Source organism: Podarcis erhardii (genome assembly GCF_964252035.2).
Source record: "Podarcis erhardii genome assembly, chromosome: 5".
Lineage (NCBI taxonomy): Eukaryota > Metazoa > Chordata > Lepidosauria > Squamata > Lacertidae > Podarcis > Podarcis erhardii.
The window spans coordinates 29620907-29764011 of NC_138509.1; the positions used below are offsets into that span (position 1 = coordinate 29620907).

Sequence of the window (143105 nt, forward strand, 5' to 3'; positions counted from 1 at the left end):
TGTAATCTTTCCTCATTGGAGAATTGCTGCAGTCCCTTGATCATTTCTGGTTCTTTCCTGAATATTTTCCAGCTCTACAATGTCTCTTTTGAAGTGTGACCAGAACTGTACATAATATTCCCAGTGTGGTCACACCATAGATTTGTCTAGCCTTATGACATTGGTAGTTACATTTTCAACCTCTTTCCTAATGCTGCCTTACATGGACTTTGCCATTTTCATTGCTGCTGCACATGGGAGTCAACATCTCCATCAAGCTGTCTTCTGCAACCCCAAGGTCTTGTTCCTGGTCAGTCAACAGCAGCTGAGACTCCCATTAGCTTATACAGTGGTGCCTCGCAAGACGAAATTAATTCGTTCCGCAAGTTTTTTCTTCTTGCGAGTTTTTCGTCTTGCGAAGCACGGTTTCCCATAGGAATGCATTGAAAATCAATTAATGCGTTCCTATGGAGACCGCTTGCCAGGCTGGCGGTACGGAGAAGGGCTTTTCTCCCCACCGCAAGCCTTCAGGACAGGTACGGGAACAGGGGAAGGCGCGCAGCGCTTCTCCTCTGTTCCCGGGGCTTGCGGTGGGAGGAGGGTTTTTCCTCCCCACGCCAACATTCAGAACAGCATTCTGGAAGTTGGCGGTGGGAAGGAAAACCCTCCTCCCACCGCAAGTCTTCAGGACAGCCACCCGAAGGCTGGCGGCGGGAGGAGGTCTCTCCGCCCCTCCGCCAGCCTTCGGAGGAGCCTTCTGAAGGCTGGCGGCGGGAGGAGGTCTCTCCGCCCCACCGCCAGCCTTCGGAGGAGGTCCGAGGACAGTGGGGAAGACGCGCTGCGCTTCCCCGCTGTCCCGGAGATTTCCCTATGGGCTTTTGTCTTGCGAAGCAAACCCATAGGGAAATTCGTTTTGCGAAGCGCCTCCAAAACGGAAAACCCTTTCGTCTAGCGGGTTTTCCGTCTTGCGAGGCGTTCGTCTTGCGGGGCACCACTGTATATGAAGTTAGGGGTCAGTTTGTTGGTTTGTTTTTGCCCCAGTGTGCATCACTTACACTAAAATACACCTACTATTTTAGTATCATTCACCCAGTTTGGAGAGCTCCCTTTGGAGATCTTTTCAATCACTTTTTGTTTTAAACATCCAAAGCAATTTGGCCACCTCACTGCTCACCCTGACTTCTAGATAATTAAATAAAAAGCACAGGTTCCACCCAATACTAATCATTTAGGGACTCCACTTTCCCCATCCCCTGCATTAGGATAAAAGTCCCATTTATTCCTGCTCTCTGCTTCCTGTTTCTTAACTGGTCATTGATCCTCAAGAGGGCCTGTCCTCTTACTTCATGACTGTTAAGCTTACTCAGGAGTCTTTGGTGAGGTACTTCATCAGCAGCTTTTTGACAATCTTTAAGTACACAATATCTGATGGATCAACTTGTGTCAATGTTTGTTGGCACTCAAGGAACAAGGTTTACTCTTGAAGAAGCCATGCTGGTTCTGCTTCGGTAAGACCTGTTCTATACCCTTAGTAATTCTGCCTTTACAGTGCTTTCCTTTAGCTTCCCAGCACAGATGCTAAGGTAAGTTGCCTGTAACTTCCTGGATCCTATCTGGGTTCCTGCTTAGGAGCTGAATCCTGGCTTATTCAGCTATTTGCACAAGAGGAGCAAAGCAGGTGCAAAGGGGTTCCATTTACCTGCATGCAAGTCACCACAAGCCCACCACAAGACAAGAATGAACAACATGTTTGCTGCAGCTTGTTTTTGATTTTGCAGTTCTGCCAGCAACTCATTTTTTGTGTTACTAAATGCAGTACCCTTAGGGAAATAGAATGGGGGGGGGGCGGGGACAAGGGCTGCCATCTTCAGTGTTCCTTGCATCTTGATGAGGTTGGGAGAGCTATGGGTAGACTTGAAGATCACATTACACTTCCATTCATCTGTCCCTCCTGTATGCAGTACATTAACCATTTGAAAAAAATAACTATTCAAGAGAAACACCATAGCAGCAGGATGCTAAAACTGTAAGTTAATTGTAAGCTCGCTGTGGGTAAATATTGGTTGTAACAAGGCAGTGAGGTATAATTGGGAAAACTATATACTTGATTTAGCTTGCCTACAAACCCCCTCTCGCCTCTGTGCTCCTGCTGGTGCTGCTACAATCTCTGACTGATGCACTGTGGAATTCTTCAATGATAGGTCAAGTACCATAAGCAGTTACTCTGGAATTAGAAGGGTCTGTTATTTGGTTGGTGCAGTCTGGAATACTTTTTCATGAACTAGGCAAATTTATGCTTTGCCATTTTTAGCTCTTATCAGGAAAGGGGGAAGAGTTGCCAGGCAGCACCCACAGAGCAACCGTTGCTGAGAGCTTACGCCGCCTCCTCTTGCCCTAGTGAGACTCTGATCACATCACAAAGGCCAGCTGGGTTGCTGTGGGCAGCTGCTTAAGGGTCTGGCTATTCTGTGGAACATCGAGAGAAGTTGCTCTTTGTTCTCTTCCGTTGTACAATTGCAAATTGTTTAGCAAGCCACCGAGAGCCCTAAGCATAGGACAAGATATGTAATCTGCAAGGTGCTGCCTTTGTAGATGGTCTGAAGACTGCAGCTTGTTCAGAGTGCTGTGTTCAGGCTAGTGTCAGTGACTAGCTGTTTGGAACGTATTCCTTTATTGCTCAGTCTTGGGAAGCTGCTTTATGCCTTGGCACATTATTTGTACATCTAGGCCACTATTGCTTGTTCTGAGTAGCAGCAGTTCAGCTGCACATAATCTAAATTGTCTTGGTCAATGTTGGCACACAAGAACATTGCTTAGTGAATGTAATTGCCTCCTCTTCCAATCACAAATTATCCTGTATTAATATTTATTTAATATTTTTGTTGTGGGGAGGGGAAAAGAAGCTACCGTGTTCACTGAGGCCCCATCCCCAAGCAGCGGAGATCTTATTCAATAACACCTCTGGCTATTGAGGGCTAGAAACTATTATTACTCATGATTTTAAGAAAGCTGAATTCTGTACTTTTCCCATGTGCTTACAAAATAACAGGATCACTTTGGCTGTAAAGAGAAGCTGGACTCAAGGCATAGCAGCCCCTTAGCCTTTTTTTTCTTTTCTTTTTTTGCAACATTGTGTGGACTTCTGAAACCATAACTGCTATGTGAACATCCAGTGGGCTAACCTGTGTTGAAAAGTTATGGAGCAACTTTCCCAATTTCCTGTTGCACTGTAACAGTGTAACAGCACAGATGCATGCATGTAATTTTCTTAGAAGCAAGTCTCACCGGTGGTCAATGGGACTTACTCTCTAGTGAGCATGTTTAGGTTTGGAGTCTAATAAGATCGTTGTCAGTTGAGCTGACTGCCAAAGTTAGGCATGGATGGCTGTAACGCTCCATAGCTTCCCAGGCAAGCTGTTCCGTTGAAAAATTTTGTGAGCACTTGAGTGGTTGGTGTGGTTGTTTATGTAAAATCTATCAATGAAAATAACGGTTTTATGTCCTTGGTCTGTTGTTCGGAGAATATTAGCAACAACAGCTGTACATCCCAACCGCACAATTTCCTCTCCCAACTGGTACTAATGTCAGTAAATGTTAGCTTTTGGTATGGAAATGCTGATAATCAAGTTTAATCTATTTACCGTGACCGCTGGCATACACATAGTTTTGCTGCTCTGAAGGAAAGGCTTTGTTTAATCAGGGCACAAGCCAGCCAAAGATTATTTAACAATTAGTTGTATCAATTTCAATGAGAGAGTTATGGGGAAGAGGCTTTCTCAGTGACAGAGCACAAGGTCCCAGGTGTTCATCCCTGGAATCTTTAGGTAGGACTATGAAAGTTTTTCATTTGAAACCATGGTGAGATACTGCCCGTCAGTGTAGAGAATACACTGGTCTAACTTGGTATGGCAGCCTCCAACATTTCTAGTATGCACCATTGAAATATAAAAAAGGATGCTTAGCTTTGGGTGGATGGTTTTGTAGATCTAATTATCTTATTGGAAAATAAGGCAAGGTTTCCTGGAGCATACCTCATCACATATCACCCAAAAACACACACTGCAAGTTACACAAAAGTTGCAGCAAGAGGGTGGGTTTGGGGAGAGATAAGCGTGTTTGTTGGTTAATGATCCCCGCTCTCCTTAATTGCCCCATTCTCCTAAATATGACGCAGTAATTTATAGGATCATGGCGTCTCCCCAACACAGCAGGAGTTATTGCTATGCTGGCGCGTTCTATGTACAATTGCTGATGAGTAAAACCTGTTGAAACCTAGTAGGGACGCAGGTGGCGCTGTGGGTTAAAGCCTCAGCGCCTAGGACTTGCCGATCGAAAGGTCGGCGGTTCGAATCCCTGCGGCGGGGTGCGCTCCCGCTGCTCGGTCCCAGCGCCTGCCAACCTAGCAGTTCGAAAGCACCTCCGGGTGCAAGTAGATAAATAGGGACCGCTTACCAGCGGGAAGGTAAACGGCGTTTCCATGTGCAGCTCTGGCTCGCCAGAGCAGCGATGTCACGCTGGCCACGTGACCCGGAAGTGTCTTCGGACAGCGCTGGCCCCTGGCCTCTTAAGTGAGATGGGCGCACAACCCCAGAGTCTGTCAAGACTGGCCCGTACGGGCAGGGGTACCTTTACCTTTACCTTTTAAAACCTGTTGAAAACATGCATAAGAGTGGGCTGCAAATAGTTAAATTTGGTAGGGGTTCATATTGCATGGCTTTGCAACATACCTGCTCAACGTCTGTTGTAGCCTCAACATGAAGCAATTGCTGTGAGAAACCAGTAACTTGCACAAAAAACTCCCTCTAAGCCACAAAGCGACAAGAAGCATAGCCTATAACTATGGCCTTGTTCTTGGAAACAGCAGATGAGGTGATAACAGTTATCATGCCAGAACTGCAAAAGGGGCTCACATGACTAAATGATACTGCATACGATAAAAATCGGGGTCAGGCCAAGAGGTTTTGTGACCTGAGGCACAGGAGAAGCTGGCATCCTCCAACGGGCAGAAGTCGGCCAGATTGGCAGTTGACTCTTTCTTCAACACTGACAATGAGACGGCAACATCCACCACCGCAGCCTGGATTGGTACACACAATTCTGTCATCGAACACTTGGGCAACGTTTCCCACCTCCAGCTGCTGCCACCAGAGGCACCTGCCTCAGCCTGCCTAGCAGAAGGACCCTGGAAGACATTATTCCTGCACACAGAAAACTTGATATTGAGGGGAGAGCTTGGCCTTCTCCCTATCACAACCAGCTTTTTCCATGCAGAATTGTGTTTGCAGGAAAGAGCATTCTTTCACATAGTCAGGTGGGCGGGCTGGGGGAAGAGCGAGTTCCTTACACAATATGTGTTATGTTCACTATGCATAGGATTGCCAGCACTTTAAATGGGGAAAAAAGCTGGTAACATGATGGGAGAGTACTACTCAGGATGTAAGGCCCAGACAGGCCCAGTGCTGGAGTCTAATGCAAATTTCTTGTCACAGGACAGAGGTCGGTGTTTAGAGGTGGGTCTGAGGGGGCCAGAGTCTCCCCCCCCCCACCCCCATCCTGTTTATTTTGTTATCCCGTTCATTTTTGCTATTAAAGACCACTGATGGATGCCATTTTGCCACCATGACTATATGCACACAGTGCCTTGGAAACAATGCAAAGTCCCTAGGCAGTCTGGGTAAATAAAATGAAGGCCACCCTGTAACAGTTGTTGAGAGAAGAAGCTCTGCCACTGCTGGAGAAAGATGATCCCTCCTGCCCGCAAATGGTCAATAATAAAAAGTCAGTGTGGTGTGGTGTCATGCAAAGTGTTAAGACTAGGATTCAGGAGACCCAGGTTCAAATTGGCTAAAAAGCTCATTGGGTGACTTGGGCCTGTCCCTGCCTCTCAGCCTGACCTACCTCACAGGGTGGTTGTGAGGGATAAAAAGGGGAGGGGAGAATAATGCATATCTCCTTGAGAAACATGGAAGAAAGGTGGAGTATAAATGTAATAATAAAAAGTAAAAGTATTGACTTTGCTAGAGGGGCATGGGCTTGTTGGTTTGTGTTGTTTTTCTTCTTGTTTTTCTTAAGTGTTTTGTGTTTTTATTTTGTATTTTTAAACTGTGCACCACCCTGAGATCTACAGATGAAAGGCGGTATAAAAATTTAATTATTAATAAATTTGATTATTAATAATAATAATAATAATAGACGTGTATGATTTTAAATGGTCCCATTGTTGACTACAGATTTTCATTCATTTTGAAATGAATACTGACTGCACCCCTAGGATTTTTGGTTGCGTGGGTAGAATCTAGTAGTAGAGAGCAGAGGAAAAAGTAGTCTGTTCACCTAAATACTTTTGTTTGACCCATTAGAAGGCTTTTCTTTTTTTAACTGCTGCTGCTGCTGGTGAAATGTGAACTTTGTCTTTTCTTGGCAGCTGGGCAGAAAACTGAAATGTTATGGCTTGGTAAATTGATTGATTGACCGACTGACTGCTGGGTAGTTAGTTAGGCTTCTATAATGTGAATAAATTCTTAGAGGAAAAAAATATATCTGTCAATATATTAATTCTGGAGGAAGCAGGTGGGAATATGTTGACAGCTTTTGGTATCTCCCACAACAGTTTAACAGTTATACAGTCAAGACATGCAACTGAGGTAGCCTGTGTCCTCTGTCAGAAGGACATCTGTTCTATGATGTTTCATAGATTGGAACTGTGTGGAACAGCTGTTTGCTGTTGATTTTACAAATGTTTCCTAATTCATCTTACTTGTGGTTTTTACATTTGCAGCTTTTTGAACTTTCTGCTTAAAACAATGTTGAGCTCCCCCCACCCCCAGTCATAGAGGATCATATGCTGAATTTCTGTTTAATATCTATAAGATAAGAGGGTCACAGTATGTATAGGCAGAATGGACGAATTTGTCAATTTCATTTTGTCTCTGTTTTTTCATTCTTGCAATTATAAATTCAGTTTTCCACATTTCCACAGCAGCTTAATTTCCCCCCCTCAGTAAGTGCAAAGGACCACTCTGCAACCAGTTTGCACAAAAGATGCTTAGGCAGGCAATCACAAGAATCTGGCATCATGTATATGGAACTTTTTCTCCGAAACCCAAGTGTAGCGCAGGTAATGTTTTCTACATTTTTATTCCTCTGTGAAATGAACACCTCGTTCTCTGACCACCGGCAAGACTCCAACACAACAAGAAGCGTGCATGCCCACCCACTCACTCAATAATGAGCATTTGGTTCAAACCTTTTTTTGCTTGGGTTTGCTAGGGGTGAAATTGTAAGGGGCCACCAATTTGTGTCTTTGCCTTGGGTCAGGTGTAGCAGGATTGTAATGGGACACAGGACACACTGTTGTGCTGTGTTGGAACTGCAGTAGTTGACCTGCTTTTGACTGCAGATCAATAGCACTGATTCTAGCAAGGGAAGGGTCTCAATCTGCTGTTCATCCCTGCTTGTTCTAAATAACTTCAGCCTTTCCTTCTATTATCTGACAGACATTTCTGTGCTACAAGAATCATTGATCCGGATAATTTTGATGAACTTAGTCCGGAAGCAGGGGGAGTGTTGGATTTTACAAATCTCAGATGCTACCCCAACATTATCTATGGCTTTGTGAAATACATAATACCCTTTGGCAACTCTTTACCCCCACCGTGCATGCAGTGACTACAGAATGCCTTTGTGTTATATCTGGCATATTTAACCTTCTGTATATAAATCATGGCAAACAAAATAAACCAAATAATTTTGTAAGCAGGGACCTGGATATTATTTCATAGGCAGGGAAACATTTTGAATCCGCAAATGCTTATTTGCTCATTATCAGCTACTTGCGAAATAACCCCAAGTATGCAACAATAAGCTACATGTGCCTGCTTGGATAGGCAGAGTCAAAAGTATTCGCAGGAAAGAAATCTCTCTCCCAATTTTAATGCCTTGGAAGAATGCAAAGCTCTTAATCTACTTTCCATGTGGCTTGAAAATAGTGTATGCATGTTGGTCCAAAGTGTAAGAAAAAGTTACAGAAGAAAGTAGTATATTGGGCTAACCTAAATGTTGTGTTTCTTCTAGTAGGATACTGTGTACTACTAGATGATAATGACGGTGGTAATTTAGGAAAGATGATGAATATCTGGTTAGTTCCAATGCAACTTTAAGAAAAACAAAACAGCCAGTAGAGGCATGTGCTCATAGTTTGTAGACAGTATAATTTGAATTTGATATGACTGTATTTAATAATAATAATAACAGATAAAGCCATTTGATTAGGTGTCCCTTCCCCCAATGGGGAATGAAGTTAGTATGTAAATAACTTTGTCACTGAATAGTTGTGATTTGGGCCTCATTCTGTTCCAGGGATTTCCAGCCTCACACCCACAGGTGCCATGGAGCCTCATGCAGATGTCCCGTACACTGAACGTTTCTTCTTTTTCTTTAAAAAAGGTAAGCCTCTAGCCATCCTAGAAAGAAAGTCACCCTTCTAAACAATTTATGTGAAATACGCAAGTCTGCCTGCTCCTGTCAGTGTTTTTAGCCAATGCAGGAAGTCAACACTGTGACTGATGAGTTGATTGGACCCCAGGCAATAGGAACTCCTAGAGACCTAAAGAGCTGCTGTTTCCCCTTCCACTTTAATGTTCTTTTTCCTGATTCCACCTTATTTTCTATGCAGAAATTGAACACGTTAAGCCTTTTATTGGATGGCAATACAACTGAGTGAGACAATACAGACAACCAGTTTATACCAAGTGGTTGAATATATACATCATAGTAATAATGAGTTAAAATTGCAAATGACCAAGCCATGTTTTGTTCTACAGATGAAACAGGCCTTCTTTTCTTTTGGTCATCATAATTATGACTTAGATACATGCTATAATGTGATAGCTTAGTTGGTAGAGCATGAGACTCTTAATGTCAGGGTCATGGGTTTGAGTCCCATATTGGGCAAAATATGACCCTTGTGGTCCCTTCCGACTCTATGTGTGCTTATGTTTTGGTCTCTGAAGAAAGGGTTAAAGACAGGGAGGCAGTTTATCCTTATGAAAAGATTACTGCTGTAGTGCAAGATAAGTTGTGAGGGATTTATCAACTTCTTTGAGGGAAGTGTTAAAATTAGATTTTGTCTGAGTGGCTATTTTGAACACACCTCCACCCACACCTCCACCAGGAGCCTACTGTAGTACACATTTACAACTCATTTTTAAACTCTCTTTCTCCAAACTTAGGGCTATCTCATACATGACAGTTATGACTATGGCTTAAATTAGTATTCAGGAAAAATGTGCAACTTACATTGGCAATCATGCACATTAAATCTCTCTCCCACATCCTGGCCTGCTTGAATGACTTTTGCATTTGACCAAAGCAAAGCATAAGACATCTGGAAGCCCTTTTTAGGGCCAAATGACAAGATACTACTTGAATGTTTAGGATTGAAGTCTTGTGCCATCAAAGCTTTGAAACTGATGCTGTAAAAGTTGCTCGTGTGTGTGTGGTGTGTGTGTAAGAGAGAGAGAGAGAATTTGGGGTAACAAAAGAATGCGTGGGAAAGCCCTGTAGATGGGTGACTGAGGGGAGGAATGAAAGGCAAACAAAGCACAACCCAGTCTGTCAAACTCTGCTCACTATTGTGAATGACCGCCAGAAGCAGAGTAGCAATGAATATCCAGGAAAAAACAGGAAACTGTGGAAGCTAAAGTGCCAAATGTACAGAGACATCAAAACCAGATCTTTATGACCCATTCACAATATAAAGCCCCCATATGGAAGCACCTTAAGAGTAGGTAATAGTGGGATTCATAGTCATACACAGGATAAGGCAGCTTCCTATGTGGTCATGATTTTGTGCCATTCTCTCTGACCAACTGGGATGTCCACAGCATGCCCACTCCATTTTGAACCCTGGCTTCCTCTATTCTCAGCATTGCTTCTCCATTTGTTGGTTCCTATCCAGCCAACGCTTTAAGATCTTCAGTACCGGGAGAAGATTTCTGGCACCCACCTATTTGTATTAAGTGTACGTGGGATAGAATATATGAGATGGAATATGGAGGTAGCTGTGAATTTGTTGTGTGACCTCATACTGGCCCAGAATATCACTCTCATTTCCATATGCTGTAATGGAACACAGAGGATTTCAACTCTTCCCATCTCCTTGGGAATGTTCCTGTCCTCAGAATCAATGTGAAAGACTCAGTCTTGTTCAGTATTGTCTACACTGGCAGACAGTGGCTCTCGAGGGTTTGAGGCAGCGGACATTGTTTGGATGGAGTGACCAGCTTATTATTGGTGGGAAAGTTCTGTGTGGATTTTATTTCTTCAGTCATTTCAAAAGCTTCCATGGAAAGTTTGATAGTGATATAGTTAAAACACTTTCTGTGACATAAAGGAAGTTGCAGTAGATTGTGTCCTAAGTGCTCAGCCACAAAGTGATTCCATCAAACTAGCTACCCACTTAAGCTGATTATCGTGTTGTAATACGAAAGAACACCATAAAAATAGGAAACAGCAGGCACTCTTAACTGCTGAATGTATGGCCTGCCATTTCCTTGAGGTGTATCTGCTTGGTATTAACGTCACTTGTTAGAGGTTTTGACCATGATGCATGTTCAAATGTTTAGGAATTCAGGTAATTTGAAAATGCTTGGTGTGCAAAAGCATAATAGAATCATAGAGTTGGAAGGGACCACAAGGGCCATGTAGTCCAATGCCCTACAATGTAAGAATCTTTCACCCAACATGGGGATTGAACCCATGACCCTGAGATTAAGAGTCTCATGTTCTACCAGCTGAGCTATCCAGCTATCACTTCACTCTCCTTAGAGTTTAATCTCTTAATCTTTACTGGAAAAGTTTGAAAAGAAGGAGGGGAGGTGGGAAGGTATTGATCACAGAGAAAACTCTTGAAATAAATGGTTGCTCCCATTCACATGTTCCTTGTGGCTTGCCAAAGAGTTGCTACGGTTTCTAATAATGGCTCGGTGTGGCTTTAACCCCCACCCTACAAAAAGTATGTTCCAGTTCATCTTATCAGCTATCCGGCAAGAAGTTTGTGCAGATCATTTGATTTGCTGCAGAAAGAACGACTGAAATTACTATGTGCTTCTGATGCTCTCTAAAAAGCTAAAAGTATCTGTGAGGGGACAAATAGCTTTATACACCACTTTGAGGGGTTTTTTCTACAATCAAGCAGCATATAAATTTAATGAAATAAATAAATGCAACCAAAGATGGGTATTGTCAGACTTAATGAACAGTTTCCTGCGCAATCATTAGGTTCCCCACCCCCGCAAGCAGTGTTAGTACTGTATTCTGTTTTCCCAGTGTTTCCTTACCTAATAATTTCCCCGTCTTATGTGATCTTTTACACAATGTGAACATCACTTCTATAAATGTGCAATCTTGTGCATGTCTAATGCTCATATCTGTTTTAATTGCTTCCAGACAAAACTCCATTGGCAACCCCGATAACCCCAGAAAATTGTGGGATGGAATTGGGGGCCGTATCCTGGTTTTCTGCTCTTTCCCACTGTTTTTGTTGGTGAATACAGTAATGGGGAAACAAAACATATGTACATGTGCTTAAAGGGTGGGGAGTGGTGTATGATGATGTCACACCATGTCCACCAGTGTGAATGAAATTTAGTGTCATATATAATTTAGTGACATGGTCAGATATCCATCAAAAAGCCACAGTTTCATAATGTGACAGGAACATTTGAAAGTGGGACAGATGAACTGGCATTACAACTGTGCTAGCTCCCACCCTCAGACACAGTACTTGGACTCTCAGCTCAGGGAAACCAGAGAGCTTTATTCAATAAATCAGTATATGGTATCAGCATTAGTTCAAAGTGCAGGACACATGATTCACAAGTCTATAAGATTCTAAGATTCATGGCTAGGCAGCAGCTAAGATATTATCTCAACATTTGACATGTTCCTCCTGCTCAACTTTTGAAGTGGGGCAGGACGAGTAATTTGCATGGTTCTTGTCCCAGGCAAAAAAGACTACACTTGCAAGCATGCACTCCTGTGGGTGTGCTGGGTCTGTTCACACCAACACAATCATTGGCACATCTTTGACAATGGGGCCTGAGTTGGTTTCTCCAACTCAACTTCTGCCTCTGATTCAGCTGGCCCTATTCATTGGCCAGCAGCCTCCTTGGTTACCATGGGAACTTCACTCTCAAGGGGTTGGGTAAGATTGACTTAGACAGTTTCCACTCCCCATCTCTGATGTCCAGTAACAAAGGGGTCAATCAATCAACTCACTGCTTGGCCTCTCCCCATCTCTGAACTCTGAACTCTGTATCCTTCTCCTTCTCTGCTACATCCTGCCCCAGTTAATGCCACAGGACCCATGACACTAACCTGGAAAACTAAAGTAATAAGATCCGTATGGTGCCAATATGGCCTGAGCTGCTTCTTGGAACTTTGGTTAGGTGTGTCTGCCCCATTGACAGTGCAGTAAATATATATTTCTGTTCAGAAGCAGGCTCTATTGACTTTAATGGGACTTACTCTCAGGTAAGTGTTTATTGGATTGCAGATTAAATTACTGAAAATATATACTCTCCCTTGTGAAGGAAACCAACCCTAGGAAGTTTTAGTAAGAAATAACTACTGCTCAGAAAAGAGAGAGAAGGATTTAAAAATATTTCTTTCTTTCTTTAAACCACCCATCATCTGAAACTCTTGTAGCCGCTTACAATATTTAAAACAAGCAACAAGATACTAATATTTAGTATTATTTATTATAGCTATATTATACTATAGTTATGGTATATAGTCATTTAAAACAATATTGTTATTTGGTATTATTTATATATAATACTATAATTATGATATATGGCCATTATAAAACTGGTTGGTATAAAACTGGTTGGTAGATGCCCTTATCATTATAAAACTGCACCCTTAACTACTCTATATTGTATTGACTTGCTGTGTGCATAGATTCTGAAAATTATTTTTTTAAGGCTGCAATCCTTAATGCTAAAGACCCCCTGTGAGTTTTCTTAGAATGAAGCCTGCAATCCAGTGACTTTGGAGTAACTCCCGCTGAATTTGGTGGGACTTTACTTCTGGGTAGCCATGCACTGGATTGCGCTGTAACCTGTCAGTCTTGTTTGGGCAACTTCCTTCTTCTGCTGAGTGGTTTGAGAGCTGTAGAATTAGGGCTCCAGGTTTTGATGTTAGATGCGTCACTTTTCTGTGCTCAGGAAGCTGTGACGCAAGTCATGGGTTGGGTTTGAGGTTTTGGAAACCTTTTGTAAAGGCAAATCACTCTCCTTGCCCTTTTGCATTTGCAAAGTAGCAGTGACAGTTGGAGGATAACGGAGGCATGCAGGCCAAAATGCAGATGCTTGTCAGACATAACGGGAGGATTTTCGTGGTGCTTTGTGTAATCCTCTTTATGGGATGCACAGTACAAGGTAAAACCGCACGTGGCTGTTTTCTCTTTTTTCTTTTTCTGTAATCTTCTTGTTGTGCTACGCAGCCTGATATAGGAAAAACAAGGCTAGTTAGTTGTGCAATCCTACACCTGTCTACTTGGAAACAAGTCCTACTGAATTCAATGGGACTTAACTCCCAAGTAACTGTGCAGAGGATTGCTGTCTAAAACAGAGCTGCTCCATGTCTTTCTCATGTGGATTTTAAGATTAGCATTATATACAACACCAGTCATGTGTTACTCCAACCCCACATATAAATGTGGAGGTAGCCTTGCTACAGCAGAGCACTTTCTTTGCATGGGTGGCTACACTGATGTGCTGCTTTTATTCTTTTGAAAAAGGAGATGTGTCTGCTCCTGCTCCACAAACACAGGAGTACACTGCCTCTAAAGACTTAAATTAGAAAGGGCAGGGGGAAGGAAAATAAAAGTGTACTCCTTTTATAAAAGAAGGCTGACTGAGTTACTGGGCATTGCTTAAAAAAAAGGAAAAGGTTGTCTTCTTAATGCTCAATACTCCTTGTTTTGTTTTCAGTAGGCATGATGTGCTCTCCTATGCGTGAGTAGTGCAGTTGGGGAGCACGTATATATGGGGAGGGGGGGAATATGGTCACTGAATGACATTGGTATGGTCTGTGGGGGGAAGTGTGTCACTTATTTCCAGTGATATCACAGACGCTAAAAAGTTCAACTATCCTCTACCCAGCACCTTACAATTGCAACGGCTATATGAGCTGTGTGCCTATGTGCACAAGTCAGTGAAGGGAATTCCATTTTTCACAACAATATATTATGGTTCGAGCACCTGGAAAATGCATTTGGTGTACTAGCTGGGAAAGCTGCTGTACTTGCACTTTTGTTATGCAGCAGCTAGTCATTAGGAACGTAGAACCTATTATAATTCGGCTATAAAGTAATCATAAGAAATACTTTCAACATCAACAAGTTCCAGTCTCTGTAAAGGTAGCAGAATAAGACACATATATTTGGAAATAAGTTTCATAAGTAAAGCTTAATAGTTTACACCCTTACTTTAAAATGCTATTATAATTTTCAAATGATTGATGGTACAGTGGTACCTTGGTAGTTCAACGCCTTAGTTGTCGAACAAATCAGCTCCCGAACGTCGCAAACCCGGAAGAGGGTGTTCCGATTTGAGAACGTTTTTTGGAAGCCGAATGTCTGATGCTGCTTACGCGGCTTGCCTTTGTTTTTGAACTGTTTCTGGAGTTGAACGGAATAAATTTGAGAACCAAGGTACAACTGTAATTTAAAGCAACGTTTCCCAGGCTGTGGGTTGTGAGGCCTGTGCAAGTGGGCTTTAGAATCCTAAACGAGTATGATGAATGCCACTTACAACTTGTAACCAATCATGGGAAAGCCTCAAGTCTTACATTTGAACACTTGGGAAATGTTCTCTACTGGTTGGCAATAGATGTGGTGATGGTTCACCACAAAGTGGTCATACAGGGAGTTGTTTTGAGTGACTGTTACAGTTCCCCTATGATGTGCAGGAAGATTCCCCCAATTAGGTGATATTGCAGTTAAAATACATGAAACTGACAGCTGCCAAATACCTAAGACCCAAAATTCATGTGACAGTAAATGGATGAGTCACCATACCAAGTACGTTTGGACTTATGGGTTTGAAATTTCCTGTATTTGGTAAGTTATAGAAAATAATAATTAAAAATGATATCTTATTATTACTTTATAAATCAAATATTACCTTAGGTGTGTTTCACCTATGTTCTCTATATTATAATAACCAAATATGCACCAGGGAATCCAATTCTATGCAGGTCTATTCAGAAAAAAAGTCCCTGAGTTTAATGAGGCTTACTCTCAACCCTAAGGCTGCAACCATAAAGGGACTTAACCCAAGCAAACTTATTAAGGATTAAACTGTCAGTTCCACATACTCATTTTGTAAGTCCTCTGAGCTGTTTCTAGTAACCTATTGTTATAGAGTTAGGGTAGAATCCAACCCTGTGTTTGGTCCATCAGCACAAGGATTTCTGCTTGTGTAATGGAATGTTCTCCCTTCTGATCCCCCATGTTCCCCCTAAAATCTGTTTGAGGGGTCCCACTAACCACCTGCACCAGATTTGGGGGGCACCATTGGGAGGAACGAGAGAAGGGGAAATTCTACTGTAGAAATGGAAAGTTTGCACTGACAGGATGCGTTAGTATACTACCCTCGGCTGGAAAATGTAGACACTGTTTTTCTCTCAGCCAATTTCTAGGCGCCTTGTTGATTTTGTTTGATTGGTGTGTGGTATGAAAGAAAAAAACAAGCTGTTTGAAAAGGCATTCAGCTTCCTCTGTTAGGGCTTCAGGTTGTCTTGTGGTACAAGAAGAAATTTGTGTAAGTGTGAAGAAATTGAGGGCTCTGTACCTCAGGAGTTACCACACAGGATACATGAACAGCTAAAAAGAAATGCAATTCACAGTCCAACGATCTGGACGTATTTATCCTCCCCCACACCATACATTTAAAGCACATGGCCTCCCCCAAAGATCCCTGGGAACTGTAGTTCTCAGGGTGCTGGGAATTGTAGCTCAGTGGGGGGGGGGGTAAACTCTAGTTTCCAGGATTCTTTGGAAGAAGCCATGTGCCTTAAGTGTATAATGTAGATGTATAGCAAACTCATTCTATGAGTGATGGTGCTTATGTAGCCAACGGGGCACCATCCACACACAAGAGGGGAGGTATCAGCACTTAGGGGCACCTTAAGGTTGGCAGAAAAAACAACAACCCCAAAATCTTCAGATTAAAAATCCCTAAGGGTGGATCCCTCACAAATGACTGACTGATGACTGAGCATGCTGTGTAGGCACAGAACACCGGCTGACTAGCTGACTTTTGGCAGGGAGAGGAAATGGAAATGGTACAGAATGGAATAGAGTATTGCAAAGTACCATGTTCTGGAAGATGTCCTGAACAATGAGCACTTTACACTGCATCATTATGCTGAAGGTCTGACTTGTGAGACCTCTCATTTTCAAGTTTCCTTGGGATAATAACATAGTGCCACATGTTGAACTGTGGCTCATCTTTTGGTGTTTCACAGTAAGCATATATGGCAATATGTCCTCTTTGTATTCAAACTATTAATCTCTCCATAGAAATGGCTAAATCTGTCAAATTCAGTTTATTCTCTGTTTCTCATTTACCTCATCATGAATTCAATTCTCTACATTTCCACATCCGTTTGTGGGAGAAATTGTCCTACTGAAAATTCACCAGCATTTTAGTGTGAATTTCTCCTTATTGACACCATTGTGCATGCAATTTTGCGTAATATACACCTTTTTGAAAAGCATTTCTCTCTCTATATTGTTGTATGATATTTTCATCAATATATACTTTTTAATGCACACTTTACATGACTAAATGACTAAACAACAACAAACCCCAGTCCAGTCCAGTCTATGTCTTTCTTCTTATCAACACATTGCTTGATTGGAGAATCAATTCAGGAAAGTGTGATCTTTGAAGGATGCCTGTGTTTTCAGTTCATGTATTGTTTCGGAAAGGTTGAATTAGGTAGATTTGCCTTTAATGTTAATTTCTTCCACATTCCTAGCTCTGGCATCCAAAGAACTGATTTGGTTTACATAAGGGCACTAGCCCAGCGGATGTTTTGATTCCTCCCTTCCCTTTGAATGGCAGGCAGCATGCCATACACACAAGCCGCTTTTGTAACACTCCTAGATTTAAAAACTGGCTGCTGTTTGAGCAAAAGAAGTGCAGAATCCCGCTTGGGCTGATGAAAAACAGTTTTCACGATTTTTTTATCTCCTTGTTCAACTGCTGCCTATGGCACTTTTTAAAAAATAGCTCAAATAAAATGCTGTTTGAAACTACTATACACAGGCTAAAGATAGCAATCCAAAAGTGTCAACAGGAAACAACTTTCAATAGCTACCCCCCCCCAAAAAAAAAATCCTTAATAAAACCAGCCTGTGCTTTTCAGAAGGCTAGGAAAATAACTTAGGCAAATTTTAAAGCAAGTATAACAGGAAAGACACTGCCATAACTTTAACTTAAGTTAAAAAGCAACAAAGGATGGACACAACTATAAAGCTTGCTATGTGATTAGTTAATACTATTAAAGAACAGGATGAAAGTTTAATTCCACAAATTGAAATGCTTATTTCTGCTTCTTTGATCTTTGGGTTGGGGGGAGGCCTGCACTGGAATGTGGTTAAGCTAAAACAGAAGGAGTTAAAGTCAGAAAGTATCTAGGAAACATCTGCAGTAACTATTTATCACAAGTAGTAAACAGGCCTTTATGAGGATTTAATCTATTCTTATTGCCTTTATCCAAACCACTTTCCTATCCTTTGTATTAATATACCTGTTGTTTCCGAACAGCGAAAACCCAGAAATAAATGCTTCGGTTTTCAAATGTTTTTCGGAAGCCGAATGTCCAAAGCGGCTTCTGCTTGAGTCCAGGAGGCTCTTGCAGCCAATCGGACGCCACACCTCGGTTGTTGAACATTTTGGAAGCCGAATGGGCTTCCGGAATGGATTATGTTCAACAACCGAGGTTTGACTGTATTCTCTATTCAGCCCCAGCTTACTAAGATTATTTTCAAACTGGTAAGTATGAGATTGTACCTGCCAATTCGAATATACTGAGGAAGAGGCTATGGAATTTTAAGGCTGATCTCTCTGTGTCTTCCATCAGCCACCAACTCTGCTTTGGTTACTCCCTGACTCGGAGCCTCCATATTTTTAAATGTTACTGTGCACATATGTTCAGAGGTGCCCATTTTAATATTAAGCTACTGATGGTTTTCCCATGAAGTGATATTTGTGAGAAGCTACTCATCCAGAGTAGGTTGCTAATCTTCAGACCTTGGCAAAAGACAACCCTGTTTGGAACTTGAATATTGAATTTTCTGTTCTGTTTTCCATAAAGTACAGTGATTGCATTAAATGTGAGGAGTCTGTATTAGTATTTAATGCAGGGTTATCTGTTGATATTTAATTGTTAAGGGTTATGAATACACCTGATTCTAACAAATGTACATTTTCACCAGGGGCTCCTGTTCAGTCCGGCCACTATGCGTGGGTCAGGTGCAGACCTGGTGCCAGTTCTGCAAATTGCATTGAACAGCGAGGGCTAAGCTTTGTGATTCCTGATGGAAGTGCTAACATGATCCTCCCTCCCATGGCTGATCCAATGCTGTAAGGAAAAAAAAACTTTTGTCTTTAGTACTTATTATGAGTTTTCACTAAGCAATGTTTACTAAGCAGTGTTTACAGGATGATGATGCAAAACGCAATAGATTTTAGGCAGCTGTACTGATGCCATAGGGACGCGGGTGGCGCTGTGGGTAAAAGCCTCAGCGCCTAGGGCTTGCCGATCGAAAGGTCGGCGGTTCGAATCCCCGCGGCGGGGTGCGCTCCCGTCGTTCGGTCCCAGCGCCTGCCAACCTAGCAGTTCGAAAGCACCCCCAGGTGCAAGTAGATAAATAGGGACCGCTTACTTGCGGGAAGGTAAACGGCGTTTCCGTGTGCTGCGCTGGCTCGCCAGATGCAGCTTTGTCACGCTGGCCACGTGACCCGGAAGTGTCTCCGGACAGCGCTGGCCCCGGCCTCTTGAGTGAGATGGGCGCACCAACCCCAGAGTCTGTTAAGACTGGCCCGTACGGGCAGGGGTACCTTTACCTTTACTTTTTACTGATGCCATGAAATATTTTTCATTTAACCACTATACATCTGCATCCCCATTACTTGGATTCAAAAAAACCACAGGCAAATAGAATTGCTGCTCCTTTCCCCCTGGCAGGGTTCCTGTGCATTTTACAGCAGCCTGACAGATCACCCTCTGCTTCTTTTCCAAGCTCCTTTCACAGAGGTGTGTGTGGAGTGGGGACCTATCCTTTGCTAATGAAGCTCTGCAAAACACCATCTATTTTATTTCTTTATATCCTGCCTTTCTCCCATTATAGGAGCAAAGGTGACTCACAACATGAACGAAAACAGATACAGCTAAAAATATACAATATAAATATAATCAATATAAATATTTTAAGAAAATAAATAAAAACAAGTAGCCATATTAAGCACAGCACTGAAAATACTATAGCTATTTTAAAGGAAACACAAACACAAAAAGAATATTCAACACCCACCCTGCCTAGCCAAAGGTTTGTCTGAACATAAAACCCTTTGCCTACCAGTGAAAGGAAAGCAGAGAGGGTGCCAACTTAGCCACCCGTGAAAGAGAGTTCCACAATCTGGAAGCAGCCACTGAGAAGGCCCTCTCTTGTTTTCACCAAACGTGCCTGGGAAGGGACTAAGAGAAAGTCTTTCTCAAGATCTCAAAGCCTGGGAAGGCTCATATAGGGAGATACATCATATCTACTAGGGATGGGCAGGCATTAGACTTGTAGGATCTGCTTAATCTGGTTAATTTTAGAAGCCTGAGGCCAACTAAATAGAGGTGCAGCACAGTGTCTTGGATGTTATATGCAAGGAATAAAGATTGCCTCTGGGTACATGCTCAGCCTAGGGCAAAAAACCCTAGTTTCCCCCAGCTTTGTTCCAACAGCCCAACTTAGAATATGGAGGGGGGAGGTTGCTTTTAGTTGTTGCTTTGTTTGGACTACTGGAAGTCAAACCCTAGCGGATATACTGCAAACCATCCAGCAATCTTTCAGTAGATCCCAATCTACATTCTGCTCATACTTTATCTACGCATTGGCGGGGCTGTAGAGACCCCTGACCATTAGGTCTAGTCATGGCCGACTCTGGGGTTGCGGCGCTCATCTCGCTTTATTGGCCGAGGGAGCAGGCATACAGCTTCCGGGTCATGTGGCCAGCGTGGCTAAGCCGCTTCTGGCGAACCAGAGCAGCCCACGGAAACACCGTTTACCTTCCTGCCGGAGCAGTACCTATTTATCTACTTGCACTTTGACGTGCTTTCGAACTGCTAGGTTGGCAGGAGCAGGGACCAAGCAATGGGAGCTCACCCCGTCACCGGGATTCGAACCGCCAACCTACTGATCAGAAAGCCCTAGGCTCTGTGGTTTAACCCACAGCACCACCCGTGTCCCTTGGTAGGGCTGTATATGTAAACAATGAAGCAACCATGCCTCTCATTTATTACAGCAACCCTGTCAAGTTGCTTGGGCTCTGCCCTTAAGATTTTAGCTCAAATCCTCCGAAGTCTATGTTTCATCAATTCCATTTTCACATTTACTCCACCTTTCTATTAGAATCGACAACACCTGGAGTCCACCTCTCAGTTTCTTGGAAGAATACGACTCTCATCAGACTCTCCCTGATGTCTGGCTGTAAAAGGGCACTCTTCCCTAGCTACACAGCATATACAGTATTTCTGATGTAAATGGTCCAATCTCAGGGTTGGCCCACCCATGAGGCTAGGCCAGATGACTGCCTCAGATGGCAGGATGCGCTGGGGCAACAGATCCAGATGTAGATCTTTATTCTCCCCTTGTTGCCGATGTAGATCTTCATTCACCACTTCTTTCCTACTGGGGAGGGAGCACATCATTTTGTGCTTTGCCTCAGGTGCCAGAATGGCTTGGGCCAGCCCTGTCCTATCCTTCATTTCAACATCATTAAATTGGTTCAGTTCATTCCCAAGCTTAGTTCGGAGAATGAGGATTTCAAAGTTATATCCAAGGTTTAGAATAAATTATTATTATTATTATTATTATTATTATTATTATTATTATTATTTGGCTATCTTTCAGAATGAAGAAATTTCAAGACCACCCTGAACACTTTCTAGTTTCTGGAGATGAGTATGGATCAGGAAATGAAATTGAAGAAGAATATGGGTCAGGCATCGAATTTGACACAGATGATGCCACTATTTCTGACCAGATCACACCTGATCCAAATCTGAAGTTTAAACTAAAAGATGAAGCTTTGTTTTTCCAAGATAACAGACTGTAATCTGTTATGGCAATTGCAATCTAATTTCTTGCATGCTTTTGTGTTTTATGATTAAGTGAAATGACACCCAGTCAAAAGTGTTATAAAAACTATCAAACAAACTATGCCTTAATTTTTTAGTGCTTCTCTTTGGTATAAAATGTGCTGAATGCAAGCGCTCTCTTTTTTAAAGATGTAAACTCGCCTTCCAAGATTTGGAATTTCTTTTTAGTTGTCGTAAAATAGAATCTGAACATATCAGCCATTTGTTCAAATAGCACTTGAGTTAGGGGGAAATACAATTTTTTAAAAGCAGCAACTTTGGTCACATCCACAACATATGTTTAAAGCACATGACTATTCCCCAAAGATTATTGGGACCTATAGTTTTGTGAAGAGTGTTGAGAATTGCTGCTCTGTGAGGGGTAAACTACAGTTACCAGGATTCTTTGGGAAGCTTTGTGCTCTAAATGTCTGGTATGAATGTGAAACTGAATTAGGTAATGGAATGTGAGGTAAATTTCTTCCGAATGGCTCACTTCCTTTTACTTGGCTTTTGACTTAGGGATGGCTCACTCTTTTTAGCAGCCCAAGGCAAGCCAGCAAGAGTGTGCCCCATAGCCCTTGTGTGCTTCTCAATGATCTGGAGACACATTCAACATTTAGCCATGGAGTTGGCCATGTAAGAAGCAGTGAAATAACCCAGACATTTCCACTGCTTCGGGTTTGGTGGACATCCTTTGAATTATACCATGCTACACAGTTTCCTAGTCTGTATAACACTTTTCAAAAGTTTCATTAGTTTGCTATTCTTTTAAAAAAAAATTGACATTCCGGATAGTGATGGAGAAATCTGTCAGTTTCTCATTCTTCCCATCTTAAATTCAGACCACCAAAATTCTGCACCAGTTTGCATTAAAAAAGGGAAAAAACACTGTTACAAAAATTTGTATGCATTTGCCCTAATGTGGTGTAAACACTTTTTCTAATATACACATTTTTGCAAGCAATTTCACCTAATATAATGCATTTTGTATGTTATTTTCACTAATAAAATGTATATATTTTGGGGTACACCTTCCCTGGATATACACATTTTAAACATATTTTCGAGTTGGAGAACTGCATTGAAACATTTGGCGAAGTGGATAGGAAGTGAAGGATAGCTGTCTTTGCGTATTGTTTCAGGAAATACAAATTAGGTCGGTTCATATTCAAATACAAACCAAACCAAACCAGATTTCTTCCCCATCCCTAATGCCAGACCACAAAATAATTATACTTATGTTCTATCCCTTCTGGAATTTGTTATTTGCAATCTGAGAAACTATACTGTTCTAATCACCCAAGTGTTCTTGTCCTGTTTCAGTTATATCATCATAATGTGGCCTTGTGTTTGCAAATCTGCACATCTTGAATCTTTTATTCATCTTAAAAGCAGCTACAGAACTTCTTTTATAGTATACTTTAAACTGCTTTCTAACTTTGCCCTGATACTTGCATTTATTCAACTATTATTCTATTAAAATCTAGATGCAATGAAAGACTCTTTTATTTCTTCAGTAATAATCTAAATATTATTGGTTATACTGCCATAAATATGGTGCTAATGTTATCTAAGCTACAAGACTTGTGAAAATGTTAACGTAAAGGACACAAGAAAATCCACAAATTGGAGAATATACATATAAAATACATATTTCAGCAATGCTTTACATGAGAGAGGGGAAGGTTAGATTGTTAGATTGTTATATGCTATAATGTTCTCTGGACAGTGTTACCACCCACCACTGCCCATTGTTCTGATTACCATTTGCTCTGTTTACCATAGGCGTTTGGAGAACCTAAAAGCTTGCACACCGTTTTTTGATGTTCTGGTTGGCCTAATAAATATGGCTGCTGCAGAAGTGAAGAGTGATACTGGCTTAGTTTGAATATTTTTGCTATCCAAGACCTCTCTGATCTGGTCTGCCTCCCCCTTCAATGGTAGTGGCTGAGAAGCACTAACACTTGTGCTAACCTAGAACTGTTCTAAGGAGCTGCCGCATGTACATACAATCTAGTGCCAATTTAGTGACTGTGGGTCCCTCCTCCAGCCACTTGACTGTAAGTAGGACAGTATATTTTGGAACCTTGTTGTGTTGCAGAAGTGCTGCCTGAGGCGAGACTTTCAGCCTGCATAACTCCCAGTACATACACACTCTATCCCCACTTCCACCCATTCAGTAGATGCCCAGAACTGATGGCTTTTTACTGAAGAATAGGGATGCCCACTGTGCGTGCAGCAGGAGGTATATACTCCTTTCCATATCATTGTACAGTGGTACCTCGGGTTTCATACGCTTCAGGTTACACACTCCGCTAACCCAGAAATAGTGCTTCAAGTTAAGAACTTTGCTTCAGGATGAGAACAGAAATCGTGCAGCGGCAGCAGGAGGCTCCATTAGCTAAAGTATGCTTCAGGTTAAGAACAGTTTCAGGTTGAGAACAGACCTCTGGAACGAATTAAGTACTTAACCTGAGGTACCACTGTACAGTCATACCTTGGAAGATGAACAGAATCCATTCCTGAAGTCTGTTTTACTTCCAAAATGTTCGGAAACCAAAGCTTCTGATTGGCTGCAGGAAGCCGCATCAGACATTCGGGTTCCAAAGAACATTTGCAAACCGGAACAGTCACTTCCAGGTTTGCAACGTTCAGGAGCCAAAACATCTGAGTACCAAGGCATTTGGGATCCAAGGTAAGACTGTACAGTGGTACCTTGGTTCTCGAATTTAATCCATTCTGGGAGTCTGTTTTACTCCCGAAACCGTTTTAAAACCAAGGCACGGCTTCCGATTGGCTGCAGGAGCTTCCTGCACTCGTGATAACTAGGGAAAAGGCCATAGTGCAGTGGCACAGTGTCTGCTCTGGCTGTACAAGGTCCCAGGTTTGATTTCTGGCATCTCCAAACTGCCTTTTTGAATCTCTGGAGAGCTACTGCCAGTCAATGTAGAAAATACTGAGTTAGATGCGCAAATGGTATGACCCAGCACAAGGCAGCTTCCATCTTGCAAAAAAATTAATGGGAGATCCAGGTAGAGCTTCCATCATGCAGTGGACAAAACAGGTGAGAAATGCTTTAGTTTAGAGAGGACAAAGAAAAAATGGAGGGGAGACAGGGCAGAAGCAGGGACTTATGGCTTCCCTGAAATAATCTTGGGAACTGTAGTCTGTTAAGAGTGCTGGAAATTGCAGCTCTGTAAACTACCATTTCCCAGGATTATTTTGGGGGAACCCATGTGTTTTAAATTTTCTTTATATGTCCTGTGTGGATATTGCAGCCAGGCCTCATCTGCTGCATCCTTCTGATCAGGAACAAGAAACACAAGTTCCCCCGAACATAGTAAGTAATATTTCTCAGTGCCCTCCTTTTGGCTACAATTGAGGTGCACCCACCATCTTGAGTTCACGGTTAGGAGGAGCAATAACATGGATGTGGTAGATGAGATTGGATTTCTGGTCCAAGGTCACCCACACGTCCAGAACTCCTCTGTATTGTTATGTAATGTGGATAGCAAGCTCTTCTTTCCCTTCTCCTCCAAATCAGTGTGTTCCCACACTTTACCTTCTCCCAATCCAGATTTTTTCATACCCTTTCCTTTTTGAAATATACCCAGCATGCCCCCCGTTTCTCTGATGAAAATAGGGACGCCTCATTCCATAATGATAATTTTATTCTTTATACCCCACACATCTGACTGGGTTGCCCCAGCCACTCTGAGCGGCATCCAACATATATAAAAACATAAGAAAACATTAAAACGTTTAAAGCAACCCTTCACTGTACAGGATTGCCTTCAGACGGCTCGGGAGTTGGATAACTCCATACCCCCCAACATTTCTCCATTGAAAATAGGGAGACCCTAAGGAAAAGAGATTGACAGTCATCCTTCTGGTTGGTTGGTTGATTGGTTTGGCTAGGAGTTGGATAATTGGTTAATTGGTGAGCTATGAGATGAAGGGGAGGGGCAGGTGCCTTGTCAATCCCAGAATGCCTTGTCAACCAGTCAGAGGCAGCTTTGTCAATCCCAGCAGCAGGTATAAAAGAGGACGACCAGGCCCTAGTCTCCGGTTTTTGGGTTTTTTAAATTCCTTTACCACTCTTTCCTTCTTTCACTCTCTTCCAGATTGTGCAAAGTTTCCTCTTTCCTTCCAGCTCCTTTTGTCTCATGCTTTTACAGTTGTGAGCCCAAAAGGAGGAAGAGGAGGAGGATTTCTATATGGCAAATGCTTCAAAGTAGGGACTTCATCTGTGGTAAATCACAAATGGGACCTGCAACAAAAGGTTGCAGTGCATTCTGCTGCTTCTGTTTAGGGTTCCAGCCAGCTATTCCCTCCAAGTGCATTACACACACATCAAGTGCCAATGTATATTCCATGGTTTATTTAGCATTCTCAGTTGAATCATTATAGCTCTTGTCTCCCCGCCCCAAACATTTCTCTATGGAGGGCCTCAGTAAGAGAGGAGAAAGGAAAAATAGAGATGAGGCAGGGCAGAGGCAGGGACTCATGGCTTCCCTGAAATAATCTTGGGAACTGTAGTTTAAGAGTGCTGGAAATTGCAGCTCTGTAAAATACCATTTCCCAGGATTATGGGGGGGGAACCCATGTTTTAAATTTTCTTTATATGTTCTGCGGGGATATTGCAGCCAGGCCTCATCTGCTGCATCCTTCTGATCAGGAACAAGAAACACAAGTTCCCCCAAGCATAGTAAGTAATATTTCTCAGTGCCCTCCTTTTGGCTACAATTGAGGTGCACTGTATGTTTTTGACATGTGCCATAATATTGTTTCCACCTACCAAAATATATTTAATGGTATACATATTTTATTTATGTTGTTAAACTGTCTACAACGGGTACCAGCCCAAAAAGCAGGCAACGGGGAAGACGCCCGCGGCTACAACCTTTATAAAAGTAGTTGGGAAGAAGCGCCATTGAACTCGGCGGGCCTTTCACTCCCAAATAAACATGCCTCGGATTGGGCGGCATGGTTAGCTCATTTGCAGAACGGAAGACGTCAGGAGAGGGCGGGACCAAACTTTCTGCTTCCGTGTGTGTTTTTAGCTTCGTTGCGAGAAGTAGCGCCCCCTAGCGACCATTGCCTCCCTGCCTGCCGGCGCCGTTCGCCTAGCCCGGCTTTCTCCGTCGCCGCCCGAGGGAGGGCTGGTCACGTGCTGGGGGCGTGGATCCGAACGGCGGCCTCTAAGGGTCACATGACAGGGGCGCGGGCCGGGGTTGCTACTGTTGCTTGGGGAGGGGGGCCGGAGTCCGACTGACCATGGTAAGTGAGCGGCTGCCGGGCTTAAGGCGGCGGCGGCGGCGGGGTGCGGGGAGGAGAGAAGCGGGGCTGTTCATGGCGGTGCGTCGCCTCGCCTGTCCGAGGCCTGCAGGACCGTTGTAGTATGAGCAGCGGCGGCGGCGGAGGCGGCGGCGGCTTCCTCCTTCCTTCTCCTTGTGAGGCGGGTTGGGCCTTGGGGGGCTTTTGAGGCGAGGGAGGCCGGGCGAGCCGTTGGCCGTTCCCATGGATACGGCACTCTGGGCGCGAGGGGCTTTCATTCAATGCCGCCGCCCCGCTTCCACCACGCGCTCCACCCCGCCTTTCTGGGTGACGCGGGCGGCGTGTGTTCCGCTGCTTCTTGAGGAGAAGGCAAAGAACGCGGGGAGGGGCGCTCTTGCCGCCGGTGCCCCGGGAAGAGCAGGGTCTAGGTTTCTCACGGCGGGCTAAGCGAGCAGGGCGGGGTGGAGGGAGGGAGGGAAGTGGCTGGGATTTTCGTGGAGTGCGGGACACGTCAGAGTCACCTGGGCTGTCTCTGGTGGCAGTCCCGGGTTTGGCTTCTAAGAGGAGGAAATGTGGGGTGGGGGCGTAAACATGTCTGCGGGTTTATATTCTTGGGGGATTTATGCACCTCTTCGCGTAGGGAGAGGAGACCCTCACCACACAGTTACTTACAGTGCGCTGTTACTTCACGTGTTGCCCAGCAGCACTGGCATGCAAAACCTAACCAGCCTAATTGGGTTGTTGTAGTTGTAAGGTTTAATTTGAAGAATGCTGTTAGTAATTACCAGTAGGGATGAAAGGTGTATAGGGAACCCAAGAAGGAGAACTGGGAGCAGGTTGTAAGGATTGGACTGTGAATGCTTCTTTGCTGATTTTTTTTTTTATTGGCTTTATGTCCTGCATTTCTGCCAAGACACTTGAAGTGGTTTACAAATTTAAAATACTATAATATAAAATGAAGAGTTGATAGAGCCCTTTCAGGCCGACTGGGAGTTGGTGGCGCAAGATCCCTGGCCACCTACCCTCCCTCAGGGCACACAGGTATTCCTGAAGCAACCCTAGGAAAGGTGTAGCAGGCACTATCCCAAATCTCTCAGGCCGCTGATGGTTCTATGAAGAACTGGGTGGTATGAAGACTTTGCCTGCACAACTGGTTGCAAGTGGTCAGGCTGAACCTAGAGTCTGCAGTACTCTAGGCATCACACTTTGAAGAAGGGCACTGACAAATGAGCATGTCCAGAGGAGGAGGGCATCTGAGATGGTGAGAGTTGTTGAAACAAAGTTATCTGAGGAATAGTTGAATGAAAAGGTAAAGGACCCCCAGACGGTTCAGTCCAGTAAAAGGTGACTATGGGGTTGCAGTGCTCATCTTGCTTTCAGTTCCGGGGAGCCTGTATTTGTCCTCAAATAGGTTTCCAGGTCATGTGACCAGCATAACTAAACAGCTTCTGGTGCAGCGGAACACCATGACAGAAGCCAGAACGCATGGAAACTCTGTTTACCTTCCTGCCACAGCAGTACCTATTTATCTACTTGCACTGGCGTGCTTTTGAACTGCTAGGTTGGCAGGAGCTGGGACAGAGCAACGGGAGCTCACTCCGTCGCGATGATTCGAACCTTCCGATCGCCAAGACCAAGAGGCTCAGTGGTTTAGACCACAGCGAGCCTATGTTTGGCTCGCCAAAAGATTAAAGGGAGACATGAGAGTGGTCTTCAGATTTCTGACAGGTTTAATGAAGAAGATGGAGCAGGCTTGTTTTTTGTTTCTCCAAAGGGCAGGACTAGAACCAGTAGGTGGAAAGTAGGGAAGCAGATTTCAGCTAGGTTTAAGGAGAACATTCCTAATGCTAAGTACCATTTGACAGTGGAATAGACCACCTGAGGAGGTAGAAATCCTGTAGTTACTCCTTGCACTGGGCAGAGAGGGGGTTGGATTAGATTACCTCAAGGGTACTTTCCAAATTGCTAGTCATTTCATTCTAGCTAGTCATTTCATTCTAACATTTTTTAAAATTTTGGCAGGGTGCACTTTGTTCAGTGGTTCCATCCAGGTGTGTACTGATAGATAGGTAGCTTAATGGAACAGGTTGGGTATACTATATAGAATCCTTAGGAATTCTAGAACTGGTTTAAGACCTTCTTTATTACATATCCATCCATAACAATGCCTTAAAGAATCTGCATGTGGTCTTACACTCATGTAATAAAATGTAAATTGTTCAGGCAATATACTCTTGAGTCACTAGCAAAATAATATTTATATGAATCCTTAAGGTCAATTGATTAGAAGTGACTTATGTCTGTAAAAAGCCTATGGGGGTATTAGTGAGCTTTCAGGCAGTGGCTTAATATTGCAAATGGGTCATTCAGATCTGGTTTTTCTGTGAGCATGATTGGTATGAGTGTTGACACATATTTTCATAGGCATTATGTTTTTCCCCAACAGTGCTAGTGGGTGTTGGTGCCAGAATATTTCCCTGCTGTGTTTTCTTGTTCCTCCGCTGTATTAGTACTGCTTTGCTCTTCGACCTTTTCCAGTTTTAAATAGGTGCACAAGTATTTCTGTACCTGGGTACACACCTTTAATCCCCCCACTTGTAAATTCACAAAAGCAAACTTAAAAACCCTTAGTTATCATGTTTTATGACGTGTAAAATGGAGACTTTTGATTCTACAGGGTGACTCATTTCCATATTTTTTTTAAAAAAATATAATAAGTCTTGTGCAAGACCACAGAGGAAAGTGGGAAGGTCTTATGCAAGAAAGGTATTGCATAAGACCTCTATTTTTTTAAAGTCTCAATGCATGTACTACAGTTTGTCTCTGAGATATACCCTACATATACTGTGTGAAGATGTCTACCTTCTTTGAACTGGTTGGCTGAAATTTGAAGGTGTTCAGTGTATGGCAGTTGGTGGAAATAGGTAAATAGGCTGAGATTGTTTGGGTCGCCAGAAACAAAGTGACTAGGCTGTGTGCAGTTGAGAAAAAATGGAAGTAGGGGTGGCAGTAGAGACCACTCATCAAAACGTCACAACACATATGACTAAATTGCTTACCAAAAAAACAACATGGTAATAAGCGTCTGCACCAGGCGTGCCTGTAGCTGTATAATAGGTTGTTTTTACTTTCTCTTCTTTGCATAGTAAGGTGAAATTCAGATTAAACAGATTAAAAAGTCTTGTATTATGATACAGATGTCTTGTGGATGCTGTCAAATCTTGCATCCATGAACAGCACCTACTCCAGAATAAACTCCAGTCTGGAAGCACCCTGAGTCATTTACTTTTATATTTTAAGGTGGTGTGACAGTGCCTACAAGAATTATATACAGGGATTTCCTCAGTCATCATAAGCTGTAGAAATCTTTGGTGTAGTTTGTAGGTCATAAAATAACTTTCAGGCATGGCTGGCTACCATTAGTAACACTTCGTCTGGACGAGCTGCTGTGAATTTAAACCCCATGACATGCTAAACCAATGTAACTCCCTCCCTCCTGGCCCCACATGCTGAACTTCTGCTTTTCATGCAGCTGTTAAAGGCAAATGAAGTCTTGTCAGACCCAAAGGTTGACAATGCTAATTTGCCTTTGCTTTACTAGCCTACTTATATTAATAAATTAATTCTTGGATGGGTGGCAGATACTACCAGTACCTCTAGATGTTGAAATACTGAGGAGACATTTGCCATATATGTTCATCACTTGATGACTGCAACATCAATAATATGTTGTGCACGCTTACGAGTGTGCCAAGAGCCCAAACAGATAGATGTCTGAAGAACTCTTCAAATACAGCCTTTACTCTGGGGGCCTTGCGCATATTCAGCTGACAGTCATTGAGATGGCTCAGATTTAATGCTAAGGTTTGCTATTAACGGGAATGAGCCTCCTAGGACCCTTGGGCTTACATGTTTCTTCCTCCCAGCACATGCTGTGATCCCCTTCCTCTTAGTATATGACAAATTTGCCATCTTGTCTAAAGTGGCAAACTATGCTTTGTGATTGACTGCATCATGTTCAGTGCCTGGCTAATTTTGAACACTGCTGTACAAGCTGAATGGCCTCTGCGTTCCAAAGCAAGACAGGATAGACAAATTGTAGTTAGACTTAAAGTATGCGTGTGTGTGCAAATATAACAACTGTGTGTTGCAAACACACTCATTTTAGGATTTGAAGGTTTTCCCCCCTAAATTAATTCATTTTATTGTAGATCAGTTATGTAGTGTGTTAAGGCACTCAACAATGTTTTCCAGTTCAGTCAGAAAGTTCAGTTTGTTTTGCCTTTAATGGTGGCTTATTAAATTCTTGTAGGGCTCCTTTGAAGTCTGGACTTCCATTGTGCATATTGTTTGGATAGCTTGGTGTTTGCTTATTAGCAAGAATTGAATGCCATCTAGGTTTTCTTTTTTTACAGTGCTTTGAGGCACTGAGACAGGATACAGGTGGTCTGTTTTGCTTCTGTTCCTCCACAAGTCTCCTGGCCCACTCTCCTTCCCTGTTTGCTTTGGGGCCAAATTAAAGAGTCCTGCTGATTCCTGAAAGAAGGAAATAGGACAAAAGGGATCAGTTAAGGAATGGGACAGAGGGCCTTCAGCTGAATCAGGCCTTTGAAGTACTTCAAGTATAGCCCAGGTGTGGGGACTGGGAACCTTTTGCCCTTGCTCTACTTAAGTTCCCATCAGATTCAACAAGCATGTTGATGGCTAGGGATGCTGGAAGTTGTAGTTCAGCAACATCTGACAGGCCGAAGGTTTCCCGCACCTGGTAGGCAGAGAGTAGCTAACGTCTACTCAGAGTAGGCCCATTGAAGTTAAGAAATATGTGATCCATTAATTTCAGTGGGCCTGCTTTGAGTAAAACTTGGTTGAACGCCACCCATAGTCTCCGGACAATTCATTAGCAACTGAAATGCATTAAGCACTTTTTAAATGTTCTTTGGGTACCCGAAACCACTATTTCTAATAGTCTAATCCAGGCATGTCCAACTGGTCGCTTGCGGGGTGGGCGATCATGGTCGATCATGGGTTCCTGATCGATGGAAGTTGGTCGTGCTTGGTCTAATCTTTCCCTGAGTAGTGGTGCTTTTCTTAGATGAGGCACAAAAGATAGATGAGCAGCATCTGCAGCAATGGGACTAGGCTGCAAACTGTTTGGGGGTTTAGGGCATGGGGCCTTAGCCTGTCATTTCCCCATTTTGTTCAAGTGGCCCTTAGACAAAACTAGTTGCTGATTAGATTTCTGTAATGTAGTTTTAATGTATTTTGTAGTATTTTTCCCTTCCATCAATGCAGAAACATATATGTAAGAATTATTTTAAGTTGCTTAAATTAGTTATCTGTCACTTCACCCTTAAAATATTTTGATTTAAATTTATTCTTTAAGAAGTAAAGTTTTATAATTGTTATGGGGTAGCATGTGTGGTGGGGGGGCTGCACTGGCACATAAGACATGGTGAACCTGTATTTCTGTTCTAGCATGATGCTTGCTTTTCCCCAAATGCGACAATTCATAACCGTGTTCTGTTGCTATCTCACACCAGTTCAGTTTCTACATCTGAAATTTTTGGTAGAATTAATTTTTTTATATATGTTTAAAGGAGCAATTAAAACAAGGGCCAATCAAACCTTTTCTTCATTATTTAGCTACACTTTGTGGCCGCTATATTGAACTTGATAAAGTTGCTGTTTATTTTATCTAAGACTAAGTGAATTTGGTTTTTATTGCAGAGTTTTCTGGGAGGCTTGTTTGGTCCCATTTGTGAGATTGATGTTGTTCTTAATGACGCAGAATCACGAAAAACAGCTGAAATAAAAACAGAAGATGGTAAAATAGAAAAACATTATCTTTTCTATGATGGAGAATCGGTTTCAGGAAAGGTAATTTTTTTTTTTAAAAAAAGAAGTTTGTACTTTATGTAAGATATAGGGCAGAAACGGTATTAATGATATAACTGTTCCAGATAATCTCATAATAGAATCTAGATTCTAGTGTATAACAAATTTTTATTGTTGATGTTATCAAGTCAATATGTGTATGTCAAAGAAGGACCAACACATTTATTTTGTTGCGGAGGAACCTCTTTCAGTGTTGGCACAGGAAATAATAAGTCATCTTCATTAATTTTTATTACACAAATGTTTGATAATGTCATATTAATGATCTATGGTGTTAACTGATAACTTGTGGGTTTTATGCAAATTTAAAATATGTTAGATTAACTATCGAAATATTTAAGTTGTTGACATTCTTATTTTTATAAGTGGTTTCTCTTCATACAGATTCTCCCCCCCCCCATGCCTAAAACTACTCTGTATCTACATCTTCTAGTTCACAAGCTTATCTTCTGTGGAGCTTGGTTTCAACACTACTTTTTTGCTTCTCAATTTGATATTGAAAGAATGGAAGAAAATAATAAATTCTAATGGTTTAAGTAATAATACAAGCAAATATTGCTGCACCTGGGTCATATTTAAGGTGTTCTGTTTTCACAAATGTTTTACAGGGGAACTGATAGTTCTCCAGATGTTGCTGGACTACAACTCCTGTTATCCCTGCTTAATGTTCTAAGAAGAGCCTTCTAGGATTAGGCCAAAGGCCTGTCTAGTCCAGCATTCTGTGGCACGGTTGTATTGAACTGTTTTATTCAGAGTAGACTCACTGAAATTAATGGACATAAGTTGGTCTTGTCTAGTCTAACACTGGATACAACCCAAAGACTCTTATGCTAGAGGTCATATATAACCATCACATAAAGTTGCCAAGGATGGGACGCAGGTGGTGCTGTGGTCTAAACCACAGAGCCTAGGGCCTGCTGATCAGAAGGTCAGCAGTTTGAATCCCCGTGACGGGGTGATCTGCCACTGCTCGGTCCCTGCTCCTGCCAACCTAGCAGTTCGAAAGCACGTCAAGTGCAAGTAGATAAATAGGTACCGCTCTGGCAGGAAGGTAAACAGCGTTTCCGTGCGCTGCTCTGGTTCGCCAGAAACTGCTTAGTCATGCTGGCCACATGACCTGGAAGCTATCTGCGGACAAACACTGGCTCCCTTGGGCAGTAAAGCGAGATGAGCGCTGCAACCCCAGAGTCGTCCACAACGGGACCTAACTGTCGGGTCCCTTTCCCTTTAAAGTTGCCAAGGATAGTTTTATCTTCTACAGTTTTTCTTAAACCCTTTATAACAATATATTGAGTCCAAAAATACTACCCCTGTTGTGATGGTTTTGAATTTGCCTTTAACACAATGCCTTCAATTCTGGCAAATGATTAGAAGGGAGTTCTGGTGCAATCCAGACCCACAGTAGGGGTTCTGATGTACAGAAGAAGTATTTGTAAAGCCTGAACCTGCCCCATCTTCTACATAGAATATTCTATTGGAATTCTCTTACTTATAAAATGGAAAAGGGCAGTGTCTGTGCACATTGCACATGGCCAGATCCAGCGCCTCTGTTCTTCCAACCTTCTGCTATTCATTGCCCCTTTAGAATGCTGGAATGGTGCCATATTTATCTCCATTCTTTGCTTTAAAACTTGTCATTTCCTGCTTCTGTCATTTAATGAACTACTTTCACCCATTGCTAAATAGCTGCTTCACCAGTTTCTCTTCCCACAGTCCCATTTTTTTTTAGTGTTGTAAATAATTGCATAAGGAGGAACTGGCAGGGCGCAGGGAGTGCTGGTGGCATCTAGCAAGTTTTAACCATTTTTGCTGTGAAAATTCAGTAAATAAGAGTTGGAAGAAGGAATGAAAATGCCATGTAGTCCAGCATAACACAGGGCTGGAAAAGGGGCAATGAACCAGAACCACACTTCCTTTTGAAAAATACTGGTTTTATCAATTGCACCTATCTGTTTTTAACCGTTGTTTTATTTTGTTACTGATTTTTTTTTATTGTTCTACATTGCATTAGCGTTGCAAATGCAGTGGAATATATATATCTAAAATAAGTTTTTGTACAAATGGATCATTACACTTACACCTTTTCATTGTGTTTTGACTTTTTCAGGTAAACATAGTCTTTAAACAACTTGGAAAGAGGCTAGAGCATCAAGGAATTAGAATTGAATTTGTAGGACAAATTGGTGAGTCTCTTAGAATTACATTTGGTATGGATAGCTTTGAGTGCTCATAATCCTGATATAGGAATCGTAATCTGGACTGGTCTCTTGGTAGTTGAATACAGTGTTCAAAATTAGCCAGGCTCATTTTGCACCAGGCTTTTGACCTGGGCACCAGGATGTCACATGACATCTCCACCATCAGGAGGCACATTCTGGGGATCATTGTATCTTAACTGTTTTCACACACTATTACCACATCCTGTAGAATTCTATCAGTTAAGTTTTATCTGCACAACCAGGAGCCAAAATTTTATTTCTATGCAGTCTGAGCAGGAGTGGTGAACAACATTATAGTGAATTGTTGTTTGTCTTCACTTACCCCATCCCACTGCCCTGCTCACAGTTATAAAGAATATGGTTATGTTATGAATGGTCCATGTCACCATTAAGAAAAAGAGCTCAGAATAGGCCAGTATATATATGTGGACTGTCCCTGGGTCAAGTGACATTTCTTCTTTAAGTTCTCAAAGCTCTTAACCTAGCTCAAGGTTGTCATCTGAACTAGGCAGATGTTTAACTGAGAATCAATCACAGTCAGTCCATCATTTGAAGAATAAAACTTAAGAGCCATCTTGCCCCAAAATGGCAACCATTCTGTTTTGGCGACTATAACATTGGTTAAGGAGCCATTTGGTGCCTAGCTTATATATCTGAGTTTCCAACCCTGGTTGTATAACAAGTATCCCGAAGATGTTTGTTTTGAAGTAAATAATGTTTGCTGTCTGTGATTCAAATAAATTGTATCTGTGATATGTTGCCAAGCAGCAGTTACACAAACAGCATGCATCTTAAAAATAGTAACTATATTCTAGCTAGATCATATGTGGATCTTGAAGATTAAGATGCAACAAGTAGAGATGACATAATTTATTGAGGCCACATCTTTGTATGTTCTGCTTTTGTTTTTTCTTGAAGAGCTTTTTCTTAAAGTTTGTATATTCTGTTTCATAAACCAAAATTTGTTCAGTAAATTCTCAGTAAAATTGTTCAGTAACATTTGTTCAGTGAATTCTCTCTCTCTGCTTATAATATGAGAATATAAAATAAAATGACACATTTTGGAAAACATTCTACTAACCTACCTTTTAAGTTATTGAATTTACTCCAACAAGTCATTTGCTTGTTTGTCAAACTGACTGTTGATATTAAACAATGGTGGGCTGTTCTGCAGTATAATTAACAAAACAGTTGTATTTAGTACTTGTATGGAGGATCTTTGCAATACAACTGACATACTGAAGGAGTTCTGAATTAGACCACACTGTAAAATAAAATAAAAAATTTTTTTGAATTCACATGATTAAATGGAGATAGAAATAATGCCAATATTTTAATATCTTTCTATTTCTTTTCTTCTTTTCTTCTTTGACACTTGCAGCAGTCCCAAGTGTCAAGCCATTGTATACTCCTTAAGGAAAGCTTCTGTTACGTTTCCTCTCTGATTCTATTCATTACTTTCTTAGAGCTTTTCAGTGACAAGAGCAATACTCATGAATTTGTAAACCTAGTGAAAGAACTGGCCTTACCTGGTGAATTAACACAAAGTAGAAGTTATGACTTTGAGTTTATGCAAGTTGAGAAGCCATATGAATCCTACATCGGTGCCAATGTCAGATTGAGGTATGGAAACTGAAAAGTACTATTTCTGCAGTTATGGTTATAATAGTTTTAAACTTATAGCATTATATAGGTATGTGTAAAAATATATTATAAATTGGTTGCATCAAAAGGGCCCATCTGTTTGTGGAAGGAATTTTGATCTAGCAGAGACATCCACAAAGAGGGAAGGGGTTCTTTTGCCAAATCCCCCCTGCAGCCTCTCTCACCCCTTAAATTGAAGGAAGGTGGTATGAGGGTTATAAGGGGAAAATGGTATCTGAGAAAGTCACCTCCCTTCATTTCCATGTGTAGGAATGTTTGCTGAATTGAAAGCTGTTACATTGCTGAAAGAACTGTTTCCATTAATGGAAGCGTACTTTTGAATCTAACCCATATGGATCCTTTTTCTTTCTGATCTGATGGCTTTGATGGAATTTTTTTTCTTTTCTGGCCTTCAGAATCTAGATAAAATATCTTATGAATCAAACTCCCTATATGCTCCTGCAGGCTGGTAGGCTATTCATCTGAGTAGTCTCCAAAGCTGAGATTTTATGCAACCTGTGCTCCAAAGTGAGCAGTCTTGTGTATCAAACGTCACTCTATACTAAGAAACTTGTATCACTTGCTTAGAATAATTTCTTATAACAAAATCATTTTGCTCAAATCATTTTAAGTTGTTCAGAGTAATATCTGATTGTGGCAGGCCACTTTTACAACAGCTGTTTTGCTAGCCAGAGCCTTGTTTTGAGTGTAGCACAGCAGCTGAATCCAGTGAGAGAATTGTGCTTGTGAAACAAGTTGCAGAACTTCTTAGTGACAACTAAGCTTTTGCACTACTGATTGCAGAACAATGTTAATTCTCAAACTTATTCCACTAATGTTATGTTGGATGTTGCCCTTAGTTACATAGATTAATATGCAGCTTTTGAGAGATAATTGGAAGGTATTTGAGCCAAAAGGCATGCAGTGATGGAAGACTCTGAATTTCTGTTCTTTAGTCATTATTAAAATACTTGATTACAGCATTGTTAATTTTAAGAAATACAAAAATGAAAACAAGTTGCAATAAAATGAAAGAAATAAAAAATTCTACATAGTAAAAGTAATTAGCCATATAATAAATATGATTATAATAATGATAACAGGAAACTATATGGAAACGGTAAAAAAAGCTTTAGCAAGCAATCTGAAACAGATTTGGATGTGCCTGCCTTAAAAATAATATGTAAACCTTAGATTTAAATGTAAGTGGGTCCTCAAAATACATTCCATCCTGTTTATAGAGCTGTAAAGAAATACTGGATTGAATCCTTTCAGTTTGCAGAAGGGATTCTGGTTCAGCAGAGACTCATGCTAGATTGAAGGAATAGATTTCCTCTGCAGCATCCCACCACATCTCCCATGCTGTACCAGAAGGACCTTCAATCCTCTCAAGCCAATCTTCATGGAGAGCTGCAGGGGAGTGGGAATGAATTGCCTTTTCTCTTCTACCTGCTGAAGCTTTAGAGTTCTGCTGCAGGCATGTCTGGTTCCAACCCATTGTGCTAATAAAAGTTGGAATCGCCTTCTCTCGCTTTAGGGAACACTCTTATTAAATTCTTATTTTGGCCTTGCAACAAAAGGAATTAGAATTGTGAGCAGATTGTTTTAATTCAGATTTAACTGCTAATGCAGTTTATGAATCTCAATATAGTCTATTTCTGATGTTAGCTAATTTGATAAAGTTGGCCACTTCATGTATGTAAAATATTCTGTGTATACAATCTGTGCTAATTTCCTGTTTTGTAGGTATTTCCTTAAAGTTACGATAGTAAGAAGATTGTCAGACTTGGTAAAAGAGTATGACCTTATCGTTCACCAGCTTGCGACATACCCAGATGTTAACAACTCTATTAAAATGGAAGTCGGCATTGAAGATTGTCTGCATATAGAATTTGAATACAACAAATCCAAGTATGTATTATGAATAAGGGAATGTGTGACCTTGAAATGGGTAACCAGGGAAACTCCTTCAGGTTAAAAGTGTGGAACACATAGCAGTAATTAACTGGTTGCTAATGGACCATGTATAGGTATAGGTGGGTGAAGCTGACCTTCCAAAGTTGTTACACTTCAAGAGTATTATATTACTCTGTTCTTGAACCAACTGCCCACATGGAAACTTCATCTGATACAAAATGCTGCAGCTAGAATTATGATTACTATACCAGCTACTGGTACTGTACTGTGATTTTGATTACTGTACTTTATTGGCTCCACTGACACCCAGTCTGTTTGTGAGCTCAGGTAGTTGGAGGAGATGCTGCTCTATGTCCCATCAGTGTTTAAGATTGAGTTGCTGGGTATACATACATAAAAGGTCCTTTTTGAGAACTCTACCCAAACTTTGGAACTCCTTTCTCTGGGAGTCCAACTGGTGTCTCCTTGATGACATTTAGAAAGCAGGTGAAAACTATTCTGCTTTGGTGGTTTATGACGATTTCTTAGTCTTGCCTCCTTTAAAACTGTTTTGCTGGTGGCTGTTTTTCTGTGTTTCTTTTAATTTTGCTATTTTTTAAAAAATGTGATCATTGTATGCCAATTGAGTGTTCTGTTACTATGAGTGGGATTCAAACTAAGTTAGTTGTACTTATCTAAAAGTTAGACATTGCTGACTTTTCACATTGATTGCAGTGGACCTAAGTGCAAATAGCTTAGTCTGGATCCAATTCTACATGATGCAAAAGTAGGATACAATTTTTTTGATTTGTTATGGCATCAACATTTTGAAATCTCAACTTACATTCAGTGCATATTGTGATAACTTGTAACAGTCTCTACTACTACTAGCACTTTCTGTTCATTGGGCTTTAAAGTGGCTTCTGAAAACATACTGCCTGATTGAGGAATAAAACTGAGTAGCAGCTACAAACTTGAGTGTGGGTCTGCTCTTTGGTAAAATGAGTAACCCTGTTCAATATAGATAGTTCTGTTTTCTTATCCTTTTTCAGCAATATGAATACACAAAAGCATTGTAAAATGCTGTAAATTAGTTTAAAAATGTTAAATTCTGCAGTTTACAAGCCCCCTTCCTTTGTTTCTGTAAGGTATCATCTAAAGGATGTGATTGTTGGAAAAATTTACTTTCTCTTAGTAAGAATAAAAATTCAGCATATGGAATTACAGCTGATCAAAAAAGAGATTACTGGAATTGGTAAGATGAATTTTGAAACTGTCATTAATATTTTTACTTTTAATTTGATGTGTTCTAGAACTATCTTTTCTGATATTTCCAATTTATAATAGGCTGTTCTATTTTGCATATGTATGTGTAGCTAGTTAGCTTCTTTTAGCTGTACATAGTGACCAGTACTGGTTTGCAGGTAACTAGTTTATGCTTCACAGTGAATAGGTTCCTGAAACCTCTGCCTTCAACTGTGTATTTAGCAATATACATGACAATCAGGCATTCTGTTCAGCTACTTTTCAACTTGAAAGACCTTCTTGTACTATTGCTTTGCACTTCTAAATGTAGTAATATTTCATAATTGGTGTTGTGGGTAGGCTCCAAGTGGCAGATATGATTCACATTAAACTGGGGTAACCTGTTCAGATTTAAGACTTGGGTGACAGTTGTTTACTTTGACTAACTAATCATGTTGTTGGTCCTGATTAACAGCTGTAATCAGGGCTCATAATTCCTCTGAGGTTCTGTTGTATTGGACTGAGCTGGGGAAGTACAAATATTGGATATTACTAAGAGGAGCTGTGTCTTGAAGAGCTGAGTAGTGATATTTTCTGATTTCCCGTGTAATTCAATACCTATTCATGATCTGATAAGGTATAACTGCTAAGGGGCTTTAGTCCATAGAAATAAATAAATGTATTCAACTAAATATGCAAAATTGAATTAAAGGACTTTAAAAAAAAATATTTGTTTAACCAGGACCTAGTACCACGACAGAGACAGAGACCATTGCAAAGTATGAAATAATGGATGGTGCACCAGTTAAAGGTGAGTTGGTGTTTGTTAACATTGTCAAAGCATTTTTATGTTAAAATATAGGTTGTTTCTCTAAATTGAGTGTTAATCCTATTATGGAGTACATAAAAATTATCTTGAAGCCTAGACTGGTACAAAAAGAAAATCTAAAGCACTAAATACCAATTTTGCCTTTTGCATCATTTAAGTGCCTTAAATGAATAAGGGGCTCCTAATCTGGGGCCTTCACTCCTTAATACCAATTGGATAGTATTAGTTGCTTTCATAATTTAGAAAACTGATTTCTGGTTTGTGCCAGGTCTATCATTACTTTTTCTTGTGTTCTTAAGAGTCAAGAAAAAGAGTAGGGAAAACATGGACAAATGTGCTACCCCTGAACATAAGAAGAGCTCTATTGGATTGGACTAGTTTAGTGTAGCATCCTCTCTCCCACAGTAGTCAACCAGATGCTTATCTTCTGCTGCTGTTCCCCAGCAATTGGTATTCAGTAGCAATTGGCTTGTCCCTTTAAAGCCATCTATTAATCACCCTGCATGTTGTGATAACAAATTCATATTTCAGCTTTGCGCTTTGTCTGTCCTGAATTGTGCTCCCCAGCTTGATTGGATGACAGAAATGGATGCAGAGCCATGCTCACATTTAAATATATAGCTGTTTTCCTTTTTAGAGGCTACTCCCGCCCAGATTAAAAGGCATGTTGAGATTTGGTGTGACTTGCTTAAGAAGAAATTCCCAGTCCCCTTCTTTTTAAATTGATGTCATGCCATTTCCTGTGACTCCAGATTATTCACTGTCAGAAACTATTCTAATCCTTTAAATGTTGAGGAAAGAAGCAAAACTAATCACAACTTCTTTTTATCTAAGGTGAATCTATTCCTATAAGACTCTTCTTGGCGGGCTATGATCCTACTCCTACAATGAGGGATGTGAATAAAAAGTTTTCAGTAAGATACTTCTTGAACCTAGTATTAGTTGATGAAGAGGACAGAAGGTACTTCAAGCAACAGGTATGACAGATTGTGCACTGAAGTATTGCAATGAGGTGGATTATTATTTATTTGTGTTGCCTTTTCTGTTAGAAAATATTCAGGGCAACTTTCAAAGTACTAAAGCCAGCACCCAATAAAACAATAATTGGGATACTTAAGCAGAAAAAATGCAGTCCATTAAAACATCAGTAATAAAAGCAGAACAATGCTAATAAAAATCTTATCTCCCATTACCTGCTTAAGGGAAGGCTTTATGAAACAATGTTTTTATGTGCTGCCAAACTGTCTAGAGTAGGAGCAAAGGAGACCTCATGAAGAGAACTGTACAACATGGGCACCACTCCATGCTTCAGCATAACTTTCTGAAAAGGATTGTGGCTTTCAGTATCTAGGTTTTTTCAGAAGTTTATATGGAAATGCCAAAGGACGTGCGCGAGTGTTCTAGGAGAGATGCTTCTATCTGTGACATCAGTATGTTTAAAATATGAAGCCTCTAAACTGTACATTTTCTTTCACCTTAAACAGGAGATCATTCTTTGGAGAAAAGCTCCTGAGAAGCTGAGGAAACAACGAACCAACTTCCACCAGCGGTTTGAAAGTCCAGAACCACAGGCATCAGCAGAGCAGCCTGAAATGTGAACTGGGTGTTGGGAGTGAAAGAACTGTTGATAGATCAGCAGGTTAAAGGTGGCAACAGCCTGTAGGGAAGAAGGCCACCCATTTCAACAGTCTTCCTCATCTTACAGTGCTGCATTTCCCACACTACTAAAACATTCTTTAAGTAAACATTCAAGTGTGTACATACATTTAAAATAAGCGCTTTCTCAAACACTGGAACTTTCTTAAGCTATTTTATACTGCACATTTTACTTTTTGTCTGGTGTGATGCACTCAGATATATGCATAAAGCTTAAAAAAGTTACGTTTTCCCATGCATGTAGGCTGGTGCATTTAAGTTTTGCTTATCATCGATGGTAGACTAAAGCATTTCCTTTTCCTATACCACAGTCATATCATACATCCTTCCTCATCGTCTGCCTGTATCCTTCGAAACTAATAAATATATTGTTCTAAAATGACAAATTCAGGGTTTATAATGGGATTTTGTCCATACACTTGGAATAGTTCTCATGCCAGAGTTTTCAGACTTTGTCTCTTTCTGAGGAATGTATATAATAAAACAAGCTTCTTTCTCATACTAGCTTTATAAGAGGGGTGATGACTCTTCTAATTCTTTTCTTGGCACCTCCATCTTAATGATTTTATTATCAAATTGCAAAGCCCTTGAAGGCTTATATGCCCTTAGCGAAAATACAGAATTATCCCATTAAGCTGTGTTTCAGTGGCAAAGGTGTGTGAAAATGTAGCTTTTACTGATTACACTTTTGGAATTCGGGTCATAGGCACAAAATTCAGATCACTTTGCATTAAAATGCACACTTCATCTTACCACCTCAAACATTGGCTTGTAGGAAGGTCTGTGTATGTAAACCAAATTGAATTCTAAGTAGGCTTTGGAATTCTGTCTAGCAAAACACCCAGTCATTTTTAACTTTAGTGAATTTAGTCTTTGGACAACCCTTGTTAGCCTCCATCTATCCACAACTAAGCATGTAGTTTTCAGAAACGGAGTTTAACTACGGTCACAATATGGAACCTGCTGAATTAGATGGCTACTCATATTTGTAGTTCACTTGGCCTATCTACCAATAATGTTTCTAAACTTCACTGCAAGTGTTATTGGTTACCTTACTTTATGAGTAAGTGAAATTCTCAAATTATACTTCTGTAAGAACTGTTTTACTACCATGGCACTTTGATAAAGCAGTCAAAGATGCTGCGTGCTGGGATATTTCTCTTTAGCATGGATGCCTATGACTGAGAGAACTTAACTCCCTCATGTAAGTGCCTATTCAGAATTTCAAACAAAAAATGCCAAATATTTTCATGGACACTTGCATGTTGTAATCTGGAAACTATTCCAATAATTTTTTGAAAACTGATTGTATTTAACCAGCCTCAAATTGTGCAACTATGTATAATAGACATAATAAACTGCTCTTTGAATTATTAAAAATAGCTGTATTCTCACTAAAATATCTAGATTGTGTCTTCAATTTTACATTGTGCTGTAGTGAATTTCACTTATAGAATTATTGAATATCTTAAAGTTAGACTTGGGATGTTCTTAAATAGCATTTAATGCATTGTTGGGGTGGAAGAAATTCTAGTTCATCTCAAGTTTTAGTGATCACGGACTACCAAAACAAAACTGGGATTCTCAATGGGTGGCATACTTTCCCTTTGAACCTGTTCATTTAGATATATTTCTTACACTGGCACAACAAATTTGGTTGAAGTGAATTGAACAGATCATTGTAGGCAGCTAAGTGGTACTCTGGGTAGAAGTACTGAAATTAAGGGACCTCAGTTAGTCATGCCTATTAATTTCAGCATAGGACTAATCCATTTCTTTCAGTTAGACGTGTATTTTTGGAGATCAGCATTTAGTGCCATGGTGACTAATTATCTAGATAGAGACAATTTTCATATCTAAAACCAAGCCATTATAGTTTGCAACCCTATAAAGGAATATGCTGCCTTAGGATGTGGTTGATGCATTAAAAATAAGTGGCAGAATTATGTGGTTTTTAATCTCATTTTACTACACTTAAGAATATGTTTGAAGTCCTGCTCTCTAACACCATTTTTTTTGTGTTTTCTTCCAGCTTCTTGAAATTGATAAGGGCTTTTCTTTTGTATATGGATTTATAAAATGTTTTGAAGTGCAAAGCCCAGTCTCCTTCATTTTGTTGTTATCTTAAGGCTAGTTTAAGGTAGTAATTGGTCCCACCCACTCCTTAAAATTAGAATATGGCATACTAATTTAAGAAATAAATGAAAACCTTCTGGCCTTTTCTGAAAATATACTTTAAAAACACCTCAAATGCATCTACTCTGAGGCTTGGATGACAGTGCCAATAGACAATAATAACCTAATTACTGCAGCTTTATTCATGTGCAGATTTCTTTATGACCGACATCTATTTATGCAGAAAGCTTTGATTATAAATGCTGGTGATCTGGGGTTTCCCAAGGCTGAGGGGAACGTTTATCCAGCGGAGAAGGCTCAAAAGGCAGCGTCTGCCCTTAAGCGAAGGTCTGGAAGAACTTCTAATTCTTGAGGTGGATCTTAATAATGAGATGGGGTGGAGACTAGAGAGCAGGACAGGCATTATACAGAGCAGCTGATAAAATTTTGAGCTTGGCGTGGCGAGCTTCGAGCATAAGGCGCTACCCGCATTGGCGCAGCATTATCACCACCATCCCCTCACGTGCTTACTGCACTTGCATTCTCGTGTAACGTCAATTCGCCCACGATCCTAGCAACCCAAGCCAATGCGCCCCAAAGACACACCTCCGCCTAAACGCACGTGGCCGCCCGGGTGCTCGCTTGGCTGCCCTTCGTACTGCCTGCGAGGCTTCTCTTAGGGGCCCATGGCTTTGCGAGGAATGTGGCGGTGCGGGCGGCACTCCGAGTCCTTTCGCCTTCTAATAAAACTCCTCCTAAATTCACCTAGCCAACCAATGCCGTCTTTAGGCAGCTTTCCTCCGCACTACTTTTCAGGCACTACGCCGGACTTCCCTGAAGACCTGGGCCGCTGTCGCGATGACGAAACAGGCGCGCGCCGGCGAGCTCCAGGCTCCCTCTTGCTCCGATGTCCGTGAGCCGGTGCGCGAGGCTGCTCTCTCGGCTGCCGGCTGCCCCGCTCCGCTATGGCGGCCTGTTTGCTCTCCGGAGCCGGCGCGGTGGGCCCAGCCGGGCAGCCCCAGCAGCGGGTTTCTTCTCCGACGGGGGCGGCAACGGCGCGGGCGCCAAAGCCCCGGACACTTCCTTGTTCGTGCCTCTGCCCGTGTCCCCTTCGTCGCCTGGCCCCGAGGGGGACGTTGGAGCCGAGCTCACGCGCCCGCTCAACAAGAGTAAGCGGCGGCGGCGGCGCCGGGGGTGGGGGGTGGGGCGGAAGGACAGGCGGGCCAACCGTGCGCGTTCGGTTCCTTGCCCGTTTCTTGGATTTCTCTGTCATCCAAACAGGGGTGGGCAGCGGGCAACTTGCGAGTCCCACCTGTCCCACAAGGGCAGTTTTAGTAGCCCTTCAAAATATACATTGAGGTAGCGCGTGAGAGGGAAGCTTCAACTTGCATAGTACAATAAGCCCGTGAGAGTTACGTTCCGAGGATAGTGCCTAAAGCCAAAATTGCATATACAATGGTACCTCGGGTTACATACGCTTCAGGTTGCATACGCTTCAGGTTACAGACTCTGCTAACCCAGAAATAGTACCTCACGTTAAGAACTTTGCTTCAGTATAAGAACAGAAATCGTGCTCCGGTGGCGCGGTGGCAGCAGGAGGCCCCATTAGCTAAAGTGGTGCTTCAGGTTACGAACCGACCTCTGGAACGAATGAAGTACTTAACCCGAGGTACCACTGTACAGTAGTCCAAACAGATTGGGGTGCACTTGTGGTGGTGTTGGGGGATTGCCAAAGGTCCCCCCCACCCGACACCCGTCATTAAAATTTTTTTTTTGCCAAGCATGTAAAGCTGAGTGTGCACAAGTTAGATGGGCATATATTGTGAGTGTACTGTGTAGAAAAGAAGCAATACTGTATTGGAGAACCATGTGCATTTTGTCATATTATGGCCTCCATTTCTGGGAAATGAATGGGCCACAGATCTCTTGAGGGGATCGTTCAAGACACACGTTTATTCCACCCCTATGTCTGTGAACAACCTCTTATAATCTGTGATGCACTTTAGATCATGCAGAATTTATTGTACAACCTGACCATCCATGAGGTATCAGGCCCTCCCCTCACTCGCCCATCACTGTTTGGAGAACAGAAATTGACCATCCCTGATCAGATGGCAATTGTAAAGTTACCATAAAGGTAACTGTTGTTAAGATTGTTAGTCTCCATAGCAGATTTATAGAAGGTGGATTTCACAATATGTTTTTGGTGACTACTTTTTCTTTTGGTGTATAACCCTTTCTTGATTAAATGCTTGAAGTGTATAAAGTATTTTTTTTGCACAAGTAATTTGCCATTCCAGTTAGCTTGACAGTATCTGTATTTTGTCTTCTAGGCGAAGTCCTGAAAGTATTAAATAAATTTTACAAGAGAAAAGAAGTACAGAGACTGGGGGCAGAAAATGGACTAGATGGTATGCAATATGTGGTTCTAGGGATAATAGAATATTGGATGTTTCTACATGCTTTACGAGAAGCTCCTATCTGGACTTAATCTTTTTTTTGACTCTTAAGTTTTTCTAATTCTACTTCTAAAACTTACTGCTTAAGTCAGTGCTTAATAAAATAGTGTGTTGTTATTATGATTTTTTTTTTGAATTTATATCCTCCCAAAAGAGCCCGGGCAGCAAACACATTCACTTTTTGTATTTTTTTAAAAAAATGATCTTTATTGAGACATTCACTTTTTGTAAAGCACCCCAAAACAGGTTTATAAATACAGTTACAATTTAGAAACAGTTACATTTTAGAAACAGTTACAGTTAAAAACTTTAGTTCATCCAAGAGTTCATGGAAGTAGAATAGGCAGATTTTAGCTGATCACCCCTTTCCTTTGTCCCATTGAACAGCTTCTGAAAGTTGGAGACATTCTAGAATAGTGTGGGAAGCATTGCAGGGTTACATGGGGATTGTCAGGTATCTTAACATGATTTGAAATGTCTTGAGTGTTTCAGTGACCACATGCCTGGGTATAATCCTACTGAAAACAAAGCACTCTGTAGTTTTCAAGCTAAAAATCTTGTTTTGTCATTAGATCTCTGGTCCAGTTTGTAGGAAGTGGAGTTTTGTGTGCAATACCGAACTTGCTTGTGTGTATTTTCCTCTCCCCTTTATAGCTCGTCTGTTTCATCAAGCATTTATAAGCTTTAGGAAATACATAATGGAATCAAGTTTCTTGGGTCCTGATGTGCACATTCTCCTAAATGATATATGCTGTGGTGCTGGTAAGTATATTGAACATTATTTCCCCCTCCCCTCCCCAATCATTCTTCTTAAAAAAGACGCTTAAATGTTATGGGTGATAAACTTATGGGTAAATAAAATTTGCTTTACCCTTATGAATAAGGAACTTAATGGGTTAGATTATAATATTTGCCAGTGTATCATAATGGCTAGGAGTGAGAGATGGGAGTGAGTGCTGTGAACCAGTAAATGGCCTTAGGCAACCCTTTGTTGAATATGTGACAGAGGTGTTAAGTGCTGTTGTTTAAACATCAGATACTGGTACATCACCAAGACAGAAGTGTGACTGCATTACTGTGTAGAACACAGATACAAACAAGTGAAAGATCCAAGAGTGGGTGTGCCCAGTTCCCAGGTAATGATGAATCAACAAAGCAAAATAAAGAGTATGCATTAAATCTTCAAATAAATTCCAACTGAGCAACTTCATGCTGAAGCCTCATTTTGAACCCTTTTCCTTGAAGTATGTCATCTTAGACTCTCCTTGCTGGCTTCTGACTGTTTACATTTTAACATCTGGTTTATATCCATTTATTCAGCTTGTTTCTGTTTTAGAGCTTATATCTCTACTTAAATGAATGGGCACAAGTGTGTACTTGTGTCTGCTGTGCACATCAACAACCTTAATAAGTTAATACTGTAATGAGAATGTTAGAAGATTATAGTAGGGACAACAAAGAGTGAAAATTATACTTTGTATTTGCTCTTATTTCTGGTACCAGTTCACTACACTGAGTTCATTAGAATTGACCCTAACCTAAAATACAGCAAATGGCAATGCCAAGAGTATAATCCTCCTCTTTACACAGAGGGCAAGGTGTGGATGCTCCTGATTAGCCTGCATTCAGCTGTTTCACAGGCCATGGCAAAGCAACCCAGGGGCCCTTTAGGACATTCAGATTTGCAGGTCCTGTACAAGGAGCAGAGTACAACATGCTAATGGGAACACCTTGGAGTCTCCCTGCTTCTTGCAAAGGAACAGAGACTAGGAAACTGGGCACCCAGAGAGCACTGAGAAGGGAGGCAGAGAAGGCTGTTCCAGGCTGCTCCTTCCTTCTTCCCTCCTGGCTCTCTTCCATGTCCACATGGGACATGGAATCCCTCTACATGGGGAGAGCAGGACTCCAACCCAAATCTCATGGAAACCTTTCGATGGGGCTTCTTAATTTAAAACAAGGCATATGAGCTTTTGATTCTTGAGGCCATGATTGAAGTTGTTTGTTTAGTGCAGTACTAGAGAAGAGCTGCTGCAAATGGGCCTGTAATACAGAAAAGTATGTGTAAATTCTAAGTATATTAGAAATTATTTAGTCCCTAAAAGACGATTAAAAAAATGATATTGTGAAATGATGCCAAATGTCTTAAGTTTAATTCTGAGTACTTGGGTTTTCTTGTAATTTAGAAGGTTATTCACAGCTAATAGGGTTTTAAGAATTGTCCACTGACATTATTTATATCACCAGACTTAGCAATATTATAATTATTCTGAATACATCACTGGGTGATGGTTTACTCCTTGTTGATTTTAATATACCTTTCTCCTTCCTTCTAGGGCACGTTGATGATCTGTTTCCATTTTTCATGAGACATGCTAAGCAGATTTTTCCTATGCTGGAGTGTATGGATGATCTGCGTAAAATCAGTGATTTGAGATTGCCACCCAACTGGTTAGCTTTTTAAAATCACTTATATGTCTTCCTTATGATAATAACAATGTCAGTGCTGGGACAATGTGCATTTTATGTTCCTATCATGTCAGTTATTCTCACTGAAGTTGCCATCAGTGTCTTGTGTTACTTTTGAGTGTTTTTCTTTAATTGAAAAAACGTTATCAAAAATCACAGAAATTGAGGTGTGAGATTACATGGTTTGAAATCAACATATCTAAAGGTGTATTTAGTTTTCAGCTTATGTATATACTACGAAGTGAGGTGGTGTTTAAACAAACAGACTGCCAGGCTCAACTATGCATTTCTCTATGTATCGTTATAGGTATCAGGACGCCAGAGCTATCCAAAGAAAAATTGTATTTCATGCTGGTCCTACAAACAGTGGAAAAACCTACCATGCAATCCAGAGATATTTAGCAGCAAAATCAGGAATATACTGTGGCCCTTTGAAGCTTCTGGCACATGAGATCTTCCAGAAGAGTAACGATGCTGTCAGTATGTTAAATGTGTTTCCATGCTTCTGTGACTGTTACAGTCTGTGATGATGATTCATGATAAAGTATTGTCAGTGTACACAATATTTTTCACAGTCACATAAGCAAAAAAACAAAACAAGTACACCAATAAGCGCATAATTATATTTTGACAGTGGGTGTGCACAATAGTGGAAGGGGAGAGAAGAAAGGAAGAGGTAAAAGAAAGAATAAGTGCAAATACAGTTATATTAGTAAAAGTAGCTATCTAGTGATCATTTTTGTTATGCTGCATTGACTACCTTTTTTTGCTTGAGACATTAGTAACTTCTGGAGTTCTGTAGCTGTCAAATGAGTAAACAGAATATCTGTAGCCGAGACAGCAGAATCCAGATCTTGCGGCTGCTGAATGAGTACCTCTGTCATATTGGAGTATGTGCTTTCTGCAACAATCTCAGTTAAAGGAAGCCAAAACAGTTATGAGCTGTTCAAAGCCTGTATTGTAAAGCTCAGCACACCCTAAACCAAATGCATTGAAGGCAGCAGCATTCAGTCACACTGCCGCACCAGTTAACATTACAGGTTCACGACCATTGCAGCCTTCTCCACCCATATAGATTTATTTGCCATCATATTTATGTCTTTATCACGATGGCTAGATAGGAACCTTTTTTTTTTGTTTGTATCGTCGTATTTTCTGAGACTGAAAGGGCTATAATTCTTTGGTCAAGCACAAGGCTTGCTTTCAGAATACCCCAGGTTTGACCCCTGGCATCTCAAGGGAGGGCTGGGAAAGGCTGCCATCTGCCACCCTCGTGACTTGCTGCCAACTGCTGTAGGCAGTTCTGAGCTTCTAGAACTTAAACAAATTAAATGTGTCTGTTAAAGCCACAGGGACTATCTCTTAGAATATACTCTCCTGAAAAGTATGTCTATTCCAAGCTGCCTGTGGAGAGTTTGCCTTTCTCTGAAGCAAACCTGGGAATGTTAAGATGGCGCCCACTGGCTGGAGAGTGACAGTGTGGGAGGGGTGGTTAACTTTGGCTGCTAGAGGCCTCCTTCAAGAACTTCTGCTTGGTTCCTCCTTCCTTGCTTTGGAGGGATGCTCTTCCCATCTACCCTCTTTCTCTATTTGCATCCATTTTTTAGTAGCTCTTGTTTAAAACAAAAATGGGGGTGCTCGGGATTTGTTTTCTAAGATTTTGATTTCTGCACAAGATGCTTTATTGGGCTGTATGTTGTCTGTTTTCATATTTCAGTGTACAGTAGTATACTTTGGGAGCTTAGGTTGGATTTCTCTTCCTAGAAAAACCACCTGTATCTTCTCTCTCTTTAAACCTTATAGAACGTGCCATGTGACTTGGTAACTGGAGAAGAACGTGTTTGTGTTGATCCTGAAGGCAGGCAGGCTGCCCATGTTGCTTGCACTATTGAGATGTGCAGCGTCACTACACCCTGTATGTAAACTTCTTTCTTTTTTGTGTGTTCTTCAAGGGTATTGAAGCATATCATGTTCTAGTTTTATAAATTTGCCTCTGTAGTGTTCTGATATATTTCAATGTAGAATTTTTTCTCTGTTATAACAGATTAACAGGCCAGATAAATGACAATGTAGAAACCGTTCTTAAAACTGTTTGTAAAAACTGTTTAAAGAATTCATAATTGAAACAAAACAAATTCCTTCCAGTAGCACCTTAAAGACCAACTAAGTCAGTTCTTGGTATGAGCTTTCGTGTGCATGCACACTTCTTCAAAGTGTGTTTGAACACGAAGTGTGTTTGCACACAAAAGCTCATACCAAGAACTGACTTAGTTGGTCTTTAAGGTGCTACTGGAAGGAATTTGTTTTGTTTTGACTATGGCAGACCAACACGGCTACCTATCTGTAACTGTTCATAATTGAAATTATTGTTTTCCTTCTGTCTTTTACCTTTTGAAGTTTGTTTTTCTGGTCCCTTTTACCACATACCACCATTTTTTGTATTTTTAAGATGAAGTAGCTGTGATTGATGAAATCCAGATGATTAAAGATCCTTCCAGAGGTTGGGCCTGGACGCGAGCACTCTTGGGTATGTTTTCTGCAGGTTTCATGTTAGTAAAACAAATTACCTTTAGCTACTGATATGCGACTTCTCTTTCATATGGACAGTGTAGTGCAGGGCTCCAGAACAGCCTTCCTTCCCCAAGCTGGTGCCCTCCAGTTCTGAACTGTTTCTCTGACCATTTGCCATGTTGGCTGGAGCTAGTTGAAGTTGTACTCCAATAATATCTCCAGAGTACTTGGTGAGGAAGTCTGCTCAGGAATGTTAGTTGAACCTGTCCTATGTATGAGTATGGTGTACTGACACATTGAACTGTATCCAATTTTATTTAGATTTAAAATAAAAATAGCCAGTCTACTAAATTTGTAATGTGCATTTCGAATAGCTTTATTTCCATCCTTCGTGGTGGGATAGTGATGGCCGGGATCCAAAGAACCACTTAAGCAGACCATCTTAAGAACCACCCTTAGCAGACCATCATACAAAGCCAAGTCCCCTCTGTTTCAAAATCAGTGACTTGAGGGGTTGAAAAACAGGGTGTGTAGAACCAGTTGCAATTGTTTTGATCCTAGCACTTGCTTCCATCTTGGGTAGTTGTCGGACAATGAAATACTGTCCAAATTTTGGCATGGTTTACTCAGAAGTAAATTCCACTGCCTTCCCAGCAAAGTGTGTAACTTGATATGGATATTAGGGTGGGGTAAGTTATTCTCCTTGATATTATAGTTTTGAACAAGTGGCTCCACAGAACCTGCATAACAATTGAATGAGGTGGTTATTCAGATTCATGAACTGGGCAAGTCTTACTGGGCTTTGCTAGCTACAAACATCTGCAAGCAAAACATTTGATTATGATAGCCTTATAGTAGCAATGCAAGCCATATGTCTGTTTTCAGTATGTGTGATCTATGTAAACTGCTTTTGCAGTCTTCCTTTCTTGTGTACATTTTTTATTTAGGACTCTGTGCAGAAGAAATCCATGTTTGTGGTGAGGCTGCTGCTATTAACTTGGTGACAGAGCTCATGTATACTACAGGGGAGGAGGTTGAGGTAGGCATTGTCCATATCTATCTCTATAGCTACCCTTTCTTAAAAATACTCACTAGAGCCTGTGCATTAAAATCAGTGCATCAGTTGTGAAGCTGTTAATATGTTTCTGGCATTAGCAAGATTATTCACCAGGCCTCTTTTCCCTTAAGTGTCTCAGTGGGAGAAATGAGAAGCGGGGCTCATTCCATCAGTTTGCCAAAAAACCCACCTCCATCACTCACCACCTACTGATGAACTGCTTCTATGCCAGCTGGTGGTTATATATTATACTTCCACTGCAACCAACCCCTTGTGTGTGCCAGTGTAGTTTACCTGATTGCTACCCATGTCTCTTATTGACTGCAATTCTGTGATGGTTGCAAGGGTAAATGATGCTTTTTCTCTCCAGGTGAGAAACTACAAAAGACTCACCCCTCTAAAAGTCCTGGATCAGGCCCTTGAATCTCTAGATAACCTTCGCCCTGGAGACTGTATTGTCTGTTTCAGTAAGAATGATATTTATTCAGTGAGCCGGCAAATTGAAACCCGGGGCCTAGAATGTGCTGTCATATATGGAAGTCTGCCACCTGGTAATTACTCTTTGATATATGTTGGGGGAGTTGGGAGGGGTGAATGCTATGTGAATAATTAGGAAATTTCTGTTCAATATTTGAATATTGAAGTACTTGCAACATCATACCCAAGAATTCTGAGAAACCCCAAGAAACAGTGCAGTTTTGGAATCAGTAGTGAAAATCAATGCAGGTTCAGTCCTCTTACCTTGATTCAAAATGGCACCCAGTTGTATCCAAACAAAGGAAAAACCTGTTCCTTCATCTTGGGAACCATCATGCAAAATTTGGTTATGATATTTTAAGAAGGGTCCAAATGCATAGTGAACAAGCAGCTGTCCAGAATTTATAGTATGCTGTGTTTTTAAATGTGCATTTCTTTCTTTGGCACCTTGTCTTGGAAAATGTTAACTTGTTCATCTAGTACTTGTCTGGTTCACAGATTCTTAGCAGGGATGGCCTTGATTACCATACACTATACAGGGGATAGATCTGCCCATACAGCTTTAATAATACGCAGCTCAGTCTAGTTTTTAGTTCTGTGCTGACTGCATTTTCATGTACGGTTTGCATTTCCTGAAGTCTCCCTTCTTCTCCATGGCCACTTATTATTTCAAGAATTTCTAAACAGCCCTTTATCCTGACAGATTCCTAGCAGTGTACAGACACTTCACGTTGGGTATGGGCAGCATAAATGAAAACTTGCAAGTTGCCTGACACACAGGAAGAGGGGAAAGCAGTGATGATACTGTCTTAGGAGCTGGTTCAGTCATGTCAGAGGGGCCTACACAGATCTTGGAAGTAGACAGAGATGCCAGGGTGGGATGGAATGTGCATGGCACCAGAAGCTTGGGCAAAACTGGCAACTTAAGGTTCTTATTATCACCAGAAGCATATATGGCCACATATACATTGCTCCACATGGAGATACCAGCTCATGCAAATAGTGCTTTCATGTGAGCCCATGCCTGCTTCCAAGGTAATCTCAGTGGGCCACTGACATATCTGAACAGCTGCTAAGTAGTTCAGAATATTAACATTTTTCACTGTCACCTGCAAAACACCATTGTGGAATGGTAATTTTAAAGTATTTAATATATTTGGTTCATTTCAAACCAAACTGAAAACCATAAATGTAAATTGCAACATAGTCTACACTTGTCATTGTTTCAGGGACAAAACTTACACAGGCAAGGAAATTCAACGATCCCGATGATCCGTGTAAAATCATGGTTGCTACAGATGCAATTGGAATGGGACTCAATTTGTAAGTATCCTGGGTGGGTTGCAGATTCTATCAGAATGAGTTAAATGTGTTGGTGGTAGTTCTTGGCTTTTTCCAAAACCATATCTCAGTGCTACATATCCCCTGTGGCCCTTGTGTATAGGCAAGTACTGGTTTCTTAATTTAACCTGACTGGAGCAGGATTTCTAACCATTTTTGTCCCATTTCTCAATAGAGTGCTGCTTCCAGTGCAGAGACATTAGATGATGATCTAGATAACTAAGCTGTTCATAAGAGCCTGTCTGTGTGGCACTGAGCCTCATCATATCTCTTGTACCTTTCCAGCAGTGTGGAAGATGGAACGCCATCAAAAGTTGGATAGGGTTGGTGCATTCACTGGGAGTTGCATTGCACTGGGCCTAGTGAGCTTAGATGTATAGGGGTAGAATGTTTGTTCCAGAATGGACATTGCACATCTAGCAGCCACCCACTACTATGTGGCAAACCTGAGACTGTGGAGATATCTGTGTTCGGAGTCATCTGTCTGACACCTTTTCCTGACAAACCTTTGGGTTTGTGGTGAAATTCTGCATTGTATTGATAAGGTTCATGTTTTGAGAATTACAAATCATAGCTCTTTGTTCTGATGTCAGTGTTAATCCACTATCTATGCTTTTGTTCTAGGAGCATAAAAAGAATCATTTTTAACTCCCTCATTAAGCCAACTATCAATGAGAAGGGTGAGAAGGAAATGGATACAATTACAACATCTCAAGCTCTACAAATCTCAGGCAGAGCGGGAAGATTTAGCACTGTATTTGGAGAAGGGGAAGTCACCACCATGCATCGAGATGACCTTCCTTTGTTAAAGGAAATCTTGAATAAATCAGTGGATCCCATAGTGGTAGGATATTGTTATCAACAACATCATCATATTGTTGGTGCATTTTTCAGTTGTCTGATAGTAGAGCAGCATTGGAGCATCTTAAAACGAGTTGATCAGTCATAGGAAGCTTCTACCGGGTCAAAATTTCGTTTTTCTAGCTCAGTATTGTATTAATCTGACTTGCAGCTATTCTCCAGAACCTCTGAGAGGGATCTTTCCATCATGTGTTGCATACAGCTTTTAAGTGGGGAGTGAATCGGGGGCCTTTTACCACTGAGCCATCTCCCCCCACACCCTGCCAACTTATTTGTGCAAGTAACAATTCAAGCAATTGACATGACCTGGAATATAAGTACTTGTATGAGAATTAGCAACTCTTTTTTTTACTTAAATTTTATTGTTACCGTTCACATTAACACACCATACAGAAAAAGAAAATAAATTTCCATCACTTTTGGTGGTGATCATTAGCAACATTTACTAGCAGAACACTTTGGAAATGAGGAAATCCCTGCTCATGGGACTTACTGCTGCTTAATCAAATGAAGATGATAATGTATAAGCTGGTTCTCTGGAACTTTTTAGCTAAGTAGCTGTTACATTAATATTAGTGCAGTAAATGTTGCATAGGGCATATGCTGACTGGGCCACCTTGTTGTTTAGATGCTTGTTCTGATAGTCAGATAAAATAAATTTAGGAAAGTTTAATTCTTGTAATAATGAGACCCTTTTCTCCCCCCTCTTTTTTTCACCCAGACTGCTGGCTTGCATCCTACCGCTGACCAGATTGAGATGTTTGCATATCATCTTCCAGATGCCACTCTATCAAATCTACTTGTAAGAATCAGAAAACCTGTTAAGTTTTACATTTCTGTGTACAGCAGTTTAAGCTTCATTATCTTAGCTAGAGAATGCTAGTTAGGATTTTGAGGAGCTGTTTACTAGCGTCTAATCTGCATAGCCAGGCTATCTTTGCAGTGTTTGCTTCTGCAGTTGATAGGTTTCCCTTTTCCTTTTCAAGTCTCAAGAAGGACTTGTCTCATTGGCTGCAGAGATGCTGCAGGAAATTGCTAGTTTCCTTGTGTGAATATTGATAGATTTCTATGGGGATAGTCAGGGCTTCATCTAACTAAGAGCATGTTTATCTTTCTTTAAAACAGGATATTTTTGTGAGCCTCTCTCAAGTTGATGGCCTCTACTTTGTGTGCAATGTTGATGACTTCAAATTTCTAGCTGACATGATTCAGCACATTCCACTGAACTTGAGAGCCAGATACGTGTTCTGCACAGCACCCATCAACAAGAAGCAGCCTTACGTCTGCACTTCGCTGTTGAAGGTAAGTGACTTGCCTCTCCTGTGTGTGTGCATCAGCGTGCATTTTTGTGAGAGTAGTCCGTGTTGTACTAAGCTGGTGTCAGTCTCTTCATCCATTTGTAGGCATGATCAAAATTAGGTGACCCAAATGACAAGTTGAGATGGTGGTGATCAGAATGCTATATGGATATTTGTCTGGTCTCCCAGCAGTGGTGCCACAGTTACATCCTGGGACAGTGAGGGGTTGGAGCAAGATGCTGGTAAATTTGGGTTGGCTTGGGCTCAGTGGTGGGTGCACCCGCTTGCTTCTGCTGGTGTACCTGAACTGCCCCAGCCTTTACTCATGTTCCATAAAGCATGAGGAGTTACTGGACATTTCACAGGCCGGCAAAACTGTACCTTATTCATGATTACAGAAGCATTACAACCTTCAGCCTCTCCTTTTCCAGTGCCTGATCTGAGACACATGGGAAATTCTGGGGGGTTTTTTTTGGCATCCAAAGCATTTTAGAAAGTTTATATCATAAACTATTGTCATGGCTAGGTTTGGCAGGAAAAAAGTAGGCTGCTGCAAAGGGCATTTGGCAGTGTGAGAGATTTATGGTGGTATTGTTCTTGGGGATATATTCATTGCTTAATGCTTCTTCTTTTTCCTTTTCTAGTTTGCACGGCAGTTTAGCAGAAATGAACCTCTGACATTTGACTGGCTGTGCAGGCATATTAATTGGCCTCTAGTCCCGCCCCAGAATATAAAGGACCTTGTACACCTTGAAGCTGTTCATGATGTCCTCGATCTGTATCTGTGGCTGAGGTACTGGAGGCTTGGTTCCTTCTTCCTCCTCTTCCTTAATGTGGGCCGCTTTGGGGAATAAGGAGTCCTCCGCTTTGGGTAAAAGCGTGGTTCAGTCCTCATGTGAGATGACACCAATGCAGAATGTTGGTGGGGAACTATTGGTCTTAAAACTCCTCCTTGTCAAAATTTCTCTGCATGTGGAAAACACCCAACAGGGAGATGGCGTCTAATGCAGCCTCTTCCAAGATGGGTTTGCTTTCCATGTTCAGGGAGATTTTGAAATAGAGGCACTTTGAAACAAGCGATTTCCTGCATCGGTCTGGGGAAGGAGCAGTCCTGGGAGAGAACTGTACCATATCAGAAACTGCATATTTGAAGTGTCATTAAGTTGGGACCGGAGAGGAGTTGTTTACTGTCAGCTCTGCTAAGACAGAGGCTGAACAACCGGTTCTTTCGACCTATTCAGTTAATGCAGAAGAGAAACAAGATCTTTTTTGGAGGTGGAGAACAGATGAGGGACAGGTGAGGGGTGGGGGTGGGGTGTAGAGCTCTGGACATAGATTAGGGATACTTGGATTTAAATCCATGCTCAGCCTAAGCTGTTGCACATGACTGATGCAAGTATAAAATGGGTAACCCACTGCGTGCTGCTGCCACGAACTTCTTGGAGAACTGTGGAATAAAACACAGCTATTTTATAGATGGTTTCAAACCAGAGTGGCTAACGGGTTGCTCTCCAAATGCTTCTGAACTGCAACTCCCATCATCCTTGGTTTAAACTGGCTAAGGCTGATGGGATTTGTAGTTCAGCGACACTTGGAGAGCCAGACACTGCCCTCCTTTCATTTAAAATATTCTATCTTGTCTACTAGGCTATGCATAAACTGTGTGTGATATTAGCTTTTTATTGTAAGCCTTTTGGCTTAATGGTATTGCGTATTACACTTAAACACACCCACACCCACACCCCAGATTACATGTGTTTTTGAGGTATAACAACTTGATCAGCGGTTTGCTCTAAATTGCTACATAGTTTCATTTGTATCTTAACCCCAGAAACTTGAAGTGCATAACAGATAATATGCTGATCAGTTAATGCCCAGGACTACAGATCCCCAAAATGGGGTAGGGGGGAGCTTCAGAGCAGATCCAGAGAGCATGCAGGTGATGGGAGAAAAAGGAGAGGAAGTTCTGTTGCATGTGCAGAAGTTCTGCTCACACAAGTAGCTGGATTCAGCATTTTATTGAAGAGGTCCCAAAGTGCCTGTTGAAGGGGCTGGGGGCTGATAACCTTTCAAGAATTATTGGTCTGAACTTATCATACATGCATGTTTCCTTGTAGCTACCGGTTTATGGACATGTTCCCGGATGCTGCTCTCGTCAGGGACATACAGAAGGAGCTGGACGACATTATACAAGTCGGGGTGCTTAACATTACGAGGCTGATCCGAGTATCGCAGGCCGCTTCTGGGTCTGTCTCTTTACCAGACGACTTTCCTCTCCAGAGGGCTAGCATTGGCAATGGGATGTTGAATGCAGAGGACCTCCTAGAGCCTAACGCAGAGCTTTCCCCAAGTGACGTGAAGACCCAAGGGCACCGACGAGCAAGGGGATCCAAAGCGATGAACTATAGGCCTGCTGAAGCACAGGGCCGAGCTCAGGGCGCTCTGGCTGCCAGACTAATACAGCAGGGACTCCTCACCCAAGATATGCTGAAACAGTTGGAACATGAGTGGCTGGCTCGTCGCAAGGGCGGTGCCACAGATGAAAACACAGGCCCAAACAAAGGGAAGAAGAGGAAATAGGATGCTGTGTCTTTGCAAAATAAAAATTATATTTAATAAGCTTTGGTCTTTTGATGGTATAGGTTAGGAAGTGGGGAACTTGTTTCCCTGCAGATGTTTTTGGACTACAGTCAGCCCCAGCCAGCATGGCCAGTGGTTAGAGAGGACAGAAGTTGTAGTCTTAACAGTATCCTGAGTGGCACATGTTTTCCATCCTGATGTAGGTATAGATTTTTAAAAATTCGTATTATAAACAGTAAAAGAATTTTCCAGTTGTACATTGCCTTAAATGGTGCTTTACACCAGAAGCAAGAAACAAAATGGGGCATTTAGAGTCTTGGCTTCCAGTGATTGTGAACTGCATCTCCCATCAGCCTCAGCGAAGTTAATGGTCATGGACTGAGAGAACTGCAGTACAGCACACCATTCCTGATGGGGGCAGGTGGGTGAGAACAGGAGGAGAGGAAAACATAATACCACAAGAGAATGTGAGTAAATGCAGCTACATGAACTTTATTGGGCTTGGAGCTGAAGTTGTAGGCATCATTATAAGTGTAAAGTTTGCAGCAAGCATATTCTGTGAATGTTGTGCTACCCCAAACCATAACAATCCAAAGGGACCACACATCTTTGTTTAAACACTGAACCTCAGATAGCTTAATGCCAATGAGTCACATCACAAAGTTCATGCGTATTTTTCTAATAACGCAACCTACCTCTGCAGTTGGTCATCCATCTCATTCGACGAGGTACATAGTTCAGCAGATAAACAGATTAGTAGAAAGGTCTTTTGACTCGTAACACCCTCAGATAGGACACCCAACCCACACTTTTTAATTGTCCTTCACAGGAAGGAAATAGGTTGCATTCTTTGGAAGAGTGCTTTGGAGGAAAGGTCATGATTCTATCTCACGGTGTCTCTTTTTGAAAGTAATTTTCCAGTACAGTGGTACCTCGGGTTACATACACTTCAGGTTACATACGCTTCAGATTACAGACTCCGCTAACCCAGAAATAGTACCTCGGGTTAAAAACTTTGCTTCAGGATGAGAACAGAAATGGTGCTCCAGTGGCGTGGCGGCAGCAGGAGGCCCCATTAGCTAAAGTGGTGCTTCAGGTTAAGAACAGTTTCAGGTTAAGAACTTAACCCGAGGTACCACTGTACGAAGAAAATCTATACAATATTTCTCTGTGAAAGAGCAAAATATATTTAGTGGAAAGTGCCCTTAGAATTGAGCCTTTCATCTCTGAACACTCGCACCCTAGCAGTTAAGAGGGGTTGATGCTGCCCATATTGTAATAGCACAGAAGCAGACTTGGGAAGGGAGAACTTTGCTCCATGGAAGGGCACAGTGGCTACCTGAAGCTGATACCATAGGCTTATCATTTATTGCTGTAGTATATATTTCAAGAATGAACTTTGTTGATTGCGGCAGTCAGAGTTGGCTGTGGCTCCCTTCCATGTGACCTTGAGATTGTGGCTTTGTGACATTTGAATGACTCGGAACATCCTGTAGACAAGAAAGCGCTGGAGCTGTGCGCTAGCAAGTACAAAACGAAATCTTGGGTTTTGAGTAGTGAGCCTTTAAGGAGCAGAGCACTAACTGGGACATTCTTTTGAATTTTGCTGAGATTAGCACTTCCTTTAATTTGCTGTGTGTTCCCATAGTGTCTCCATAGTAACTGTTATAATCACTCTGAAGTTTGCTCAAGCGTTTCTAAGGCTGATTTGGACGAAAGTTTACTTCCACGCTAATGATGTGGATACAATTAGACTCGATGAAGAGTTAACTGGGTTCACATGATCTTCTAAATGAATAGGGTGTACTACTGCACTAATCCTCTGCTAACAAGTTCTGGAGCTAGCTAGCTCAGGACAGAATTCTCCACATGTTATTAACCTGAATGGCATTTTAGGATATAATAGAATTGGGGTGTGTAGACTGGCACAGTAGGCAAATTTTGGAACCTTGATTTTGCTGTGGGGGAGATGAATGGATGCCAAGTATTTTGTGGAAAGGGGACAAGTAGTAAAGACTAAGCTCCTCTCCAAGGTTGACTGTGTAAGAAACACAACTTAACAACTCCCTCTTGAAATGACCTCCTGTTTGTAGTGCTAATACAGAAGGCTTGCATTTAACTAGTCTGATCCCCTGTGGTGAGTAAGAATTGCCACCAGGTGACCATATGAATCACCATCCTCTCTTTTTGCTTTAAAGCACTCCTGTGGCCTCTTTGAGGTTATACAGGAGGTAAATGGGAGTGTCATGCACAGTCTCCTTATTATGTTCCTGAGGTCTGGAGGCTGTGTTTAAGATAGTGTATTAGCATGCTGTTGAATGTTATTGTTGGCTCCCCATCCAAGTTCTCCCTGTCTTCAAAAGACTTTGGGACCACAGAATAAGAGATTGGGCACAGAAGGTGATTGGAGAAGTGGCAAGAGAAGTGCCAAGGAACCTGCCTGATGCAGTGGAAAGAGAGGAGCAGGGCCTGAACTTTTATGTACAAACCTTTGATAGGTTCGTAAAGTGATGTGTCAGGTGGGAAACAGCAACCTTGAGATGGTGGCAAGCTACGAAAGAAAACTCAGGAGGAACATATTTTTTGCAGTCTTAACTTTTACAGACTGAGAATTCTCCTGTAATGTAAATATACATTAGGGGACCCAGGTCTTAATTTTTGACTGCTATCATATCCACCTTTGGTCAGGCAGTAGTGGGTGCCAACTCGTCTGTTGAAGACCAGCATGTTTGAGAAACTTTTCTTGCATTCGTCTCCCCCACTGCCGTTTCCCCATCAGCTGTTTCCCAGGAGGTCATCCAAACAAGGATGACATCGCTGTGCTGCCATTGTTCAGCACTCTGTAGCTGCTGGCCTTTTAATTGAGGGTACAGGGGAACGGAGGATAATGATGCCACTGATGGACAATGAATCCATTGTTCTTTCTTTCTGTGTGCAATTGTGAAGAGGCTGAGAGCAGTTGCAGTGGAGTCTCCGGGTGTCAGTTGCTGGAAATCACAAGTGCAGAAAGTGCTGTGCTCCCCTTGCAGGCTTCCCAGAGGTATCTGGTAGGCTACTGTGAGAACCACATTGGTAGCTCAGTCGGTAGAGCATGAGACTCTTAATCTCAGGATCGTGGGTTCAAGCTCCACACTGGACAAAAAAGATTCCTGCCTTGCAGGGGGTTGGACTACATGACCCTCGTGGTCCCTTCCAACTCTATGATTGTATGAACAGGATTCTGCATTAGCTGGACCGCTGGCCTGATCCAGCAGCTCTCTTCTTATGTTATAATGTTCTATACCATTGCATATGCTAAGCATCAGCCTGAGGGGATGGTGTTTCACTTACTAAGCAGAGCTAATCTAGGGTTAGGAAAGCTTCCTCTTGGGTACACCTTGTCTAGCAGCCACCCACTAGACACAGATCTAGTTCAGCTAGTGGCAAATTCCAGTAAACAAAACTCAAAAGCTGTACTGGCGCCATGCTTTTGGGGCTCTTCAATTTGTTGAGAAGTTATTTCAGCTTTGGAAACTTCACCAGCTATAGGAGGCTGGGGATCGCTCATGTTGTAAGATGTAACTGAGGCTGCCGCTCTCTGGATAGATCAACTTCCTTGGTTATAAGCCACAGGATAGGTTGGACCTAAAGTCGAGTGTTTGTGATGTCCATTATGCCTCTGTCAAAGTACTACACAGCTCAGCTCTTTGTGCTTAGTGGACGATTTCCAGCAATAAGCAAGGCTCCTTTTGCATCTGTTGCTGTCCAAGATCTTAACAGCCATGTTTCTTCACTCTGCTATGGCAGCTCCTAAGCATCAGTGCATGGTTGAAAAATACACATATATATATTTTTGCACAGCTCTTCCTTTCTCAAACTCTTTGAGATCTGGGGGTTGTGTGGCAGACGACTGGCACTTGAGAGCCCACAGGCAAATTATTGCGAAGACTTGCCTAGATGAAACGAAAATGTAGCAGCAGACTGGGAAAATGTGCTTTGCATTGCTGCAGAGTGCCAAGCGGCTGCGTGGCTGGGAAGGAAAGTGTCCTCTATTCCCATGCCGTTCCCAGCAATGTTTCTGAGCGATACAATGCCCATTGAAGTGGCTTGTTTTTACTACTTTTTCCCTAATGGAAGTGTGCCATGCTGTGGAAGATCGTGCTGGGTTTCAGTTAAGCAAAGAAGCACCCATAGCAACTGGTTTGTTCAGGGGTAGAACATTTCCAAATTGGGCCAGTAGCTAATTGTTTCCTTTTCTCTGCTCTTGGCAGTTAGCCACCTGTTCAGTATTAGACTATACCAAGTGGTGGGAGGGACTCTGTGTGTGTGAGGCGGGTGGGGAGAGAGGGGAAGGAGGAGAGAGCAAGAGGCTGGAGATTAATCATTGAACCAACTACACTGAATGGACTTGTTTAGGACTGGCTGCTCTGGGGTTTCTTATTAACATCTCTGCTGGCAAATGGCCCCGGCAAGTGAGTTTTGCTGGCCTCATAGTATATGAATGAGATCTGGAGTTAGTTGCTCACAGCCGTTCCATCAATACTGAGGCATTAGAGAGAAATGTTTGCTGTACACTTAGTGTCGTTTTATTTCACAAAACTAAAAGAGGACCAGATCAAAAAGGTAAGAGTTGGCTGGGCTCGCTGTTTTGACATCAGCTACTTTAAATAAGAGAATTGTTTTTTGACTTGTGGGTTGTCATTAAAAAAAGAAGAAAGTTTTGTGTATGTAGTTACAACATACACTTAGCAAAAATTGGCAGAGGATGAGTTTGTTCAGCTATTTTTAATTTGATTGCACTCTTAGAGGTGGAAAAAATATCTAAGGAAAGGAATCTTGGTGCAAGCAAAGTTCAGAATCTGTGACAAGTACACCTAAGCTAGAATGGTAATTTTTAGATTTAACAACAACAGACTGTCCCAATTATGGAACTGTGCAAGGCTAGAGCTGCTAATCAGGATTTGCAGTCACATAATTAATACTAACATTTTATAAGAGGACAAAGCTGCAGTTTTCTTCCCATGGCTAAACAGGCAGCAATAAATAAATAGATCGTCTTTTTAGAAAACACACCCAGGAAAATTACTGCTACTACAATAATTCTTTTAATAATCAAATGAGCTATAACTTAAACCTAGAGGTTTAGTTAAACATGGCATTAGTTACCAATCTGGGAAAGGCTTTTAGATCTAGTTCTGTGATATGTCTTTCTAAGGTCGTGTTATGAGCCTTCCATCATTCTCTGAGACCTCTGCTCTTCTCTCCTGTCCACCTTCCCTCTATGGTGGAAGAATGCCTTTTAGTCATTCTTCCACCATCATAAAGGAATTCCTAGAAATACGTGTAGGTTGTCACACAACATGTGCCCTAATCTCTTCAGACGATGTCTAAGTGAAGTAATTTCCCTATCTTGTAAACATGAGTCAATGGATTTGTTAAGAGAAAATGTGTACCTTAACATAAAATACGCTTTTTAAAAAACAAGATGCACCCTTGATCAGTCCTGCAAAATTTTTTTTAACATTGATAGTTTATTTTATTACATTTCTATTACACACATTGACTGCCTGTGTCCCCTGCCCTGCGAAGGAGGCTGTCCCATCACTGGTGTCAAAAAAAGTTTCAGCTACTAGTCTAAGCAGCTTCTGCATTGAAATGGAGGAAGCTTCACTTTGTCCTTTGCCTCAGACAGCAAAATGTATTGGGTGGGCCTTTGTATCCCTTTTTCCAGCCAGAAAGCTACCTGAACGACTTAAAAAATGTAATCGATAAAGGCAGCCCCTTGCCCTCAGACCTACAATCTTAAAAAGAAGCAACACAAACGGAAAAGGGATTGGAAGGGAGGAGGGGAAAAAGCAAATCTAGGCATTTGGTCTAAATTTGTAATGACCAGCTAGAATGTAAATATTTCAAGGAGAAGAGGACCCAAAAATTGTGGGTCTGTCAGCAGAGCTGATGGAGAGGCTCTGTGGTCCCATCTTTCTCCTTGGCATTGTCTATCACCTGATGGGACGGCTGCTGTAGATGACATTTAGGTCTGCCCCAATCGCACATAATGTGCGGTCTGGATATAATTTCTAGAAAAATAGGGGGTGCATGTGTATCTGCTATACCTCCCCTGCTTGACCACAGTCTACTCTTTCAGCTGCTTTTTCTCTTCAGCTGAACTCTGATCCTTGGCTCGGCAGAAAGATAATCTTGTGGGGAAGAGGCAGTGAGGAGGGTGCAGCCCCTGCAACCTTCATACCCTCTTCATGTGGTAAACATTAGACATTTTCCCCTGCTTGATATGCACTTCGGAGAAGGCCCAGGTTTCAACAAACAGCTCTGTTGCTGCCATGTGTTGTTTGGTCTTTAGGAGCAGTTGCTTGCTAAACTTACAGCACCACACTGGAGATTAGTGCTACCTTCAAGAACACACGTCCCAACTTTTCCTTCTAGATAGCAGAACAAAATAGTTAATGGGAACATGGCTAATTTGTAATCCCAGATATATCTTGTAATATATTAATTATTACCAGCTTTGGGCCCTGCCGCCATCAATAAATAAAGGCTGCTGAGGAGAAAACCCAGTCTGTTGGTGGAGTAGGCCTTAAACATTTCCTAAGCTTAAATGTTGTCAAGTAACACTGCTAAAATGTTCTATATTATTTTTCTTTCTTTCACTTTCTGTGGTGCCAGTTACAGATAGGTAGCCGTGTTGGTCTGCCATAGTCAAAACAAAACAAATTCCTTCCAGTAGCACCTTAAAGACCAACTAAGTCAGTTCTTGGTATGAGCTTTCGTGTGCATGCACACTTCTTCAGATACACTGAAACAGAAGTTTCCAGACCCTTCTATATAGTGAGAAGGTGGGGAGGGGTATTACTCAGAAGGGTGGTGGGAATGGGTGATTGGCAGATAGCTGTGATGAGCCTGTTGACGACTCTTAACGACTGCAATAGGTCTTACAGGAAAAAGCAAGGGGTGAAAAGGTGAAAAATGGCTTTGTCATGTATAATGAGATAAGAATCCAAGGTCTTTGTTCAGACCAGGTTTCTCCATTGTTTTGAGTTTGGTGATAAGTTGTAATTCAGCAGCTTCTCTTTCCAGTCTATTTCTGAAATTCCTTTGTAGTAAAAAAGGAATTTCAGAAATTCCTTTTTTCAGTTTTACTACAAAGGAATTCAGTTTTACTACAAAGGAATTTCAGAAATAGACTGGAAAGAGAAGCTGCTGAATTACAACTTATCACCAAACTCAAAACCATGGAGAAACCTGGTCTGAACAAAGACCTTGGATTCTTATCTCATTATACATGACAAAGCCATTTTTCACCTTTTCACCCCTTGCTTTTTCCTGTAAGACCTATTGCAGTCGTTAAGAGTCGTCAACAGGCTCATCACAGCTATCTGCCAATCACCCATTCCCACCACCCTTCTGAGTAATACCCCTCCCCACCTTCTCACTATATAGAAGGGTCTGGAAACTTCTGTTTCAGTGTATCTGAAGAAGTGTGCATGCACACGAAAGCTCATACCAAGAACTGACTTAGTTGGTCTTTAAGGTGCTACTGGAAGGAATTTGTTTTGTTTTTTCTGTGGTGCGTTAGCTCAGACCAACTTAAAAGATCTTGTGGGATTTTTATATTTAGAGACCTTTGGTCTAGTGTAGCAAAAATGGCAGTGCAGTCCTACACATATTTACACAGAAGCCCTGTTGAGTTCAGTGGTGTTGTAAATAAAAATATGCCCTTTTCCCTTATGGGGTATCCAAGAGCCCATATAGAGTCCTTACATAGGTTCCCTATTGGTAGGAGAGAATAACAGAGGCCAACCAGAGAATATTGAAGAAGAAGAAGAAGAAGAAGAAGAAGAAGAAGAAGAAGAGTTTGGATTTGATATCCCGCCTTTTACTCCCCTTCAGGAGTCTCAAAGCGGCTAACAATCTCCTTTACCTCCTCCCCCCCACAACAACAAACACTCTGTGAGGTGAGTGGGGCTGAGAGACTTCAGAGAAGTGTGACTGGCCCAAGGTCACCCAGCAGCTGCATGTGGAGGAGCGGAGACACGAACCCAGTTCCCCAGATTATGTGACTATCGCTCTTAACCACTACACCACACTGACACTGACAGCTAGTAAGCTTGATCTTTATTGATCTGTTGCAACAGGGTCTCCCCTCACTCGCAGGAAAGGAGGAGGACCCACAAAAATGCTGTGCAAGGGCTTATAAAGACTTTTGAAATTCCCAACCCCAGAAACATTATGCATACATCACAGAAGGGGTGTAACCTAAGACCACCCCTCAGATACATCCCAGAAAGGGCGGTCTAAAACAGAACATTTGCATGTTGTTTTTCTCCTGTCGCAGTTTATCTCCTGTCTGGCAAGTTACTTGATTGGATTTCCTGGGGAGCCTGGCCATTCTTTTGTAGTGGTAAAATACTTATTTCCTGGGCCAGGTCACAGGCTCACACCCTATTCATATCTTAAATGTGTCCTTAAGACAGGATTTGTGAGGAAAGAGACAATGGGGAGACTTTTCCAGTTTGACCTTGCAGAGAAAACATTTGGTCAGTTTAGGAATCAAAATGGTTCCAGGTTGGCCTTCCTGTGCTGACCTATGTATGTGCGGTTATGAACATTACCGTATATCTAAGACCATAAAACTCCTATCACAGTGGGGCTTACTAAGTAGATATAGAAAACCCCCATTTTGATGGTGATGGTGATAATATTATTATTATTATTAGTGCTGCCATCCACTCTGGGCAGCTTCCAACAAATTATGAAACCACAGTAAGCCATCAAATATTAAAAATATTGCTTTGTCCATAAACTCACTATGTAGGTTTAAGCAAACCACCTGTCCTCAGTCACTCCATCTGCAGTATGTGGTAAATGTGCTGACTTTTACAGCTACACAATGCATGTGAGTTACTTTGAACACAAAATACTTTACAAAGGTTAAGTGTGACTATAATTAAATCTCCCATTTCCATGTAATATCTTCTGAATGATACTCAAACTCATGCCTAGCACAGAATGTCAATTTTGGTTTCTCTTGGTTTCACTCAGTTTCTCATTTTTCTAGTTGTAAGTTCAATTTGCCCCCCCCCCTTTGTTAACAATGTGTTAAAACTCATCAGCATTTTATTGTAAATTTCTGCCAATTTACACATTTTTGTATGTAATCTATGTCCACACTATTTAGTTGGAGAAGCACTAAATTCAAAGAATAACCGTGTTTAGGTTCACATGTGGTTTTGGAAAGGTTCATGTTAAAATCCTAGCTGAACCAAATTCCTTTCCCATCCCTACATAGTGAATAAACTGTGGGATCTGGATACAGACCACTTTCAGGCATCTCAAACATAGCTCTGAAGTATAACACAGAAAGTCACCCCCATTGAGATGGCCCCCTTCTGGGCTCATTGATGCCATTTTGGGGTGGGATTCAACCCCATACCAGCAATCTGAGGTTGTGGAATTGCATTTGTTTGGGAGACCTTGTGCAACAAACCCCCTTCCCCAAAATATCAGACTTTTTGCAAGAAGGAAAGTGATTGGGAAATGTACCGGAAAGTGCGCAACAATACTTGCCTTGACACAACATCATCTAATTGCCTCACAAACAAATCAGAAGAAACACTCGTTAGATAGCCAATGCTGTCAAACAAATCAGGATTAATGCTCACGAAACAGTCTATCTGGAAGCTCCCATAGCTTGCAGCTGTGCACAGAGGCAATACATCTCTTCTCCCCAGTACTTCAGTGACAACATCACTGCCTTATCCAGGGTCCTCCCGACTCTTGGCAGTGTCAGATAGGTTTCCTGTGTTGACATGGGAGCCAGGGAATAATTTCTGCTCATTTGATTTCCAAAGGGAACAAGGAAGGGGCAATATGTCCTCAAATGTGCCCCAGCAGTAGTCGCTGGCTGGCTGAGTGCGGAACAGACCTATTTGTTCAACACCCTTGTAAATAGAATTCCCTTCCCATTAGGTCACTCACATGGCTAGTTTTACTCATGCACCAGACTACCGTCTCTCACATCCATTCTACCTCAATGGTACTTGTAGCCGTTAAAATATAATTTAATTTAGAATAGATTGTTGATAAGGATTATAAAGCTATCTTTTCACTCTGACATGGTATGTTGGATGCTACACATTCCTAGTGCAAAGGAATTCACAAAATGGGCCTCTTTCAAGTCCTAACAAAGCAGCTGTGCTTACCTTTGGATCAAAGGAAACCCACAAGTCTGTGCCAACCTCTCTTGAATCAGACAGCATCAAAAATGTCCTTAAATTTGGCTAAATCATGTCTCAGTGGCTTATTTTCACTTTGCTACCATAGCATCTCACCATCCCTGTTGTGTAGACAGTCCCACGGTCTTCTAGGTTTATCATGTGTTTCCATTTTAATTCCCCATGGGCAGGACTTTTTTCCCAGCTGGAACTGTCCAGAACTCAGTTCCTGTGCCTCTCAGGTGGGCGCCATTGCCATTATAAGAGAACAAGGGAGTTCATGGTGGGTTCTGGCACCTCTTTTTCTAGAGGTGCAACCTTCCAACAGTTTGACTTCACTCCCAAAGGTACACTTCTCCATTGTTTCCTGAGACAGACGGATGCTAGCAATGGTCTCTGTAATTTCCATGGTTAGCATAGCCATTTTGTCAGTGCTAATCCTCTGCTGCTAAGAGGAAAATGTTTCTAAGATCCTTCATTGGATCTCCCTCCCCACTGCCATGCCTCCCAATAAGAACTGGATTTTCTGAATATATATTTGGAAATGAATTTGGGAGGGCGGTTGAAGGGAGGAAGGGAAGACAAAGCATTCTCCCTGATCTGACCTCTGTTCATTGGATTGGCCTGGTTATTTACCCAAGGGTTCGGATGTCAACAACTCAGTAAAGTGAGAAGCAGGATTATTGTTGACACAGATAAAAGCGACAAGATAGCTCAGTCAATCCATAAATGGGGGGAACGACCTGAGGGCAATAACCTCCATTAGGACCAACTGAACGGTCATGAAGAAGTAAGTTTCCAAGATAATAAAAAATGTGATGCATAACAGAAATAAGAGTGAGGAATAGAGAAAGAAAAACATATTGTCAAGGAGGTGCAGGGCCAATGCCAAACTTCAGTGTGATCCCACCTTGGGGCCACTGATGCCAATAAGTGCTCCTGCTGCTGTTGTTTGCCACTGCTACCAAGCCTCCCCTCTTCCTGCTTAGCCCCCAGACATGTTTTAGTGATGGCACTTTTAAATAGTTGCTAAGCTGCTGCTTGGCTCTTTGGAATGAAAACGTGTTTGAAATCTAGGGTTTCTTTGCAGCCTTACATGGGTGGTGGGTGGGTTAAAAGCAGGCGGTGGGAGAATATATATAAAAATCAGCTTATAAGCATCACTGTTACAGTGCGGGATGGTAGCAAAGTCAGGGAACATGGACTTTGAAGAATGTCTAGTAACACTATATTGAACAAAAATATTGGTTTACACAGCTTGCTTGGCTCATGGTTATTCTTTTCAAAAGCAAGGGCAACTAACACAAGGAATTTCTTGCCCTTTCTGTTCCTAGTAGCAACTTACATTTTGAAGTTTCTTTGGGCAAATATGGGTTGTTGATGGAGTGTACACCAATGAGATTGCAAGCGCAGGTCTGTGTACATAGGATGTGTGCATGTATTCTTGCATGTGTGTCGCTACTAGTCAGTGCAAAAAAAAAAAAAGAGGCCACCCTTCTGCAAGGGAAAACTGCTTTAAGGCGTGTGGTTGTTTTTTTAAAAAACACACACAACCAAGCTGTGTATAAATTTTATGAAATAAACACATTTTATTCATAATAACAATTAGTAAAAAATATCTTGAACCTCTTGCCCCAGGTTGATCGGTACTTGTATCACATGCGTCTCTCTGATGACGTCCTCCTTGATTTGATGGCCCGTTTCCAGGCAGAGATGGTGAAAGGCCTGGCAAGAGACACCAATCCAACAGCCACACTAAAGATGCTGCCAACTTTTGTGCGGTCCATTCCTGATGGCACAGGTAAGCAGCCGTTCTGCATTCCTCCTGCCATCGTCAATGATAGCAATGAGGCTATCGATGGCTACTAGCCACAATGGCTATGATTTGTCTCCAGCGTCAGAAGGCAGAACGCCTCTGGATGCCTGTTGCTGTTAATCACAAGTGGAGAGACTCATGTCCTGCTTGAAGGCATCTCATGGGCATCTGGTTGGAGGATGTTGGACCAGATGGACCTTGGGCCTGATCCAGCAGGGCTCTTCTTATTTTCTTAATTTTAAGAGGATCGTTCATGATAGCGGCGCTGAGATTCCCCAAGCCAAAAGCAGAGAGCAAGGAGGCAGTGTGAGGGGAGAATGAAGCTGCCTATCTTCCCCTTCTCCCCTCAAAGAAATGAAATGAATTCCAGGATTGTATAAGCAGGCAGTTAAAGCACAATGAAGGAAAACCAAGATCCTGTGTCCTCTAATTTTGGGCAGAAATTGCAATGCACCAGAGTTGGAACAGGTACTTGCCTTTGGTTGCTGCATGCCAACCTGGGAGTCCAGCAACATCTGAAGGGTCACTGGTTCCCCATCTCTGCTCTAATATCGACCATATCGTACAAATACATTAGACGATCTGTAAGAACCAGACAACACACAATTGTTTTTACGTTGAGATTTCTGCATTGCATCAAGAATGGCACCAATGCCCATGTCTGATCTCTCTACTGAGACCCTGCTTGGGCTCTGATGCAGAGTTACCTGAAGTTTGGAAGACCCAACCATTTCTACCTGTTGTTTGTGTTACAGAAAAGGGCGAATTTCTTGCTTTAGACCTTGGGGGCTCCCGATTCAGAGTCCTAAAGGTCAAAGTGTCTGAAAATGGGAAGCAAAATGTTCAAATGGAGAGTCAATTCTATCCAACACCTAAAGAAATCATCCATGGGAGTGGGACAGATGTAAGTAGCGTATCTTCCTCTGAAACATGCTCTCTGTGAAGAATGTATTCTAAGACATAAAAAGATCCTATTAGCCAATTTTAGTTTTAATATTTGCAAGCTCCCAAGGCATACAACTTTCTCCGGGAATAGTTATTCAGAGCACCTCAATGGATGGCAGCTGCATCTGGAAATGAGCATGGCTTACTAAAAGTCAACCAAACCATGGCTGCCACATGCTGAGAATATGCATTAATCTTTAGCAAACCAGTGACAATTATGGGATGATAGATGCATAGGAAACTGGGGGATAATAGATATGCTGATATAGGATACAGAGGCTATGGCTGCATTCAGACGCATTATTGTGTTAGTTTTATGAGTTATAGCGCTAGCACTTCTGCCCCAAATTCTAACTTTCCTTTCACACCACAATACCCTGTTGTGTTTTGATCACTATACTGCCACGATCTACTAAATTTTAAATGGCAGGAAATAACAGTATGCCAGGATACTGTCCCAAATTTCATCACATGGGTATCAGTGAAAACAACAGGGAAGCTACAGAGCACAAATTTCCCGAGGTTCTCCTAGTTAATATGCAAACAGATTTTATTTTTCTGGAGAAAATTAAGAGGGAATTGAGTGCTAAACTTCTGCTAGATTCCACTAGATTTCACAAAATATGAAAACTGACAGGTAAGGAACTGTTGGGAAGATGAGATAAAGTACCCTCTGAATTAGGGTTGCTATATTTCAATAAGTGAAAATCTGGAAGCAAAGGTTATTGAGCTTTTTGGGAAAAATTGGAACAACAACAAAATGGACGTTTTTGATCCGTTTTTTTCAGTAAAATTGCCAAAAATGGCACTGCTGACATGCAGTGCCCTATGACATTTCTGCTGATTTCAGCCCAGACACTGCTTCCGAGAGCAATATTCCAAGAAATTCTGGACATATGACAACCCTACTCTGAATGCAGCCTGGTTTATGCTGACCTTGTGATAATGTACCTTAGGCTTTTTTGTTATCATATTGCATAGAAAATATAACCATTGTTAATTATAGGCATTGCATTACCTCCTATTCCATTTGAGCCATACAGAGCCTGCATTGTATTCTACTAGGTAATATATAATAACTCACACTTCCCCCCTATTTTGATGCAGCTGTTTCAGTATGTAGCTGACTGTCTTGCAGACTTCATGGAGACAAAGAATATAAAGCATAAGAAATTTCCTCTTGGCTTTACCCTATCTTTTCCTTATATACAGAGAAAATTAGAGGAGGTAAGACCAATGTTCTTTATGGCTTTGTAACCAGGGTGAATCTTCTCCCAAATTATTAACCAAGAGCTCCAGAGCTGAGAAGCTGCCATTAGCAAGCAGCAGGGGCTCTCCTGAAATGCCACTTTGCCCATGCTAGGAAGGTATAGAATTCGTTATGCAGAGAATATAGCTTTGCAAAAGCGTGCCTTATATCTGCTGGCTGTGACACTAAGTATATAAATTAGGTGTAGATTTTTTGCTTCTAAAACTCAGGGGCTGAGAGTGTGATGGGATGGGAATAGCAGTTGTGCAGAGACAAGAATACTAGGACAAGGCACTGCATGGGACTTGGAAAGCAGGAAATATGAGTCCTGCTGCCTTGGGAAAACCTGAAAGTGCATAAAGATAGGCAAATTTGTCAATTTCAGTTTCCTTCAGCTTTCTGTTTTCCGAGTCAGTTTTCCTCATTTCCATTTTTTAAATCCTTTCGAAAATTCATCAGCATTATATATCTCCCAATGTACAATTTTTTGTATGCAGTTTTGATTAATGTTTTGATGAAGGGAGGCTCGCCTGGTGCCTTCATTATACATCTTTAGGTGCCAGGCGAAAGCATTCCTCTTCAACTAGGCCTTTGGCTGATTAACACCCTATATCCTTTTTCAATGTGTTCCAGTTTTTATTGTGTATTTTGTGCTTCTATCCTGTATTTTTATGCTGTGAGCCACCCTGAGATATTTGGATGAAGGACTGTATACAAATAATAATAATAGACACATTTTTCAAGCGATTTCTCCAAAGATAATCAATTTCTGTATTTCCCCCAAAATATATGGATTTTATACTACTTCTGCCTCTTGGCATATCTGTCCAATCAAATACTTGATGCTTTAAAAATGTTTTAAGGTTTTATACACTGTTAATTTTTTATTAATATTTAAAATTAGAGCAAAACAATACATTACATCACAAACTACCGGTAAATTATAGTAAATATGTTACACCAGTCCATGCATAAACTAGAGAAAGAAAAAATAACACACACAAAAATAGGCTCTCTCTTTCTGTTTTATATGCCACTCTTTAAGCCATGCTGCACACATTGTTAATGGATAATTGCTTCTTTTATTTTAAGGGTATACTGATTTCTTGGACAAAGCATTTTAAAGCCAGAGGAGTTCAGCAGACAGATGTGGTGAAATCTCTCCAGAAAGCCCTCAGAAAACACCAGGCAAGTTGAGATTTAAGATTTGTTTTTAATAATCTGATTGCATTAAAAAAAGCTGACATTTTCTAGCAGTTCTGGTGTACAAGCTGGGACATTGGCACATACCACATGTCGCGCTCTGCAGGAAAAAAACCTGCCCAATTCAAACCTACAGAATTGTTATTGCAGAGCTTTTTCCTTCCTTGAAGTAAATGAAAGAACTTGGTTCAGCTTGTGCATTTCATCAGAGTATAATGGTCTGTCTGTCTGAAACTTCTAGGTAGTGGTGATATGCACCTCCACTTTGAAATTCCCATCTCTAGGTATTAAGCTGATTTTGTTTTTGAAAACATTGTGGTTCTTATTGACTAAGAATCTGAATATGTATTATTTTGACTTTACTGGTATGTTGCATTTGCCTCATTAGGACATTGACGTAGATATCTTGGCTTTGGTAAATGACACAGTTGGAACGATGATGACCTGTGGATACGATGATCAGCGATGTGAAGTTGGTGTCATTATTGGTAATTCTATATCTTTTTTTTACCAGAGGCAGGGCCAATCTGTCTTAAGATAAAGTGAGTATTCTGGGAATATAGAACAGTTGAGCCCATGTGGCATTGCACAAGGCATAGAAAATAATTTTTTCTTAGAAAAATTCTATTTTATTTTATTTTTAAATTATGATTATGTGTTTCTTCTTAATTAATTATGTGTTTCTTCCCCCCTTCCCTTCCCCCAACAACCTCCAAAATGAATCCGCTGGACTCAGGAACAGGCACAAATGCTTGCTACATGGAGGAAATGGGCAATATTGACTTAGTGGAAGGTGATGAAGGAAGGATGTGCATTAATACCGAATGGGGAGCCTTTGGAGATGACGCATCACTGGATGACATCAGGACAGAGTTTGACAAGGAGATTGATTTGGGCTCTTTCAATCCTGGAAAACAATTGTAAGTTTAGTCATCAGCTTGGGATAAGGCATCTTTCTAGTATTGTAGATATTTAGGCATGTGCACAATCTCAAAACAACCATGAAATAACATTGGGACAGAGGTAGCATTGAATATATTAAGTGGCAGGCAAGTACCGTGAAGCGCCGTTGATACTATTTAGGAGGAGCGTTTTGGCCAAGAATCTGGTTAAATCCTAAATCCCCAGCGGTTTAGTATCCTTCCAGTGATTGTTTGGGGGAGGCGGGGTGACAGTGAGAAACTGGGCCCAAAGGAAGTGCCTTTCTCTCTGACCCCAAACACATTCCTAACTGTACTTTCACAGAAGGGTGCTGTTAAGTTGTGGGCGAACATATCAGACGACACAGCGATTCTTCCAAAGCAGCTCTTTATTTGTAATCTGGAACAGAACTGAACTTAGGAGCTCAATCAGCCTGCTTATATACAGCTCCAGAACAATGTAACTGTTGCCATTTTCTAAAACTATCCAATCACTGAACGTCACTTTTGATCCTTCATTTGCATACAAACTATCCAATCACTGAACGTCACTTTCGATCCTTCATTTGCATAACTATCTATAGTATCCCCCTGCTGGCCTAGGGTGAGATCTTCAGTACATAACACGTGCTGAATGGCCCATGTTAAATAAATTGTGTGTGGTGCAGTGTGTGTGTTCTGAGTTGGGAGTTTTTTCTGAGTCCTTCCCCCATTCCAGCAGTAACTTAACTGCAAAGAAGAGGAGGGGGCGGATAAAAGAATAAAGAGTCCTTTGCTGCCATCTTTCTTTCCACAATCCTTTGTGGATCTCTAGCAGCAGTAGTAGCAATAGGTAATCATGATAACAATAATGATTGTAATAGGGAGCACTTCCAGACAGAGGATTAATATTACAAATGAGTCATTGGGAACACTGAGAGATCTCCTTTTTTTGGGGGGGGGGGAATTTACTGGATTTCTCCCAAGAAATGTAAATCTAATTCTTTATTAGAAAGCATGAAATGCCCTTGATGCTTTCTGACAACAGCTTTCTGTTGAATTGCAGGTTTGAGAAGATGATTAGCGGTTTGTATTTAGGAGAACTTGTAAGAATTATCCTTCTGAAAATGACAAGGGAAGGTTTGCTTTTCAACGGGAAGTTGTCAACAGCTCTCTGCACCAAGGGCAAGATTGAGACAAAACACATTGCTGCCATGGAAAAGTAAGAGGCTTTAATCTGTCCATCAGAGAGTTTTCTGTAAGTGCAGCTTCCGTTCTACAATTTGTTCAAGCATTGATTTTGGGCAGCTACTCTGCCTTCAAAGCTACTCTGCTTTGGTGAGGCCAAACGCTTGCAGATGTTATTTAGGGCAGCCTCTTCCTCCTTCTTGCTCCATAGATCAGACCAGGTACGATGAGATTTCAGATAGGGTGGACAGTCAATCACACAAAAGCAGAACATGTTGCTGCAAAAAATAGGACACAGCTTTGCATGTAATCTGCATGTACTAATTGGCATGTATAGATGCACCTTTAGAAATTACCATGATTTAAATAGAAACATAGTACATCTCAGGACAGTAGGGATGATGGTGGCCAAGGGTCTGTTGACCAGGTAGAAACTGCTGGTGGGCAACTGCAAGACCTCTGCTCTCTTTTATTATGATTTCTTGGCTGTGTACATTTAAAGCACATGACTTCCTCCAAAGAATTCTGGGAGCTGTAGTCTGTCAAGGGTGCTGAGAACTGTAACTCTATGTGGGGTAAGCTACAGCTCCCAGGATTCTTTGGGGGAAGCAACGCACTTTAAATGTATAGTGTATATGCAGTCTTTATCTTTAATTCGATTTGGACCAGATAGCCCTTCTGATAGAAGATGCCTTCAAATAGAGGACTGTCCTCTGCAAAGTAGGACATATGCCCCCCTACCTTCAGAAATTTCTGGCCTGCTTACTGGTTCCATACAGAAAGTGGTTCACTGCTGTCTCCCTCTCACTACTAAAAGCTGAAGTGATTTCCTCAGGCATGTTTCTGATTCCTTTGTTTCGGGTTAGGTATAAAGAAGGCTTGAGCAATACTAAAGAAATTCTGACAGAACTGGGCCTGGCTCCATCGGAGGATGACTGCATTGCCGTTCAGCACGTCTGCACTGTTGTTTCATTTCGCTCAGCAAATCTCTGTGCTGCAGCTTTGGCAGCGATACTCACACGCCTCCGTGAAAATAAAAAGGTTGCAAGGCTCCGAACGACAGTGGGAGTTGATGGGACGCTGTATAAGACACACCCTCAGTAAGTCACATCAAAGTAGGTAGGGTTGTCATGCCTGGGGAAATTATCATTGCTCATCTGCATATGATAATTAATTTAAGGGTATACAGTCATCTAGCAATCATGATGACTATGAGCCAAGTTGCCTTTGAAAAAGGGTCAGAAGAATTCATGAGCTGTCAACACTTATTGGCTGCGACAGCTATACATAACTTTAATGTATCCCATAATGTTTGTCCACTGATAGAAGACTCTTTGATCTGGCGGAGGCTTCCATTGGCAGAATGGAATTAGAGGGGCAATTCCCCCCCCCCCTTCAGAAGCAACATGGAAGATGGTGTGGAGGCTGCGGTGAGGAATCGGCAAAAATGTGCCTCCTTTGCCATTATAGTGACATAAGCATCTGCTGGATCAAAGAACTAACTGTTAGTAGAAGGGCACCAGTAGAAGGGATACAACTTGATACAGTATTTCTCTGGTTACCAGATGCTGTAGTCAAACTTGAGCAAATGGCTATTGCTATTAATGCCTAACTGATGAGCTTTCCACAGATATTTGGCTGGCCACTGTTTGATATTCTGATCTAGCAAAGCTTTCTACTTTGTTCTTGATTAAAACTGCCCTCAGAGGCACCGCTTGGTCAGCAAAAAACTAGCCTAAATAAGATCTCATGGAACTTCAGAAGAATGGTCTGGCAGTGGTTATTGCCAGGGAAGTCTGTGGACAGCTCTCCGTGATTCTGTTTCCCTCACACGTCCTGCTTTTGGCATGGATTTAGGGCGGTTTAGGTGGTTCCACCAAGCTGAGGGGGTGCAAAATTGAGATGATCCATAAGTAAGAAGAACCATTGATGGTGCCATATTTTGGCCTCACACAGGGCACAATTTTCTGAAAAATTATGGAAGTCTGCCGCTGCTTATGGACTTTCCATTGGCATCTGGTTGGCCAATGAGGGAAACAGGATGCTGAGAGGAGGGAGTAGGTAGGCCTTTGACTTGATTCATCAGAGATCTTTTCTTTTGTGCTCATGAACTGTGTGGACTTGAATCAAAAGGATTTCCTTGATCTGTGAAAGTGCTAAGCGGCTTAAGGGAGAAAGCAATTTAGCGCAATGGTGTGTGTTCCCTTGTATTTTATTGTGCACACAATATTTGTAAGCATTTAAAAGACCTTTTTGGCTTTAGGTATGCTAAGCGTCTCCATAAAGTAGTCAGAAGGCTGGTGCCCAACTGTGACGTTCGATTTCTGCTGTCGGAGAGTGGCAGTGGGAAGGGGGCTGCGATGGTAACTGCTGTTGCGTACAGACTCTTATCTCAGCGCAAACAGATCAACGAGGTCCTGAGCCTCTTCAAAATAACCAAAGAGAACCTCATAGGTGTGAAAACCAGAATGAGGGCAGAACTGGAGTATGGCCTGAAGAAAGAAACGCATCCTACAGCCACTGTGAAAATGCTGCCCACATTTGTTTATGGAACACCAGATGGAACAGGTAAGGACCCAGAAAAGCTAATCTAAAACAAAGGGGAAGGTCGATGCAGATTGGTTTCACTTATTTGACTATGTTAACAGGGGATCTTCCCATATCCCTCCAGCTTCTCATTCTTTGTTATGGTTATACCATCTGATATTCCAGGAACAAGATTGTAGTTTGGTACATTGGTTTGCTTTTATTTTATTTCACAACTCTGAATTTTTCTCTGTTACTGACCTGGTTTTTCCAGTGTTTACATGCTCTTGTACGTAACAAAAAAATAAATAAAAAGCTTTTAAAAAGAGAGAGAGAGGAGGTAATAAAAACAACAGATAAGTTCACAGGAACCCCAGAAAGCAGTGAACATGTTTGAAAAGTGATTTATAATTTTTTTGAACAAGAAGCTCAGAGTCAGCCAGTTTGATTTGGAAATTCCAGAAGCCTTTCTGTCCAACAGTTAGGAAGGAAGACTTCAGTCAGATTAAAATGCTGATTTTTCTGTTGCAGAAAATGGAAAATTTCTGGCCCTTGATCTTGGGGGAACAAATTTCAGAGTTTTGCTTGTAAAAATCAGAAGTGGAAGAAGCAAATCAGTCCGAATGTACAATAAAATCTTTGCCATTCCTTTGGAAATTATGCAGGGAACAGGTGAAGAGGTAAACTAAAACAAACCACTTATTTATTTTTATTGAACCTGTGGAGGGAATGCGGTATTTACTTGCTTACTCTGTAATAACAGAACCCAATTCCCACTCCAGTGGTTCTCCTAAACCCTTGCCACTGACAGCATTCAGTCTCACTTATTCCTTCTAAACCCTTAACTTACCAATAAACCAGTGACTATGGGGTACAGGCATGATACAAAGCCAATCAGATATAGATATTATATGTAAAGTATTTACATTTATTCGCAACAAGATTATTAAGTGCACAAGCTTATCTGGTTACTTTAAGATAGTATTGTATATTTAAATGTATACACTTTCTTGTCACTTTAAATACCAACAGCTTATCTCCAGCTACTTTGAGTTTGACCTCACCCCAAAGGCGCACTCCTGCATTGTCTCCTGAGACAGATAGATGCCAACAACAACAATATCCAGCTATTAATGTTAAATTAAGATAGCTTTAAGGAAGCAGTTAGTTACCTTATGAAAGCGTTTAGCAAAACTGCCCTTTTATTCTCTCCATCCCAGTTAAGTCCCATTAATGCTATAACAGAGGACTCCCCCCCCCAAAAAAAAACCCTTTACTGATTTACTGAAGTGCAGGTGTGTCTTGCTGTGTTGCTATTGAAATCTTCCCTCTGGTGATCCTGCCAGTCACAAGCGACCAACATGCCAAGCTGCTCCTCACTTCTCCCCGCCCCCCAGTGCAGATTGGGTCTTCCCTTGCCCCTTCAGCCTAAGCCAAACAATTAAGCTATCCCCAGCAAGCCTTTGGCCATTCCACCTGCCACTCAGACCTTCCTTTGACATTCCCCAGTACTTGTCCTCCACTACCTTCTTCTGACTCGACTCCACAAACATAAAGAACTCCAATAATATTCTCTTTCTTCCCTTCTAGCTGTTTGATCACATTGTCCAGTGCATTGCAGACTTTTTGGAGTACATGGGCATTAAGGGTGCCCGACTTCCTCTTGGCTTTACTTTTTCCTTCCCCTGCAGACAAGCATGTATTGATAAGGTAAGGAGGGGAGCTGAGATTTGACATGCTGTTTCGTTTCCTCTTTTAATTTGGGTTAATCTTTGCAGAATTTTCCATAGAAACATTTCTTTATTGTTTTTTTTTATTCCCTTCCCTGTGGACTGACAAGAGTTTTATCACAGGTTTTACCAGAGAGTGTATAAAATTGAATTAAATGTTAAACAAAAAACAATCTCATTCTTACACGCACTTAGGCAGATTTACTTTGGACAAGGCATGCTTGACACAAGGCTGCTGATGCATAGAGCAGCTCATGGAGAGTTAAAGCAAATTATTAAGGATGTCTGGAATAAAAAACAATTCAGATTGGGCCCAATGTATATGTTTTTTCTGCACTGAAAAACCACTTCTATATTGTCAGAGGCTTTGTGTTACAACAATAACAGAAGTGGCTGTCAGTTTGAATTGCATGACCACTTCTGATACCGGTGTTGCATCTCTGTCAGGGATGCTGATACAGGAAGTAATCAAACCATCCAGCTTTCTGTTTCAGCCATGGCCAGCCAGTTACTTATGGCACCTGGCATACCGTGAAGTACCACTGGTTTAAACTTCCCAACGCTAAGTATGTAACAGGCTGCCTTGGGAGTTGGCAAGCTCTCTTTTGCATGAGAGTGTACATTTGGAAGGGATCTTAGAGATAATCTTGTCTGGACTCTTGCTTGATGCAGGAAACCCACAACGACAGAGTGTATAGCCCTCCTGCTCTGTTCCCTGAAGCATCCCCCTCTATCAGAAAGGGAGCATTTTGGTATTTTAATATTTCCCCAAAATGCAATATGTTGAACCAAGCTCCTCTTGAAAGGGTAATCCAACTTTTAAGTGTTCTACCTGTTTTTCTCCTCTTGGTGTAAGCATCTTTCATTTATTGATTGTATGACTTCCCCACTTTAGGGAACTCTTGTTGGGTGGACAAAAGGGTTCAAGGCAACAGACTGCGAAGGAGAGGATGTTGTTGATATGCTCAGGGAAGCTATCAAACGAAGGAATGTAAGTACCATTGTGGGAAAATCTCCCAAAGGTTCAAGCACCAATCCTTTGCTATGACAGTAGTATAGAACTGAATCTCAGTTATCCAAATGTAGCTCTAGGTGCTGCAAATACTCTAAATGCATTCAAAGGTGTTGGTTTCATTTTGTGGGCTCCTTCGGATATCCTTTTTATTGTGCTTTCATGATGATAGATAGTATAAAGCTAGTGCTTAGTGCACAATACATCCAAGGGTGTGTATGTGTTTATTTGTTTTTCACTCTTTGCACATTCATAAAATCAGTTTTTTATTTCAGGAATTTGATCTGGATATTGTAGCTGTGGTAAATGATACAGTCGGGACAATGATGACCTGTGGCTATGAAGACCCAAATTGCGAAATCGGCCTCATTGCAGGTAAAAAGCAATCCTGTAACACTTGTGTATGGATGCTCCAGGATGTGGCAGAATAAGATTTGTAACCAACAGTGAAATGATACGCTAAAATCTTTTGGGAGATGGAATCTTGGTCAACTTGCTGTTTTTGGGGATGGATTCTTGTGGGCAAGGAGGGGAGAACCTTTGGTCCTCTGGATGACATTGGACTCTAATTCCTATTGGCCCCAGTCAGCATGGCCAATAGTCAGGGATGGTGGAAATTATAGATGATGGGAATTACAGTGAGCCTTGACGGGAATGATGGAAACTAATAATGTTATGAGCAATACGGATGAGGAGAGAAAGGGAGACAAAGTGTTGCATGCCACCTAGTGGTATGAGGTATACACTGCATCCCAAGCTATAATATGAACCTTAGTTACCTAAATATAGGGCATAAAATTGATTTAGTTTGCATTTAAAGGTAACCCTACCCAAGTCACAGTTTTTGAAACAATATACAAACTGAAACATAGCCGCTGTTTGAAATTCGCACAACTTTGAATTTTGCAAAGCCAGGTAATGTGTACAGAAATGTAAATATTGCAGTAAAGTGTGTGTTTACCTGCATATATTATTGAAAAGAAAATACCAACATGCAAAACATAATGGAAAACTGCTTTGCAAAATTGTGTATATTAACATTGCTTACAAAGATATGTCTGTTATGAGAAATTCACAGTAAAATGCTCCTGAATTTTCATGAGCACTTAGTGGTTTTTTTAAGTGGGGAATTAAACTTAAGACTAGAAACATGAGAAACTGAGTGAGTAAAACAGAAGTTGACAGATTTGCCTGCCCCTACTTTTAGCCCCTAAATTTTATCTCCCGCTTAGAGAGAAAAAGTAAACTTCTTCCAGGAAATGTTTTTTTTCCCCATTTCCCAGGTCTTTGTGCTTCTCCTGGTGGTTGCTTTAAAGGAATAAAATGCACATTTCTCTTTCTTCCTTCCAGGGACAGGCAGTAATGTTTGCTACATGGAAGACATGCGTAATATAGAAATTGTAGAAGGAGACGAGGGCAAAATGTGCATCAATACAGAATGGGGAGGATTTGGCGACAATGGCTGCATAGATAATCTCAGGACAAAATATGACAAAGAAGTGGATGAGGGGTCATTGAATCCTGGAGAACAGAGGTAACAGTCTGTGTTTTATTGCTATTGCAATGTCTTCAGGACATAGGTAGGAATGGCAGATAATTCTATTAGAAAAGGAGGTGGAAATAGTGGTTTGCGTGTTCATGTGTAGTCAGGAATAGAAATCACTCAAGTAAACACAGTTGGTATTTGTTCACATCATCATCACAGCTGTTTTTATGTCCACAAACAGTACAACAGTAATAACTTTTTTACATTGTTTTGATGTTTCCTTGACACTGAAACGAATGTAAGTTATGTAAAGTATGTTAAGTAGCAGACAATGTAGTGAATGTTATTACATTCAGTGGAAACCAGATTGTGATGAGCACAGGTTGGAATGGAAATCACAGTTTCTTCCATTCCTAGGCATATATGAACTTTGAGTAATCTTTCCACTTAAGAACACGCCTGCTATTCCACTTTAAAACACCTTACAAAGCATGAGTCTGTTGCTGTCGTGTTTATTTCTATCCTAAGAGTCAACGCACATGTTCAGAAAAGGCATGTGGTATGCACAGACTATATCCCAGGCCCCATTTTTGCATACGTAACTGAAAATGTGTTAAATGTTGTCCAAATCCTTTTTCTTTTTTCTGTATAAGGTATGAGAAAATGACCAGTGGAATGTATCTGGGTGAAATAGTGAGACAGATCTTGATAGACTTGACTAAGCAAGGACTTCTCTTCCGGGGTCAGATTTCAGAGCGGCTGAGAACAAGAGGAATATTTGAAACCAAATTCCTGTCTCAGATTGAAAGGTAAAACAATGTGTTGTACTAACAGAGTATTTTCCCCACTGCCTGCCACTTTCACACATATCAGACTAGTGAGAAGCAGCTGAATGTTTGCAGCTTTGTAAATATTTTAAACACCATAAGAAAATAATACAGTTGGGAAAAAGAAGTGTTGGTTGACTGAGATGCTGAACCCTGTTACTTAGGGCCATCTGCAGTTCTATAGTGAACAACTTTACTTGGGTTTTACTGGGTGTGAATGAACCCAGTGTATTTCAAACATCAGTATCACACTGCTTTCAGCAGTAAAGTACTTCGTATCTGTACTGTTTGCACTGTCGCTTCATAAACTTTAAGTGATCCTTTCTGCTTTGTCCTCAGATTGGAGGGGGTGGAAATGAGCAGCTATTCCCTATGCCCTTGGATTGAGTGAGCATGGATGATGCTAATTTTGAAAAGTACATTTCACCCATGAGAGCTAAAATAGTAGCATTCTGCTTTTAAACTAGTGTCTGCATTCAGACAATTAAATCTTGGCTGAATAAGCCAAAGTATCAAGAAATGTTTTTCCCACTCAGCTTTTTCTCTCCTCCCTTTGAGGTGCAAGCAAGGAAACAAGGAAAGTCTTTAGTTATTTATCATAATTCCCTGTTTAGTCTGAACAGGGTAATGATGATTGCCACTTCATAACATGACACAGGGCTGGCCCACCCATGAGGCAAAATGAGGCGACTGGTGGCTGTGTCCACAGGGGCAGCAGATCCTGAAATAGATCTCCCCCCCCCCCACCTTGTTCCTGTCGCAGATCTTCACTCACTGCTTCTTCCCTAGCAGGGAGGAGGGGTGCCATTTTGTAGTTCACCTCAGGCACCAAAATGTCCTAGGCCGGCCCTGACATGACAGGATATTAAACCGTGGAGCAAACACATTTCCACAAAAGGTCAGACTTTTTGCAATACAGTCGTACCTCTGGTTACCAACTTAATTTGTTCTGGAGGTCCGTTCTTAAGCTGAAACTGTTCTTATTCTGAGGCGCACTTTTGCTAATGGGGTTTCCTGCTGTGCGCATGAACCTCTGGCATGCAATTTCTGTTCGCATCCTGGGGCAAAGTTCGCAACCAGGAGCAGCTACTTCCGGGTTAGTGGAGCTCGTAACCTGAAGCATTTGTAACCAGAAGCGTTCATAACCAGAGGTACCACTGTAAAGGAAGTGATAGGGAAATGCAGCAGAAAGTAGAAGTGCCCCTTGTGATTTAGGCTCAGGCAGTAGGAGGAGTAGAGGGGAAAAACCTGTTCATCTATCAACTTATTTAGAAAAAGTAGGGGCATGGTCACAGATGGGAGGGAGTAGTGCTGGAAAAGTGTGTCCCTGCAAAGGACTTTGTGTCTTCTTACACCAGTGCTGCCTTCCAGTACATTTGGCCCTAGCTCTGCGTCCTAACCAGAAGTGCCTGTTGTGTTTTGGCTGAGTGTAGTGACCGGCTTGTCCTACTTCAAGTAAGAAGAATCTTGCAGCAGCTTGGGCTTGACAGCACTTGTGATGACAGTATCATTGTAAAGGAAGTTTGTGGCTCTGTTTCCAAGAGAGCAGCCCAGCTGTGTGGGGCCGGGCTGGCGGCTATAGTGGAGAAGATACGGGACAACAGAAATCTCGAGCACTTAAAAACCACTGTAGGTGTGGATGGCACCTTATACAAACTACACCCACAGTGAGTACACAGCATCCCCATTGTTGTTTTGCCTTGCAGAATTGACCGATTTTTTAAAGATAATATTCTGCTTAGTTAATGGGGATTAAAAAGGTTGGGGAAAAGAGAAATTGCCACAATGCTGTTTCAGTTAGCCCTATTACAGTTGCTTGAATAAGATTGTAATAAAGAGCTGGGGAAAGTTCTGCTTTGAATGGGCTACAGGCCCCTCCAGAGAGATGGATGATTTTCTGAAGGTCTTCTGCAACATGTCATTGATGGGAAGGGCCATAGCTCAGTGGTAGAGCATTTGTCTTGCATGCAGAAGGTCTTAGGTTCAATCCCCAGCATGTTTGGTAAGGCTGGGAGAGAATCCTGCCTGAAATCCTAGACAGCCACCACCAGCTAGTGCAGACAATACTGAGCTAGATAGCCCAATGGTCTGACACGGTATAAGGCACCTTCCTATGTTCCTGTGCAATATGGACGCATTAGTGGTGGATTTGTACTGGACTATCCACACCACATTGAGCTTTATTAGCTGTTCTGTGCTGCTTCCTCAATGCTGCACCCCAGGGCACCCCTCTACTTCCCCTCCCACTTATATTAGTGAAAACTTTCCATGGAGAAAGCTAAAGAGCTGTACTTGCAGATACAGTTGAAGTGAGAGAAGAACCTGCCCTCTTGCCCCTGATGCTGGTTGACTTACCTGTCGCTAGGAGCAGGATCTGCCAGGGGGTACAAGGTGTTTTGTGAGTGCAGAGCATAGAGAGAGAGAGAGAGAGAGAGAGAGAGAGAGAGAGAGAGAGAGAGAGAGAGATTTTGACTGGATTACTGTCAATCCTTACAATGTAAAAGCCCTCCCTCTGTATTCTCCTGTCCCTACCCATCATAATGACAGGCATTTTGCCAGTTAAGAAATAAACAGCAGTGTGCAATCATTGCATATATTTTTTTGCTTTGTTTTTCCTCTCTTTAGCTTTTCTAGAATCTTGCAAGAAACGGTAAAAGAACTGGCGCCTCAATGTGATGTGACATTCATGCTGTCTGAAGATGGGAGTGGAAAGGGAGCTGCCTTAATTACTGCTGTTGCAAAAAGAGTGCATAATGTTGCTGAAAATTAAGTGGACATGCAGGCATCTGTGTGTAGCAGTGATTTTTTTAAAAAACCAACCGAAGCAGTAGTTCAAAAGTGGTGCACACTTCTGTGGCCCAGAGTTAGCCAATGTTGTGGCCTTGAGATGCTGTTGGAGTAAAACTCCCATTGTCCCTGGCTGTCGGGACTTGTCATTCAACAGTCTCTGGAAGGCACCAAGTTTGGCCACTCCTGTTTGTATCCTGATGGTTGGGCAGCTGTGCAAACAGAAAGCAGTTTTTCTTGCCAAAACTGAGGCAGGTGTTGGCGCATCTGAACATAGTTTTCCATAAGTTGTCATGTTTAGAGATACAACAATATACTTGACATTTCTGTGTTATGCTCATAATATAAAACAGCCAGGCCATATAAATGTAACTATTTTGTCAACTATTTTAAACATATTTATATGTTCTACTGCTCCCTTTCCCACCCATGTCCTTTCGCATTCACGTCTAAATATCCTTTGTAATGTACAACTCATAATTTGGAAATAGATATTATGTCCTTGTATAGGTATCCTTGGATAGGCATGTGCCGAGAGCTGGCACTATTGTTTTACTTTTTATTGTTTCTTTTAGAAAAAGAAATTAAAAAGTCTGATGTGCAAAAGGTAATCAATCCATGTTCTTTTTCAAACAAATTGTTGTGTTTAATGAGTTGCTCGCAGTTGGCGCTGCTTGGGATGGAAATCTAGGCCCTTGTAGAAGGAGAGAAGAGAGATGGTCGGTCTGCACCATTCCACTTGGTAATCTGAAAATAATAATCTACTGACTGCCCACAGTAATATGCAGTGTGGCTCAAAGACTTTTTATGACCCCACTTTACACTTTAAAAATCAAGCTAAGGTGTTGGGCTTCGTGACTAGCTTTGGAGCATAGTCTGATGGTCTGTGCACTTTAAAAATTAGCCTGTGGGTAGGGATGGGGGAGAGATTTGATTCAGTTTGCATTTAAAAGTGAATCTTACCAAATCTGCACTTTCCAAAAAAATATAAGTACTGGCACCCAGCTATCCTTCAAAATTCACTCCTATCTGAATTTTGAGATACAGTTCTCCAACCAATACTTCATATTTTAATAAGAGTCACTGAAAGTTGTGAGTGAAACAACACACAATACCACCTAAAGCAACATAAACATACTTAGACTATGCCCAGAGTCTAAAATGCACCACTATTTTTTGTTCATGATATTTTTGTTTCATACAGAATTGTAGGATCATCTAGTCCAACCCCCTGCAGTGCAGGAATCTTTTGCCCAACATGGGGCTTGAACTCAGGCTCCTGAGCTGCAAAGGGTACCATCACTGCTTCCGCCAGTCACCTCAGGCAACTTGGGTTACAGCAGATTCCTTCTTGAAATGTTGCTACTTAAAACATTGCAAATATTCTTAATGGAACTGCTTGGTGGGTGTTCAACCTGTCAAGAGGCAACCTGAAGTATTTGTTTAAAAGGGCCCTGTTTCCTGCTGCTGTCAATCCAACAAGAACTATTTCCATTATTTTTTTACGAATGAGAATGTGCTTAGGGAAACACCTCTCTAGCAACTGGCGTGAGGGTTTGCATTGTCTTTTTGTATGTGGGAATCTGATTTCATATAATAAATATGGAATAAAAGGAGGACCTTGTATAATTGTTAATGACACGTAATTCCTTTAACACTTTAGAAGATACTGCAACAAGCTACTTTCAAACATATTTTGGTTAAATTTATGGAAATACGTTGTTGGATTAAGCTTTGTAGGAGGTGTATACATTACCAAATACCTAAAGCAAAGAAAGGAACGAGTGGACTTTAAAGATTTTCTGTTCTGTACAGATCCTGTTCTGTACATATTATTTATAAGAAATAAAAAAGCACATAGCTAGTGCAAAGTAAACTGGATTGTCAATGTATGCTTTCAATATGCTTTATCTGAGATTGGAGACGTGTTTCTTGTTTTAAACTCGGTGGTTTCCCTTTAAGATCAAACTTCACTTGTGCGTTCAGGCCGACTCTTTTGCAATTCACACTGTGTGGTCACCAGCCTCGCTACTGCATGCCAAAGCACAGCCACAGAACAATGGAAGGGCCTGCCACATGCCACATGCCAGCTGCAGCATGCAGTTTTGCTTAACTGGCTTTCTGAGCCATACTTACAGTGCAATCTTACACATGGCTACTCAAAATTAACTCCCCCCCCCCTCATTCAGTGGAACTTACTTCCAGGTAAGTTGGCATAAGATCGCGGCCTTGAAGTGCTACAAGCCATCATACACTTACAATCAAACAATTGCCAGTGAATAAGAGAAACTAGCAAGGGTACATGCTTTCCAAAACTATAAAGGGGAAGATGTAGGATTTTATAACATACTGTTATGAGTTTGTGGGTTCCAGACCACTAAAATCTCTGGATCAAGCGAGTGTCAGAATTTAACTGAGGCTTAGGGTGCTGTGTGCTAGACACTTCTAATCCCGTGGAATCAGCAAGTTTTAAAAGCTAATTAACCCAGGCTGATTTCCCACAAAGTTATAGCCCGGGTGATGGACCATTAAGAGAACAAAGCATTAAAGGGACTCCTGTAACATGGCAAATGGTTGGGGTGCCTCTTCCTCAACAGATAAGGGCATAGCTTAGGTTAGAATAGTTAAGAGTTAGGTGTTACATGACCTAGAGGTGGGGAATGTTTGCAGGTTTGTAAAGGCTAGAGAGAGGGTCAGAGCACAATGGTTGATACCTGAATTAAAGGCTGCAGCTAGATGAGAAGCAAGATCCTCTTGGGGTGAATATGCTTGTGGTGATGGAACCCCTCCATCGTAGACACAGGGTATATACAGGGTGAATCCTTTAAAAGAGGCCCCGTGGATACAGAGTACACATGTTCCATGGGGCCTCTTTTAAAAGACTCACCCTGTATATAGAATCATAGACTTTTAGGCATTTGTGGGCAGGACACAGGATATCTTTATCAAGTTTATTCCCTACTGGCATTTCAGAAACTTTCCTGTTGCTTTCAAGTTTGTGTTTTCAGAGCAGCATTGTGCTTCCAAAGCCCAGGCAGTTACTCTGAAATTTAAATAACTGCACAGTCATTAAATTTTATACAAAAAAGGAATTGACTCTAAAACCAGCTGCTATGTTATCATGATGAGAGCAATAGCAAAGCCTTCATTCATTGCGGCAAAGCTACATTGTTGGAGAACATAAATCACAGTTATTGTTATTATTTTTGTCCCTGGAAGATTAAGAAGAATTTGTTTTCGGACGAAGAGCTTTTAATTCAGCAAAGCAGATGGGAGCGTGCAGTAAGTAACATCCCCCACCTCACCCCAGACAAATGTTTAGCCTCTTTCATTGTGGCATGCATGTGACAGAGAAGCCAGGAACAATTTACAGCTAGATATTCTGCTTAGTCAAGGCTGCACTATGCCATTCTAGAAGGTGATACCATATCATCTTGAGTGTCGTGACACAAATGAGGATTATTTACGTCTAGCATTCTTCAAGAAGGCATGTTCTTGCTCCACACTGTCTCAGCTGTCTCTCTTGCAGATACATCTAAATCCTAGGTTTGTGTGGCAATGCCTTTGTCAAGGATGCTTGAGGTTGACACGTTGGTGTACAGTAAAGTAGGTACTTCATTGTTGTTACTTCGTTTTACAGGATTGGTTTTGCTTCATCGACAGGAAGTTGCATTAGCCCAGCCTTCACCAACCTGGCCAGAGGCTGATGGGAATTGTAGTCTAAAACATCTGGAAGGTACCAGGTTGGGAAAATCTGCAATAGACAAGAGGCTGATAACTGTTGCTATGTGGCCTGTTGATTTAATTAAATTAAAACAGATTAATTAAATGCATAATTGCTGATTTGCTTATTTTATGTGTATGTGCTAGTAGTATTATAGACATGGCCAATGGTCTTACCAATTAATATGCTTTACTGAGTGGAAAGTTTTTAAATGAAATTTGACTTTATCCATTCTTTACTTTTACAGACCTTTGGAATTATAATGTGAACCAGGAAGAGATGCTCCAGTGATGGCCACAGATGAGGAGCCTGACGGATCAGACTATGGTTCTTCAGAATACAAAGTAGGTGACTTAATTTAGATAAATAAAAGCATCAACCTCACTCACTGGAAACTGGAAGGAGGCATGTCATTTTGTGTTGGGGCTTTTCTCCACGGTCACTAAAAGCATGTCAAAGACTCTTTTGGTTACTGTGTAAGAATCTAGTGTGTGTCTTTTTAAATGTCCCTTATCCACGTAGCTTGTGCACAAAGGAAGGGAACACGATATCTACGCTACTGTTTACCACCTTTTAAAAAAACTGAATATATTTACATTCATGTGTAAGAGTAATATAGGGGTGATGAGTTCAGATAATAAAAATGATTGCAAACTAAAACAAAATGTTTATGTCGTAGACATTACTGGAGGACATGAGAGAGATTGCTGTGTTTATTGGCTTAAAAGTAATCTGTCTCAATATGTGCTCCCACATTACAGGTTGAGAATTTGGGAGTACAACAAAATTTTGCAAATAATAACTTTTAAAAGTCTTGGATAATGGGAGAGTTGTCCTACTTGTCACTAGTCACATTTTAAAAAATATATATCCAATAGCTGCTTGTGACACTTGTTCAACCATACTCCACAAAGTAACCACATAAACAGAGTGATTTGGGTGGGAGCAGGATAGCATTTTCCTTAGCAAACAATATTGTGGTGGAGTCAGTGGTTCGAAGTTGTGAAGGCCTAGAAGACATCATGTATTTGGACTTTCAGAAATGTTTTGATAACTCCTTATTTCCTTATCAAACCTTTACACCTAGGGCACCCTCTTCCTTATGTGAAGTTACCTTGGAAGAAGGGAAATAGAAATCCGATACAGTGGTACCTCGGGTTAAGTACTTAATTCGTTCCGGAGATCTGTTCTTAACCTGAAACTGTTCTTAACCTGAAGCACCACTTTAGCTAATGGGGCCTCCTGCTGCCGCCGTGCCCCCAGAGCATGATTTCTGTTCTTATCCTGAAGCAAAGTTCTTAACCTGAAGCACTATTTCTGGGTTAGCAGAGTGTGTAACCTGAAGCGTATGTAACCTGAAGCGTATGTAACCCGAGGTACCACTGTAGAAGGAATTATCCCACCTAAACAGACCAACCCTAATCCACACCCATGCCAACAATGGGACGATACTCATACATACAAAGGATCCTAGCCAGGGATCCTTTGTATTAAGCAAAAAATAGGAGCATGGTGAGACATGAGCTAAAGAGGTGCATCATGCAGACACATGTTGCCTCCTAGTGGGGTTTGCTATGTACTAGCACTGCTTTTATAGAGACATGGAATGGGGAGCAAAGTCCTGTGCTCCAGAATGCTAGAGTTGCAAAACTCTGCCAAAAGCTATATTCTAGGAATCGAGAAATGTCTCCATTTCTCCTCTTCTCATACAGTACTTGGGAGCATCCATTAGGTAGGCCCAGAGTAGCAAAGTCCGGTCCCAGGTTCAGCTTGATCTTCACACTTCACATCCGCTAGACCCACCCTGCCCCTTTGTTCTCAGCCTCTGTAAGAATAAAACCATTCACACAAATGTAACCTTTCTGCTATGTGGTCGCTAAGCAGTTGCTAAAGACATTCTGGCTTGGTATCAAGATTACTGCTAGAACAATGCAAAGCTTCATTTATGCCAAGTTTCCAGTCTGTCAGGGTTAGAGACGCTTAACTTTAAAATGAAAGGACAAGGGTTGAATTAAGAGGAATGAGAGATATTTTTAAAGCCTTATGTGTAATAAAGAATTAACATATAATAAGCACCAATTGATTTACTACGTTGCCAGATGCACAAGTTGACCATGGTGCTTCTGCTTTATTAGGGCTTGCCAACCGTGTTTGGAACCATGTTTATATAATACAAGGGAAGGCTGCCCTAATTTATCCTTCTTTTTTTGTATGCATTTTTGGTTGAGGAAGTGTTTCACAAAACACTTGGGAACTGCAAATTAGGTAGGCTTGTATGAAAGTGCAAATGGAGAAAAGAATCTCCCTCTTTGGAGGATTTCTGTGGCATGTGCTTGGCTTTCTCCTTAAGAGATTAGCTTTCTACAGGAAGTGTGTGGTAATTCACACACATAATTTTTATGAACCCACAGAACAGCATATACCGTATTTTCCGGCGTATAAGACGACTGGGCGTATAAGACGACCTCCAACTTTTCCTGTTAAAATATAGAGTTTGGGATATACTGGCCGTATAAGACTACCCCTGCCTGCAGCAAGCGCTGCCAGGGGCAGAGTGTGCACCCCTCTGCCGCCGCCGCCGCCACAGCAGCCCGAGGCGAGGTGAGCGAGCCCCGATCAGCCGTCCAGCAAAGTGGCGGGCTGCGCTCACCGGCTGGTAGTTCTGGCTGCAGGGTGGCCCAGCTGACTTCCCAAGGGGATATTTTCCAGTTTGGTTTCAAGTCTGGGACACATCGCATGCAAGGACTGTGGTCATTTAAAAGTCTTTGAAGCTGCGGCAGAATCAGCATTTGGTGGGGGGAACGAAACCGAAACCTACCACCCGGAGGGAGGGAGGCCGGGCCCGGCTCCCTCCCTCCCTCGCTCCCTCCCGGAAAAGGCCCTGAGCGGCTGCCTCGGCCTCCGCCACCCTCACCTGTGGGGATGCTCTGCCCAGAATGCATGCGGCAGCCAATGAACATGCGCTGTGTCGGTACGGAAGAGGTGGGGCCTCGCGCTGCGTCACAGGAGGCCGGGACAGATGGTAATTCAGAATCTGCTTATTTGGAGGAACAATTGGCTCAAACCAGTGAAAGTTTTAAGATCGGCTTTTAAGAAAATTGGATGCAGAAGCTATTGGGATGGGGGGGAATGTACACTTCATGGTCCCTTTTTCTGCAAAACAAATTTGTGTTTCCTTCAAGTTTTCATCCAATGTATTATGTCTTAAAATTGTGAAGTGTGACCTAATGATATTCCCCCTGTGATCACTAGAGGGTGCTAGTGCATAAATACAGCTGTTGGATTCTTCACTACAAGTGGGCAAAAAACAGCTTGGCAGTTCCACTGTATAGTACTTGTCTTTAAGCTTTCATGAATATACTTTTTTCTTCTTCTCTCAGTCTCCTGCCTCTTTACCATGGCTTACTTAGTAATGAAATACTTTCATATGAAGGGCTTAAACTGTGGCCTATATACAAATGCAAGCTTCACACCCTGAAAGATAAGAAGGGAGTGTCTTACTGATTGATTATGCTAGAATGAGAAACTGGCTTGGCCAAGGTCAGACAAGCAAAGAGTTCTGACCATTCTACCTGCATTTCACACTGATAGTTCTTCTGCTTTTCCTTTCCTGCTGTTACAGTAACCAACACAGAAGTCCTCTTATTTACTTATGGTAACCAGAGAAATTCCTAACCACAGAACAAAGCCAATACAGACCTGCCCACAATCCTCCCCATACATACCTATGTGGGAGCACAACCCATTGAACTTAATCTCCTTTCTTCTGAGTAGGTACCCATAGGATTGCACTGTGGGGTACATTTAATTGTATTTTACTAATGACAGATGTGATGACACCAGGTTCAAAGGCTATTTTTTATGGATGCAACATTTCACTGATGAATAAAGTAATCAGTTAAGACACTTTTAATTGATTAAAAGTGTGCCCTTGATTAATTGGGAAGCATTAAAAAATAAAAAAGAGTATGTACTTAAAAAACCCACAGAAAAGCTATCCAGCTTCCTCTCACTTTGTAGCACAGGAAGAAATACCTCTTTTAAGATGGAACCAACCACAAAACATCTGTGCATCATGCACAAATAAAGTTATACTTTTAGCTTCAGAACTATAATTCTTACATGCAGATTTATTCAGATGGAAGAAATTCATTGATCAATCAATCAATTAAAATTCATGTAATTAACAAGCTAAGGCTAAAGCTATTTTTATTTATTTATACTAAACTTCACCAGCAGGGGTCTCCTTCTAAGAAGGGGTCACATACGTTTAAAATTCAGGGTGCTGCTAATTTGAATTTTAAATGGTTTCCTTAATCTGTAATGCAAACATATGGAAGAATGTGAATTTTATTACACATGTATTCATTCTTCCAAGGAGGCCAGGAATACAATATGGTACCTCACAGGATTGTTGAAATATAATGAATGACCCAGAATTACCTGGCACATTTTCTAGCTGAGTCAAAATTTGAAATCAAGTGTTCCCAAGCCAAGCCCAACCTTCTGTGTGATTATACTGCACTATCTCTCACATGCATACATAAATGCAAACACATCCCAGGTAAATACCATGCAAATTCAGAGATATATTCTATTGAATGAGACTTGCCTCTAGGTAACCATGCACAGAACACTCAAAGTTGTTTTAAGTGTAATGTGTGCAAAAGGCTCTCAGTGTTTGTCTTTGCTATGAACTTTTAATGGTCACACCTTCCTTTCACAAAGTTTTAGGAATTGTTTTCTGGAGGGTTTTTCATTCCCCCCCTAACTGGGAGTTGTAGAGTTTTTTGGGGGAGAAGCAGTGGTGTAGCATGGGGCGGGGGGCAAAGGGGCAGTTGCCCTGGGTACAAAATTGTTAAAGGCGCAAAATTTCAACACCTGGTGCGGCCTCAATACAGCTGCGTGCGTCTGTCACTGGACTCTGTTGAAAACGGTTTCTCCATGCAAACCAGGACGTGACCTCTCCAGACAATTGAATGACTCTTACTTTCTTTCTTTTGCAGCTGCAGTCTCCTGGGTGACTTGGTCACCATTAGGCAGTTGAATGCACATGCGTATTCCATCTATTTCCTTCTTTCCCTCCCAGCTACCCTCCATGCGGTCCTGGGTGCTGGTAACCCATGCCACACCAATGGGGAGAAGTTACTAGAGCTGGGGGTGGGTGGTAAATATGCACTGCTTCATTACTGTATAGACATGCTCTTAAACTTTCTGATAAGTTTCTGAGGTAAAGTAAATAATAAGAAAGTGATTTATAGCAGAAAGTATGGTGCGAACTGTTAACATTTATTTACTTCTAGTTTTCAAGCACAGCAGTAAAATGGAGAGTTGTATATTTGGGGAGACTGAGCAGAATACACTGCAGTTTGCTTTAGCGATAATCGTGGTATCTAGGCCATTTTAGTGCAGTCATTTTTTTCATCCTGACATGCATCAGCCTCATTCCCTCAAGTGGTGTTGCAGGTGCCGCTTCAACATTAGGCAGCAGTGGGTTCTGCATCTGACACTGTCTGATGTCGACTGTGTGTGGCCTTCATAAATCCAGTCTGCTTCTAGAGTAAAGCCCGAGTGCAATCTCTCTGCGTCTACAGCATCCAACTAACCCATCTTAGCCCCTAGTTTGTTTTTGAAAATTAAGCTTTATTTATTTTTAGATCAGCTTGATGTTTTAGCGACATGCCTGTTGGCCTCTCCTTAATGTTATATTTCCTCAGTTTGCTGTTCACATTTGCCTTAAAAGCTCTTGCACGACCACCAGCTGGCAGGATCCTCTCCACCTTTGCTGGTGTCACGTTTCTCAGGAGACCTACTTGCCCTTCACAAATGCACACTCCTGGTGTGTTATATGTCACAAAAATAGTTCCTCCAGCGAGCGCTGTTTTAAACTGGCTAGTGTGTGACCTTTGTATGCGTTCAGAGAATCCCCTCAGGGCATTTACCCCTGATAAAATCTCCTAGTAGGGAACATGAGTATAGGCACCAAGGTCTTGCCGCACAGTGGTGTCTGTTTTTTCTCCCCTCTGCCCTTCAGTAAGGTGAAAATTGTGTCTAAATTCAAACCAGTATTTTCCTGCCATTTCCTGAGTTGTTCTCAGTTCACTGACATACATTACAAAGAGGTAAAGGCAAGAGAGAGTCATAAATCTGGCTCTTAGCATCTTACTGCCTCAGTCCTTGGGCTTTACTAGTAGCCCGATGCAAATAAATTTACCACAGCTTTCCTCCACACTAGGAGAAGATTCATCAGTGTAATCTTTCTGCTGGCCATGCTGCTGCTAAAGATACCAAAGCAGGGTGAAAAGCAAAGACAGAACCCCCCCCCCAAAAAGAAAGGATTAACCAACAATTTAGTTTTTATTTTTATTATTTGTTTATTGGGCTTATATCCCACCTTTCCTTCAAGGAGCCCAAGGTGGCATACATAGCTTTCCTCCTCCCCATGTTATCCTCAGAACAACCCTCTGAGGTAGGTTCGGCTGAGAGTTAAGTCACCCAGTGAGCTTCATGGCAGAGGGAATGATTAAACACGCCAAGCAAGGAATACACAGTGACTCCAAAGAGGAATCCTACCAATATTATGACTGTATAATTATGTACTGATAGGTCTTAAACCTGTTGACCCTTCGGAGCCTTTTGTGGGTAGCCCACAAAGACCTTTCTGTAATTTGATGGTGGAAAATAAGAAATCACTCACTTTGTTGCTCAAAGATTAATGTTATGGCGAACAGAGTGTAGGGTGGGGTGATAAATGTTATATTGTTTGCAGGCTACTGAGGAACTACCTAATTTGCATTGATCCTCAATGATAGTATCTTAGTAGCTCTTGGGTAGTAGCATAAAGGTAAAGGTACCCCTGATCCAGTCGCGGACAACTTTGGGGTTGCGCGCTCATCTCACTCTATAGGCCAAGGGAGCCGGCGTTTGCCTGCAGACAGCTTCTGGGTCATGTGGCCAGCATGACTAAGCCGCTTCTGGCGACGCCGTTTACCTTCCCGCTGGAGCGGAACCTATTTATCTACTTGCACTTGACGTGCTTTCAAACTGCTAGGTGGGCAGGAACTGGGACCTAACAACGGGCGCTCACCCTGTCGCGGGGATTCAAACTGCCAACCTTCTGATCGGCAAGCCCTAGTCTCTGTGGTTTAGACTACAGCGCCACCTGTGTCCCTGCGCCACCTGTGTTTTTTTGATGGCATAGTGAACAAGTAATAAGAAAATCTGTTGAGATCTGCCTCTTTCATAGCTGTGTAGTCTCTCTGGTAATGTAGCAACCCTATTTTACCCTTACATTTGGCATTATCTTAAGTCTAGGACCATTCATCATAATGTTGTGATTTGGGTCATCATCTGGAGCTATTTATTCAAACGTTCCACTGATACTATATACCCACCTTTTCTCTGCTTCTGACATATTTAGGCCAGAACTGAGTAAAGAATATGGCTGTGTGTATGGTGCAGAGGATAGTTTTCTTATTCTGGAATTCAAGATGTGTGGAATGGAATCAAGGGGAATACATATGTTGCAGCCTGGGCTTTTTTCCAGCCGGAACTTTCTAGAACTCTCTTCTGGCAGGACCTCTCAGGTGGGCGCCATTGCCACTCTAAGAGAACAAGGAAGGCATTCATGGTGAGTTCCAGCACCACTTTGTTTAGAAAAATAGCACTTAAGAGACATGAAATACAGTGGAACCTTGGGTTGCAAACGTGATCCGTGCAGGAGGCACGTTCACAACCTGCAGTGCTGCCTGTGCGCACGCGTGGGTTGTGATTCGGTGCTTCCGCACATGCGCAAGCGCCATTAACCCAGAAGTAACCCATTCCGGTACTTCTAGGTTCAGCACGGTGCACAACCTGAAATCGCGTAACCTGAAGCGTCTGTAATCCAAGGTACCACTGTAACATATTTTAAAAATGATGTTGCAGTGAGTTATAACTTGAGTCTCACATTTTGAAACTAATGTGTCCTGTAGCATCAATTATAAGGATTTCCCTTCTGCTTCTTCTGTTCATTGCTGACTTTGGCTGCCATAATTGCAACCTGTCATCATTCTGTCTTCTGATTCAACGGGAGCAAGGCACACATGACTCAAGGCAGAGTTAGCTTTTGACAGAATGAAAGTTACAGATAGGTAGCCGTGTTGGTCTGCCATGGTCAAAACAAAATAAAAAAAATCCTTCCAGTAGCACCTTAAAGACCAACTGAGTTAGTTCTAGGTATGAGCTTTCGTGTGCATGCACACTTCTTCAGATACACATGTATCTGAAGAAGTGTGCATGCACACGAAAGCTCATACCTAGAACTAACTCAGTTGGTCTTTAAGGTGCTACTGGAAGGATTTTTTTTATTTTGTTTTGACAGAATGAAAGGTTCACTCAATAGGCCTGTTCATCCTTTCCAATATATATATATATATATTTAACTCACTACTATAATTAGAAGAATGAGCTTTTCCTAAACTTAAGCTTCTCCTTCTTCATTACAATAGAACATTAATATTTTTTAACACCACACACTATGGTGATGTGCTTTATTATATAATCATGTTTTATTTCACTAGCTTTCCACATTTGGAACTGCAGGCTATTTACACATTTATACCCAGCTTTTTAAGGTGAGTTCACAAAATGGCTTACAGTAATGTAATGAATACAAACACTGTTTTAAAAATAACAACCATTAAAAAACAATTTAGTAAAAGTAGTCTAAGTATAATTACAGAAGCCAAGCAGCAGCTGTTAAAAATAAAACTTAGCAGTACTTTAATTAAAAAAGCAAAACTAAATTAAGATAAAACCAGCAGTACTGTAAGCGAGTAAAAACCCAGCTGAGCATGTTAATTAAAAGTGGATTGCAATACAAAAGATTCCAAGCCAGTTTAAAGGATAATAAGAAGGGGCCATGTGTATATTTCATGAGGTAAAGGTAAAGGTAAAGGGACCCCGACCATTAGGTCCAGTTGTGACCGACTAATTTTGTGGCGTTCATTTCGCTTTATTGGCCGAGGGAGCCGGCATGCAGCTTCCGGGTCATGTGGGCAGCATGACTAAGCCGCTTCTGGCAAACCAGAGCAGCGCACGGAAATGCCGTTTACCTTCCTACAGGAACGGTACCTATTTATCTACTTGCACTTTGACGTGCTTTCGAACTGCTAGGTTGGCAGGAGATATTTCATGAGAGGGAGCTCCAAATTTTAGGGCCGCTACTGAAAAAGGCCTGTTTCTATTGCCTGTCAGGTTCACATGGGTCTAGGTGGTCCCAAATAAAATTCGAACTGGATTCTCTAGGAAGAGGGATTGGTTATTAAAGCACTTTGGGAATTGTAACTCTCTGAGAGGAATAGGAGTTCCTTAATAACTCTCACCACCCTTAACAAACGACAGTTCCCAGAATTCTTTGGGGGTAGCCATGACTGCTAAAGTGTGTTAAATGTATGGTGTGGTTATGGCCTTGTATTCCTGTCTCAAGATTTTCTGGAAAATAATGTGGGCAGTGCAATCCTGTGCAGGTCTACTCAGAAGTAATTCCTACTGAGGTCAAAGGAACTTACTTCCAAGTAAGTGGGTATAGTGTATCACGGCCTAGGTGTATCAGTTTGTCTAATGTAAAGGGAAGTTAGCTGAGGTGTTGGTTGTAGATTCCCCCACCCCCTCACGCTTAGCAAGATACTTCAAGTAAGATATCAGCATCACTGCCCAAGCTATATTTAAGCTTGCAGTGTATTCCCATATTTAGTAAGACCTTTTGTCATCCACTTAAGTGTATATGTGTGAATGTGCACGAAGCTTGTGAGGTCTGGTGAACCAAGAAATTGAGAATGGCTTAAGCCAGTGTTTTTTGGATTTTTTGAGCTTCAGTCCCACCCCCTTTCTCACAACCATTTTATATTTTAAAAAGCAATATAATGGGGATATTTTTAAAGGGTTGAAGCATTAGCACTGGGAGAGGATTTCTTTTAACCCTTTCTCTGATCTAAATTGCTCCACAAAGCTCATTAACCCTAGAGTGGCAGCAGAATAGGTATGTGTGTAGGCCAATAGAAGTTTTAGGAGGGTGGATTTAGATTGTGAAGCCAACATGGGAAGGAAATTGACCAAAAAGGCAATAAAATAAAAAAGAAAGCCTTGCCCTGTGCCACTGCTCCCCATTCAACTGAGAGCACTCTACAGCTACTTTTAAATAACAACAACAGTTGAGTTTGATCTGATCATGGATCTTTGATGTCACTTGTAGTTTGTACTCAAAATGTACTGTATGTCTCGGCCTTCCCAACCGAGGCTGGGATCTAAGAGAGCCATATAAAGAGCTACAGATAGAAAAGGGGAATCCTTAAATTTCCAGTGAATTTGGATGAGAAGAGAGTACAAAACTTTCTGCATACCACCTATAGATTTTCAGAATTTGTTATAGATTGACCAGATAACCTTTTTGGCAGATATACCTGAAGAACAGTGCTAAGGCAAAGCTATGTTGATCATAAATTGTATGTGTGTGTGCATTGGTTTCTGCACACTGTACTCAGGATGAAGGGTAAGGCCTGCAGGCAAAGAGGAGCAATTCAAGGTGGGAACTTTAGTGGAAATTTCGATGTGAATACTGATGAAGCATCAAATAGCTTTGTTTGGCACAGGACTGCAAAGTATAAGCTGGGAATTCTTTCAGTTCCTGCCTTGCACTCCTCTCCCTGCACAAGTCAAGGAAAGAACATTGTATTGTTGCCCAGATGAAGGACCTGATGTCCTCTATTTTATGGAGAAAAAATGTTTTATTTGCAGTATTAGAGGGCAAATGAAAGAGCAAGAACATATTTCCCCCAACACAAAATTCTGTTGCCCCTTTTAGAACTGTTCAAGGCGAATTCTCAATAATACTTAACTGCTCTGTGGTGTCCTCACTTCTACACAGTGTACACTTATCTCAGCTATGCTGAAAACTGCAGCTGCAGATACAGGCATGCATTTTTCCCAGCCCCTTGTTTATCTGCTCAGGAAATCCTGTTAATTTCATGAGTTTGGCCAGGCCAAGTGTAGCCTGGCTCCTTTTATCATTTGGGAAATGAATCAGGACAGAGCAAGAAAGACATTTAAAAAACAAACAAACAAACCCTGCACTAATATAACCCACTTTCCTAGCTCCCACTGCAGTTATATACAGTATAGTATCTGAAAATATAATCAACATTAAAATGGCCATCTTCTCTGTTTATTTCATGTACCTGGTGAAATGGGCTCTTGCCAATTAAAGTCCCTCGTAATATTAGTTAAAAAGTAACCAGTAATATGTCATATGGACCCGTATGTTTCTTTCCACAAGGCAAAAACAGCTTGGGAGGTGGAATTTAAAATTACAGTGGAACCTCAGAAGCTGAACGATTTGGAACCGAAACGCTGAAAACCTGGAAGTAATTGCTTTTGTTTTTGAAAGCGCCTCGGATGTGAAACAGCTTCTGAGGCGTGTTTTTCTTTTCCCTACAATGACTTTGCAGCCAGCCCATTGATCCTCAGTTTTCGAACTCTTTGGAAGTTGAACAGTCTTATGGAATCGATTACATTCAAAAACTGAGATTCTACTGTATCCAGAAAATAGTGCAGGGGGAAGGATTGATCTCTCCATCCTCCAATACTATGGTCCTGAGTTGATTCCCCCTCTATCTTTCCATGTCATATTATCGTTGGGTCAGAAGATTTCTGATGCCACGGGCCCTTCCTAAGGTCATAATCCTATGTCTGGGATGTACCCTGTCAAACTTCTGATGAGGGATCACATGAAAGAATGAATGGAGGGACGGAGAAGAATCCTGGCTTGTACACACATAAAACCAGAGGTCCAGGAAAAGCCTTTTAGCATGCCCTCTGACATCAAGTCTTTGAGGTAGAATGATGTTTTTCTATTTTGGGATGGAGTAACATTCCATCGCTTGAGCTTTGTCTTGTAATATGAAGGGGTACTGGCAGAACCACAAAGTAATGTTTAAAGCACATCCTATACACATTTAAAGCACATGATTTCCCCCAAATCCTCCTGGGAACTGTAGTTTGTTGAGAGCACTGGAGATGGTAGCTCTGTGAGAGGTAAACTATACAGTTTCTAGGCTTGCTTTACAGGACAAATATGACAACTATCCTGTTCTCTGATGCTGAAGCTATGGAGGAACTGGCAGCTAGTGTGCCCTTGATATATGAGGGACAGCAAAGGAATGTGGCCAGGCAACTATTTAGCATTAACTAAGCGGCTAGTAAAAATGTCCTACAAACCTGCCAAGACCTGCTTCTCCTTGGAAAAACTGGCATATTCTCTTGGGACTTGCTTTCATGATCTTACAGATTTGGAGTCAGGATTTTATAACGAGGGTACATATATAGAAATGTACAGCTCCCAATTACTTATCCCACTCTTACAGCCGGATCCTATACGTGACTTTAAAAAAATGTACCCTTTGGGTACCGCTGTAAAATGTGCTGGTAGGGTTAATCTTACGCTTACGGTAATATATTACCGTAAAATGTCTTCTTTTTGTTTGTTTTAAAGGTGCTTATTATATCTCAGACACATTATGCTTCCCTAATGCAGCAAGGTCAGGACAAATAACGCTCTTTGATTTACCAGGTTCCAAACAAAGCAGGTCGAACAGCCCTTCTTGCAAATAGTATTCGGAAGGGTGGGAGAGAGCCGAGAAAGAAAAAGCCGAGAGGATGCTGCATCATCGGAGTCCTCGTCAGCAGGTCACATGACAGCGACTTGGGCAACGCCCACATTGCTCAGCAGACGGTTGAGTGTCTCGAAGTGGCGTGCGCGTGTCTGTCTTATCCGTTCCGCTGCCTGTTTTCCTTTCGCTAATAATAGCAGAAGGCAAAATGCACCAGCCAGAGCCTTAGCAAGCGCTTGGGTCAAATATTGCGCGCTGCATGCATTTCTTTTGCAGTGACACAGCAGTTCCGCTGTCTTTTTGGGGGGTATAATTTATTTTAAGCCTGTTTGCTGCGTGCTTTCACAGTTCCGCCCTTGCGTGCTCAAGGAGTTGCGCTTTTCGGCGCAGAGATGTTCTGCCTTAGGAAAGCAATGAAAATGCATTGCCCATCTGTAGGGAGCTGACCGGAGCCTGGCGGTGGTCTGGATCTCTTTCTCCCGGAAGGTGTTGAGAGCGGGTATAGGCCATTAAAACACGTCTTGAGGATGTGTAGGGACGTGAGGAACGTGCACGGATGCATGCCCGTCCGGGGTGACCATGGCCATGCATCCTCCCCTTCCTGCACATAGAAGGCAGCGGAGGTTGTCCATCAAACCGGCAGCGGCGGGAGGAGGAGGGTGTGGAAATCGCTTCTTTCGCGACCGCTCCTTGAACAGCCAATCGCAAGGCAGGAAGTGGGCAGGTTTATAGTCGGTCGCTATCGCGTGGAGGGAAAGGAGGAGGGAGAAAGAGAGAGAGAGAGCGTTGCATTTTATATTTATATATTTTACCCTGTGAGGCTAAACCAAGGACCTCTAGAATCTTTCGCTTGTAAGAAGAAAGGGGAGGAGAGAAACGGATCGCTTTGCATCCTTGCAAATTTCAGCTGCCCTCCCCCGCCCCAATTGTGCTGGTTAGCAAAACCACCCTGGGAAAAAGCTCTTATTTAACCAGACAGAATGATAGCTGCTCAGCTTCTGGCCTATTACTTCACAGAATTAAAGGATGATCAGGTCAAAAAGGTAAGGTACAAAGCGAACGTCCTTAAAAACCTGCAGGTTCAAGTTCTTCAGTCTTGATGGGGGTGGGAGGGATATTTATTTATTTATTAAAAAACCTATGGGGTGCATAATTTGTGTTTATATATACGTATGTACATGCATTTCTTAGCATCCAGAATATTAAACTGGCATCATTTATTTTATCTTTTAACCTCTGCCTTGATCATATAGGTTTTTTGGGTTGTTGTTTTTTTTAAAAAAAGCTTGAAAGATCCGGCCCATTGCAAGGTTTCCGAACGGGCTGCAGTGTCCTTGAAGCAGGATGTAGATGTCAGAGCAGCGATGAGTAACGCAACAATCATGGTTTACTCCCCTTCTCCCCCCCCCCCCGTCTGAGTTGGATCCGTCTATCATGTGTTTATTACTATAAACGGCTGGTCATCCGCTAAGTGACACTGGGAATTGTGGACTAGGTCTTTTATGAATGTGAGCATTCAGGGCCTACTGAAATCGTGTATACAGATGCGTGTTTAGGGCCGGGTAAAAACAGGTGCATTCTTTGTGACTCGCAATGATAAGCCTCTAGACACAAAAGAGAGCCTTGGGTTACCTGAATGACTAACAGGTTTCTTTTGTGGCACGGGTTTTTTGTGGACTAGAGCATAATCTGCGTCTTGAATCTTCCCTCTGGAATTTGTTACCAAGACAGGTGCTGCATTTACCTGTAGGTTGCTCTTCTGGGATTGGTAGCAATCATAAGGAGATAGCAGGACCCCACAAAAGGGACTGATAAGGCCAAGCTTGTTAATTAGATTCCAAAGATGTAAATGGTTTGATAGGTAAAAAAAGTAAAATTGGCCTTTTTACTGAGCTGGATTTATTATATTCACTTTGGTCCCATATTGCCCAGGAGGTCTCTTAAGGACACCATCCCAGAAATATGGGGGAAATATCTCCTTTTCAGGAGAGATGTATAGTAGGCCTCTACCTGGGCACTGGGCCAATATTTTAACATGTTAACTTGCCCAGTGCTGTAAGTTGAGCTAATGAGCATGTTTTGCAGCAATAATATTTTATTAGGCAGATGTTAGTGTTTCTGTGTTTCAGAAATGCGTTGCTGATAAGGGAGGGATCTGATTATCATGGAGAGGAAATAATAAATAATCCAATATAAAATTACAAGAAAGAAATCATCATAGACATTTTCTACTTTGCTTCAGAAATGTAGTTTTCTACCCTATCATCGGTGTTTTCCTATGGAGGCCTGTCATGATGACTCTACTGTTGCTTGCATGTTAAACAAAACTGTGAACTCAAAACAAGCTTCATTACTTACCATCACCTTTCCATGTGTTGGTATTTTATCACTTTTGCAGCATGTGGAATTTTTCTGGGAAACTGATATTTGGCCTGTTTAGATTGATGAGGTTTTAAAAATGATGCAGATATCATCATCAAGCTCATAGTACTGAAGGCACACTTGAAAATGTGCTGGTCATTTTTTGCAAAAGCAGTAAAATAATAATAATAGCTAAGATATATTATAGCCAGACTGTGGAGCTACTATGGCCTGTATGAATCCGCTTCATGGTCTCTATTGTGCAGAAAAGGCTATTGGGGTTTTCTGGGTAGGATGTTCATTCATTAGATCCCAGTGATCTTTTGCCACCCTGTACTGGAAAGGAGAATACTAGCAGATGGGGAAGGGCCGTGTGATTAGCCCTAATCTCTTGATTGTGATACACATATTCCCCAATAGTGTAGACTTGCATACCTGAAGGAAGTGGCTCACTCATTGTTTTGGGTGTGGTGTGTATAAAGAGAGAGAGAAGGAAGGAAGCCAATTTAGTGGAGTAAGGATAGCCCTGGAGGCCTCTTGCTTATCTTGGATGGTGATGCTGAAGCACTGCCTTTAATGCTCCAGCAGTCTTGGTGAGAGTTGCTGTTCAAGCCATCCTTATATGTTTCTCCTTGTATTCAGAATCTTATGGATAGGCATCTACATTCATCCGCCTTACAGAAACATAAAAAATATGTACTCTGGTGTGTTCAGCAAACAAATGACTCCTAGCTTCTTAGATAAGCCACTTGGGGTCAGTAGCACAATTAGGGTGTGCCAGTATGGACTCTTACAGCCATGCAGAGTGCCAGGCAAGATGGGACTGGGGCACTGCCCACTTCAAATGATTATAGGAAACAGTTTATAGGAAAAAGTTTATAGGAAAAAGTTTGGGTTTGAGTAAGGCACTGTTAGCTATGGCTTAGTTTTGGGGATTTGGAATTTCCCCACCCCTGCCAATAAGTAAATGCTAACTTGAAAAACATGTTACCTGCCTCTTTAAAACCATACATTTTTGTTTTTGATTAGCCTGAAAACTTTTCTTTCTTTCTCTCAGAAACTTTGTATGGATGTATCATTTTTATATGTAGCTTGTCTTTTTGTAATATTTTGTTTTAAGTTGTCTGTTGTTGCTTATGTTTTTTTGTACACTGCTTAGGTACTTAAGGTTTAGGAATTCTTACAAGATTTAGAGAAGGGAACTAAAATAAAACGATTGACATGTGTGGGCCAAATGAGTGCTTCTGGGAAATAATGGAAATTACAAACAATATCAAGACCAATACATATTGTCAAGGTCTGGCTTTATTCCTCAGTTCTTGTAGCAGCTAGTTCATCTAACTGGTACAGATTTCAAGGTGCTACATCTAGAATGGCTTTGTGATTCCCTTGGGTAAAATAAAACCCTGCAAGGCATGTTTTGCATCTTGGTATGTGATATGATGTGATCACTCACCTTGTGAATATCTCGTATGGTATTATTCTAGGCACGGGGGTGTGGTCTCACAACATTCCACTGGTACATTAAAGAGATCCAGCATGGTGTAGCTCAGTTGTAGCCAAGGTGGCCTTCTCCAGAAACTCGTAACACACGGGAGTCTGGCACCCACAAACTCCTTATAGTATCATAGAATCTTAGAATTGTAGAGTTGGAAGGGACCACGAAGACTCATCTATTCTCCACCCCCATCATTCAGTCCAGACACTGAGATCCACCTCTGAGGGCCTTTTGGCGGTTCCCTCATAGCGAGAAGTGAGGTTACAGGGAAGTAGACAGAGGGCCTTCTCAGTAGTGGCACCTGCCCTGTGGAACGCCCTCCCATCAGATGTCAAGGAAATCAGCAGCTATCCTATTTTTAAAAGACATCTGAAGGCAGCCCTGTTTAGGGGAGTTTTTAATATTTAATGCTGTATTGTTTTTAACACTCGATTGGGAGCTGCCCAGAGTGGCTTGGGAAACTCAGCCAGATGGGCGGGGTATAAATTATAAATTATTATTATTATTATTATTATTACACCCTGCAATGCAGGAATCTTTTGCCCAGCGTGGGACTCGAACCTACAACCCTGAGATTAAGAGTCTCTTGCTGTACCAACCGAGCACGATAAGGACATGTTTAACTAAGAAACTGAAAGACGCAACCCATTTATAAGGCATTTATAAGGCACCTTTTTGTGTAAAACCTTTAGATTTCTCCAGAAAGAGAAACAATTGTGTTAGCTTGCCTGCTGAAAGTTTTAAATTTTGATAGGCCAATCGTCCCGGCCAGCCCACAAGGAGCGTGTGTGCCAACGTCATAGAATCATAGAGTACAACTCCATGGAAGGGACCCTGAGGATCATCTAGTCTAGCCCCCTGTGATGCAGGAATATGCAGCTGTCCCGTATGGGGGTTGAACTTGCAACCTTGGCGTTACCAGCTCTGCTGTGGGAAACAGTTTGATTGTGACCGACGAGCCATTCCTAGTGCATGGTTGCTGCTGTGGAGAGCAGATCTGGTGGTATTAGCCCTCCACATGTTGATCTGTGAGATTATTAAATTATTACATTTATATTCCACCTTTCCTCTAAAGAACTGAAAGTGGGATACATAGCTTCCCACCCCCCCACCCTGTCTTCCTTTTATCCTCAGAACAACTCTCTGAGGTAGGTTAGGCTGAGAGACTGCGACTCTCTCAAGGCCGCACAAGGAGTTTCATGGCTGAGTAGGGATTGGACGAAGTGTTGTAGTTCAGGGGTGAAGCTGGCTCGTAGGCATTTAAGGCATTAAGTTCTTACCACACCATTTGTCTGTGTAATATCTTCATTTTCGTTTTGTTGATGCGCTGTCTCAGACTGTGGGAAAGGTGGGTGTCCATGCAAAATGGCTGCTTCTTCTACAAACTTGTTCTTATATTTAGAAATTTGACCTAACATCACACAAGGAGGATGTTACAAGCTCAAGGATGTTGTATCCTTCAATGCTTGTTAAACTACATTTTTAAAGCCTGTTTGATTTCTAAATTATTTGAATTTGTCAAAGGCAAAGTTTATCATTTTTGGATTATTTGTCAGGGGAATGCTAGGGAAGAATGTTGCAGGGCGTGTTTCAGAAATGGCTGTAGATAATAATAGAATCACAGCACGGGAAGGCCATCTAATTCATCCCCTTCTGAGCTCACCCATTCCCCATAGCTCCTAGAGGTGATTACTGTATAGACATCCCAGACCAAAGCAGAAATGAGATGACACAGGACAAAATGGTTCTAGCGGACTTGAGCAAGGAAGCTGAGTCTGAGCTTTGGTTTAAAAACACCTCGATACAGAGCAGCATCCTGTTCATTTGGAACTTCAAGAATACACAGCACTTCTGAGTGCTTTGCATTATCTCATAGATTTTTACAACAGCCCCGTGTGGTAGGCCAGTGTTGTTGTCCTTATTGCAGGTGGGGGCCAAAGTAGGAAGATGGTAGCTTGCCTGGAACTGCTTGGTGAATTTGAGTTCTTAAAACTGGAGAATTTCTCAATTCATACTTAGGCAGCCTAGTCCATTCAGGGTGGTTGCTGTGTAGAACAGCTATATGTGTGTTTACTCAGAAGTAAATTCCAAGGTGTTCAGTGGACTTACTCCAGGAGACATATGCTTGAGATTGCAAGCGCAGAATTCCAGCACTACTTCTCCTTTCCCCTAGTAAAGGTAAAGGTAAAGGGACCCCTGACCATTAGGTCCAGTCGTGGCCGACTCTGGGGTTGCGGCGCTCATCTCGCTTTATTGGCCAAGGGAGCCGGCATGCAGCTTCCGGGTCATGTGGCCAGCATGACTAAGCCACTTCTGGCGGACCAGAGCAGTGCACGGAAACGCCGTTTACCTTCCTGCCAGAGCGGTGCCTATTTATCTATTTGCACTTTGACGTGCTTTCAGACTGCTAGGTTGGCAGGAGCAGGGACCGAGCAACGGGAGCTCACCTTGTCGCGGGGATTCGAACCGCCGACCTGATCAGCAAGTCCTAGGCTCTGTGGTTTAACCCACAGCGCCACCCGCGTCCCCTTTCCCCTAGTGCTTTTGTGCAATTTCTGCCTTGTGGGTGAACCTTTTCAAATTGGGGGACTTGTCCATTTTTGGGAACTGAAAAAGCTTGTTTCCATGTGAATTTATGATGCCAAAAGTTGTAGTTGGCTGCTTATGCTTGCTCTGCTGTATCCACCCAGATGCAACTTTTTTTAAAAAATAATAATATTTATTAGCAATTTTTGTTTTAATTACAATACCAAAAAAATCAATACAACACATCTCTTAACATAATTTTCTTAACTTCTTGGACTCCCTCTCATCTCCCACTCCTGCATTCCTGACTGTAAATTTTTCCAGCAAATTTATCTCCTTGTTTCTATTCTTATTGTCTAGTTTTCCGATGTTCTATCTCTAATTTAAATATCCTTTATTTAGATCTTAAAAGTTTAAATATAACCGAAAATTTCCAAAACTTTATCTTTTCTTAAATTTAACTTATCTTCATATTTCTTCTCATCTAGCTTAATGGTGCCAAGTTGTTTTTACTCTAGCATCCTTCTTAACATTCATAAAGTTTACAATATTTTTGTAAATGGATCTTGAATTTCTTCCAATCTTCTTCCACCGTCTCTTCTCCCATGTCGTCTCTTCTCCCATGCAGATGCAACTTGCCTAGTGTTAGATTTCTCCTTGCATTCAGGCTGCTTAGCATCACATGACAGAGACACAGTTGGTAACATTATACTCTTCAAGCTGTCAGCAATCCTCACACATAGAAGCTGCCAAAGTATTGCTTTATCTGGCCTGTGGTATCTGAGTCTAGGGGCAGGCCCAGGGATGTTGTTTTGTCAAAATAAGGAAGGAAAATAGAGAGTTAGCGTCTGTAATTTTATCCTCAAAACATTTAGTTAACTGCGGCTTCTCAGTCAGTCTGAACTGGGGGTTGTGTTTCATGCTAGCGATGGTCAGCTTCAAAATAAGCCAACTCCAAACTATGGGTTATGATGCTGGCTTGTTTCAACTAAGCAGAGTTAGTGCTAAGTTATGACTTCTGGTTCAGTTAGTGAAAGTGGACATGAAACCTTCTGGAGTTGTTTTCCTAGTCATGCAGGGTGTGGAAGGAGCACACGAGCCCAAGTTTTGCTGTAGCTTGTGTACATCCATGTGTTGCTCCTGCCAACTTAGCAGTTCGAAAGCACACCAGTGCAAGTAGACAAATAGGTACCACTGTAGTGGGAAGGTGGGAAGGTAAATGGCATTTCCATGCATTCTGGCACTCGTCACGGTCCTCTGTGTGCCAGTAGCAGTTTAATCATGCTTTCCACATGACCCAGAAAGCTGTCTGTGGACAAACGCCAGCTCCCTTGACCTGAAGCGAGATGAGCGTTGCACCCCATAGTCGCCTTTGACTGGATTTAATTGTCCAGGGGTCCTTTACATTTGCCTTACATCCATGTGTGAATGTGCTTGGGCCTTAATGACTAGAAGCCAGAGCAAAGATGAAAAGCCTGTGCAGCTTTTGTGTGTGTTTGTGCTGGAGAGAGCTAGGGCAACAACCTGTCTTCTGTGTCCCATTCTAAAAGCCCAGATCCCAATCTCCTAATGCCTGGGTGAGTCTGAAACAGTAGCAAGGATATTTCTCTCTTTATGTCAGGTTGCAAATAGTCCTTGTATGTCTTTTGCAGGACATGCCTGATTTGATTTGATTTGAGTATTGTGGCACAAGCCTTGGCTAAACCCGTGGATATGATTGAGGTGCACATTTGGATTCCAGCTGCTATATATTATCCTTGGGAGGTTACCTGCTTTTATGTGATATTAGGACACTGCAATCAGTGCATTGTAAAAGTCCTTAGAGTGCTAATGTACGGAGTGGTTTCTTGTAATGATCAGTAATTTGCCGGAAAACTCTTCTAATCTGTGCTTGAGTAGCTTTCCAATTTTCTTCTATAAAGTTTTATAGCACTAGGAGTAGGTGGTTAGAAGGAGGAAAGAAAGATTATCTTTTATCATGTTGGAAGGATGTCATTGTGACCATGTCAGGCCTTTGGTAATAAAACATGGCTGCACTTTTAGTAGAATATTGCGGCCCCCCCCCACCGGCAACTTCTATTTGTTTGCTTTACAACTCTTGCTGAATGTAATATTTAGTACGATCATAATGTGTGTATTGCATGCAAGGCAATAACAAACCACATCCTTTCGAGTTTGTTGGAATGTTTCATGATGGCAAATGTTGAGGATTGGGGACATGAACTTTGCAGGGGTCGCCAATGGGCACATTTGCATATCAGATAAACTGTTGTTGGTAGTACATATACACCACAATAGAATGCTTCTTTCAAGTCTTAATTCCAACAAGTGGAGGTGACCCTGTGGGTGCCAGGAAAGGCCCTGTGGGTGCATAGACACTCATGGGCACTGTGTTGGTGACCCCTGATATACAGCTACAGAGTCTGGGACTGATGGTCATGTGTACTGCAGAAAGCAGTAGGAGGCCATGAGCCTTGGTTTATTAGGATTATGCTGTGTTTTATCATATCAGAAGATTAAGCTGTACCTCATATCACATCAAAAGGGACAGTTGTGGAAAGTTATGCTTTAGGCAGAGTGGTTTTCTATATCTAAAAATGTTTATTGACATGGAGAGACTAGAAGTTGAATTAATGACATGGAGTTGAATTAATGACATGGGGAGACTAGAAGTTGCTTGCAAAGCAGATTAAACAGCCATAACAGTTTCTGCACTTTCTAAAGATGCTGCAAATTTTAAAATGTAAAAAAATGTTTCCCTTTTTGAGGACCATAGGAAGCTGCCACATTCTAGATCAAACCATTGGTCCATCTAGCAACTCTTCAGGTTTTAAGATTGAGAATGTTTCTCCTCTTTGCTTCTCAAATGGAAGCAAATGGAATACATATCCTCATTTTTTAAATGGTTTCATTGGCTCCTTGTCTACTTCCGAGCACAATTCAAGGGGCTGCCATTAATCTTTTAAAGCCCTAAATAACTTAGGACTCAAATATATCAAGGACCGGCTTCTCTCATATAAGCCTGCCTATGCAATTAGATCCATTTCCAAAGCGCTATTAAGGTAAGACGGGGAATATGCAGGAGAAATGATTTTGAGGACATATGGAAGGTATTTGTAGAATTTGTCCTGTTAAAACAGAAAGAGGTCAAACCATCGTCACAAGAGGTGTTGAAATTTTGGGATGTTGGATAGTTACAATGGAATGGTACAATGCACATTTTTACTTATTTATTACTTTGTCAGAAAAGAAAAAAAAGGAAGGATCCATTTCCAGAGCTATTCTTGGAGTCCCTTCCCTCCTCCATTGGATGAATGATGGGGGGACGGGATGGGACTAGGCAATAGGGCATTTTGGGATCTATGTTTGTAGTTTTGTGGTTGTGAGCATGTCTGTCCACACACATATAGGGCAGTTCTCAGAGTGGGTTGGGATGAAGCTTTGGGGGATGCTGTGTTGGTCACACCATTTGAGGACCACCTGCACTCCTTTGGATCAAGGCCATGGATAGCTTTTGCTAGAGCAGAATACAGTGGTACCGCGGGTTGAGTACTTAATTTGTTCCGGAGGTCTGCTCATAACCTGAAACTGTTCTTAATCTGAAGCACCACTTTAGCTAATGGGGCTCCTGCTACTGCTGCGCCGCCAGAGCACGATTTCTGTTCTCAAGCTGAAGCAAAGTTCTTAACCCGAGGTACTATTTCTGGGTTAGCGGAGTCTGTAACCTGAAGCGTCTGTAACCTGAATAGTATGTAACCTGAGGTACCACTGTAGTGAAGAGGCTGGGCGTAGCACAAAGCAATCTGAACAAGCTGTCTGTGCTTCAGGCGGGAGGGCCTGTGCCTGTCGGAGAACATTCTTTTCCAAAACTTGAAACGGAACCCATGACTTCTCCATTTGCAGCTCTGCTGCTGGTCGCAAATAGCATTTAATTATACCCACTTGGAGAGCCCTGTCTCTCATCGCCTTCAGCAGCTGAGCCGCACAGAATGTCACAATCTACTGCTCTATTGGTAGTTACTAGAGTATATCCCCAACTGTGACCCACCAGAAATCAATCCATTGTTGCCTTAGCAGAAGCCAGCACAAAGACCCTAGCTAGCACAATGGGGTTTTCTCCTCCCTCCCTCCCCTGCATGCCCCCTGTGCCTCTCCCAGATCCACTCTGGAGGGTCAGCAGAACCCCAAGGACAGTGTATTTTCCCTATGCATTTTCCCCTGTGTTATATTTTCCCTAATCTAATGCATTTTTCTATGTTGTTTTCACAAATGCATGCATTTTATGCAAACCTTAGCCATGTGTATGCATTTTTGTACACATAACTTGGCTGGAGAACATGATTTCAAAATTTGGAGAAGCATGAATTTCAGAAGATGGCTATATTTTAGTTCACCTGTTGTGTTGGAAAGTGTAGAATAGATAGGTGCTAACTGAATCAAATGCTAAGTGGGCTTTTAAGTAGAGAAGGACAAGAGGATGATGATAACCTAAGAGACTTGGAGTCATTCTATCTCAGTAATGGCTTCCATCCCTGTGTTTCATCATGACCTTTAAGATCAGCTGGAAACACCTCTTAACCTTGCCATTTATGCACCACCAGGACCACAAATACTTTTTGGTTGCTGCCTCTCGACTCGAGAATTGTCTTCCACGGAGGCCGAAGCCTAGGGGTCTTTTGGAAGCAGTGTAAGACCTTTTAATTGGCTTTTGGTGCCAGGGATAGGGTTGGGGGCAGGGAAAGATGGTGGTTAATTATTTTGTAATTGGGAGCTTTGCAGCTAAAATATTGTTACCTGCCCTAAGCACTTGGGATGGAGCCAGCTGGAAATCAAATGACACAAATGAAGAGTGTAGCTAAGTTAACACAAAATGGTGCAAGGTCTGAATGTTGTGTGCTTTTCTCTTATGTCCCCTCCAGATTGATAAATATCTGTACGCCATGCGGCTCTCTGATGAAACTCTGCTGGATATTATGGGACGCTTCAGGAGAGAGATGCAGAATGGACTTTCCAGGGACTTTAACCCAACAGCCTCAGTAAAGATGCTTCCTACATTTGTAAGGTCTATTCCTGATGGCTCAGGTAGGGATTATGTGCAGTTGTACTTCTTTAATAAACAGTTTTCTGAAACAAAACCAGAACAATCTCTTGTGACTATTACGAGCACAATGAGAGCCATTAGCTACACATGTATGCATAAAGTGGTCCAAGTATGTAAAACTAAAAGAAACTCTCAGCAATGTTTGTACCAAAGAGAAACAGTGTTTTTAAAAAGAAACAAACCTCAGCCTATTTCCCTATGGCCAGTAGCTTTGGCTCCTGTTGTCTTGGGGTCAGGGTGTGTTGCTTGTACAAACTTAAGAAGAAGACAGTCTGTTTGAAACCCAAATTAAACAACAAGTTGCAGTCTATGCTCAATACCTAGACACAGTGTCTGCATTCAGATTTAACACAGGCCCTTCCTTCTTTGGTGCTGCTGTGAGGAGGTAAGAAGCTTCTGCTTCTGCCTTTGGCTAAACACAGTTTAGTTAGCTATCCAAACCCTAAACTGTGGTTAATCTTAAATTCAGTTTCTGAAAAGCGTAGAACAAAGAATCCCTGTATGCCCCCAGCTGCCAAAACATTCCATACATATGCGGTATAAAGTATTCAGTCAAATATTAAGCAGGTTTGCATAATAGTGTAAAACTGATTATACAAGTTACAGTTTTTAAGTGTCTTGTTGACTTGGATGTGAGTGTGCAGACAGGGTGTTAATTTGCAACATATCCCAGGGTGGACGTTTCTGAAGTGCTGCGTTTATCTGAAGTGTATTCCATCGTTCAATTACTTTAGGGGAAAAAGGCCATCTGTTCTAGTGTGTGTTTTTCCTTTTTTTAAAAAAAGCTAATGGGGCTCAGTCTAAACTAGTGATGGACTACAGTGATAAAAGTCTGTTTGCACATTTTGCTTAATGCTCAGTACTTGTACGGAACAGTGATATTTAATTGGTTTTATCGACAGAATGGTTTAAAAATTACATTAGCTTCAAAATTATGCCGGTCCTGGATATTATGTTACCCTAAGTCACTGAGATTATATATATATATATTTAATGAAAAATGGAGTGCAGAGCTGCTTGCTAAATAAATAAAATTATAATACACAATTTGGAGAGCTTTGCTGCAAACAGAGTATCATGGGTGCTGGTAATGATGTACAATGGAGCATAATCAAAGAGCCATGGCGATGCAAGGGATTCTGGGATGCAGCTCCCAGATCTCACGCTTCTTCATTGGCAGCCCTGAAAGTATTGCCTGTTGGGTGCTTGTGTAGTTCACTCGGCTATTTAGAAATGTGTTTTCCCAAACTGACAGATTTGGGTCTCCCTTTTTTGGTGGCAAACAAGATGAGTCAATTTGTATACCCGGTATGATTTGCATAACTTTGGGCAAAAACACTGCTGTAACATCAGCTTGCAAGAGACTCAGAGTTGCCCTAAGAATAGCAAACTGATTTACCTCCTGGCCTAATTTCAATTCTTCATTGATTTCTTACCCACATGAGTGGACAGGCCCAAAGAGAGGCAGGTGAGATTAAGGAATTTGTTGCCATTTTTGCTGAGATGAGAACATGGTTGGAAGAAAACCTTTGGAAAGAGTAATAGAATACCTAAAAAGGGAAAATCCATGCCTGACATTTTATGTGGGTATGATGTTAGTGCTGAAGACAGAAACAAGGCTGCTTTAGTGGGAAGTTACAGCTGTGTTGCAAGATTGTTGGGTGGGTATGATGTCCAAGGCTTATTTGTATGGGCGAAATTGATTGTGTCCAGGTGGCCAATAATGCGTTGGTGGTGATAAAGTAAGAATGATATATTTAGTGAGTCTCAAACTGAAAGTGAATGGTAAGCCAGCCAGTGTCATAAATGATCCAACATTGTATTTTGCTTATTACCCTTCCTGCTTTTTGCCACTTTTAAAGCTTAATGAAAATTCAGAAATCAATGAAGAATTGAAATTAGGCCAGGAAGTAAATCAGTTTGCTATTCTGAGGGCAACTCCGAGTCTCTTGTAGGCTGATGCAGAGCCTGTTTTGAGGGTTTGAACATCCTTTTAAAATAGAGTAGAGGGGGTGTGTGAGTGTGTGTATTTGCATCTGCATCCATGTACCTGAACTTCAGTGTTTGCCTGTGCTCTGTTTACACACACTGGGTTTTTCTTTAATCTCGTTCCATAGGTTGTTTTAATTGGTAATCTTAGTCTCCAAACAAATAAAGGATTGTGGTCTTTGCTTGTCTGATTAGATAGGAAGAGGCTAATCACTTGGGTTGATCAGATATATTTGCAGTGTTAAAAGGTGAATGCTGATAGTTTAACTTTCAGTACCCAATGCGTTATTTTCAGTACCCAATGCGTTATTTTATGTAACTTTCAGTACCCAATGCGTTATTTTATGTAATAGATGGCAAAGATTCATTGTGCAAAGATTCAAATCACCCAGAGTGATTTGATGCTTAGGTGTTGATGTTCTGTTTCATCCAAAACAGAGAAAGGAGATTTCATTGCCCTGGATCTTGGTGGATCTTACTTTCGTATTTTGCGAGTGAAAGTGTCTCATGAAAAAAAGCAGACGGTGCAAATGGAAACGGAGATTTATAACACTCCCGAGGATATTATGCATGGCAGTGGAACACGGGTAAGATTGCTTCCTAGGAATGTTCTTGCAATATATGAGGGTTGTAAAACATTTTTTGAAAAAGCTTCCACATGGTATTGTTTGGATTTTCTGATAGTCTTGAAGGATAAAATAAAAACTACTACCTTGTAATTTTAATTTTTAAAGGAAGTAAAAGACTTACCTTTAAAATCATTTGGTGGAAAGTTAGGATGCATATTTTTGAGGCCAACTTCTCTGTTGAGAATAATGCAGAATGCTAGGTTTTTTTAATATTAGGAAACTGGATTCTTGTGATAATTTCTTCTAGTTTATTCATTGCAAACCAATGTTTCCTATACAATGATGACCAATGTTTCCTATACAATGATGACTTGTTGAATTGGAAGGCAGCTTAGAATCCTGATCCATAGGCATGAAAATGATGACCCAGTTGTGAGCTAAAATATGTATTGCTGTTTTTTTGTTTATTTGTACACTTATTAAACCCCTCTAACTTTGTGACCCAAGATTCATAATACAGCAGTTCAGCTACAGTCACAAACAACTTGCTGTTATCTTTCTTTCTCTTGCCCTTGCATATGCAAATTGGTCCAAGTATACATTTTGCAGCCAGCAACTCAGGCTGTAGAAGCTACATGGATGGTTGGTGAGACCAAGAAAGGCTGGAGGAGTTTCTCCTATTTCCCCCAGCAAAAACTCCTGTGTAAGTTACAGGTATTGGAATCTGCTGTCACCAATGCTGCCATTTTTTAAAAAGCCTACCTTACCCAATCCATTGCCATTTATTTATCTTGCTTCCCCTAGGATGAGCCTTAATGCCTGGTTTCCTGTATGCTGGCAGCATGGCCGTTAAGCCTGAATGTCAGTAATTTGGCCGGTTAGGCAGAGGCACTCTGGGCATCTTCTTGCTGTTGCAGAAATTCCCACTTTGAGCCAATAGATTCCAGGCTCGCCTGTGCTGTTCTTGCTATTTGGCTCTTGAAAACATCTGCGCAGTCACTTCAGCATGCGAAAGTGGCTCTCCTAAATGTCCCAAATGGTCTTGTTGGTCATTACTGAATGAGAGAGGTCAGTATCAGTCATACAGTAGTCAAAGAACCAAATTTCTTCTGTTTTATGTTTTGGGGAAAGTCTGTTGCCTTCCTGCGGCTGACACCTTATTCTGCCTGTGGTTCAGTAACGATGACAGTGCAAATACTCTTTCATAGTTATTTAAAATGTATTTGTATGTTTTTCAGGATCCTTCCAATATCCCAGCTCCATGACATTTCAGTTTCTTAGGCACTAGAATCGATTTTTTTTTTAATGAACCAGTATCAAAATGCTAAGGTGCCAGGGATGGGGGCAAACCTTACAAAATTTTGTCAGGTGTTTGGATTTCTGATGGCATGTTAAATAACTTGTTATTGGACTCCAACTCCCATGAGCCCCAGCCAGCATATCAAATGGCTAGGGATGCTGGGAGTTGTAGTCCAGTAGCATCTGAAGAGCTTAGGAACTTCCTCTGGCTTAAAAAGATAACACAAGATGCTGTTTCCACCGCAACAAGTAAAATAAAGGGTAGAGGTTGGGCCCTAAAGCTGCACTGCTCTTGTCACTATTTACTGGTAGCTTGGTGATTTGAGCCCTACGCCTCTTCCTAGAAGGGATCCCGAGGGTCATCTGGCCCACCCCCCTGCAGTGCAGGAAGGGATGCATTGGCCTGTTCAGTTTTGGAACACGCATGTTGTTGCCAGGCTGTAAAAGTCAAATGGATGCCAACAACAGCTTTAAGGCTCACCAAGCTTTAGGCTTGCCCCCAAAAGATTTTGGAGATAAATGATAGGGCATTTTCTGTGACTTTGCAAGGAAGATAAATGGGGAGGGTATAATGTAAAAGCAAATGGCTTTATGTAAAAAAAAATAATGGAAGATTTTGGGATTTTACTTGAAGTAAAGGCTCAAGCATCAGAGGAGCCAATTCTCTTGTTCTGTATCTAGCCGTATTTGTGCTGTGCCACCATTTCCAGCTTCCCCATTGCAGCACTTGTCACACCTGTTCCATGGCATGGAAAGAGCTGCAGCACTGAAACTGTAATTGGAGCTCAAGAGTTCTGCATCGTTTGCCTGCATAGTGCTACGTTAAAAAATAAAAATAAAAAGCTCTACATAAATTAAATATGAAACCAGTTCCAGGCATATGCTTTTAAAGAATGAGAGAAGACATTTTCGCTCTGCATGGAATCGGCATTCTGGTTATGATTCATCAATGCATTTAGGAGCTGCCAATTGAAAATGCTTGCTTGGGATAGTTCAGCTGGGGAAGGATGACTGAGTGGAAGAGGCAAATTGTGACTAGCCCCAAACTGAAAGTTATTTTCCAGTGTTGCAAACATTTCGTTCCAGAAAGCAATGGGCTATATTCAGATTTGCCACTCAACTGATGGTAAAATGTCCATCAGTGGAATGGGGAGGGTGATTTTTCTTTAAAGTTAGCTGAATGACACCATTGAATACAACTCAGTAGGTCTGTGACACCCGCAGTTCTGTAACTTTTAAAAGCAATTGTTTAAAAAGGGGCAGTTGGGTGTTGGGCTCCTCGGGGGGGTGGGGAATTAAGGAGGAAGATTCTTCTAGCATTACAAAATCACCCCAGATTTAAATCAGGAATATTTGATTTAGATCATTATTTTTATTTGTGGTGTATGAGTGTTGTTTAGCCTTGTAAATAATAATATACTTGCTCGTAGAGGTTTTTAACCTGCCAAATGGGCATTCCTACTCTAAACCCAGTTGCTAAACTGTGACATGAAATGCATTGGATAATGTCTGTCGAGAGTGCCAGTCTAAACTTTATTACCCTGTGCAGAGGTAATATTTCTAATTTTGTAACTATGGTTAGGAGATCAGAAATGTGCTGCAGGCTCATGTTTCGTCCTTCCCTCTCCCTGCATGAGTTCCTCCCTGCCTTCCCTTTTCAGAGTTGACCATGGTTAGTATAATGTGTAGCAAACCATGGTTAATTCAAACCAGATTGTGTTATAACCACAACTGAAGTTAACACTAAGGCCATCAAAAGAGCACTTCTGGATCAGGTCAGTGGCCCATCTGGTCCAGTATCCTGTCTTCACAGTGGCCAACCAGAAGCCTATGGGGAACCCGCAAGAGACTTGAACCCAACCGTGCTCTTCCCGCTTGTTTTCCCCAGTAACTGCCATTGAGAGGAATACTGACTCTGACAGTGGAGGCAGAACATGCACATCGTAGCTATCAGGGTGTTTCACAGAGTTAAAATGACAAAGAATTGGGGAAAGAGAGCTTTATGGAACAGGCTATTCGGGTTTTTATTATTATTATTATGGCATAAGCCATAACTCTCAGGGTGTTTTCGACAGCTTCTGGCTGACTGCTCAGGAAAGCAGAGAGACAGAGAAAACACAGGCTTTATAGTCCTTTTTATTATGATTCCAGGTGCCAAGGCAAGTCAGCCAAGCACCTTTCAGTTTCTAACATTGCTCCAAGTGAAGCTCCACGTCCCTCCCTCCTCCGTACTTCCCTATTCATTAGACTCCTGCCCTCTTCTACAGTGGCTGTTAAGGGTCCCCCGCCTTTGAGCCCTTTGCTCTGCTATTCTCAGTGAACACCTGGTTTTAGGGCACAGGACGGGTTCTGGGAGACTCTCCAGCGACAGCATATCAGTCAGCTGCTGCTCGGGCCCTATCTGCTCAGTACTACTTAACTCTTCATCTCCCATTATTTCTCAACTTCTTCCCTCTTCTTCCTCTGGGGTGTGCCCTGTGTCAAACCAGTTCTGTAGATCTATGCTATCTGCCCTTTCCTCCTCTGGGATGCTCCTGGGGAGGTGGTCTCCACCACTCCTCTTCATCTGCCCAGTCCCTGACAATAACCTAGCAGTGACTAGAAGATCAGGAAGATGTATGCCTTCCTAGTGTGACAACATTTTCCGTACCATGGATTTCACTCTGACCTGCTTCTAAGGAAGTGTGTTTACGGTTGCATTGACAACCAGTGAGAGTTGTTCGCAGAGAAGTCTGCTGAGCATTATGGCTTCAACGGAGTAGTCCTGCCAGAGGATGTAGTCCTGCCAGAGGATGCTCGCACAAGGTGTTCTGCCGGTGCAGCAGGGCTTCTCTCCGCTCCCCTTGCACACCCTGAAATTGGCCTGGGGAGGTTCAGGAAACCCCCAGAACCTCCCCAAGTGGGAGGAGAGAGCAGATCATTCCTTCAGGCAAGCAAAAAATGCTTGCCCTGACTGAGTGATCTGCTTAACACTACATTGAATTCCACCCGAAAGCTTTACTTTTCAAATGTTCCAGTTTTATAGGACTGCCACCAAAATAGTATTTATTGGTATGGGATCACCTAATAATTTTTCCAGTAGTGGCTATGGGGATGAAGCTGCAATTATTATTTTTATCAGGCTTTTAAAATGTTGTCTTATTGTCCTTCCTTTCTCCTCAGCTTTTTGACCACGTTGCTGAATGTTTAGGCGATTTCATGGAGAAGCAGGAAATCAAGAACAAGAAGTTGCCTGTTGGGTTCACATTTTCTTTTCCATGTAGGCAAACCAAGTTAGATGAGGTAAGAATGCAGGCGGCATCTGTGTTGCATCTGAAATTGCTTTTAGATATGTAATTGTCTGAATCTGTTTTTATATATGTAACGGTTTTAAATTGTTTTCATATATACACTTGTTATATATATATATGTTTTTACGGTATTGTGGAAAGGCTTTGGGATGCTTCATGGGAAGCGATCCATAAATACACAAATAACACTGCACAACTTTATTACTGTGCAGAAGAAACATAGGAACCTGCCTTACCCAAAAGCAGACTGCTAGACCATTTAGCTCAGTACTCTGTCTATGCTGACTGGAAGCAGTGCTCCACGGATTCAACTTCCCCAGCCCCATCTGGAGGTGGCAGAGATTGAACCAGGGACTTCTGGCAGGCAGAAAGAACATGTGCTGTGAATCTTCCCCAGCTAGATGGTACTAAAGTGCCCTTTAGCTGATATGACTTGGTTCGACTGAACGTGCTTGGAATATTGTTCTTGTTGCAATATTGTGTGTGGAAACCGTTGGAAGACACTTGAATTAGAACTTCATCTCTCCCAGCACGTGGCCAGGAAGCATGCAGTGTTTTTGGATTTTGGAAGTATGGACCTGTTTAATGTTACAAAGAAGACAAAGAAGACCATATAAATCCATCGTATGAAAGAATTTAGCATGTGAACTGTATATGCATACGTTAAGCATGATTCCCTGGTTATGGTACCTCCAAAATGGAGATGTATAATGGTAGCAAGGGTGGGTAATGGAGTATGTGAGTAGATTTGTTCACCTGTATTATGTCCTCCATGAGAACGTGAGCAAATTGATGCGTAGGAAATTCAGCAGTGTCACCACATATGAAAACTGATCTTCAACTCATTTTCCCCCCTATGACACTGAAAAAGTGAGTCTTGACTCAGAGAAACACTGGGCCTAATATCTTTAGGCCATTATTTTATTTTATTTTATTTTTCATTTCATTAGGGTGTTCTAATAACCTGGACAAAACGTTTCAAAGCAAGTGGTGTCGAGGGAGCAGATGTAGTGAAGTTGCTAAACAAAGCCATCAAGAAGCGTGGGGTAAGATTATCTTTTTATATACATGTATAGCTAGCATTGATACATGAACTTGGTTGATAATGGAACATCTTTTGTTACTTGCAGATGTCAGGAATTGTGTCAGTCTTTTTCAGTGTCATTGTAGAAAGATTAGATGGTTGCTAATTTCACATTGCTTTTAACTCCTAGTAAAAGTATTGAGCCAAGAAGATGTTCAGACTAAGAAACCAATTTCTTGGGGAGGGGGCTATATAGCATTTCTTGTTCTAGATAATATTTTATACCAAACAAACTTCCATAGACTCAACAGCCTTAGATTCAAACAATCCTCTCTTAATATCACAGTGAAGTTTTATGCATGTTAACTTGGAAGTTCGTCCAGCTGAATCCCCCATTGAGTGGGACTTGCAGCCAAGTCAATGGACCTAGAAGAGAAACCTAAGATAGTTTCAAGTAGTGGAAAGTTCTGTGTATGTAGCTGCATTTGACATGGATAGGATAGGTCTTTCAGTGGTCCAGAAGTCAAGGAGTCTTTTTTTTTTTTTGGCTGATAGAGTTTTTGAGAAGAAAAGGATATTGAGACCCTGGGTTAGTAATAATAAGGGGACAAAATATGAAACCATGAACAGCCAACAAACCTAAACAATGTGCACAGTAAATAACATTTACTGAGATCCTCAGTCACAGTAGCAAGTAGAATATGCCTATCAAAAGGTGTTTGTTAAAATTGCATATTAGAAATATTCCCTTTCATTTTGAAGGACTACGATGCAGACATCATGGCAGTTGTCAATGACACCGTAGGGACCATGATGACCTGTGGATTTGATGACCAGCGTTGCGAAGTTGGCTTGATCATTGGTATTGACATTTGATTCCTTTGCCAAGCATAATGCATGTTGACATTTTTGGTTTGCGCGCGCGCTCTCTCTCTCTATATATAAAGCCTGTTGACGAATCCCATTGCCTTCTTTTAAGGTACCGGCACTAACGCCTGCTACATGGAAGAAATGAGACACATTGATCTGGTGGAAGGCGACGAAGGGCGGATGTGCATCAATACCGAATGGGGAGCATTTGGAGACGATGGCTTGTTAGAAGACATCCGGACTGAATTTGACAGGGAGATCGATCGGGGTTCCGTTAACCCTGGGAAGCAATTGTAATTGAGCTTCCTTTCTTCTACTGTTCTTGTTTTAGACTTTCTTTTAAGAATAATTTTTTATTAACCGACCAATCACATCAAATCAAACCAAATTACATAAATTCCAAATTACACAGCCGAATTTTAAATTTTTGTTGGGGGTACCCATATTTCAAGTTCCAGAGGGGATCCAATCAACTTCTTGCTTCTTACTGCTGTTTTAATGTCCACAAATCTAACCTTATGATGTTCACAGTACTATCCAGTCCTTTCTTATTGTTTTTCCACATCTCTTGTTGTTATTTTCATATATTTTTTCTTTCTCTTTGTGACCTCTGATAATCTCCGCAAGCTGGTTAGAACAGTTTGTAATCCTGCGTGGATATTATTTTTTTTATCCAGTAGCCATATCCAGACATTTTCCATATAACATCACTTCCATACATCAAAACAGTCTTAGCGTCATTAATCTTCACCAATCTGCCTCCTTTCTCAAAAGCTCTGAGGAGATTCACTAGGAATGCAGTCTGAAAACAAGTCCATTCTTCCTCCCGGTTATAAATCCTTTGGCAAGATGGCAACTCCGAATTAATTGCTGTGCCATTCCCAAAAGCTCTTATTGCTTCTCGATCTCCATAAAGCATACTTTTGGTTAAAGTTTATCTCCACGCAGACCTTAATCATCCTGCTTGGGTCAGTTCAACCGACGATTCTAATGAGGAGGGGTTCTTGTAAATCACATAGAAGGAAAGTAAAAAAGGTCCCCCCCCCATTCAGTCCCGTTGTCAACATACCCAGCCTTTGGTGTATCTTCATCGTAAAATATTCCTGTTTCTCCAAGCCGTCCTCTTCTTTCGCAGAGGTCACTTAAATTAGCAGACTTCACTCCCCTTCTTCACTTGAAATATGTGCATTTGCTTCTTTTGTAATTAATTATTCCAAATTGCTGCAACTGGTGCGCGATCAGAAACAGCGTCCAGGAGAGCCGAGGTCCACACGGCGGGATTCTGCCTAGGGCCCTCACCCCCTTCTTTCGAATTAGGGGGTGATTTATGGGCACAGCAGGCAAGGGCAGTGTTCCCCATTTCCTTGGGGCAACAAGGGAGGCTGCCTACTCCCATAACAGCCTCTTAATTACCCTGTATGGGTCGGAGAGATGGTATTGTCGGCCATCTTCCAATGCGCCCCCTAGTGGCCCCCTCTTGTTTTAGACTTTCATGCCTGTCCCAAAGGTTTCCATAATTACCTGTGGTTGGGAGTTACACCTTAAGGCTTGGAACCAAAGATCCATGAGCAGAGCCTCCTTCCATTCTTGCCTCCTTCCCTTTTGCTCACCACTCCCCAAGAAGACTTGTGGATGGTTTCAGGACCTTCTAGAATGACCTGGGGAACTAGCATGGCAGAGGGGTTCTTGCAGCTGGGGGAAAATTTGTCAGAAATTGGGGACCCCCCCTTGAGTGAGTGGAAGTTCCCTGCATTTTTGCTACCCATCATTCTTTCCTAATTTTATTCTCTTGGCAAGTGTGTGTGTGTGTGTGTGTGTGTGTGTGTGTGTGTTAGGATGGGTGGTCTTGGTTGAGTTCAGCTGAGAGGGAGAGTGATTTGCTCAGGATTTCCACACTGTAAGCATGATGGCTAAAGAAGGAGTTGAACCCTAAGGATGCCTCCCATCGGCACCTACTGGGAATTGATCTTGGGTAACTATATGCAGGAGCGGGCCACACGCCTATAAACTACTCGTGAGTGTGTCTGATTTGTGTTTCTGCCGTAATATCTTTCCAGGTTTGAGAAGATGGTCAGCGGCATGTACATGGGCGAGCTCGTCAGGCTGATCCTGGTCAAAATGGCCAAAGAAGGTCTTCTTTTCGAGGGGAGAATCACTCCCGAACTTTTAACCAAAGGGAAGCTAGAAACAAAGCACGTTTCTGCCATGGAGAAGTAAGTAGCTTTGAAGCTTTCCTCCTACGCTTCCAACCTAGAATACTTGTGTAATGAATAGGGGAGTGGAATATATGCAGTTGGATTCTAAGAGCAACTCCTGGACGGGCTTTGAAATAAAATAGAGTTTTGTCATTATTTTAGTAGGCAGCACTTTTCAGCTTTCAAATAACATCACATCAGTGTATGTATGTCTTCTGAAGCTGCAGCCTTTTGACCTGACATTTTCTGGCTTTGCGCCATGTGGCCTATTTTAAAACAATGGCTTCCAGAATTTTACCCTTAACTGGTCCCGCTGATTACAAATGGTGCACAGTACGAGAACCCACCACCCAAATCCAGCACAGTGGAACTGAAAACCTCTTTGTGCTCTGTAGGCTCTTAATATTGCAGATTCCAATCTCAGCCTCCCTTCCCCTTCCTTTCCTCGCAAGATTTCCTTGGGACTCTGCTGCACCCATTCTCAGACTCTCGCAACACTCTCCCTTGGCGAGCAACCTGCCCACCCGTCAGGATTGTGTTACCTTATCGTAACTTTTTTGCGGTTTCTGTTTTTAGGAGCAAGGAGGGTTTGCAAAAGGCCAAGGAGATACTTACCCGTCTTGGGGTTGAGCCCTCCCACGAAGACTGCGTCGCCGTCCACCACGTGTGCACAATCGTCTCCTTCCGCTCTGCCAACCTGGTGGCTGCCACTCTGGGTGCCATCCTTAACCAGCTGCGGGACAACAAGGGAGTGGGCCGCCTGCGCACCACCGTGGGGGTTGATGGCTCCCTTTACAAGATGCATCCGCAGTAAGAGCCTGCCAGGTTTCCATAATTACATCTTGGCACCTGTTAGGGACTGTCTCTTGCAAAAGGTCAGAGATGTAGCACATCCAGCTGACATTTGGCTGTGTGCTCTGGACTTGGGCTAAGCAAACAGAGCTCTCAAAGGAGGTGAAAGGGGGCTGTAAATATCACAGTCCAAAGGCAGCTCAGTAAGTTAGGCAGGAGGCAGTGCTTGCAATGCACATGGAATAATAGAAGTTGAAAGGTACCACAAGGATCATGTAGTCCAACCCCCTGCAATGCAGGAATCTTTCACCCAACGTGGGCTTGAACCCACGGCGCTGAGATTGAGAGTCTCAGGCTCTACCAGCCGAGCTATCCCTCAGGATACCAGGTAGCTGCTTGCAGCAGACAATCTTTACAACTAGTTTTCTGCACATTGCAGTGATGTGGCCATAACATGCAATAGCCTGTAGTTTATCCCTCCCTCCCCCCCCCCCGTTAATTTGTACCATACAGATGCAAGGGGGTACTTTGCAGTTACACACTCCAAACCACCCTGTGATTCTTGGGTGGTATAGAAATTTAATAAAAAAAATAAACAAGTGATGCCACACCATTGGAAAAGCAGCTGTGGAGGCTCGTTGTTTTTTTGTTTTGTTTTGTTTTGTTTTGGTGTGGCCCGGATATTACTCTTAACATATCTGCCTGTATGTGGAAGATAACTTGTCTTGGAGAAACAGAGCAACAAAGGTTTATATTGCTGGGGCTGGGGAACCTGTGGCTCCCAGAGGCAAAATGTGGCCCTCCAAGCCTCTCTATATGTTTCAAAGCACATTCTGAGCCTAGGAGTTTGTTTTCAGTAGCAGAACCATCTCTTTTTCACAAAAGTCGCTCATAGCTAGCTTTACTTCAGCAGGCTGATTTAAGCATTTTATTGTCGCCTAGCTCAGTTGGTAGAATATGAGACTCTTAATCTCAGGAACATGGGTTTGAGCCCCTGCATTGCAGGGGGTAGGACTAGATGACCCTTGTGGACCCTTCCAGCTCTACAGTTCCATGATTATACAAAATCACCCAGCTAGAATGGCTGTTCTCCCACCCACCTCTGGTGTTGGCTGTGTATGCGTGCATATAAGCAGAGTGGGTGTGGACCAGTATCTGTGCGCTAGGCAGGCACCCCATTCCCAGGCCCCGTCCATTAGGCCTGCAATGCTGGAGCAGCGTGGGAGCTACTTCCTGCGATTATTTCTTACTCTGCTCCTGTGATGTCTGCAGAGAGGAACTATATGCAAGAGCTGGACGATGTGGCTCCTTCCCACGCTGGCTTTGTCACTCTCCTGGTGGTGGCATTACCAGTTTTAGAAAGAACCATGTCCTTTAGTCTTCCCACAGCATTCTCCTGTATGGATATTTCTGGTCAGGTGTGGGACTATGACACAGGAAAGTTCCTTGCATCTCTCAGATGGCATCGACTCTCAGTTAATGTCTGGATTGCAGTTATATGTGCTGTTTTTGCATCATTAGGAACTCTGCCTTGTATCTATAAAGCAAACTGCTATTACACTAGATCAGGATGGGGAACCTGTAGCCTTCCTGATATTGCTGGACTACAACTCCTATCATCCTGACCACTGATGGGAGTTGTAGTCCAGCCCATCAGATGGGTCTGATGGGAGTTGTAGTCCAACAAAATTAGCTGGGACACATGTTTCCTATTTATCCACTGTCTAGACAGCTCCTTGGCCTGACCCAGTGATTCCCCTCCCCCCACCTTTTATTAAGGAAAAATTCCTATTGCTGAACCTACTGTTTCCCCCCCCCCTCAGGTATTCCCGACGGCTGCACAAAACCGTACGCCGCTTAGTGCCCGACTCAGACGTGCGCTTTTTGCTGTCAGAGAGTGGCAGCGGCAAGGGTGCTGCGATGGTGACGGCGGTAGCATACCGCCTGTCAGAGCAGCACCGCCTGATAGACGAGACTCTGGCTGAATTCAAGCTCACTCACGAGCAGCTGCTGCAGGTGAAGAAGAGGATGCGGATGGAAATAGAAGCAGGCCTCAAGAAGAAATCGCACGATCATGCCAAAGTCAAAATGCTGCCCACCTTCGTCCGCAGCACACCTGATGGGACAGGTAGGTCTTTAGTCCTTGGGAAGGGACCTTTGGAAGAGGCAGCCTAGTTTCCTCATTGCAGAGTGAGGCAGCTAATAATCTAAGGCTGGGAGCCCCCAGATAGAGGGGGTGCATTCTTTCCATGCATTTCTGATTTGCTTGTTTTTAAAATACTGAGGTGCTGCTTTCCCAGCATCAGTTCAAAGTGACTTAAGAACACAGAGAGAAAAATAGAGTTACAACCATATCAAGTTCATAGAATTAAAGAGTGGAATGCAATAACTTAAAAGCATATGGACCAGTGAGAAAAGTTGCTCTAGGGGGACATTTCAAATGAAAAAAGGAACATTTTACACCCCCACCCCCAAATGCAGCTAAGGAGACATTCCTCCATAACTGCCTCCCCACCCATTGTTCTTGTAGAATTTTGTGTTCAGAAAACTGAACACAAAATGCAGTTTCAGGTTGCTATCACTTTTCATTGGGGAAATGGAAATAAAATAGATTATGTCCTCAGACTGATGTCCCCCTCCCCACTTTGGAAAGCTGCAAACTGCTTTGTAGAACCAGTTGATGTTGAAGAGCAGTTTGGAGAACCTGGTGGAAGCATTTTCTGAGGAGGCAACGGGGTGCAGAGGGTGTAGATGCCTGTTTAAATCTTGGCCTGTATCTAAAAGTTGAACAGATTTTGAATTCAATAGCTCTAATAAATATGTGTCATGCCATATTGATCCTTAATATCAGTCCTACAGATTTATTTAGTACGTTTACAGTGCAGTTATGCATGTTTACTTGGAAGTAACACCTACTGTGCTCAATTGGGCTTACTCCCCGTAAGTGTATTTAGGATTTTAGCCTTAATATACCACTTTTCAGCTGATGAGGTTTTCATATGCTCTAGTCATCTCAATTCATCAGAAACTGAAAATCACAATTGTGGTCCAACTAAAATTTCCCATGCCTTTCTTCTATGAGGATGGCAATAAAAACATATCACTGCTCCACGATGAGCTAAGATTCACAATTCCTAGGGACCACTTTTTTCTAAGTTTGCCGACACCTGCCTGATTTGATTTGTGCTATGTCAAATGAGTCCAGTGAACATTCAAGACCCAACTTTGCTCAGATTGTAGATGTGCTTTTGGAAGGTTTCTTAGGGTGTGGAGAATTCCAGTTTGAAACCCATCACATCACATACAGTGGTACCTCAGGTTAAGTACATAATTCGTTCTGGAGGTCCATTCTTAACCTGAAACTGTTCTTAACCTGAAGCACCACTTTAGCTAATGGGCCCTCCTGCTGCTGCCGCGCCGCCAGAGCACAATTTCTGGATTAGCAGAGTCTGTAACCTGAAACGTATGTAACCCGAGGTACCACTGTACAGGTTCTGGTCAGGTTCGGTATTCCAGAATCAAGTGGAGATAAAATCAGTTCAGCCTCATTTCACCACATAAAAAAATGCCATTGGCAACGGACAGGAGTCCTTGTTTTGTCACTTACTCATTAACTGAGTGGTCCTTTAGACTTCCAGTCGGTTTTTGATGTTGCACTCAATTGGTTCTTGCATTTCCTTGTCTCTCTTCCTGATGGCTCTGTAAAACAAAAGCTTGCCTTTCTTTGAAAGAGCACACCTTTTAAATGAAGATGGAGAAACATCGCCATCTGCTGGCTAATGTTCCATGTATGTATAGTAATTCATCCATTCCCAGCGAGCCATTTTCTCTTGCTTTTTTGAAGAGAATAATTGCATTGCAGTGTGTCCCCACCCTCCACCCTGTAGAAAAATCCTACTTGTTCAACCAAGGGTTTCCCCCAACACTGTCACCATGTAAATAAGTTTCCTATGTATAGGGCTTTCCTTTCCCACACTGCCAGCGTGTAATGTTTTGTTATTCCAAGTTGTCAGCGTGAGAGAGAGACTAGTGAAAAAACCAAGCCTGACCACTAGTACTGCCGCCACCCCTGTTGGTCCCCCCCCTTCCATCCTTAGCCTAGGAAAATTCAATTTTTTTCTGGGTGTCCTTGGGATTCACACATATAAGAGTCAAACAGTTTATTCACTGTCTTTTGAGCCTCCAACCTACAAGTTACTCAGCCAGGTACAAGATGCCGAGCCGAACTTACTCTAAGAAGCCACCCAAGGTTAAATGCACAAATGTTTGTAAAAATAAACATGAGAACCCAGTACCATAGAAGGTGGTTAATAAAAGGCTTAGAATGTAAAGATACCATTGGGAATTCAAGTACAGATAAAAAATAACAAAGCTAGCTTGTCTCATCCTCTATTAGGGTCACAGACCTCACTAACAAGCTGAACCCAGGAATATGTGGTTGTTGTGATTCACAGTCAACATCTGAATGGGGGCCATTAGACCCAGGCCAAAGACCAGTTTTATCAGAAAGGCAGAAGGGTAGTTTTTTCCATTAACCAGTCAGGGCCTAGGGGCATCTTTGCCCAGCACTAGGGGGTGTATATGCTGAAAGACTCAAGAGGATTTTTGCACAGTCATTGCGACCTTGATGTGATCTTGCATCAGGCAAGATGGACTAATTAAACATGACTTCTCCCCTCAGTAAGACGGTTCTCAGAATCCTGAGCAGCAAGCCATTTAAAAATGAGCCAAAAAAGGGGAATACTCCTCTTTCAGTCCTCCTTTCTGCTCTCCTTCAGTTAACTACATGTGCTGTAAGTCATGTATTTTGAAGAAGTATGTTCTCACCTGGCTGCTTCTATTTTGTAGTAAAAACATTCATGTTTGTGTGTCCAGATCAGGGTCCCGTCCTGTTTTTTGTTGCTTGATTCTGAAAGTGCCCCTTTAAGGGTAAGTAGAATATGGGGCGGTTTTCAGCAGTAAACCAGCATTGGGCATTACATTGCATTAGGCCTCTTTTTCACCAAAATAAAAGTAGCCAGGTTAAGCGTGTTCAAATCAAATCAAAACTTTATTAGCAAAGCCAACAGGCCACAGCTATACAAGAATTAAAAATAAAAATAAGAATAAAAAGAAGAAAAGAGCAGGCAAAAGGAGGTCCGTCAGATGAACAAGTCTGTCACTCAGATGGTGGCCCTCAATTTCACAGCTCTCTCGATGTACCTCGCGACCTTCTCTGTTATCTGACTATCCGTATCAGATAAGAGAAAATACAGTGTAATGTCTGGTGAGCGGCCGGGGTTGGAGAGAATGAGTGGAGTAATAATCTCATTCCTTAGGTCTTTGTAAATGGGGCAGGATAGGAGGACGTGGGACACTGTTTCCGTGTTACCATCTCCACATGGGCAGAGACGTTTTTCAAATGGAGTCTTTTGATAACGACCTTCGAGTACGGCAGAAGGAAGAACATCCCATCTAGCCAATGTAAAGGCACGTCTGTATTTTGGGATGGTTAATTTAAACAGATATGAAGCTGGGGAGTCAAAATGAGAAGGGGGAGAGTAGGTATACCATGGGCACAGTTTCTTTAAGATAGTCAGGTTGTTTTGCCGTTCAATGTCTTTCAGGCGCTGGCCTATTAGACTCTTTGCTTTAATGAGGCCCATTGATAGTAGGGACTGTGAATGCAAACCGCATGTAAGGAGTTTTTGATGCACAGTTTTGAACCACTTGCTTTTGTGAGGGTCTTGCATTACTAGAGGCAGTAGACCAGGTGGATTTAGATTAAGACGAAGCCAATAGTTGAATGTTCTTTGCCAGGTCTGAGTTTCTACAGATGGAAGGCAGGCCTCGAGTCGTAATGCTGCGTTTGGAACACAGGTGGGGACGCCGAATATCTGCCTTAGGAATTTAGACTGAACAGTTTCAAGACTGGAGCAGTGGTTCCCCGTCCAGATTTGTGCCCCATACAGTAACTGCGCCAGAGGTTTTGCTTGAAAAACTTCAAGGGCTGCTGGGATGTATCTGCCCCCCTTCGTGTAAAAGAAGCGGGACAGCATCTTAATACTTTGAGCTGCTTTTTCTTTGGCACATTTTTGATGGACATCCCAGGACCCAGTCGACTGGAAAACGATGCCCAGATATTTGAAGGCTTTAACCTGTTCAATTGTCTGGTTATCCATCCTCCAGCTGTACTGTCTGTGTTTCCTTGCAAAAACCATAATTTTGGTTTTCTGATAGTTTATTGCCAGTTGCTCTCTCCTGCAGTATGCTGAAAGTTCACCTATGAGCCTATTTAAGCCTATTCTTGTTCGAGATAGGAGTATCGCATCATCAGCATACAAAAGTACTGATATTGATTTGTCAGCCAGTTTGGGGGCGTGGAAGTCCGGAGATGACAAACAGTTAACCATATCATTGATGTAAAAGTTGAATAGAACTGGGGCCAGGATGCAACCTTGCTTGACCCCCTTGCTGACAGGAACTGGTCCTATAAGATGGCCATTTAACGAAGTTCTTACATGCAGCACCGTGTCTTTATATAAACAGCTGATCAGAAATAATAGTCTTTTGTCTATACTTGATGTGCTCAATTTATCCCAGAGTCTTGCACGTGGAATTGAATCGAAAGCAGCCTTTAGATCGATAAAGGCTGCATATAGCACCCCACGGGTTTTTTTGGCATATTTGTCAATTAAATAGGCTAGGGTGAAGCAATGGTCTATGGTGGATCTGCCTTGTCTGAAACCCGCTTGCTCTTCCGCTAGAATAGCTTCAGTTTCCAGCCAGCTAGTTAGCTTAATATAAAGATGTTTGGCATATAGTTTGCTGGGTATAGGCAGAAGGCTGATTGGTCTATAGCTCGCCGGGTCTGGCATAGGTCCTTTTTTATAGATTGGAATAACTATTGCCTCAGTCCAACCATCTGGGAGTAAACCCGTTGAGTCGATCCAAGAGAATAAAGACGCCAGCAGGGGGGCCCACCAGCCAATGTTGGACTTCAGAAGTTCGGCAGGGATGTAATCATTCCCTGGGGCCTTGTTGTTCTTTAATTGTGCGATTAAGTTCTCAACTTCCTTTACAGTTACTGGTGGCCAATGAGGTAGGTCCTCCAATTGAATGCATAGTTTGTAATGTTGGGCTTCCTGGTCATAGAACAGAGATTGAAAATGGCGCAACCACTCCATTGGTTCCACTGTACAGATGGAATTAGTACGCTCCTGATCCAGTAGACCAGATATGGTTCGCCAAAAGCAAGTAGTATCTTTCTCGTGTGATGCCTTAACCAAACTGTGCCATGCGGCTCTTTCAGCTTCCAGTTTCTTTCTCCTTAGTAATTGTTTGTAAGACCGTCTCAGATAAATATAAGCATTAAGTAGGGGAGCAGTCCCTAATTTCCTATATCTCTGGTAGGCTGTTCTCATTTGTCTCCTTGTTTGCCTGCACTCCAGGTCGAACCAGCTAGCTCCGTCCTTTGCCCTCTTTGTAGCGGCGCTTTGTATCACTGTTGTTAAATGGGGTTTCAATCTTTCCGAAAGTAATTTAAAGCGTTCCATAATCGCATCTACTGAATTGCCTGACACAATAGCGGAGCGAATAAGCTTTAACTCCACTGACTGAAGAAGGAGGGTTAGATTTTCATTCAGTATTGGGGACCATTTGAGTCTTTTGGGAGCAGGTATACCCAAATTTACAGAAGGTATATATTGTGGCTCGGCAATAGAATAGTCAAAAGGCCGACCTGCAAGCTCTAAAATTAGAGGTAGGTGATCACTCAGAGTATTGTGGCCCACTTGAAACTTCCTTACAAGGCTGTGAGCAAATCTTGAGATTAGAATATAATCTATAACGCTTCCCCCAGCCTTGGAAAAATGGGTATATTCCCCGGGGCGATCCCCCTCTATGTTGCCGTTTAATATCAGCAGTTCCCTCCGTCTGGCAGCCTGCACTAAGCAGAGACCTGAAAAATTACTTCTGCTATCTTTGGACAGTCGTGTCGCACCAATATCCGTCTGTTCTTCAGGGTCCATAAATAGGTTGAAGTGAGTGTATAGACTATTGTCATCTGTTCCTATACGAGCGTTAAAGTCTCCACACACAATAGTCAGGGCAGACGGGTAAGTAGATTCGAGAGGCTCTAAAAACGCCTCTAGCTCAGCCCATGTAGCCTTGGCCACGGGATTTTTTTGGCCTGGGGGAATATAGACATTGACCAGCAGAAGAGTAGTTCTCTTGAAGCTAAGTAGAGCGGCTGTTGCTAAAGAATTGCAGCTGGGTAGGGCTGTTAGAGAATGCGCCAGCTCCGTGGAAATGAAGCAAGCTAGGCCACCACTAGATCTGCCGCCCCTTAGAGATGGAGAGGCAGGCAGGTAGTGGCAGTTATACCCATTGAGAAATATAGGGTCATTCTGCCATGTCTCCTGAAAGAAGATGATGTCAAATTGCTTAAGGTAGCACAAAAATTGTTGGTTGTTTTTCTTGGCGTGCCAACCCGCGATATTCCAAGACAGCACTTTTAGGCCCCGGGCCCTTCGGGGAGCTGGGTCTATGTCACCACGTCCAGCAATTCTTTGGTGTCTAAAAAAACACACCCATTGGCTCTTTTCGAGGATGACTGCTTGGAGAGAGTGTAGTGATCCTCTCTTCTTGGTGATTTGGGGCTAGATTTTGGAGTTGGGGGGGAAGCTAATTCGTTCGGAGACAATTTAAGATAGCTGTGCCAGGAGCTTTGAGATTTCACACCTTGATTTGGTCTTACTTTATTGTACATCACAGGGGGCTCAGATTGTAATTCCACGTCTACACATTTAAAGGTGCCTCCCACTGTCTTCTTATCCACTAGACATTTGGGAGATATGGGCTGCACATGCGGGTCCTTCATTGTCTCACCTTGGTCATCCTTTTTTTCTAGTCTGCTTCGAAGTAAATCAAGTCTTTTCAGGATCTCAGTTTGAGCTGGAGAATGCAGTGACCAGAATCGCTTTATCAGCGAGAGTTCTTCCTCCAAAACGGAGTCCTCACTATCACACGTGCGAGGCCAGACGCCAGTTGGATGTGGAGCTTCCTTTTTTTCATTTGGTACTGTTTGATGGAGATGATCCTGCTGGAACTTATGCTTTCTATTTTGATGGTTTTGGTGGTTGGTTTTTTCCCTTTTATGAGCTTCCATTCCTATGCCCTTGGGCCCCATCAGAGAGGTTAAAGGTGCTCTATTTTCAAATATTCTTAATAGGACTATTCTTTCTTTTTTGAATAGGTTTTTAGCTCTAAAAATAAGGCTGGCCAGATTATGATCTAAAAAGGTAATCAATGCTCGTACCGAGCAATCATCTTGATGTAGATACTCTATAGCGGCTATGTCGGATGCTTTTACTACCCCCGGTAAAATGCCACTTATAATGGACAAAAAGTGGTCTATACGGTCCGACCCTGCATAAAATCTAGGCGGTTTAGGGTAATTAGCAAAGACAAGCTTTTGTGGGATTAGGACTAAACTCCATTCTCTTTTGGGACACAACATCTGTCGAGCTTGAGAGGAGTGGTTCCCCTCAATAGTTTGGGTCGCCAGCTCACCTCTGTCTACAGATTCTGTGCTGGCCATAAGAGGACTCTGGGGCGGTATAATTGTAGCTGGATTAGTTCCTTTGTCCCAGCTCGGTGTTAATTCTTCAAAACTTGGTTTAGATTCTTTTATAGGTGTATCTACTTTACGTGTCTCTTTGATGGCACTCGAGTTGGATTTGTTTGTTCCACTTGTAGAAAGGGATGGAAGAAGGTTAAAGAGCTTCTGCCAATATTTTTTACAGGTACGGTGAGTTGTCTTAAGCCGCCTTAGATTTTTCATATTTTTGCTTTTCTTCATCTTAGGCTCAGCTTTTTTTTTCCTCCGGGGTTTGCTGGGGAGTGGTGGGTCCGGGCTGGCTAGGGTATTTGTATTCTGGACTGAAGCGCTCACATGTTGTTTGAAATTATCCACTAGGGTCAGGAGAAGCCCGTTTGTTATCGCTAAAAAATTTTTGACGTTAAGGAGATCCGTAGAGATCTGGTATATCTGCTCCTGAAGATAATCACCCCGCATTTCTGTTCCGCTGTCATTGGCTTTCAGCCAATGGGTTGAAAGGTTGCTTCCAAGTTCCAGCGGTGACAAATGAGGATTAGCATCAGGTGTGTTGGCTGTATTAGCCTTTGTAGCATTCTCTGCTATGGCAAGTTCTTGGGCCAAATTTGTTGGATGGTTTGTCCTCTTGTTGTTTGTTTGCAAGTCCTTTAGCTGTGTTGACCAATCCAACACTGTGAGTGGCAAAGGCATAGCTACATCTAGAATACTCTCATTCTGAGTTCTCTTACTCGAGTCTTTTTGAGGAAAGTAGCTGGTAATTTTACTTTGTCTCCTTCGGCGCTCCATCGGGCTCTGTGGTGAATTAGGCAAGATTCCTTGGTCCTTGTATTTTTTCCTGGTGAGGACCATAGTGGGTATATGGATATATATGGATATATGGTAGGGGGTGCTTGCTTAACGGCGACTTATCTTTTGTTCTAAGCTTGTGTTTCTTGGGGTTGTAGCTGCTTCAGTTCCTTCCTTTTTATTTTTTTATAGATAAAAAGCTCGGCGTCCTTCCAGAGGAGTAGCTGATTCCCCCGTCTGCTAATTACCACCTCTCACTCTCTCCATATCCACCACACTGGCTCTTTCTCAGTACTAGGAAAGAAAATGAACTGTAGCAGAATGGAACTCTGACCCTTTGTTAGTCCAAGTTTTTAGCCAGGAATCAAAGCAGGCAATCAATCACAGGAGCCGCTCCTTTAGGCATTTGTTGATGGGGGAGGCCAGCTTGGTCAGTAGCACAGCAACAAGCCAGTAAAACAATAAAACGTTAACTAGGAAAAGCAGGGGCAGTAGTGAGGTGATAAGGCAGCCAGTAAATCATTAAAACTATAAAACTATAAAATTAGAGTCCAGGAAGGCTAAAAAAAACCTACTTAAAATCTTAATTGAAGGCAGGCAAACCTGACTATGCTGCTATCTCCGTCGCCATCTTACCGGAAGTCCGTTAAGCGTGTTTGTTTAAATGCATGAATAACTTGAGCTCAGTGTAAGGATGCGTTCTCGTTACCGCCTCAGAGTGCCGTGAAGCCCCACCCACCAGTTTCACATTGCCTTCGGCATGGCTTCATTAGCGTCAGGTGGGTTTCTGTTTGTGTACACACCAGAGGGCATTGACGAGGCAGGGATGTGTTTACACCATGCAAAGGCACACGTTAGTGTGTTGGCGTATCACACGAACACTCCGCCCGCGCTCCTCCCGGGGCTGGAAAGGTTTAACTTCCTGTTTGCTAGTAAAACTGAATTACTGTGTTGCAAAATGATGCATGTACAGTGGTACCTTGGGTTACATACACTTCAGGTTACATACACTTCAAGTTACAGACTCCGCTAACCCAAAAACAGTGCTTCAGGTTAAGAACTTTGCTTTAGGATGAGAACAGAAATTGTGCTCCGGCGGCGCGGCAGCAGCAGGAGGCCCCATTAGCTAAAGTGGTGCTTCAGGTTAAGAACGGTTTCAGGTTAAGAATGGACCTCCGGAACAAATTAAGTACTTAACCCGAGGTACCACTGTATAAAAAGTGTGTCACCAACATAAAAAGTTGGGAAAGCTCTCGCTTGGGGACTCCTATTGATGTGAAGCTGGGGTGAGGAACAATGTACCACATGGATATGTATATATGCACACATTTGTACAGGATGCATATGCATTTTGGATAAAATTGTGTAAACTCTTGATTAAAAACCCAGCACTGGAAACACAATGAGTTCACAGTAGATGCCAGAGCCTTTTCCTCTTGTAAAAGCGCTGGGGACTAAAAGTTCGGAAAATTTAGATGCGTTGTTCCTCACTTCCAACTTGGTCAAAATTATTTCATTGCAGAGAACGGAGACTTCCTGGCCCTGGATCTTGGAGGAACAAACTTCCGAGTTTTGCTTGTGAAGATCCGAAGTGGTAAAAGGCGAATGGTGGAGATGCACAATAAAATCTATGCCATTCCTATAGAAGTCATGCAAGGTACCGGAGAGGAGGTGAGCATGTAATGCAGAGGATGTTGTGTTGTTGCTATCTTTCAGAGACTGCACAGTGCTTGTGATACACACTAATTTATTTTGCTTTTTCCAGCTGTTTGATCACATTGTTTCCTGCATCTCGGATTTCCTGGACTACATGGGAATAAAAGGTGCACGACTCCCCCTGGGCTTTACGTTTTCTTTCCCTTGCAAACAGACAAGCTTAGATGCTGTAAGTTATTGTTCTTATTTCTGTAATGAAACTTTTCCATATGTGTTTTTTAAGAGTGGATTTTCAGCTGCAGTTTAGTGGTTGAGAAGAGGTATGCAGGCAGACAAGCGTGAGTGTGAGCTTTGCACATGCAAAGAATATTGACACAGTCAGTATTCCTTATACTGAGTTAAGACCAGTGGTCCATCTGGCTCAGGATAATCTACACGGAATGGGAGCCACCTCTCCAGTCTTCCCAAGGCCTTAATGGAGATGTTGAGGATTGAACCTGGGAGTTCTTGCCTGCAAGGCATGGGCTGTTATCACTGAGTTAAGCCCCACCGTACCTGCAGATTCTAGACCTAACTGCAGCATGCCTTTAAAAGTGATGCCGAAACAAGATATTGCAGGGGCATAGCTGGTTGCTATCAATCTTTGTTGTTAACCCATGTTCCCATGGTAACAACTAATGAAAGGAGATGCATGATGTCATCTCACTTGTAGTTTGGATATTCCCCCTGCTCCACTTCATTGGCTGCCATTTGTGCTCGGCTGGGCTAGTGGTAAATACCACCCCACAGTTTGGATCTCCAAGAACAACAGCTGCATATGTATTCATATGAGGAGCTCTTGATGCCATTGTGGGTTCATTAGCTGGTTGGGTCTGCTACTGCACCTGGATGCCCAGGTGGTGATTATTTCTGGTTTGTTCTGATATTGCAATGAACTGAGTTTCTTGTTCCTTTTCTTAGGGCATCCTTCTGAACTGGACCAAGGGCTTTAAGGCTACTGACTGCGAAGGGGAGGATGTTGTTAATTTGCTACGGGAAGGAATAAAAAGAAGAGAAGTGAGTTTCTCCCTCTGTGATTTCTTAAAATTAGCGGATGGTGTTGATCATGTATTGTTTGTTTTATGAGTCACTGTTGTGTGTTCTTATTCTTCCTCTGCATTGCTTAAGATCCCCTGTTCTGGGGGTTCTCCTAACCTTCCTGAGCAGATCTGTGGAGGGTGTGGTGTTGGGGAAGAAAAGGGTGGTTTTCACGTTCTGCTGGCAGAACTCTTTGCTCTGGCTTCTGCCAGTGCAACAACTTAGTTGAATCCAGCCCTCTGGACATTGGAATGAAAATTAAATTGCTATTATTTAAAACAGACCTGTGTTTTCCTGATTATTACGATATTTGCAAATGACAGGCATGGGCTTGTTTCCCTGAACTTGTAACCACTGATGAATACTACTCCGCCGTGTTTCAAGAGAAGCAATTGTAGTATATAATTTTGTTACTTCTTCCAAGGAATTTGACTTGGATGTTGTGGCCGTGGTGAATGATACAGTCGGGACTATGATGACTTGTGCCTATGAAGATCCCAATTGTGAAATTGGACTCATTGTGGGTAAGAATGGGACTTGCTATTTAGTTTGGTTCATTGGGTGCCTCATTATTCTAAGACCCATTGCAGTAGGTCCTATAACTACCAGATGATTTTTTGTGTCCCTTTTTTGGTCTATTCTGGTATTGAATCTGATTCTTTCACTGTTCCAGGAACTGGCAGCAATGCATGTTACATGGAAGAAACAAGAAACATAGAGATGGTAGAAGGAGAGCAAGGAAGAATGTGTGTGAACATGGAATGGGGCGCGTTTGGAGACAACGGATGCCTAGATGACATCAGGACAATCTATGACAAAGCTGTTGATGACTACTCATTAAACAGCGGCAAGCAAAGGTATTTGCGGGTGAAATGTTGTTGGAAATGGGTGAAGGCTTGTGCTGAGGTGCTGCAGCAGAGATGGTTTTCGTCACATGCACTACTGTGATCACCTGATTGTCTTGAAGTCCAAACACACAGCCTGGGTGCACAGAGGCAGCAAGGCTGGTGGGGGTCTGAAAACTCCCAACATAAACAAGAGAGGAAATTGCATGTTTCTGCTGTGTCCAGAACAGAAATCAATTCAGCAAACATAGCTGCGTATTAGTGCCTGCTGTTGCTTTCAGCCTGCAAACAAAATGTATTTGTATCCGTGCCCCCCCCCCCCCCACAAATATGCATTGTGTTCCCTTTGCATTGAAATGAATGGGGTAGAATAACATAATCGGGCTTTTCTAGATTAAGGATTAATCACCAGCAAAACTTTTCTCAGTTGTCCTTAACACACACACCCTTCATTCTGAAACCCCTCTTCTGTCTGATTTGCAGGTATGAGAAGATGATCAGTGGAATGTACTTGGGGGAAATCGTCCGGAACATTTTGATTGACTTCACGAAAAGAGGATTCCTCTTCAGAGGTCAAATTTCAGAGACACTGAAAACGAGGGGCATTTTTGAAACAAAGTTCCTTTCACAGATAGAGAGGTAAGTGAGCTTAGATGTGCTTTTTCTCGGAAATCTTAGGTAATGATATCAGCATTATAATAATACTCCACAATCTACTGTGAGTTTTTACACAGTCCATATTTGTCGTTCTCTTTCATGGTTTGGTTTGGTTTGGTTTGGTTTTTACTTTTGCATTTTTTGAGTAGCAAACTTCGGCAAATCTTTTTTTTTTTATTGATTTTCATTTGTTTCCCCCAAATTGGTCACTAATTAAAACAAATTAAATTAAATTAAAACAAATCAACATTTCCCCAAATCTGAACAAATTTAACATTTTTCCAAATCTGACTTCCAGCACGCCCTCCTGGATGTGTGGATGTTTCTCCTTGGTGCTGCATCATATTCCCCAGTTAACTTCAAACATTTCGAACAACCTTATATTACAATATACTTGCCGCTTGAGTAGCAAATGTTAGGGTCTGCCTCCTAACATTGCTGTAATACTGCAACAGTGCTGTAATACCGCAGTCTGACACCAGCTGCCGCTGTAGTGCTTTTTTTTTTTTTTTTGCATCAGTATAGATGGAGACAGAAATGGCTCTAGAGCGGCAGACCACTGCAAAGAGCAGAGACAGATCAACTGGGGAAAGAATGGCTTCCAGAACAGCTGGACGTACAGCAGGGCAATGCTCTCCTGTTCTCTGGGACCAATACCTATTACAGACCCTGAGAAAGTGAGGATAGTTTGAATGCAGTGAAAAGGGGCTGCTCAGAGTGTGATGGGAGGCATTTTTAGCCATGTGGATTTCAATACCAGTGTTGTATTTAGGTGTCTGGAGATGACATAAGTGGTCTTAAATAGGGAAAGGGCAGGAGTGCACACGAAAGTTTCCCTGGCTCCATTTGAGACTTTCCTGCATTCAGCATCAAAGAGGGCTTTTGTGTGGGGAGGACCTTTGCACTTAATGTGGACTGGTTTGAGGTTGAGCTGGCATTCCAGCAGGGAGGGGGATGTTGGGCGCCTGCTCCTCCATTTACAGCCAATGTATCTTTAGCCTCAGTTTCAGTTTTACACTCAGTGATGCACATGGTACCCAGGCCAACGAGTCTTTGACTGCATACACCTGTGGCCCTCCAGATGTTGTTGGCCACATTCCATTGGCCATGTTTGCTGGGCTGATGGGAGTTGGAGTCCAACAGCATCTGGTGCCCTTATCCCTGGTGTCCACCGAAGCAGAGGATTTTGGAAACGAATTCAAGCCTCTGTTTTCTCTCTCTTCCCCCTTCTCCCCTTGGGTCTTCTCAACAGTGACAGATTAGCGCTGCTTCAGGTCCGTACAATCCTCCAGCAGCTTGGTCTGAACAGCACCTGTGATGACAGTATCATCGTCAAGACGGTGTGTGGCGCAGTATCAAGGAGGGCAGCTCAGCTGTGTGGAGCCGGGATGGCTGCCGTTGTAGACAAAATAAGGGAGAACAGAGGCTTGGACCACCTGGATGTAACGGTGGGCGTCGATGGTACGCTGTATAAGCTTCACCCACAGTAAG

The 143105-nt window shown here is 42.1% G+C and overlaps 5 protein-coding genes across 9 annotated transcripts in view; all 5 read left to right on the forward strand.

Annotated features, from left to right (window-relative positions):
* The first annotated feature begins 5535 nt into the window (after positions 1-5535).
* SRGN (serglycin) lies at positions 5536-21487 on the forward strand. Of its 2 annotated transcripts, XM_081862007.1 has the most exons (5): positions 5536-5952; positions 6959-7096; positions 8338-8424; positions 18494-18641; positions 21179-21487. In XM_081862007.1, exons 2-5 carry the CDS (start codon positions 7021-7023, stop codon positions 21381-21383), a joined length of 516 nt encoding a protein of 171 aa, XP_081718133.1. In that variant the 5' UTR covers positions 5536-5952; positions 6959-7020; the 3' UTR covers positions 21384-21487. The 2 variants fall into 2 exon arrangements, with proteins under 2 accessions (XP_081718133.1, XP_081718134.1); XM_081862008.1 differs by lacking the exons at positions 5536-5952; positions 6959-7096; positions 8338-8424 and adding an exon at positions 13072-13421.
* A 4888-nt stretch (positions 21488-26375) lies between these two features.
* VPS26A (VPS26 retromer complex component A) lies at positions 26376-43469 on the forward strand. 2 transcript variants are annotated; one of them, XM_081861969.1, is made up of 9 exons: positions 26376-26688; positions 32413-32562; positions 34688-34763; positions 36266-36422; positions 38190-38354; positions 39488-39594; positions 40327-40395; positions 41248-41390; positions 41898-43469. In XM_081861969.1, exons 1-9 carry the CDS (start codon positions 26686-26688, stop codon positions 42009-42011), a joined length of 984 nt encoding a protein of 327 aa, XP_081718095.1. In that variant the 5' UTR covers positions 26376-26685; the 3' UTR covers positions 42012-43469. The 2 variants fall into 2 exon arrangements, with proteins under 2 accessions (XP_081718095.1, XP_081718096.1); XM_081861970.1 differs by lacking the exon at positions 26376-26688 and adding an exon at positions 27928-27946.
* Positions 43470-45065: 1596 nt separating this feature from the next.
* SUPV3L1 (Suv3 like RNA helicase) lies at positions 45066-59273 on the forward strand. The gene is made up of 15 exons (XM_081861795.1): positions 45066-45353; positions 46518-46595; positions 47298-47405; positions 48977-49091; positions 49417-49585; positions 50913-51024; positions 51559-51636; positions 52568-52659; positions 53048-53228; positions 54384-54477; positions 55120-55339; positions 56078-56158; positions 56482-56658; positions 57299-57447; positions 58772-59273. Exons 1-15 carry the CDS (start codon positions 45092-45094, stop codon positions 59232-59234), a joined length of 2379 nt encoding a protein of 792 aa, XP_081717921.1. The 5' UTR covers positions 45066-45091; the 3' UTR covers positions 59235-59273.
* Positions 59274-63092: 3819 nt separating this feature from the next.
* Positions 63093-87128, forward strand: LOC309341973 (hexokinase HKDC1). Its single transcript, XM_081862017.1, has 18 exons — positions 63093-63836; positions 71081-71243; positions 72014-72162; positions 73311-73430; positions 74545-74640; positions 75044-75143; positions 75392-75575; positions 76621-76776; positions 77609-77842; positions 79006-79310; positions 79800-79948; positions 80859-80978; positions 81894-81989; positions 82286-82385; positions 83361-83544; positions 84150-84305; positions 85757-85990; positions 86949-87128. Exons 1-18 carry the CDS (start codon positions 63774-63776, stop codon positions 87091-87093), a joined length of 2754 nt encoding a protein of 917 aa, XP_081718143.1. The 5' UTR covers positions 63093-63773; the 3' UTR covers positions 87094-87128.
* Positions 87129-91105: 3977 nt separating this feature from the next.
* HK1 (hexokinase 1) overlaps positions 91106-143105 on the forward strand; it is a 55780-nt gene continuing 3780 nt past the window's right edge. Inside the window, exons 1-17 of one of the 3 annotated variants that reach the window (XM_081861785.1) lie at positions 91106-91178; positions 114786-114948; positions 117395-117543; positions 121987-122106; positions 123065-123160; positions 123901-124000; positions 124118-124301; positions 126066-126221; positions 126780-127013; positions 128819-129123; positions 138902-139050; positions 139145-139264; positions 139996-140091; positions 140537-140636; positions 140786-140969; positions 141441-141596; positions 142867-143100. In XM_081861785.1, coding sequence (XP_081717911.1) covers positions 91125-91178; positions 114786-114948; positions 117395-117543; positions 121987-122106; positions 123065-123160; positions 123901-124000; positions 124118-124301; positions 126066-126221; positions 126780-127013; positions 128819-129123; positions 138902-139050; positions 139145-139264; positions 139996-140091; positions 140537-140636; positions 140786-140969; positions 141441-141596; positions 142867-143100 — 2600 coding nt within the window. In that variant the 5' untranslated portion in view covers positions 91106-91124. Of the gene's footprint in view, positions 91179-103964; positions 104525-114530; positions 114554-114785; positions 114949-117394; positions 117544-121986; positions 122107-123064; positions 123161-123900; positions 124001-124117; positions 124302-126065; positions 126222-126779; positions 127014-128818; positions 129124-138901; positions 139051-139144; positions 139265-139995; positions 140092-140536; positions 140637-140785; positions 140970-141440; positions 141597-142866; positions 143101-143105 lie in introns of those variants that run through there. The other 2 variants (XM_081861784.1, XM_081861786.1) reach the window with 2 other exon arrangements.

Coding starts and splice junctions, on each gene's coding strand:
- LOC309341973 (XM_081862017.1), top strand. CDS start 63,774: ATGTTTGCTGTACACTTAGTGTCGTTTTATTTCACAAAACTAAAAGAG. Junction 74,641..75,043: donor AAGCCCTCAGAAAACACCAG/GCAAGTTGAGAT, acceptor TTGCCTCATTAG/GACATTGACGTAGATATCTT. Junction 79,311..79,799: donor TGGAACACCAGATGGAACAG/GTAAGGACCCAG, acceptor TTTCTGTTGCAG/AAAATGGAAAATTTCTGGCC.
- SUPV3L1 (XM_081861795.1), top strand. CDS start 45,092: ATGTCCGTGAGCCGGTGCGCGAGGCTGCTCTCTCGGCTGCCGGCTGCC. Junction 49,092..49,416: donor TTGAGATTGCCACCCAACTG/GTTAGCTTTTTA, acceptor GTATCGTTATAG/GTATCAGGACGCCAGAGCTA. Junction 54,478..55,119: donor ATTGGAATGGGACTCAATTT/GTAAGTATCCTG, acceptor CTTTTGTTCTAG/GAGCATAAAAAGAATCATTT.
- VPS26A (XM_081861969.1), top strand. Junction 32,563..34,687: donor GAGAATCGGTTTCAGGAAAG/GTAATTTTTTTT, acceptor TGACTTTTTCAG/GTAAACATAGTCTTTAAACA. Junction 38,355..39,487: donor TTTGAATACAACAAATCCAA/GTATGTATTATG, acceptor TGTTTCTGTAAG/GTATCATCTAAAGGATGTGA.
- SRGN (XM_081862007.1), top strand. CDS start 7,021: ATGCTTAGGCAGGCAATCACAAGAATCTGGCATCATGTATATGGAACT. Junction 7,097..8,337: donor GAAACCCAAGTGTAGCGCAG/GTAATGTTTTCT, acceptor ATTCTGTTCCAG/GGATTTCCAGCCTCACACCC. Junction 8,425..18,493: donor CTTCTTTTTCTTTAAAAAAG/GTAAGCCTCTAG, acceptor CATTTTCACCAG/GGGCTCCTGTTCAGTCCGGC.